The sequence below is a fragment of the Engystomops pustulosus genome, chromosome 7, assembly GCF_040894005.1.
Source record: "Engystomops pustulosus chromosome 7, aEngPut4.maternal, whole genome shotgun sequence".
Taxonomy (NCBI): domain Eukaryota; kingdom Metazoa; phylum Chordata; class Amphibia; order Anura; family Leptodactylidae; genus Engystomops; species Engystomops pustulosus.
The window spans coordinates 35,317,147-35,423,156 of record NC_092417.1 but is presented as its reverse complement, the minus strand read 5'-3'; the positions used below and the strand labels follow the sequence as shown (position 1 = coordinate 35,423,156).

Below are 106,010 nucleotides of genomic sequence, written 5' to 3'. Positions count from 1 at the left end.
TGGTAGAAGAGTAAATGGCAGGAGGGAATCATTGTAGTGTCATACAGAGCATTTAACCCTGTGCCTCATTTCAGACTTAAGCCCCATTCACACAAGTATATAGAATTATTAATATACCGGATGTATGTCTGGACTCAGGGTCATCTATGAGGCCAGCAGTCCCTCCGACCTGTGGGACAGCCCTGTTTTGATAACGTGATACCACTGAGGGGTTGTAGTCCCACGGGAGGCAGGGCCTTCCACCGGAAAAGATGACTATGATGTGTTTGCAGTATATAACATACCATCTGACCACAACTGTGTGAATACAGCTTGAGGTCATGTTCACCTGCAGCTACAGACACATGTGGCCTCACTCCCAATCACAATGTGAACGCATCTGGGATCGGGAAAAGCTCCTCCACAAAGCCTATGAATTGCAGGGACACTTACTGATAGTTTCAGGCACTGTGACTGTGGTATTCTTCTTATATTTGTTATCCATGGCTTCCACCTTTCTAAAATAAAGTTTTAAAATTATGCTAATAAGCTAGAAGGGCAACAGAGTAATGCGTGCATCTCTGGAGATCGTTATCTCGTTAGCAGAGGGTGTGGCTGTGTGTGGAGCTGCTGTGTGATTGTGCTCCTGAGCTATTGGAGGAAGATCTATCCACCCAGGGCCTGCTCTCTCCTCTCCCAGGGAGGGAGTTAGGTTCTGGAGATGAGTGAGGGAGCCAAATCCCAGGCTCCTGCTTTACGGTCTAGGCCGGCGGGAGACAGGAGAGGACAGCAACCGGCCAGCGCTATGGAGGAGCAATGCGTCTGCTTCTCCCCTGAGAAGCGGAGAACCCAGAAGCTGGGTGCCCAAGTTGGTGCAGGTGAGAGCGGTCCTTCCGGGGCTGGACTTGTGAAGCAGAGTGCTCGCAGAGGTAAGGCTGACCATGCAGGGGGAGGCTGGGCGCTGCAGGGACCCCGGGAGTCTTTGTCCACCTATGCCTCCCGGGTCCAGAGCCACCTCTTTGAGTATGAAGAGGCGACTAAGACCATCAGGAGGCTCCGGGAGGTGCTGCGATGTGCCCGCGCCAGGGTGAATACAGCGATGGGAAAACAAAGGTCAGAAATAACTGGTGAGATTAAAAGACTAAAATCAGACATTGAAAAGCTTCTCGTAAGAAAAACATTTATTTGTAAGAACGACGGTCCATTCAAAGAAAAATTATTAAATGACAACAGATTTGCAGACATGGCTGATAACAGAAAGCAAAGGCTGATGGGGTTGCAGCCTGTGAGCCAGGTGGAGGAGATTGATGATGATGACAACGAATAGCTGGACTCACCTGGTGGCCTGCAGTAAGATCAGCAGGCCTTGTGCAGTGGGCCCCCTGCAGGACAGCCAGCAGTAACACCTCGCTCGGGGGAGGACAGTGACACCGGCAGCCAGGGAGGGGCGCTCAGTGCAGAGATCCGGCTGCTGGAGTCCCCAGTGTGCACGGAGAACTTTTCTTTTGGTGGTGAGCTCCCAGAGGAAGCAGCTGGGGAGAGCAGTCGGAGGAAGGCAAAGAAGACCAGGCCAAAGAAGCAAGAAGAGGTAAATAATAATAATTAATAATAATTCTTTATTTATATAGCGCCTACAGATTACGCAGCGCTGCACAAGCATGACAAATTGGTCCCTGTCCCCATGGGGCTCACAATCTAAACAACCTAACAGTATGTTTTGGAGTGTGGGAGGAAACCGGAGTACCCGGAGGAAACCCACGCAAACACGGAGAGAACATACAAACTCTTTGCAGATGTTGACCTGGGTGGGATTCGAACCCAGAACCCCAGTGCTGCAAGGCAGAAGTGCTACTCACTCAGCCACCGTGTCACCCTATTCATCATCTTTACCCCCCTCCCTGTAAAACCCCCCGGGCAAAGCACAGGGTCAGCTCACTGTGCAAGCCCTGCTACACAACCCCTCCCCGCCCCCCCCCCCCCGAGTTCTGCTGTGGACCCGGTGAAAGGGAGCAGGGAGATTACAAAGCCAGGTGGCGAGGCACAAGGCTCCATCTCTGCTTGTAGCAGTGGAGATGGGGCAGGGAAAGCATCGGCTGAAAGGCCAAACACCGTGTGATGCCCCACGGGGGGCTTTCCATCTAGCACCGGCACTGTGGCCTGCTCCCCAGGGGGAGGGGGGCAGCCTGGTATCGGCGGTGGTTCCGGGTCCCAATCCTCCCAGCGGTGGCGATTTCTCCTTGGATAAAAAAAGTCATGTTCTGTATTGGAACTAGTAATGCTGAAAAGAGACATCCTGTAGAGACTGGTGAAAGACAGACGGCAACTACACGCAAACTGACATCTGACGGCGAAGAAGTGGAGGGTAAAAGTCAATCTGGGGTTGGGGTCAGCTCTGGACAGACCATGCAGGCCGGGGGAATTGGTTCTGTGGAGGTGGCCTCTGCCCCTTTGGCCAAAGATGCTGAGGCTGTCCTGCCATCCGTCGTTACTGCTGGTCCAGCAAGTGTGAATGGTGCTGTGGCTGAAGGGTCATTATCAGGGGGAGAAAATACAGGTGATGGTGGTTCTGTGAATGAGGGGGCCGTTGTGAATGGGGGGGCTGCTGTGAGTGGAGATGGTGGTATGGAGAGAGGTATTGCTGTGACTAGCGGTGCTGCTGTGATGGGAGGTGTTGCTGTAACTGGGGAGGTACATGTGAGCAGAGATACTGGTGTGGCTGGAGGTGTTGCTGGGACTTGTGATGATGTTGCGGGAAGTTTTGCAGGTAATAAGGGGGCTGTTCGGAGTAGGGATATGGTGGGATCTGGTCCTGTTGTGCCCCCAGCGGTGGCGACTCCTGGGAGAAGTTATTTCGCATCCTCATCTTCGGGCCCTAGGGGCAATATTTTGCAGCAGCGTCTTCTGTAGGCTCCGAGAAAAGGGGAACGATCAATCACTGCAGAGGGTGGAGAGGTTGATCTGTCTTTCTGGATAGAGAGGCATGGCCTTGGAGCCTTCCAAGAAAATAGAGGGGAGAGGGGGACTGCATGGTCCCTCCCGACAGCCGGGCCAGGTGGCGCCCATAGAAATGTTGTCCGTCTTAGATGTGTGTCCTCGCAGGAATGTGATCCATCTTGGGCAGTGATGTGTGTCCTCCTAGAACTAAGGTGTTTGAGCTCCTCCTAGAGATGGGCTTCAAGGTGATAGACATCTTTGCCTTGATTCATTCTTATGGCACATTTGAGTTCGATGTCAATTTTGTTCGCCCAGAGGGACTTGAGCTCTTCTGGGGGAAATTATGAGCTGGAAAAAAAACATGAACTTGGTGAGACTTTGCTGTTCAGGCAGTATCTCGACAAAATCAGGTCAAGAAGGTGACCGTTTTAACCCATAATGAATCTTGCTATGATATCATGACTTGGCGTCGGCGATATGGTGAAGTATTAGAGATGCCAAGGAAAAATCAGGACAAGCATGGTATCTGGTCAGGGGCCTGGACCTTTATGATGAAGTTAAAGGTTTCAGGTAACTTGGTTGCCCACATCCCTTCATCAGCCTTCCTGGGGAGGGATCGCATCCAGATCTTCTACCAGGGTCAGCCGAAGCTGTGCCACAGGTGCAGTGAACCTACACATTTCAGTGCAAACTGCACCGTGCAGAAGTGCGCATTGTGTGGGAATGTCGGCCATCTCACCACATCCTGTAAGCAGATTCGGTGTCACCTGTGTGGTGACTAAGGTCAGCTGTTGTCCTAATTCTTTTGCTAATGCGGTTCTGGCTCCGATGAGTGAAGGCCATGAGGCCGAATCTGCTGGGGAGGGGACTAGCAGAGGCGGAGGAACTGAGGGGCCAGGGAAAAATGACAAGAAAGTGACGCCATCACGACAGAGGCGTCAGGAGAGGTGCCAAAGGGACAGGGAGGTGGGGGAGTCGTGGGTCACAGCCCCCGGCCCTATCCTTCAGCCCAATCTTGTTGCTGAGGCCCAGAGGAATGATGAGTTGGATGAGGAGGTCAGGAGGATCCAGAGGGAGGAAACGGCCATGCTCTCAGAATCCTCCCATTATGAGAGTATGGATGAGGATAATAGGGCGTGGCTACAGGAAAAGGGTGCAAGGAAAAAGGGAGATTTACAATCTTCTCTCACCCTGACTCAGAAGCCTAAGGAAGGTAAAACTGATTCCCCTCTGGTTGGTCTTTCCAACGGGTTCCAAGCCCTTAACAATGTCTCTGCTTCAGAGATTGATGTATCGGAGAGGGCGGGAGAATGGCGTCCTCAGAATGAGAGAATGACCTGGAGTCTGGAGACGAGGATGAAACTGGACACTACAGTTTGAAAAAAGAGAGGGAAAGGGTCCTCTTCCAAAACTGGGGAGAAGGGCGGTGGGAAAAAGAAAGCCGTTTAACTCAATCACTTATGATGGCGGCACCCACTCCGTTGACACTGGCGTCCATTAATTTCGCCAGCATTAAGTCCGCGTTGGAGCCGACATTTTATTTTTGCAGGAGACCAGGCTGCCAGATTTGGCGGTCATGTTTAAAGGTAAGAGGGAATGGAGAAACGAGCCTTCCTATTGGTCTCTTGCGGCCTTTTACCGCACCGGTAGAATGCTGATGAGTTATTGAGTTAGAAATGGGGAGGTGCCTGATCCTGGATGTCCTCATGAAGGCGCAAGATCTTAATCTAATTAACATCTACGGTCCTCAGTCCAAGTGGGACAGGAAGTGTCTCTTTATGAGGATCAAGCCCTACCTTTTTACAAGTCGGCAGGTGGTCTTTGGAGGGGACTTCAATGCTGTCATGAGGTCCCAAGATAGGGGACGTTGCAGAGACAAGCTGACTTATGATAGCATCGCTCTTAATAGCATAGCTAGTGAGGCTCGCCTGGTGGATGTCCACATTCAGCACACCCCAGGCCACACGGGATTCATCTATTATAGGGGTAGCTGCAGGTCTAGAATACATAGGTTTTTTTAAAGGAGGAAGCCATTTCTTCAGCAGTGTCCGTTGTTGAGGTGGAGTTCTCCGACTAGTTTTCTATGAATGTTACAGAGACCCCCTGGATGGGAAGAGGCTACTGGAAGCTCAATTGGTTTCTCCAGGAAGAGGCGGAGATCAGACAATCCTTTGAGGACTTTCTTCAGAGCCAGGTACCATTGCTGGGCCTTTGTAGCAGTAAGTCAGAGTGGTGGGAGATGCTCAAGAAAAGGGTGGCAAGATTCTTCCGCCAGCTCTCGAGCCACAGGAGGCTGGACAAGTACTGCCTGTATCAGGGCCTGAGGAGGAAACTCGACCATCTCTTCTCAACTGGAGGTAGTCGTGAGGACATCACCAGAGTGAAGTCTTTGCTGAAGAGGTGTCAGTACTACAGACAAGCATCTTTGGTTTTTGAGAGGGACTACGGGAAATACCGCTCGCCCGACCCTTACAGAAACTGCAAGATGTCAGTGAGTGGTAAAGTTGTCACAGGACTAGTTGACAGTACGGGATCCCTGAAAAGGTCTAGATCAGGGATTCTGGAGGTCGTCAGATCCTTCTACTCACACCTCTTGGGCAGGAAGGATCTAGATCGGGATGTGAGCGCCCGTGCGTGCGCCGGATTCTAAAGTGCTGGAGAGCCGGTGACGTCACCGAGCTCTCCGGCACACGTGGGCATGGTGCGCCGTGCACAAGTGCGGTGCGCCGAGTTATAAGTTAATATAACTTATAATTCTGTGATAGGGGCTTTGTTCCCCTAACAAAAATATGCTCTGGCACCAGCTCACCCTGAGCTGGTGCCATGTATATGTGTATAAACCTACCACTTTTAAGTGGTAGGTTTCCTTTAAGGTCAGTGTGGAGGATGCACAACCCCCGCACCAAGTTCCCTTCTTCTCACGTAGCCCCCGCACCGTGTCCCCCTCTTCTTACACATCCCCCGCACCAGGTCCCCTCTTCTTACACATCCCCCCGCACCATGTCCCCTCTTCTTACACATCCCCCGCACCATGTCCTCTCTTCTTACACATCCCCCGCACCAGGTCCTCTCTTCTTACACATCCCCTGCACCATGTCCTTTCTTCTTACACATCCCCCCGCACCATGTCCTCTCTTCTTACACATCCCCCCGCACCATGTCCCCTCTTCTTACACATCCCCGCACCATGTCCTCTCTTCTTACACATCCCCCGCACCAGGTCCTCTCTTCTTACACATCCCCGCACCATGTCCCCTCTTCTTACACATCACCGCACCATGTCCTCTCTTCTTACACATCCCCCTCACCATGTCCTCTCTTCTTACACATCCCCTGCACCATGTCCCCTCTTCTTACACATCCCCTGCACCATGTCCCCTCTTCTTACACATCACCGCACCATGTCCCCTCTTCTTACACATCCCCTGCACCATGTCCTCTCTTCTTACACATCCCCCGCACCATGTCCTCTCTTCTTACACATCCCCCGCACCATGTCCCCTCTTCTTACACATCCCCTGCACCATGTCCTCTCTTCTTACACATCCCCCCGCACCATGTCCTCTCTTCTTACACATCCCCCGCACCATGTCCCCTCTTCTTACACATCACCGCACCATGTCCCCTCTTCTTACACATCACCGCACCATGTCCTCTCTTCTTACACATCCCCGCACCATGTCCCCTCTTCTTACACATCACCGCACCATGTCCTCTCTTCTTACACATCCCCCGCACCATGTCCTCTCTTCTTACACATCCCCGCACCATGTCCCCTCTTCTTACACATCACCGCACCATGTCCTCTCTTCTTACACATCCCCCCGCACCATGTCCTCTCTTCTTACACATCCCCCGCACCATATCCTCTCTTCTTACACATCCCCCGCACCATGTCCTCTCTTCTTACACATCCCCCGCACCATGTCCTCTCTTCTTACACATCACCGCACCATGTCCTCTCTTCTTACACATCCCCGCACCATGTCCTCTCTTCTTACACATCCCCGCACCATGTCCTCTCTTCTTACACATCCCCCCGCACCATGTCCCCTCTTCTTACACATCCCCCCGCACCATGTCCTCTCTTCTTACACATCCCCCCGCACCATGTCCCCTCTTCTTACACATCCCCCGCACCATGTCCTCTCTTCTTACACATCCCCCCGCACCATGTCCCCTCTTCTTACACATCCCCTGCACCATGTCCTCTCTTCTTACACATCCCCCGCACCACGTCCTCTCTTCTTACACATCCCCCGCACCATGTCCTCTCTTCTTACACACCCCCCGCACCATGTCCCCTCTTCTTACACATCCCCCGCACCATGTCCCCTATTCTTACACATCCCCTGCACCATGTCCTCTCTTCTTACACATCCCCCGCACCACGTCCTCTCTTCTTACACATCCCCCGCACCACGTCCTCTCTTCTTACACATCCCCCGCACCATGTCCCCTCTTCTTACACATCCCCTGCACCACGTCCTCTCTTCTTACACATCCCCCGCACCACGTCCTCTCTTCTTACACATCCCCCGCACCATGTCCCCTCTTCTTACACATCCCCCGCACCATGTCCTCTCTTCTTACACATCCCCCGCACCATGTCCTCTCTTCTTACACATCCCCCCGCACCATGTCCTCTCTTCTTACACATCCCCCGCACCATGTCCTCTCTTCTTACACATCCCCCCGCACCATGTCCTCTCTTCTTACACATCCCCTGCACCATGTCCTCTCTTCTTACACATCCCCTGCACCATGTCCTCTCTTCTTACACATCCCCCGCACCATGTCCTCTCTTCTTACACATCCCCCGCACCATGTCCCCTCTTCTTACACATCACCGCACCATGTCCCCTCTTCTTACACATCACCGCACCATGTCCCCTCTTCTTACACATCCCCCCGCACCATGTCCCCTCTTCTTACACATCCCCCGCACCATGTCCTCTCTTCTTACACATCCCCCGCACCATGTCCTCTCTTCTTACACATCCCCCGCACCATGTCCCCTCTTCTTACACATCCCCCGCACCATGTCCTCTCTTCTTATCCATCCCCCGCACCATGTCCCCTCTTCTTACACATCACCCGCACCATGTCCTCTCTTCTTACACATCCCCGCACCATGTCCCCTCTTCTTACACATCCCCCGCACCATGTCCTCTCTTCTTACACATCCCCCCGCACCATGTCCTCTCTTCTTACACATCCCCCGCACCATGTCCCCTCTTCTTACACATCCCCCGCACCATGTCCCCTCTTCTTACACATCCCCCGCACCATGTCCTCTCTTCTTACACATCCCCGCACCATGTCCCCTCTTCTTACACATCCCCCGCACCATGTCCTCTCTTCTTACACATCCCCTGCACCATGTCCTCTCTTCTTACACATCCCCCGCACCATGTCCTCTCTTCTTACACATCCCCCGCACCATGTCCTCTCTTCTTACACATCCCCGCACCATGTCCTCTCTTCTTACACATCCCCGCACCATGTCTTCTCTTCTTACACATCCCCCGAACCATGTCCCCTCTTCTTACACATCCCCCCGCACCATGTCCCCTCTTCTTACACATCCCCCGCACCATGTCCTCTCTTCTTACACATCCCCCGCACCATGTCCTCTCTTCTTACACATCCCCCCGCACCATGTCCCCTCTTCTTACACATCCCCCGCACCATGTCCTCTCTTCTTACACATCCCCCGCACCATGTCCTCTCTTCTTACACATCCCCCCGCACCATGTCCCCTCTTCTTACACATCCCCCCGCACCATGTCCCCTCTTCTTACACATCCCCCCGCACCATGTCCCCTCTTCTTACACATCACCGCACCATGTCCTCTCTTCTTACACATCCCCTGCACCATGTCCTCTCTTCTTACACATCCCCCTGCACCATGTCCTCTCTTCTTACACATCCCCCGCACCATGTCCCCTCTTCTTACACATCCCCCGCACCATGTCCTCTCTTCTTACACATCCCCCCGCACCATGTCCCCTCTTCTTACACATCCCCCCGCACCATGTCCCCTCTTCTTACACATCACCGCACCATGTCCTCTCTTCTTACACATCCCCTGCACCATGTCCTCTCTTCTTACACATCCCCCTGCACCATGTCCTCTCTTCTTACACATCCCCCGCACCATGTCCCCTCTTCTTACACATCCCCCGCACCATGTCCTCTCTTCTTACACATCCCCCGCACCATGTCCTCTCTTCTTACACATCCCCCGCACCATGTCCCCTCTTCTTACACATCCCCCCGCACCATGTCCCCTCTTCTTACACATCCCCCGCACCATGTCCCCTCTTCTTACACATCCTCCAGGCCATGTGCCGCCTAGCTCCTCCCACAGCCCGCCCCTCACACCTGTCCCTGTCAGTCACACACTTCCCCGCCCCCTCTTCCCTTTGCTCCGCCTCTGTTACACATCGAAACGTTTCTCTTTTTTTGCTCCTCCCACAGGGGTCGTCACATGACTATGACGTTGAGTAAGGTCCTGGAGCCTCTTGGTGGTCGCATGTAGTTCCGGGTGCAGGTGCTGGAAGCTCCGTAGCTCCCCCGCAGGTCAGGGGTGACGAGGCTGTGTATGGCCGCCGGGGGTCTGCAGAGCAGTGTCCGAGGGAGATCCACATAGGAGGCAGCAGTGCAGCCCGGGCATACACAGAGACAGCACCCAGGAAGTCTCAGCCCGGGCATACACAGAGACAGCACCCAGGAAGCCTCAGCCTGGGCATACACAGAGACAGCACCCAGGAAGCCTCAGCCCGGGCATACACAGAGACAGCACCCAGGAAGCCTCAGCCTACATAGAGACAGCACCCAGGAAGCCTCAGCCTGGGCATACACAGAGACAGCACCCAGGAGCCTCAGCCTACATAGAGACAGCACCCAGGAAGCCTGGGCATACACAGAGACAGCACCCGGGAGCCTCAGCCTGGGAATACACAGAGACAGCACCCAGGAAGCCTCAGCCCGGGCATACACAGAGACAGCACCCAGGAAGCCTCAGCCTACATAGAGACAGCACCCAGGAAGCCTCAGCCTACATAGAGACAGCACCCAGGAAGCCTCAGCCTACATAGAGACAGCACCCAGGAAGCCTGGGCATACACAGAGACAGCACCCAGGAAGCCTCAGCCTGAGCATACACAGAGACAGCACCCAGAAAGCTTCAGCCTGGGCATACATAGAGACAGCACCCGGGAGCCTCAGATTGGGCATACACAGAGACAGCACCCGGGAGCCTCAGCCTGGGAATACATAGAGACAGCACCCAGGAAGCCTCAGCCTACATAGAGACAGCACCCAGGAAGCCTCAGCCTACATAGAGACAGCACCCAGGAAGCCTCAGCCTACATAGAGACAGCACCCTGGAAGCCTCAGCCTACATAGAGACAGCACCCAGGAGCCTGGGCATACACAGAGACAGCACCCGGGAGCCTCAGCCTGGGCATACATAGAGACGGCACCCTGGGAGCCTCAGCCTACATAGAGACAGCACCCAGGAAGCCTCAGCCTACATAGAGACAGCACCCAGGAAGCCTCAGCCTACATAGAGACAGCACCCTGGAAGCCTCAGCCTACATAGAGACAGCACCCAGGAGCCTGGGCATACACAGAGACAGCACCCGGGAGCCTCAGCCTGGGCATACATAGAGACGGCACCCTGGGAGCCTCAGCCTACATAGAAACAGCACCCTGGGAGCCTCAGCCTACACAGAGACTGCACCCTGGGAGCCTCAGCCTACATAGAGACTGCACCCTGGGAGCCTCAGCCTACATAGAGACTGCACCCTGGGAGCCTCAGCCTACATAGAGACTGCACCCTGGGAGCCTCAGCCTACATAGAGACTGCACCCTGGGAGCCTCAGCCTACATAGAGACAGCACCCTGAGAGCCTCAGCCTACACAGAGACAGCACCCTGAGAGACTCACCCTGGGCATATACAGAGACAGCACCCAGGAGCAGAGATTCCGCAATGCCTTCCATCCCAGAGAAGATGTTAAGAAGCCAGCAGTACAGAAATCATATGAAGGCCCCCAGGCGGCGGCCATACTGCTGCGATACTTGCCTCAAGCAATTTGAAACGCCCTCGAAGCTGGCGAGACACTGCCTGAGCCACACCGGGCAGAAGCCCTTCCCCTGCCCGGACTGCGGCAAGACGTTCCGGCAGCTGGTGCACCTGGAGCGTCACGCCGTGACCCACACGCTCCCTTTTGAATGCAATATTTGTCACCGACACTTTAAAAACTCTGAAACGTTTACCAAGCACCAGAAGCTGCATCGCCCCAAACCCGTCAAGGAGGTGAGGTCCAAGAAGTCTTCTCGGAGGAGCGTCTTCTCCTTACCGCTCCATTGCTTCGGCTGCCAGAAAACTTTTTTAAGTGAAGAAAAGCGATTACACCATCGATGCAACTTCATGAACGTGAGAGCGGTCCGAATACCCCAATCGTGGGGCTGTGACTTGTGTGACAAGGTGTTTCCTACTCGCTCCAAGCTGGAGAGGCACCTAATGAGTCACACGGATCAAAGACCCTTCGCCTGTGCGCTCTGTGGGAAAGCCTTCAGACAGAAGACACATCTGAAGATCCACCAGCTGACCCACTCTCAGGAGAAGCCCTTCCAGTGCGCCCAGTGTCCCAAGTCCTTCAAGTTGCCGGAGAAACTTCTTAGACACCAACAGACACACACAAGACCACCCAAAGCCCGTAATGTGGAGATACACCCCAAATGTGAACCTCTGCAGGTAAAGCAGGAGGCGGACGAGGGATACACTGTAGTTATTATCCCTTTCCACTGCTCGTCTTGTGGACAGTATTTTGAGAAGCAGGAAAACTTGGACAACCATCATTGTTTAGTACAAACTCCAGTGACATCAACGAGGACAACTTATAATAGCGAAATTGTCACGAATACTCAAGTACTAGGTGATGAGATTCCCCAGGATGTGCCCGCTCCATTTGGGAAGTTACTTAAGGTGGAGCCTGTAGATGAATCGGGTCAAGTGGACACCATGGAAGAAGAAACCCAACGACTTGATGTCTCCAAGAATCTGTTTCAGAAGAAGAACGGCATCGGACAGATGGAGACTCAGATGAAGATTGAAGGATATTTGCAGCACCAGCAGCTTGGGATGAATTTTCAAGGACTGCTGGAACATAACAATGGAGTAACCATCGGCGGTACCTATCATACTTATGACCAACGTCAACATGGGGTGGAGAGTCACTCGCTTCACCAGTTTCTTCAAGGGGCACAGGGCGTTGCCCTAAGAAAAGTGGTGAAATGTGACCAGTGCAACAAAATGTTCTCTACCATGTCCAAGTTACGCAGACATTACCTCATCCACACTGGCCAAAAGCCGTTCACCTGTGGGGAATGTAGGAAGACGTTTCGCCAATCCGCTCACTTAAAACGCCATCTGGTAACACACGTACAAAAAGTTACCGCACTCAGGTCACAGGATGCGCTGGACGGTTATCATTCTACGTTCTGCCAGGAGCCGGCCACAAACCTCACCCTGTCCCAGCATTGCTATGACGCAACATTAAAGTCTGAAGACAAAGAAATCCCTATATTGGTACCGGAAATAAAAGTAGAAAGTGAATCAACGGACTTGTCTTCTGTGAGCCAAAAACAAGGGACGCCTAAGAAGAGCAGGGTAGGTGTTTCTCATGGACGCAGTGCGAAATGCCATCGGGAGCGCCCACCGAGGACTCCAGTCGTCCCTAAGAGCTACAAGTGCAACGAGTGCTCCAAAATCTTCTTCACACCTTCCAAGCTTGAGCGTCACAATCTCATGCACGCGGGGAAGAAACCCTTTCAGTGTTCAGAGTGCGGGAAATCTTTCCGCCAGGATCCTCACCTGAAACGGCACATGATGACACATGATAGAGTTAAGAAGTAAACCGAGGATGTTTTTTTTTTATATATAGAGCGGAGGTCCTTGTGATTTTTATTTTTCCTGGAGAGTTGCTAATCCAGACTTTATTTAAAGGAAATCTATCTTCAAAATCCATCATGACAAACCATGAACTTACAGATCCAGACACTGTGACAGTGGTAATTCTCTTATATTTGTTATTGATGGCCTTGGCATCTGTGCTTTAGCTTCACTGGCTGTTACACTCTGAAGGAGCACATCCCCCTCCCACTCTGTGCTCACTACTGCCAAGATAACAGGAAGTGCAGGAGAGAGGGGGAGACAGATCTGCTGCTGAAGTGTAACAAAGCCCAGCACAAACACAAAGGGCTTTCTTCTAAAATCAACTTTTAAAAATATATTTGGGAGCCAGATGGGCTCTGGGCAACATTAGCAAAGCCTCTGCCTGCGGAAACTTCCCAGGTGTTGCCCCTCTGCACCCTGAGCACTTGCCTCCTTCCTCAACCTGATGTAATCTCACGCAGTGGGAGGGAGGAGGGGTCCTTCACATTGCAACAACCTGTGAACCTACATCACAGAAGGGCTCTGGTCATGCCTTTACAGAGCCCTTCTGGTTCATTATTATTATTTTTTTGAAGTTGATTTTAAATGGAAGCGGGCCCTGGATAACAAACATTAGTAGATTACCACAGTCCCAGTGCCTGGATCTATTAGTATGTGCCCCTGGTTTATTCGTGCTTGATTTTGATGGTAGATTTCCTTTAATGGAACACTCCAGGCAAAGCTAATCCGTTGAATAATGCATGGTGTAGGACCTCAGGGGAGGAGCAGGACTCATTGTCATTGTATTCCTAGAACTGGAGTCTCCTGTACAAGGTATAATCCAATGAATCAGCTGTGACTGAAAGGTTTCTTTAAGGAATTTACTGGACTGAACCTTGAGCTCAGCATCGCCGGTCAGTGCAGAGGTTCTTGGTTCAGTCCGGTAAATCTTGCACACAGTTGGATTAAGTTTGTTGTGTGCAACCGTTTTTACTCATTTTTTGTTTTCCCATAAAGTTAATCTATATCTACAAGAGAAAGTGTGCAGGTGCCTACAAGTGCCCCATATGAATGTAGTGACGTCATAACCACTGAGCCACTTCTCTATTCATTGAGATGGCTGAGCGGGATGGTAGCCATTCACATAGGGGTTCTAAGGGACACCAGATTGTACACGTCTGTACCCCCACTTACCCGCTAACCTGTGGATATATTGTATATAAAGACAAAAAGTTGTGGACAAGTTTATCAAAACTGTATAATAGGAAAAGTAATTTTTATGAAGTGCTAAGAATAACAAAGCCTAAAGGGGATGTCCAGGATGAAGAATTTGGGGTTATGAGCCGCCTACCCAGAGGGGAGTCTGTAAAGCGAAAAATTAGCTAATAGTCTACTTCTTTCTGTCACTCCTGATATCTGGCTTTTTTGGTAAAGGTTGCAGCGGTGATGTCACGTTGGTGTGATGTCACCATTGCATCCCCTGTGTACGAGTATAGGCCGGGAACAGAGGAGACCAGAAGTGCGCTAGATACTCCTGCTAGGGGCCAGAAGTTCATGCATCTCAGACAAACCCCTTTAATTGTCAGTTTTAATGGATGAGGTCCATGGTATGTGTTGGTCTACTCACTGGTTATATAGCAATAGCATACAAAAAAAATAACAATGGCTATTTATTTCTGTAAAAGTATTATTTGATGAGTTACTTTGTGTGCTGCTTAGATTCTTTATGATGTTTCATTGACCTTATCTTTAACATGGTTGGATTATTTTACATACTTTCAAAACATATGGACGCTTATTATGAACAATGGAGTTTCTGAGGGCCTTCACATGGCTGTACAGATCATGATGCTTCATTTGGGGTCCTCTCTGCCAGGACAGGGCTGTGTATTTAGCATGGCGTGTACTGGACGTAATTACAGCAATGTGAATGCTCTCTATATTTATGCTGAGGACTATGTGACAACTTTGGCCTTTCCAACGTAAAGCTGCTTAATCTCCAGTAATGAAGTAGTGAATGTGGTCACTTTGCATCTGTGATAGGAAAATCCAAACCTGCCGGATATAACAGGACCATTATCACTGATGTTAAATGGGTGGTCTTATTTCCACAGTTGATTGTGTAATGAAAATTAATAACCTTTTCCAATATACTTTCTGTATCAATGCCTCTCAGTTTTCTAGATCTCTGCTTGCTGTCATTCTATATGAAGCTTTGTTTACTTTTTGTGGATAAAAACCGGTCCCTGGTCATGTGATGTCACACAGGTGCACGGCTCGTTATATCCCTCCTCATGTGATGTCACACAGGTGCACGGCTCGTTATATCCCTCCTCATGTGATGTCATACAGGTGCACACATTACATGACCAGAGACCTGCTTTTATCCACAGAAAGTAAACAATGAAGCTCCCAATAGAATGACAGCAAGCAGAGATCTAGAAAACTGAGGCATTTATACTGAAAGTACATTTTCATTACACAAACAATTAATTGCTGAAAGAAGACAAACACTTTAACGTCAGTTAAGAAGTCCCTGTTATATCCGGCAGGTTTGGATTTTCTTATCACAGATGCAAGGTGACCACATTCACTACTTCATTACTGGAGATTTAGAAGCTTCACGTTGAATGGCCAAAGTTGTCACATAGTCCTAGGCCTAAATAGAGTGCATTCACATTGCTGTAATTACATCCAACAATAAAGCTTCCTATAGAATTACAGCAAGCAGAGATTTAGAAAACCACGAGGAATTGATACAGAAAGTATATTGGAAAGGTGTATAAGTTTTCATTACACAAAGAAAAAAAATTTGATTTTACCGGCATCACCTTGCAATGTTCACGTTGCCAAATCAAGTCGTCATGTATCGCCGGCCTTGAAGAAGCTGTGATTTTCATTTCTCTATAAGGAAATTGCTCTATTTTATTAATGTAACTTATAAACGTTCTGTATTTTGTTTAGATGTAGCCTCTGCAAGTCTAATATAAAGTATCTTTTTAAAAGATCTTTTGAGTCAAAAATCTTTTTTGATAGAGGTGCTAAGGCTTTTGGGGACATACCTCAACTTTTCCACTTACATATGATGTTTTTTCGAAAATTTGCCCCAATAAAACATGCGTATAGAAAGCATATTGGGGCACGTTTACTAAGGGCTTTGTGCCAGTTTTCTGTCGGACTTTGCACATTCTTTTAGGTGTAAACTGCCTTTTTTTGGGGTACGGCTGCTCTAGGCATCATTCGACACAAATTAGGGGCTTTGTGGTGCTCATTCGCAGCGTGCACCAGATTTACATGCAAAGTCCAACAGAAGTGTGTTGCACGCCCTATGTTAAAGGTGCACCAAAAAAAAAAAAAAAAAAAAGTGATGCACTCTGTCGGGGGAAGTGCAGATTCATGAAGAATGGACGCCAGAAATCCTGAATCTGGTGCCTCCTGCACACTACACAGGCAAACTGCATTTATGCACTGTTGTTTTGTAAATGTGCCCCATTGATTTTTAACATGCCCCATCTTTGAGTTTTCAAGAGAGAAAATGTCTGGCAATAGTTTATTCCCTTCTCTATTGAGCAAGTTTGTTCTGACACACTCATTCAATGCCCTTATGGGATTGCAAACTATATTAACTGAACCGAACCCATATGTTGGGTTCAGTTATAGGTTTGGTCCAGTGACTTTCGCATGCGCATGGAACAAGTTTGTTGGAACATACTCAATTACGTACAACCTGTCAAAGGGGGATGGGGCATGTGAGGAATAGCACTTGAGAGAACAAGCATTCAGCTGCCAAATATGTATGACCTGTCTAAAGATGATGCTACGATTAAATCTACACACTTTCCCCTATCGGTACCATACACACACCCTCTAAAGTACTTCTTTCTCATTTGTAACACTTAAAATAGCATTTTTTTTGGCTAAATAGAAAACTGGGAGCTTTTCCCCTATCGGCATGGAAAGAATGACGAGTCGTCAACTAGTATATTCCTTTAACCCCTTGCCGCACCATGACATTCCCCAACGGAGGGGGGATTAGACATATGTCCTGAAAATCTCATAGTGTGCAGGTGTCATAAGGGTGGACATACATTGTGCGACGTACTGTTAACATGAAACAGTTGCTAAATAATATTGTAACTATTTATCAGCACAATGTTCAAGCTCTAAGCTATTGGAAAGAAACTAGACAGAGAGGAGGAGGATAGTTGGCAGTGTTGGGCAGCACCAAGGCTGGCGCCAGCACTGGACATATCTGGGCAAGGGCCGGGGCCCAGAGCTGCTGGGCGGCCCAAATAAGGCTGTACATAAGGAATCCATGATGGTGAAGGGGGCTGTATTTAATGAATCCATAGGGGGTTAAGGGGCTTTATATAAAATAACCCTAAAGGGAACTGTTTGGTATAATAGAATCTTGTAGTTTATGAATTTTGATTGCCGCAACGTGAGTTCACTGCAAAGGGGCCCACTGAGGCTCTGTTGCCCAGAGGCCTACTGAAACCTGGAGCTGACCCAGGGCAGCACTGTGGCACACCAAGTGGTGGACAGGGAGGGTGCAGTTCTCTAACTTTTATAGCGGCTCACATAGTTCCATAGCGGCTCACATAGTTGGTCGCTGCAGAAAATCTACATTCCTGGTATATTCCTAGAATATATGCTGTTTGGATTTTCTGCTACAAAATTGTGCTTTACTATAACAGCAAAATAGACAAGATTTACACAAATGCACAGTGATCCAACATTTATGTGAAGCAGAAGTGGATTGATTGCAATGATTTTACAGATTGCAGTTTTTGCGACACAAAAAAGTGAAAAATTCTGCAGTGGAAAATAAGACCTCCATATTTCACCATAATCTATAAATAACACCAAACATTAGTACAGATGGATACTGTCATTTTTATAGTGGATTCAGGGGTTTATTTTAGAAACAAAAACTTATAAAACTTAAGTAGCTTTAATAAATCTCCTCAGACTTTATGAAGCCCAGTGATTCTGTTTTATGACAATTCTGTTATTATGTGTAGAATAAAGCAGCTCCTTGGGCCCGTGTAGTCAGCGCTAGACTTGGACTTCAACAACATGGCCGCGCCCGCCGACATCCGCCGCTCTAGGGGAATCACATTTTGTCGCTCGCCGGTGACGTCACATCGCGGCGACCACCATCACACACGCTCACCTCTTCCGGTGTGGATGAAGTGGGAACGTTCAATTCTGTAACACACGAGGTTCGGGTTTCTGAGCAGTTACCATGGAAACCCGAACAGCAACGCCGCAGCCCCCCGGCCGGAAAATGGCGACCCCCACAGTGACCCAGATGAACGCGGAGTTTGTCACCCAGGTGATTATTTTGCTGTATAATTCTCCTGGGCTGGAGTATTATTTATAAACCTGCTCGGGCCTCATTATTCTTCCATATTAGAAGCCTGGATGGAATCTGCAATCATAACATTCTTCTTAACTGGTTTGGTGTCCTCAGGACCCTGATAGGAGTGAAATCTCTGACAGGTCCGGGAGCAATAAGTTACTGCTTAAAGGAAACCTACCATTTCAGATCGTCGGTGTAAGCTGTAAACACCGAGCACCAGCTCAGGGTGAGCTGGTGCCGGTGCTTAGTTTCGTTAGTGTTATAAACCGCGGTATCGCGGTTTTAACACTTTTTAAACTTTATAGCAGAAGCCGCTACGGCGCTGCGCGCGACCGTGCGCGCGCAACGCCTGCGGCATTTCCTATGTAGGCGCGCGCGCGATCGTGTGCACGCAGCGCCGAAGTAGTTTCTGCTATAAAGTTTAAAAAGTGTTAAAACAGCGATACCGCGGTTTATAACACTAACGAAACTAAGCACCGGCGCCGGCTCACCCTGAGCTGGTGCTCGGTGATTACAGCTTACACCGACGATTTGAAATGGTAGGTTTCCTTTAAAGGGAAGGACCACAAATGAGAAAGTGTACCAGGGTTAGTACGGTAGTCTAATAGGATCACTCATATTGTACTTTCCTTGGTGAATGTTCTCCTTCTGTCAGTATGAGCTGCAGGTAACATGTACCATATGTCCCCTCTGTGAGCACCTCTCCTCTGACACGGGTGCATGACCCTCCAACCATTGGAGACAAGGACATGGAGTGATGTTCTTCTGCTCGCACATACAGAAGGAAAAACTTTACCAGGGTAAACTCCATATGGGTGGCAGTGATTACACTAGACTGCGGACAGCACGTTGCTTAGTGGTGAGCACTACAGCCTTGCAGCACTGGGGCCATGGTTCAAGTCACAGGGTCAAATTCTGCAACGTGTTTGGGTGAGTTTCCACCAGGTCCTCCGGCTTCTCCCACACTCCAAAACATACTGGTAAGTTTATTAGATTGAGAGCCCCAAGGGGACAGGGACTGATTGGGCAAGCTCTGTGTAGCGCTGCGGAATCTGTGTGTGCTATATAAAATGAAGAATTATTATTACTGAGGACCGACAGATGGTAGTGGTTACACTAGACTGAGGACTGACTGGTGAGAGGGATTACATCAGACTGAGGACTGACTGGTGAGAGGGATTACATCAGACTGAGGACTGACTGGTGAGAGGGATTACATCAGACTGAGGACTGACTGGTGAGAGGGATTACATCAGACTGAGGACTGACTGGTGAGAGGGATTACATCAGACTGAGGACTGACTGGTGAGAGGGATTACATCAGACTGAGGACTGACTGGTGAGAGGGATTACATCAGACTGAGGACTGACTGGTGAGAGGGATTACATCAGACTGAGGACTGACTGGTGAGAGGGATTACATCAGACTGAGGACTGACTGGTGAGAGGGATTACATCAGACTGAGGACTGACTGGTGAGAGGGATTACATCAGACTGGGGACTGACTGGTGAGAGGGATTACATCAGACTGAGGACTGACTGGTGAGAGGGATTACATCAGACTGAGGACTGACTGGTGAGAGGGATTACATCAGACTGAGGACTGACTGGTGAGAGGGATTACATCAGACTGAGGACTGACTGGTGAGAGGGATTACATCAGACTGAGGACTGACTGGTGAGAGGGATTACATCAGACTGAGGACTGACTGGTGAGAGGGATTACATCAGACTGAGGACTGACTGGTGAGAGGGATTACATCAGACTGAGGACTGACTGGTGAGAGGGATTACATCAGACTGAGGACTGACTGACTGGTGAGAGGGATTACATCAGACTGAGGACTGACTGGTGAGAGGGATTACATCAGACTGAGGACTGACTGGTGAGAGGGATTACATCAGACTGAGGACTGACTGGTGAGAGGGATTACATCAGACTGAGGACTGACTGGTGAGAGGGATTACATCAGACTGAGGACTGACTGGTGAGAGGGATTACATCAGACTGAGGACTGACTGGTGAGAGGGATTACATCAGACTGAGGACTGACTGGTGAGAGGGATTACATCAGACTGAGGACTGACTGGTGAGAGGGATTACATCAGACTGAGGACTGACTGGTGAGAGGGATTACATCAGACTGAGGACTGACTGGTGAGAGGGATTACATCAGACTGAGGACTGACTGGTGAGAGGGATTACATCAGACTGAGGACTGACTGGTGAGAGGGATTACATCAGACTGAGGACTGACTGGTGAGAGGGATTACATCAGACTGAGGACTGACTGGTGAGAGGGATTACATCAGACTGAGGACTGACTGGTGAGAGGGATTACATCAGACTGAGGACTGACTGGTGAGAGGGATTACATCAGACTGAGGACTGACTGGTGAGAGGGATTACATCAGACTGAGGACTGACTGGTGAGAGGGATTACATCAGACTGAGGACTGACTGGTGAGAGGGATTACATCAGACTGAGGACTGACTGGTGAGAGGGATTACATCAGACTGAGGACTGACTGGTGGCGGTGATTACACTAGACTGAGGACCGACTGGTGGCGGTGATTACACTAGACTGAGGACCGACTGGTGGCGGTGATTACACTAGACTGAGGACCGACTGCTGGCGGTGATTACACTAGACTGAGGACCGACTGGTGGCGGTGATTACACTAGACTGAGGACTGACTGGTGACGGTGATTACACTAGACTGAGGACCGACTGCTGGCGGGGATTACACTAGACTGAGGACCGACTGGTGGCGGGGATTACACTAGACTGAGGACCGACTGGTGGCGGGGATTACACTAGACTTATGGCAGCATTGTGGCTTTGTGGTTAGCATTACAGCCTTGCAGCGCTGGGCACCTGGGTTCAAGTCGCTAGGTCAAAATCTGCATGTATCTGTATGTTCTCTCCGTGTTTGTGTGGTTTTTCCTCCTGGTCCTCTGATTTCCTCTCACACTCCAGATTATACTGGTAGGTTGATTAGATTGCGAGCCCCATGGGGACAGGAACTGATTTGGCAAACTCTGTGCAGCGCTGTGTAATCTGTGTGCGCTGTATAAATAAAGAATCATTATTATCATTACTGAGGACTCGTTTCGGTGATTACACTAGACTGAGGACCGACTGGTGGCGGTGATTACACTAGACTGAGGACCGACTGGTGGCGGGGATTACACTAGACTGAGGACCGACTGGTGGCGGGGATTACACTAGACTTATGGCAGCATTGTGGCTTTGTGGTTAGCATTACAGCCTTGCAGCGCTGGGCACCTGGGTTCAAGTCGCTAGGTCAAAATCTGCATGTATCTGTATGTTCTCTCCGTGTTTGTGTGGTTTTTCCTCCTGGTCCTCTGATTTCCTCTCACACTCCAGATTATACTGGTAGGTTGATTAGATTGTGAGCCCCATGGGGACAGGAACTGATTTGGCAAACTCTGTGCAGCGCTGCGTAATCTGTGTGCGCTGTATAAATAAAGAATCATTATTATCATTACTGAGGACTCGTTTCGGTGATTAGAATAGACTGAGGACTGACTGGTAGTCGAGCCCAAGTTGTCATTTCTCTACTCATTGCAACATAAGTTTTGGTGAGTTGTACTTTGCAGTGTCAGAACACAGATGGACATGAATCGGTCCATAAAAAATGGTTGCCAAATATTAGCTTTAACCCCTTAACGCTCTGCGCCGTAGCTCTACGGCGCAGAGGTATAAGGGATGTATGAAGAGCGCTCACGGGCTATTAACCATGTCATTGCCGCCGGCATCTTTATTGCAATCGCCGCGCCCCTGAACGGTTGCCATGGTAGCCTCGGGTCTTTTGACACGAGGCTACATGGCTTCTGCAGTTTCGTTACAATGAGCCAGTGGCTTATTGTAATGAATGTGCTGCAAAAATGCCATATATTGCAATACAGAAGAATTGCAGTATATGGTAGGAGCGATCTGACCATCTAGGGTTACTGTACCCTAGATGGTCTAAAAAATAGTGAAAAAAAAGTTGAAAAAATTAATAAAATATTAAAAGTTCAAATCACCCCCCTTTCCCTAGAACGGATATAAAACATAATAAACAGTAAAAATCACAAACATATTAGGTATCGCCGCGTCCCAAAATGCCCAATCTATCAAAATATAAAAACGGTTACGGCCGGCGGTGACCTCCGAGACGGGAAATGGCGCCCAAATGTCCGATATGCGATTTTTACACCTTTTTACATTACATAAAAAATGATCAAAATGTCGCACAGACCTCAGAATGGTAGCAATGAAAACGTCGCCTCATTTCGCAAAAAATAACACCTCACACAGCTCCGTGCGCCAAAGTATGAAAAAGTTATTAGCGTCAGAAGATGGGAAAAATTTTTTTTCTTTTTTGTACACATTCGTTTAATTTTTGAAAATGTATTAAAACACAATAAAACCTATATAAATTTGGTATCACCGCGATCGCACCGAACCAAAGAATAAAGTAGGCGTGTTATTTTGAGTGCAGAGTCAAAGTCGAAAAAACTGAGCCCACAAGAACGTGCGGGTTTTTTTTTCAATTTTTCCACATTTGGAATTTTTTTTCAGCTTCGCAGTACACGGCATGTTAAAATAAATAACATTACGGGAAAGTAAAATTTGTTACGCACAAAATAAGCCCTCACACAGGTCTATACACGTAAAAATAAAAAAAGTTATGGATTTTGGAAGTTGGAGAGCGAGAAATGAGCCGAAAAACCCTCCGTCCTTAAGGGGTTAAAGGACATCTACCACCAAGATTAAAGACTGTATGTAAATTATTCTGAATGGGTCCAAGCTCTATTAACACCTGTGGAGCCTGGAGCCCCTCAGATTCATTTGCATACAGTCCGTAATCCTGCTGGTAGATGCCCTTTAAAGAACATTTTTAAAAATTATAATCGATATGTGAACATTGGTAGGTTTATAGAAACTTTAAAGAGATTTTGGAACGAGTTTACTTAGAGCAGACAGAGTAATAATATATGTATTTCTTGTTCCTACAGTTGGCCAAATCCTACTGGGCGCCACATTCCAAGAAGAAGCTTCCCTTTGATTATAAGGTAAAGTTATCTGTACTTATCTGTATCAGGACATGACTGGCCATCGGAGCTAGAACCTGGTTTGGGGCCCTAAATAAAAGCATCTTATGTTGTTGGGGGTCTAAAGCAACTTCTTGGGAATCTCAGTCCTGGTCCTTCACTCTGTTTATAAACTTGATGAGGTATAACTTGTACACATCACTTCACACAAGCAATAAAACATGGAGTATTCAGTGTAATGTTCATGTGAGCAGAGTTCCGGCAGATGAGTTGGCGACAAATTTCTTTGAGCAAAGTTTCACGTGATCACCAAAAACCTGTGATTGGTGAACACCCCAGTGGTTATACCCTCGCTGATCAGACACTTGTAGATATACGTGATGTGAGATTGGAAAATCTTTATTAGAGTTTAATTGTTACTGAAGGGATAGCCCATAACAATAAGATCAATGGGGGTGTGACCCCCATCAATTACAAGAACAGGTGCCCGGACCTCTCAGTGGACGGAGAGTGACGCAGATGGTTTGTTGTCCTTTCGATAAGTGACTCTGGATACAAGATTACTATATTTATAATATGTGTATATATTTTTTACTATTTATTATAGCATCTGCATGAGTATTTTTTTGGAAAAGATGAAGTCACTGAGCAGACAGACTATTCCTGTCTTATGACTCCAATGTGAACATGGATTGGGTTGTATTTTGAATCATCACGTTTGTTAGGCCCCTACATGTATTGCCATATACAGTATATAATATATATATATATATATATAATATATATATACCATGTACTTAATGTCCCTGCAGCTGCATTGACAGAAATATGAAAGTGTATGAGTGTGAATTTTACTTTTTTTTTCCCGCTTTCACATCTTTTCCTTTAATTCCATAGGTTATTGAAGATGTATATATCAAAGAAATGCTCAAGTCTCGGTAAGTCAAATTTTTCTGTTTCATTAGTTTAAAGTCTCCCTAGCTGTAAGGGAACCTGTCACCAGAGACCCTTTGTTTGAATTCTCATGTCCATGTAGATACTAAACATCATATTCCCCAATATGTTTTTTTTTAATAAAATTTCTGCCATTTACTGTTGAAAAGATAAATTGGATGAAAGTTTTACCGGGTTCCTTGGCTGCATGTTTCCTGGGTCGTGTTTTGAGCAAGAATCAGAGTCCAGAAAACGATTGTCACACTGCATTTAAAAAACAAAACCCTTTTTCCTCCCTTTCACACCTTGCACCCCCCCTTCTCCTCCTCCTCCTCCTCTCTCTGTACTCACATGGTCAGCACAGCGCAGATAGGGTTCAGACAGCGGACCGTCTTCACTGTTTTTAGCACATGTACCGTAGTGAGTCGTTTACACAGCTCAATGCCTAGCAGCAAGGGGTTGTGGCGCATGTGCAGATAGCAGTGAAGGCTTCCTGGCTGTCTCCACTGTCTTTCTGTGTATCGTGTGCAAGAAAAGGTGCTGACCATGCAAGAGTTTTTCGTGCTGTGGTCAGTGAGTACAGAAAGAAAGGGTTTTTTCTTTAAATGCAGTCTGTGTTTTCTGGAGAGGGGTGGGAACCTGCTCCTTGCTCGAGACATACCCTGGGGACACAGGAAACCTGCTGGCAGGGAGCCAGGTAAACCTTTGATCTAAGTTATCTTCCTAACAATAAATGGCAGAAATGTTATAAAAACAGTTTGGGGATATGATGTTTAGTGTCTGTGGGAACAAGGGGATTTCAAAAAAAGGGTCTCTGGTGACAGGTTCCCTTTAAGAGAAACAATGGCTGAACCTGACAATTTCATGGTAACGACCCTATTGTTCTTCTTTGCTGTCTTGCATTTAAACAATATAAGTTAGTGGTCGCATGCATTCCGAAAGAAGCGCATCTGTGATCAGTAGTAGTAAAGTGAATAATAATTTCTCTGAAACCCTAATACCAAAGTTATATGGTGTCTATGAGTTGTCAGCCTGGTTTTCATTGCTACGTTCTTGTTACGTGAACTCAAGAGCTTTCCTAGCCTGCAGCCGTCAGCTCTATTCCTGAGTTATGGACCCACAGGTACACAGCATATGTTATACCAAAGAAAGTCATAGGAGGAGCGGAGCAGAATGTATATCTTCTGTGCTTGATGTCTGTGCTTACAATGTGAGTAATTCTTGGCTCTTCTACATTTCTTACTACAGATTTGCTATAAGGAAGATAATGCTTCTGGAGTTCAGGTGAGAACCAATATGACTGCAACATGAATGCAACCTACATTATAGAAGAATTCCCACTACAGTATTTAGTCTCTCACATTATGTAAATTCAAGTATTTACATCATCAGTATTTACATTTCTCGATAGTACAGTGTTTTACCTGGGGAAAAAAAAAATCTATTTCTGACCATTATGTGACTTGATTCTGCACTTTGCATAGGGTGATGTCACACGTTAGCGTTTTTAGTCAGTTTTTAAGCATGCGTTTTTACCCGTTTTTCCCAATTATCTTAAGATAATTGGAGAAACTGACAAAAACGGATGCTTTTTCAAAACCGCATGCATTTTTTAACGTACTGAAAACGCATGCTTAAAACCGGACTAAAAATGCTAGCGTGTGACATCACCCTCAGCCTCTCATTCTAATTTTCCCTTGATTGGTCAGTTGAGACTTTTTTGAGCCGCTTTTACTCACCTGTCCATTCTGCTTGCACGATGGTATTTAACAGAGATTTCCGAATGATCAGCAGGGAATGAGGGGGAATGAATAGGGCCATAAGGCAGATATAAATAAGATACAAAGTTTGTTGTTTTATTTTGTACTATTGAAACGTTTGTGAGCAGTTAAAGCAGTTTTAGCTTTTGTATAGATGGAATCCTAAAGTGTTTTTTTTGTGTTTTAAACAGTCAGTACTTGGAAAACTATCTGTGGTTAAATTATGCCCCTGAAGTATCCAGCAAAGCGTACCTTATGTCCATCTGCTGTATGGTTAATGAGAAATTCCGTGAGAATGTTCCCGCCTGGGAGGTAAGAATTCTAAAGTTTTCCAAAAAATAAATGAGTTTTCTAGGACTCCTGAAAATCCCCATGGGGGCTCCAAGTTTCAGTAGCAGGTATAGGCAGGGTCACAGGAACTTCTTATTTATTTTGAATCCGATTATCCCCACTATTATCTGCTTGAAGGGGACACAACACTCCACAACCAGATATGGCTCTGTACATTTCAATACCAACCCGCCAATCCCCTAGTTTCCGCCACTGACTCTTTTTGGTTCGCCTACAGCCTGTGATCGCGCCATCTGTGAGATTTTGACTCTTATATCTGAACTTGTGTCAATATTTCCAGCGCTGGTAGTGGACACAGGAAATATTGGCATGGGATGGGCAGGGGATTGAGAAGGTGAGGTGAGTAATAACCAGGTTTTTTTTCTTCTTGTTCTGCAAGTAAATGATCTAAAATATGCCTAGAAATCAATACCAAGTCATTGTTAAAACTTTTCATTTTCTTAGTAAATTGCGTTTTATAACATGTGGTGCTTATACAGTATGGTGGTTGTAACTATTCTTTTGCTTTGTCTAACAAATATGTTATCTATAATTTTCAGACCTTCAAAAAGAAACCAGAACATTTCCCCCATTTCTTTAAGTGCATCAGAGAGGCGTCTGTGGCTGAAGAATCGGGGAATGACTTTTCGCTGCATGAACGCACCATTTTGCTTTTGTTCTTGGATCACTGCTTCAACAGTCTGGTAATGTGTACAGTCACATTGTACTCAAGACGGCATCCACCTTAGTAGTGTCTTACTATGTCTTTAAAGGGGGGCTCCACTTATAAAGTATTGATGACTTATTAGGCCAGGTCATCAATATTTTTACTTGACAGTAGCCATAATCACTTACTGCAACCCTGCTTTTAAACATAAAGCTGCTGCTTTACATTTATATGTTCTATTAGTACATATGGTCAAGTGTAGGGCGCCTGAGGACCCGCTTTAAGAAGAGGTGTATGGAGAGGACTCACAGACTGAGCCATACACATTGGGTGGCAGCTGTATTATACAGCAGACACTTGCTGCTATCGGCCGTGATCCATGCTGGAAGCAGTCATGGCAGTTCTCCTTTTAGGTGCCCATTCAAACCTAAGAACGTCACCTAATCAGCACCACCATATTGGCAGGCGATTATTCGTGTTTCAGTATATTGTGGTCAGACCCCCTAGGGTTCATGTACTGTACTGCTTTATTCAAACATGGACACAGGATTACTCTTCTTTTGATTAATATGGGTCCTTTTGGACAGATCCCCAGTCATTTGACATTTATTACTAGTTTCTTGGAATAACCTATTTAAAATGAATGTTGTGCTTTTTGGTTGTTTCATTACATAATGTATTGGCATAATGCTCAGTAATTTCCTAGATATTGCACATTATTCGGGTTTGGCTAATCTGGAGTCACGTTCAGACTGCAGCATCGGCAGAGCCCTGGCAGCTTCCATGACATGTAGTGGATTGTATTGGTTTATTCCTTTCCTCCATTATTTCTCCATGAAGTTTATTAATAATTGTACAACTGGAGGTTACCTTTAGGGTGTATGTCCCTACACAGTCACACGTTATGATCAGAGGTTTCATTTCTAAAATGTATACCTCATACTTTTTGCCACTGTATAGGCATAAAGGATGAATCTACAGTAACACCAAATATGATCACCGCATCTGAAATGTAAAATTCTACTATAGACCATGTACCATGCAGTCCAATTTTTGACATATCCATTCTAATATTGTTAAATACTTCCTAATCTGATGGGGTATTTTTTGTTGTTGCAGGAAGTTGATTTAATCCGTGGACAGATCCAGCAGCTGATATCCCTACCTATGTGGATCTGCCTTCAGCCTGTAAGTGTTAGGTCCAGTCCTGTACACTACGTTTTAGATTCTTATATTCTGCATGGACGATATCTCTAATAATGTCCTGGTGTGCTAACAACTTCTTACATCTGTAGGCTCGGCTGGAGAAGGAATTGAAAAAAACCCCAAAGTTGAAAAAGTTCTGGAACCTTATTAAGAAAACAGATGAAAAAATGGACCAAAAGTCACGAGAACAGTGCGTGTCTAATTCAGTATGACTGGGAAATAACTAAATCATGATGTTCTTGTTTGGGATTGCTATATACTTTTTCACTTATGCTAGTTTAGTGTTAATGTTCGTAGAACATAGAAGATTATGGCTTATTTTTCCACTTGTGTTCCCCTGAGGCACCGAGCAACATTGGGTATAGCTGATGCCACTAAAAATAGTTGGGTGGCTTCTTTCATTCCTTGTGCAACACCAAGGGGTTGTTCTAAGTTTAGAAGTTATAACTTATCCACAGGATAGGGGATAACAAGGTGATCTGTGAGGGTGCAATCACACGTCGCGCTTAACGCATGCGTTTAAAAACGCATTGGAATAGCTGAAGAGTGAACTGCTTAATTAAACAGCTGTTAACACGTGTGTTCACAAAATGCAACTGTTAATGCATTGTTAATGAATGCGTTAACATCGCGGTTAACACATGTGTTTGTTAACGCAATGAAAACGCATGGGTCCAAATGCTAGGATGCAAGTGATCCACAGAATAGGGATCCCATTCTTACTAATGGGTGGAGTGCCATGTTTAGCTTATCTAATGCTGCTCCATTCTATTCTATGGGAGTGCTGGAGTTAGCTGAGTGCTGTGCTGCAGTAGTTAGTGAATGGAGTAGCAAGGTGCATGCTTGTCATGCCGCTCCATCATTTAGTGAGCAATCTAGAGGATGTAGTTCCCACTCTTGTGATAAGTGGGGCTCCCAGCAGTCAGATCCTCACCGATCAGCCATGTTATCCCTGCCCTGTGCATAGTGGATAACTTCTAAACTTGGGACAGCTCTTTTTAACTTACACTTTAGTGTCTGTTCACCAGCATCTCCCTCTTTACTATCTCAGATGGCATCTGCGATATAATTTACTAGGTAGATCAAGATGACCACAAGCTAGTTGGATACTTTTTTTTTTTTTTAGCCATAGCGTGGGAGATCCACTCTTTCTATGCGCCTCAGGATACACAAGTTTGCTCCCCAATTGTCTTTCTGTTCATAATCTTTTACATGTAGAAATCAAGTGGTGGACTTGCTCTTTGTTCCCACCCTCTGGGATTACTTTGGGAGGTTCTATGATATTGTGTGTCTCATTGACCTGGAGATAACTGGACGTTTTCCTCATTCTCTTTTGATATTCTGTTTCTCACAATCTTCTGTGTCTCCCAATGAAAAGCTGTTCTTGTTTTAGTCATGTGTTACTCACTGTGCCCTGTTTTGCCATTAACATTGCAGAGCCACCCAGGAAAGGAAATTTTTATGGCACCTTATACAGAGGTTCCTGTCTGTGCTTCAGTCAATCCCACCAACAGGTACGTGTCTACATCTGTCTTTCTGAATGATGCAGCCTCTTCACTCCCTCTATGAATTTGCCAATCATTATATCCAGAAATTACGTGTACAACATTTTATTATTATTTTGTTACAGTATTTTATTTATGTTGTTTAAGGCTGAGATATGATAAGATCTGATTTCTGCTCTATCTTCAGGTCCCGTCTCCATGGAGAAAGTACATTACTGTGAGCGCTTCATAGAACTCATGATTGACCTTGAGGTACAGTGCCATCATTTTTTTTAATAATTGGGATCTATACCATGTTGTGTATCATAGATGATCTTGTAAACTTTTTTTTTTTTCTTTACCCTTGTCATTATGGTAGAATTACATTTTATTTTCAAAGGGTTTTCCAAAAACCCTGGTGCAAATCTACGCTACACTGCAATTTCCGCTGCAGTGTTAATGTATGTTCTAACTTTTCAGTAGTGACTTATTTGAATTTTCATCCCATAGGCTTTACTTCCCACACGTCGCTGGTTTAATACAGTGCTGGATGACTCCCACCTTGTTGTCCACTGCTACTTATCCAGTCTCTGCGTCAGAGAGCAAGAAGGACACTTGTTTTCTCAGGTACCCTGTGCTTTGTACGAAATATAGATTGATATGTCCACATAGATACAGTAGATGACTACCTCTGAGTCTGATCTATCGATGGATGGATACAAGTGAAATAGATATATAGATACACGCAGTCCCCTACTTAAGAACACCCGACTAACAGACGACCCCTAGTTACAAACGGACCTCTGGATATTGGTAATTTACTGTACTTTAGTCCTAGGCTACAATAATCAGCTGTAACAGTTATCACATGAGTCTGTAATGAAGCTTTATTGTTACTCCTGGTTCTGATGACAACCCAACATTTTTAAAATCCAATTGTCACAGAGACCAGAATTTGGCTGGATCTAAAATTATAAAATATATAGTTCCGACTTACATACAAATCCAACTTAAAAACAAACCTACAGAACCTATCTTGTACGTAACCCGGAGACTGCCTGTATATAGATTTGTAAACTTGTTTTAATTCTAACCTTTTCCTTTTCTAGCTCCTGGACATGTTGAAGTTTTACACTGGCTTTGAAATCAATGACCAGACCGGAAACGCTCTCACCGAGAATGAGATGACTACCATCCATTATGATCGGATCACCTCACTTCAGGTAGGGTTTTTTTTTTAAACTGTTTATTGGTGGTACAGTGATTGACTGGCCTACTACTGTGGCAGCAGTTTGTTTTTGTTTATGATTTTATATATTGGAATTATTGACACGTCAGCTTTTATTTATACTTGAGTAAAAGTTAAGTTTTACTGATTCACTTTGCTTATCACTATATTATCTAGTGGTGAGGTACTGGGCCTTCACAGGGAGTTAGGCAACTTGGTGTCCCTGCGAAAAAATTTTTTTTTTTTTTTGAGCCCTCTTGTGCATTATCTGTTTATTGGTAACAAAAGCATTGTACATGTTACAATTTCCAAAGGAACAGAAATATAGTCATGTGATCCAGTACATTTAAAATTAGATTCCTATAAAGCGATATGGCTGGTTACTTTCATAGTCGACTTCTCAAAAGCTGTTGTACATTTATAGTTACGTGACAGTGTTTCGAGATGTCATACAATTGTTTTGTCAGTAGCTCTGAAAACATTCTAAAGAGAACATAACACAACTTTTTAACCTGGTAACTTTTGGTTCTGCGGTGTATTCTATAGGTTTTTATTTCTATTAGGGGCTTAGTGCCACTGGTTCCTTTACTGCATCTCAGTGTCTGGAATTTGTATCATTGTGTTGTGTCGTGTCCCAATAGAGGTTCGCCTTATGGGGCACATTTACTTACCCGGTCCCGCGGAGTTCACGAAAGTGCATTGTCCGACGATAATGCACTCTGACACGGTTCACTAAGATCGTGCACCCCATATCCTGCATGTTTCGCTTCCCCGCTCAGGTCCGCCGGAGTTCACCTTCTTCTTCCAGGTCTATGTAAGTGCTTGATTTTGCGACACAATTTGAAAGTTAAATCCTGCACTTAGTCCGAATCAGTCAGATCATCCGACGGCACGCCCCCTAACACAATCCCCAGTTGAATACCTGTCACGGAGGCATAAATCCCGAAAACGTTGGAAAAAACTACGAAAGTGCGGCCACGGACCCTCCGTAAATAAGCCCTATGTGTTTGATTGCAAGTTAACTACGTTCGTTCTGAATCTGTTTTGGAGAGTGTCATTCTTGCTTGTTTTTGTTTTTTTTTAGTTGAGTTATATTAGGTTTGTTATAATTAAATGATTTGTCTGGAAGCATGGGCATTGCCCTTTTGATGTAAACTTTTGATGAACTTATATAAAAAGAAGTGGCTTGAGGAAGAGGTTGTCAAAGAGCTTTACATCACTGCTACCAGAATCCTCCTCTTTTCTCTCTGTTCTTAACGCTTCTGCATTAAGCTGTTCAGATCCTTTTGCAAAATTTTTTCTTGGTTGAATCAAAATGTCAGACTCCTATCGTGTGTCACCTTGATAACACATCACAGAACTATGAGTAATAATTTTGGGAGCAGCCTTCCATTTCAACCATCAGGGCATCTTTGCTAAAGGAAATAAATTAGGAAGTAATTAATAATTATTGGACCAGTCATGTTTATTGTGCTTCACGACAGCCCTTTAATATTAGATTTGTGGAGGTTGTCAGATCCCCCATCAAAGACGTAAAGGATTTGTCTGCCACCTTGAAGGGGTTGTCCACTGTCAGCAAATAATGATATTTATGCAATGAAAAGTTTTACAATTTACCAATATACTTTCTGTATCAATTCCTCACGGTTTCCTAAATCTCTGCTTGTTGTCTTTACATTGGAAGCTTTTAGGTTTACTTCCAGTGGATAGAAATCTGTCCATGGTCTAGTTATATCCCTGGTCATGTGATGTCACACGGGTGCACGGCTCATTATATCCCTGGTCATGTGATGTCACACAGGTGCACGTCTCATTATATCCCTGGTCATGTGATGTCACACAGGTGCACGGCTTGTTATATCCCTGGTCATGTGATGTCACACAGGTGCACGGCTCATTATATCCCTGGTCATGTGATGTCACACAGGTGCACGGCTCATTATATCCCTGGTCATGTGATGTCACACAGGTGCACGGCTCATTATATCCCTGGTCATGTGATGTCACACAGGTGCACGGCTCATTATATCCCTGGTCATGTGATGTCACACAGGTGCACGGCTCATTATATCCCTGGTCATGTGATGACACACAGGTGCATGGCTCATTATATCCCTGGTCATGTGATGTCACACAGGTGCACGGCTCATTATATCCCTGGTCATGTGATGTCACACAGGTGCACGGCTCATTATATCCCTGGTCATGTGATGACACACAGGTGCATGGCTCATTATATCCCTGGTCATGTGAGGTCACACAGGTGCACGGCTCATTATATCCCTGGTCATGTGATGTCACACAGGTGCACGGCTTGTTATATCCCTGGTCATGTGATGTCACACAGGTGCACGGCTCATTATATCCCTGGTCATGTGATGTCACACAGGTGCACGGCTCATTATATCCCTGGTCATGTGATGTCACACAGGTGCACGGCTCATATCCCTGGTCATGTGATGTCACACAGGTGCACGGCTCATTATATCCCTGGTCATGTGATGTCACACAGGTGCACGGCTCATTATATCCCTGGTCATGTGATGTCACACAGGTGCACGGCTCATTATATCCCTGGTCATGTGATGACACACAGGTGCACGGCTCATTATATCCCTGGTCATGTGATGTCACACAGGTGCACGGCTTTTTACAATGTGGCACCACATGACCAAGGATACAAGCTGTTATACAAACTCGTAATGGGTTAATACATAGAGGCTGTGACTCCTGCCCTGACCACAGCCGCACGCCTGCTAGAACAGTTTGTAGCAATGATCGGGACGGCACTGATGGCCTCTGTGTGCAAAGTCACAGCAGTGACCGGCGTGGATGTGTATATTCTCTACATTTCAAAACTTCACCGGCCTTATATTAAAAAAATAAATACCTGGACTATAAACATAGCTGTTGTCTCAGATAGGATGCGGCTCCAACTTCCTCATTTAGAACAGAAAGATCAGGAAGATTTAATGTACCCCTCTGATTGTGTGGGATCCATGCACAATAGATATGTACAACCAGTTTACAGAGTGTTATGAAAGTAACGACCTTGCTCTTCTTCTTCATTCTCATTCTCTCCACACAGAGGGCAGCTTTCGCTCATTTTCCAGAACTCTACAATTTTGCTCTTTCCAATGTGGCGGCTGTGGATACTCGGGAATCCCTTGTGAAGTGCTTTGGATCTCTAAGGTAAGTGAACAGGTGCTGCACATTCGACTTTACTACTAATTCCTGGATTTGCTTTAATTTCATTCTCACTATCTGCTCTGCTATGTCCCACTTATCTGTTATAATGTATCTGATTTACAGCAATGTAAATTATGCGCTACACTACGCCGTTCCTAATGGATTGTACTATAAATTGTGTGTTTCCTATGAGATAGAAATTGAGTTTTCCTTGTCTCATGGATGAAGTGTGATATATATATATACGGATTACGAAGCGCTGCACAGAGTATATATAAACATATACATTTTTTTTGTATTTTGCAGCCCCAATACACTCCACCAAGTGGCCTCCTACCTCTGTTTGTTGCCAGCTTTGGCTGACGGAGAAGATACTACATATGATAAAGTGTTACTCCTGGAGTTGCTGGTTGGTTCCTAACAGTGGATGTTACTGTCTAGTAATGTAATAATACAATGTGGTTTCCCCCCGTGATAACATTTAGCCGCTCTACAGGATGGATATCACATTAGAATAAGACCCCTGTGTAAATGGAGCCTTGATGTACATTCCTGTCCATTCACTTCTTTAGGATGTTGGAGATGCTCAACATTTGGGACATAAACCTAATTTTCATGTATATGGTGTATTTGTCAAACATGCTGGATGTGTTACAAGCTCCTGTCCTACTTTTATAATACGATTGCTTGACACTTAATTGTCAAATGATTGTATTCACAGACAGTTGAATAATGCATACATAAGATACATAATGCAACAATGTCCCATCAAGCATGTTATTACAGTGCTTGTATTAAAGGACATCTATCACCAGGATGAAGGATTGTACACCAAGCACATGTACATACTGGTGTGTACCGCCTCTGGCAGGATCTGCTCTTCTTTACCTTCTTATGCCTTTGTTTTTTTGTTTTTACAAAGAAAGGCTTTATAAATTATGAAAAAAATCCTGAAGAGCTCCAGGTTCCATTAACATCTATGCAGCCCAGAGTCTCTCAGGCTGATAATTCTTTTTTAAGCATTTTCCTTTATAAATACAAGCGCATAAGAAGCTAATAGAAGAGCAGATCCTGCCAGAGGGGGCACACACTAGTATGTCAGTGTGCTTGCTTTATAATCCTTGATCTTGATGGTAGATGTACTTTTAAAACAAACAAAAAATTTGGGAAACCAAATACATAATAAGTGCAGTTTTCAGTTTGTCCACCAGATGTCACTCCAACCTTCATTCGTTTATGTCCTGGAGCACAGAGGATTTTAGAAATATGAACAAAAGTAAAATGATCCCGAAAACTTTGTTGATATACAGGCGATCCCCTACTTAAGAACTTACAGACAACCCCTAGTTACAAACGGACCTCTGGTGATTGGTAACTTGCTGTACTTTATCCATAGGCTACAATAATCAGCTATAACAGTTATCACAGGTGTCTGCAATTAAGATTTATTGTTACTCCTGGTTCTTATGACAATCCAACATTTTTAAAATCCAATTGTCACAGAGACCAAAAAAAAATTTATCTGGAGTTACAATAATAAAATATACAGTTCCGACTTGCATACAAATTCAACTTAAGAACAAACCTACAGAACCCATCTTGTACGTAACCCGGGGACTGCCTGTATATTGGCTCACTACAACAATGTTTGATGATTTTGCTAATGTGAAACTACAATTCTTGACCTTCAGGACATGCTGGGAGTTATAGTCTTTATGACAGCCGGGATTGGGATCCCATTGTAATGATATGTCGTGTACAAAAAGTAACCTATGTAGTTAAGACCTGTTAAGATCTGTACACAATACTTCTAGATTGTAGATGTGCTTGAAAACCGCAGATCTGTGTAAAAAATATGACATAGTTCATACAAGAATCATAAAGGTGATAAAGAAGACCTTTGGGAAGTAGATGGGATTCTGTCCATGTAGAGATATTTCCTTCTGTTGTCCTGCAGACATGATAATGCTCTGTACATCGCTGCCATGTGATCCTGGTTTGTTTTCACGCTCTGCAGGTATCCCGTCATGAGCGACGTATCTCCCAAATCCAGCAGCTGAACCAGATGCCCTTGTATCCCACCGAGAAGATCATTTGGGATGAGAACATTGTGCCCACTGAGTACTATTCTGGGGAAGGTGAGGCTGTAAACTGATCTTCAAGCCGCGTTTTACTCGCCCCTAATAAGCTCTAATATCGTGAAAACCACCAATATAACTCGAGCTTTGAAATATAATCCGGTTTTACCCATGCTGCCTGGAACGGATTACACGGATGTGACTTTTAGCACTTCGAGTACTTAGCACTTTAACACTTCAGCCACCAGAGTCAGCCTTTAGACACAGGGCTTACTCTTCAGGCGACATTGGTTGTAAATATGAGGAATTCATTCCTTGTCTATTTTGATTTGATATTTTCTATTTAGATCCCCCAAATTGTGGGAAAATAAACCGCTGTGGAAAATTAATGGTGAGCTCTGATTGGTTGCAGTTAATACAGGGGATGGCAATTACAGATGACGTGTCCTTGCATCATACGTCAGTATAATGCAAGGACTCCCCATCCTTCGCAGGGTGTGCAGCCCCTGGGATTGGGCCGATCTATAGGACTGTTTCTGTGAGCTGCACATGTTCGCTTTCAGTCGGCCAAAGGCTGCGTTCACACGTGGCACGTACATTGCGTTTAAAATACAACAGCTGAGGAGAGGAGATTTGCCTAATTACGTTGCAGTGTTAATCCAATGTTGGGTGTCGTTAACATTTTAGTTTTTTTTTTTTATCACAATGTTAATGTGCAGTTAACATATGGAGTTAAAAGTGTATTTTGTAAATGGAAATATTAACATCTGTACTTTAGGCAAATTTCCTAATTGGCCGCTGTTTTGCAATGTAAATGCCCTGTGTTAACGCAGCCTTAGGCTGCATTCACACGAATCTATGAAAATGGCCGTATGTTTACCGTAACGTTTTTTTACGGGATACATAGGCTACATTTATTTTAATGGACAATACACCTAACCATTTACATTGCCATTGTTTACATTGTAATGTATACAATCCGTTTATAAAAATAGAGCATGTCCTATTTGTTTGCACTTATTTTAGTTCCGTATGCGCTTAGAAGTATATGTGGTATAAATATGGGTTAAATATGTGCTGCATACGGATGATAAACATCACGTATATTCGGTCTCCTGCGGCACAGAAATAAGGGACTGGAGAAATCGCACCATCGTGTGAACGCAGCCTTATACGGTAGCAAAGTAGTGTGCAAGATTTATGGAAATCCCATAAAGACACTGCGGAAATGTGTGTGCGCGATCTGCAGCATGTCCATCAACTGCTGCAGCAAAAAAAATAATTTCGGCTGATTTCTAATGCTTACAAAATTAAAGTTGGGGTAAATTTGGACGCCCTCCGCTACTTGCTTAGCGTCTTGCACTGACACGCCAACTCTAGGTCCTGTGGATGTCTCCTACCGATAGTGTAGGCAAATCATTGCACGATGCAGGCAAGGGCTGGATTAATGCTGCAGTACTAAAGAGATCCTGCACCCTCAGTCACAACACTGGGGTTCATTTACTTACCCAGTCCTGTCGCGATCCTGAGGCGCGTTGTCCGACATGGATTCGGGTTCTGCCGGGATTCACTAAGGTCGTGCGCCGATATCCAGTAGGTGTCGCTGCTGCGCCGCAGCCCGCCAGAGTTCACCTGCTTCTTCCTGGTGCATGTGAGTGCTGATCTTGCGACACATTTCAGTTTTTAAATTCTGCAGTTTTTCCGAATCCGTCGGGTTGTCCGAAGGCCACGCCCCCAATTTCTGTCGCGTGAAACCTGGCATGATTGCACCAAAATCTGATCGCGTGCACCAAAATCCCGGCAGAAATCGGCGCAAAACAGAAAAATTCGGGAAACACAATGAAAGTGCGGCCGCGGAGCCCTTAGTATATGAGCCCCACAGTGTCCTAAGTTGCCAAACATTGCACACATTGTGGTTGTCATCAGGAAAATCTGCTTGCAAATCCACATGAAATACACTTACATTTTTGTAACTTTTTCCACTGGGATTTTTGTGATATATAGTGCATTTTTGATGCAGAAGAATGAAGAAAAACACATCTTAAACACATAATCAAAATGAGTTTCTGCATCATAATCTTTGTAGAGTATCTGCACGTAATCCGCAGTGCAGATACCCTAAAGGAAAGAGGCTGAGGAAGTTGAATTTCCTGTGCCCCAAGTCTTTTAGGCACATGGGTTGAGATTTATCAGAAGTGTCTGATTTTATAAACCGCTGTGAAAAATTAATGCTGAGCTCTGATTGTGGGAAACTACAACAGTTCTGATCTCAGACACTTCTAAAAAACTTTGGTTTTCCTGTTTTTTAGGCTGCCTGGCATTGCCGAAATTGAATCTGCAGTTTCTCACTCTTCATGACTACCTTCTTCGCAACTTCAACCTCTTCCGCTTGGAGTCTACCTATGAGATCCGCCAGGATATTGAAGACGTGGTGTGCCGACTGAAGCCCTGGTAAGCATCAGGTTTTTGGAGCTATTCATGTCAATGATCCACATTATTTTATATTCAGGCAGTCCCCGTGTTACGGACAGGATGAGTTCTTTATGTTTGTTCTTAAGTTGAAACAGGTATATTTTATACTTGTAGCTCCCGGCCTATTTGTCCAAATATTGTGCATTTATGGAAACTAGGATTATTAATAAACATTCATTACAAACACCTTACAGTTGAGCATTGCAGTCTGGGACCAAAGCAACATCCAGAGAGCTTTCACCAGAGGACACAGGGGCAGAGAGGTCTGTCTGTAGGGGTCGGATGTCCTTAAGTCAGGGACCGCATGTAGTGTTAAAGTAAATCACAAGAATGCAGAACTTGTAAGCCAAGCTCACTTACATTCTGGTGTGTGCCGCCTGAATCGGAATCTGTTCTTCTTTTTGCTTCTGTTTTTGAGAAAACTTTTTCTTAAAATTATGAAAATGAGCCTCGGGGTTTCTTGGTTAAGTCACCAAATCTCCTTCTGGTTCTGTCATCAGCTAATTATTCACTCCTCTTTTCATCTCTCGAGCTAAAACGCTGAATGGAGGCGTGCATAATTAGCAAACAATGGACCTTGGGGACTTTGTGACATTGACAGGAGCCCCTGAGGCTCACTTTAATAATTCTAAAAGATGGTTTTCTCTTATGAGGGCTAATTCACACAATTGTACAAACCACATGGTAGTTATATTTAATGGTATAAACTCTGCCCCAGGAGTTCAAATGTGGTAGTCATCTATGAGTCTGCAAGCCTCTGCATAGACCTGATCCTACAGTTATGAAGGTTTCGGTATAGGACATATCTCGGGGACTTGTATCATGATAGATAACAATTCTTCTTGTAGTATCCATACTCCTGGTGCAGCGTTTGGTTGACGGAAACAGACTTCCACTAGTTGTGGCGAGGGGGTAATAAAATTCAGAGCCCTTGTAAATGTGGCATTGAGGGGGCTTTATTAAAGAAAATCTACCACTAGGATGAAGGATTGTAAACCAAGTACACTGACATGGCTGGTGTGTGCCTCCTCTGGCAGGATCTGCTTTTTTATTAGCTTTTTATGTCCTTGATTTTAAGGACAAGGATCCTGCTGGAGGGGGGACACACACCAGTATGTAAGTATGCTTGGCTTGCAATGCTTCATTTTTGTGTCCTTAAGAATAAGCCATCTATAGCTTAAAGTGTTACTCTTATCTTAGCATTGAGATTTAATTTGCCTGCCAAATATATATATATATATATATATATATTTTTTTTTTTTCAATTGTATGTTATAAAGAAAATTTGTGTGAAGATGTAGCCATGTTGTTCCTTTAGAAACAATATTGATGTCCTTGGATACAACCACCTCTGCTGGAGTGATTGCATAAAGAAACAAATGGCTTTTGCAAATAAAATGGACAGTAGGCACTGCATGTCCCACAGCTGTCCTGTGATAATGAACTGTGGTAAATCAAGGTGGTTGGGTGCCATAATAGTGCATGTGTGGCCGCCGCCACCACCAGAGTACAGGGTGGTTGTATCCATAGACAGCTATATTGTAGTGACAACACTGCTACATTTATAGGAAGGTATCTATATATATATATCTATCTCTATATATCTCTCTCTCTCTCTCTCTCTCTCATATATATATATATATAGAGAGAGATATAGAGATATATAGATATAGATATATATATATAGATACCTTCCTATAAATGTAGCAGTGTTGTCACTACAATATAGCTGTCTATGGATACAACCACCCTGTACTCTGGTGGTGGCGGCGGCCACACATGCACTATTATGGCACCCAACCACCTTGATTTACCACAGTTCATTATCACAGGACAGCTGTGGGACATGCAGTGCCTACTGTCCATTTTATTTGCAAAAGCCATTTGTTTCTTTATGCAATCACTCCAGCAGAGGTGGTTGTATCCGAGGTCATCAATATTGTTTCTAAAGGAACAACATGGCTACATCTTCACACAAATTTTCTTTATAACATACAATTGAAAAAATTGATATATATATATATATATCAGATGAATTAAATGTGTATATATGGCATATGAATTAAATGTCAGTGTCCCTTTGGGAATACCCTTTGTCACATCATAAGGAGTGTTTACCATAATGTGGTTGTGATGCTATTTCCTTCCCTCTCTCACACCACCGAAATGATGATGCATTGTTGTGGCTTTGTGTCCAGTTAAACAACCTAGTACAACATGGTGTCAATTGCTCGGGTTATAGAGGATTACATGATAATTACTGCAAAACGCATCCAGTCATACACAGCTGCACCAGCATTTTGCGATGTGGAAATGTCAGTTTTTCTACAACCTATATGATAACCATGAGTGAGTGTCAGCATTGGGAATCCCTCCGTTACCTGATGCTGGACTGTAAATGGTTAATTCTGTCCGCTCCCGACAGTACAAATTCCCTCGGTGGCTCTGGCTAATGTGGAGGAAGGACTCCTGGAAGCTGAGCCTCTGTGTCGTGTCATGTTACACGGCTATTTCAGGGTGCTGAGCTTGCTGCTCTTTTGATGTGCTCCTTCCCCAGCTCCGATCTGCTATTCTAAGCATGGAGGGCATGTACTAGTCCACCTCCAGACCTGACATTCCTGCTGCCCCCCTCATACCGAAATATTGTCATTCATTACACATATCTTTATCAGAATGTAATAAGTATACATACATCTATGTAATCGTGTGTGATCTTCCCTACAGGCAGTCCGAATATGGCGGGACGGTTTTTGGAGGATGGGCACGCATGGCCCAACCCATCGTCGCTTTCTCTGTGGTGGAAGTGGCAAAGCCAAATATCGGAGAGAACTGGCCGACCCGTGTACGAGCCGACATCACTATTAACCTGAATGTCCGAGACCAGATAAAAGGAGAGTGGGAAGGTATGGATGACTGGCAGACAAAGGCACTACCGCAAACCTATGGCATGTGTGTCAGAGGTAGCACTTAGAGCCCTCTCTGTGTGTACCCCAGCATATTTTACCAAACCGGACTCAAGGCCTCCTCACGCAGTCCGAGGTAGACCAGTACTATGCCGTTACATATTATTCCTCCCCAAGGATGTGGACAGAGCTGGATTATCATTAGAGCTTTTGTTTCAGACCAGGCAGCTTGGAGGGAAGCGAAAATGAAGCGCCAAATTTCCCCTATTGTATTGGTGTCCTCAGGACGCTGATACACTTGCAAGCTTTAAAAGAGCAGGAAGCAGTAAGTTAGTGCTGAAATTGCCATGTTGGCACTGTGCAATTAATAAGTGGACACTGGACACTTGGTCTCCAAAGGTTCGACAGTAACTAAAACAAAGTAAAAATGCAAATTCACATCAGCCATCGTAGAACTATATATCCCAGAAATATATATGTATATAGATATCTACATAGATATATACATAGACAGAGAGATACAGAGAGATATATAGATATATGGAGAGAGATATATAGATATAGAATGATAAAATATTTAGGTATGCTCAAATTCGAAAACGTTTTATCTTTCAAAATATTAAAATAAGTAGCCTATACGGTTAACCCCATAATGGAAAATAAGGCCCAAATGTCCAAATCGACACTTTGCCGCCCATACAAATCACACAGTTCTCATGGTTTTGTTCTTCTTCTATTGTATCCGGCCCCCAAACAATCTAGTGCTGATGCTCTATCCAATGACTAAGTCATCAGTATAAATACATAGGGGGCCGGAATCCCCTTTCCCCGGCTCCTCTATGTCATCATTATTTCTGATGACTCGGCACACATACATTTTCAGCTTCGGGTAGCCCAGGCTCCAGGCCATGACGACTATGTGACTGCGCCAGCTGCTGGACCCAACCATGTTTTATGTACGGATTTATTTTTTTCCATTATGCAGCAGATCTTGAATCTGCAGCAATATCCTATTGATATATGTATTTTCCTACATATAAAAGCCCTGTTCTATTGTTGGGGAAATGAAATTCAGACTGTGTCGCCACGCTGTGGCAGGTAATGTATTACTATATACGCCGCTCCAAGACGAGCCGGGCTGCCAGAGACCCACCAATCATGGTCTTCTGACACGTCCTGTCAGCAGGTCATAAATCCTACAGCGCAGCGGTCTCCAACCCGCATCTCCACTGTTACTACACAGCCAGGACTCGCAGCGTAAAGACTACTATGCTCAGAAAACCCCCTTTAATGCCAATGATCTGAATTTTATCCACTTATTTATGTTCCATACTGATGGGTCCTGCCATGGCATAATCTGTATGGTTTTTGCACATTTAAGACTTTTAATGGCAGTATACATGGCAGAACCCTTACATCTCCATGGCTAAGATGCTGCGGACATCTACCACGAGGATGAAGGATTGTATGCAAATGAGCCTGAGGGGCTCCGGGTTCCATTAACACCTATGGAGCCTGGAGCCCCTCAGACTCATTTGCATACAGCCCTGGTGGTAGATGTCCTTTAACAGCCACTGTCTGTGCTGTTTTCTGCCAAACCTTTATGAGGGGAAGGCCATTGTTCTATCACTATGTGCCCTGCATACCACCATATGGTGTCTTCATGCAGTGTCATTTTATAATCTGTGTTTCTAATCCCTTTCTAGTACAGAATCTGATGCCAATAGAAGTACCCGCATGTGATGAAACATTGCTTGGTCAGACTTTTTCCCTGGTTCTGTAGTATGGCAGCATTCACCTCCTGCTGAACCGTAATATAGCCACGTGTATAACGCAATATAGTGTATTCTTGTTGATCAAGTAATAGTCTATGTTTAAAGGGGTTTATCATTCACGGGATAGTGGATACACATCTTATGTTGGTTTGCGTGCTTATGCGTGACAAGAGGGTCCCCTGAGGAGCTCCTTATGACGAACAGCGATCCGTTCCTTTAGATTGATGCATGTGAGGACTCACTTTTACTTGCATGGAAAGAAAAATTAAAATTAAAGGGGTTGTTCAGAGGTTGGAAAACATGGCTGCCTACTTGCAAAAACAACGCCACACCTGGCCGTGGTTTGTGCCGGTATCGCAGCTCAGCTGTATTGAGATTGGAGTTTAGTTGCAATACCACACACTACCACGGTAGATGTCCTTTAAGACCTTAAAATTCCCCCCACTGGCACCGCCAGTTCAGTCCTGAGACCGGGTCTGAACTAGTAGTTTTTTTTTTTTCCCAGTAATCTGGTGAGTCGGGCTGTTCAGGTCCCTCTGCCCCCCATCCACCCCACTCCTCGACACGCCCAAAGTTTACGGGTTGGAGAAGCCAGAAAACTGGCGGAGAAGGCATATTGACTCTCCCCCATTGCGTATTGTGCACAGGTTTGACCTAACACAGTTCTCTCTTTTCATAGTAGTATTAAAATTGTTTTTTGTTTTTATTTCCACCATCTGGATTAATTTTTTTTCCTGCTTCCCACTACATGGCAAAGAATATTAAATTGTGCCACCAAGAAGTAGAGTTTGTCCCACAGAAAACAAGCCCTCATATAAGCTCTGTCAATGGAAAAAGTGAAAAACTTGTGGGAAAAACAGGAAAGGGGCCGAATGGAGAAATAAATAGTTTTGTTAGGTACGTAGTGATAGGGACATTATGCGTGTATCATTATGATTACTGATCAGGCGCTGTGATGGGTGAGGCTGTTAACACCTGACTGAGCTAATCCGCCTCCAAGGAGTCAATTTGTTTCCTCTTTGATGGGTTTTATAATGGACTCGTTGAGAGATTTGTGTATCCCTTCCAAGAGGTCTCGTCCTGGTACTCAGCTCTAAAAATAAGCATGTTTTAGGCCATGGCTGATACAGCACAATGATGTAGGGCCTGTTAGTATCATGCACGAGGCTGCCAGCTGGCACCGGGCACCACAACATTGGCTGGAGAGTCACACTTAAGGTGACCTCCGTTGGCACAGCAAGCGACCCTCAATGTTTCTGACCATCAGTGAGTGAGCCCTGGCAGCAGCTGAGCAGTGCGTATGCCCGTCCCCAGATGTCTGGCTGCAGGAGAAAACAAGATCCAAAGTGTTTGATGGAAATGGAGATGTGTCTTTTCCATCTGCAGGGGAGAGATATTACTATCTGCTGCTCAAGCAAGAGAGTTTAGTATCTATTACGCCGCCATATTGTGTGATTTATTTTTATCACACTATATAGTAGGAAAAGTTTTTAAATGTATTGCCATCATGTTCCATAGCGCTATACAGATCATCTAGGGAACACATACAGACCAAACCATACATTGCATCATAATCCTAGCGTTATCCCTGTGACAACTCTTCCAGTCTATACTCACACGAGTAGTAGTACCGTAGCACGGCTGGCACATGGCGCACGCTCCTCTCTACAGCCATGTATGGCACACGGCGCCGTATTACGGGTTGAAGATAGGACATGTCCATTCTTTCCCCCGGGTCCGGAGTGGTACGGTGTCGCACATGTGCTGCACCGTAGCACTCTCACACGGAGCCTTGCGCCCATTGCCGGCCAATGGGGGACGTATATATGGCGTTTATACGATCCCCAACAGCCGTGTGAATGTAGCCTTAGATCTGCATCAATATCTAATGTTGATTGTCTTTAGGTGGAGCACGGAATTGATCTGGAAGAATATTAAATCTTTATTTCTATTTCACCATCATATTTCTGCAACTATTATGGGAGACGTATACAAACAAAATAAGATCTTACAGAGCGATAACATGGCCCGATGGAACAATAGGGACTAGAGCCCTTCTGCCAGGAGCTTACAATCTATCATCTAGATGCAGTGTATGAACAGTATATTTGCTTTTCTTCTTTAGGTCTCCGGAAGCACGATGTCTGCTTCCTGATCACTCTGCGGCCCATGTTACTATACGGCACCAAGATCGATCGGAGACAGTCTATTGTGGAGCAGACCGGTCTGGCGTATGTCCGAGGGTGTGAGATCCAAGGCATGCTGGATGAGCAGGGACGCGTCATCGAGGATGGTAAGTTGTTGTCTAAGAAATATGCCCGATGGTGACAATTACAACATAGTGATGCATTCATTACATTGTTCAGGCTGTAATTTTGTTTTTCAAGGGAATCTGCCTTCAGAATCAATCATGATAAACCAGGGGCACTTATTCATAGATCCAGGTATCGTAACTGTGGTGTCTTCTTATATTTGTTATCCGTGGCCTCCTTCCTTCAACTTTTAAAATAATGAGCCTGAAAGGCTACTAGGGCGGTTCCCAAAGCCCCTCCTTGCTGTTAATTTACAGGATGTTACACTCTCTCACCCGCCCCCTCTTCTACCTCAGCCTTTCCCTGTTCTCCCTCTTCCTGGTGTAATCACACTGCAGCACAGGGAGTTTCAGCACACAGTGGGAGGGGGAAGTTCTCCTGCACAGTGTAACAGTCTATGAATATGCAGCATGGAGGGGCTTGGGGACTGCCCCAGCAGACTTTTGGGCTCATTAGAATAATTTTATATAATTTTAAAAGATGATTTTATAAGCATGGAGGCCATGGATAATAAATGAGTAGATTACCAGTCACGGTGGTTGAATGTATGAGTAAGTGTCCCTGGTTTATCCATGCTTGGGTTTTAATGGTAGGTTTTCTATCTTCTATCAGTGATCTTCCTAATAAAGTAGGTCCCGTGGTAGGTTTCTGCCATAACATCCATCCCTAACCCCTTAGATTAGTGATCTTTTAAGAAATTAGTACTGGAGGGTACTAGGACGTGGAGTAGCCGTGCTATGGAGTACAAGCTACTCCATGTCCCAAGTAACCTGTGTCGACGCTGCCTACCCGCTCCTCTTCAACGTACGTCCTTTGGCCCCTGCGCGCACTCGTCTGTGAAGCCAGAAATCTGCGCATGTGCAGAAGCTCCGGCTTCACAGCCGAGGTCGTGGTGCTCTGCATATACTAACTATTAGTGCGCACAGGGGCGCTGATGCGCGCTGGAGAGGAGCTGGTAGGCAGCGTGGGTTAACCTGTACTCCTGCTTCACAGCACGGCTACAACATGCTAATTTGCATAGATAACTAAGGGGTTAAACTTTATTAAATGATTGACTAAAAAACGATGGGGATGGATGTAATGGTAGAAACCTACCTTGGGATCTACCATCTACCCTGAAGGTAAGTCTCCTTTAACCTCTGTTGTAAGGAAACGTCGAGAGGTTTCTCAAAGTATCCTTACAATGGAGGACTAGGACGTGTCCCTTTGTATACTTATTTAGTGGAATACATCTTCTGGTTCCACTTCTCCCCCAGTGTGTTGCTGCTGATGTTCAGGGTGTCTCCCAGTTTAGACAATTAAATTAATAAGGGGACACCCGTAGTGTACTTTCAGTGGAGGCCGGGGATGGATGCCATACCGTGACATCTGTTCCTCATAGCCTCTAATGTCCTCTGCAGGAAGTGGGATGACATAGCATGGTCTACAATTCCTTGTCATTCTGTCTGTCTTGCTGGATTCAGCAGACGGAGGGCAAAAAGGATGTGTCCATCTGCCCATATAGGTCTATGGATATGCTCAGTGTCTACATCGAGAGCTGTCCTGAACATATCCAAAAAAAAAAAAAAAAATCTGAATTGTGTTGGCCATAATGTAATTCTTTGTACTTGTGATACAGGCAATGTAGCTGCGCCTCAAGAAGGAATAAAAACAAAAAAATTGCAAGTTAAATTTTTTTTTTTTTTGTTTAGGACCCGAACCTAAGCCTAAACTAAGAGGAGATACAAGGACTTTCCGGGTCTTCCTCGATCCCAATCAGTATCAGCAAGACATGACAAACACCATACAGAACGGGGGCGAGGATGTGTACGAAACCTTTAACGTGATCATGAGGAGAAAACCAAAGGAGAATAACTTTAAGGTAGGTCAGGAAATGTTTCCTTCCTGCCTTATGCCCTTGACCTTGCATCCAAGTCTATGTTTAGTCGACGTGAATAAGTCGTGTAGAGAAGCCTCGTGCTTAAAGGGTATTAAAAAAAAAATAATAATTTTAACCCCTTCACGCAAATGTAGTATTTGGTTTCTGGGATGGCATTTGTGCTGTACTTGTACGTGGTTTTTGGTGTATCTACAGTTCTGGTTACTCGTGCTGTCCCTGGAAGTTGAGGGGTATAACAATGCGGCCCTTGGACCATTAAAGGTTGTGCACCCCTGAGTATTGTGCACATCCTGGTAGTATTCCCCCAGCACTGCTGTAATACTCTCATGTCTTTCCCTCTAGCAGGCTTGTGCGGTGCTCTGCTGCTCTATATTGGTAATGGGGTGAGCACTATGTGCAGAAACGGCTGCGTGCATTGTATGGGGGACAGGTGAAAGTCCTAGCCCCCAGGCCGTACACGTTTAATACTATGTATATGAGCTCATTCATAAACAAAGATGGAGGCCAAAGGGATGGTTAATAATGCACAGGGCCTTTAGAGCTAAAGGGGGTCTAACTATTTCTTAGGGAGTGTCCTCCTCCATTATGGTGCTCAGCGGAGCCTTGGATTTCATTGACCTTCCTCGTGCCATTTGTTATCGCTAACAGCTTCACACACGACCTGTGCCCCGTGCAGCGGGACAGATGAGGCAGAACGGACGTGCGCTCCATTTAACCAGATCGATGCACGGCAGCGTCTTCTGTAGTGCTTTTCCATGCACTGATCAGGCTCCACGTATTGACCGGATGCTTGTGCAGAAAGGAAGGAGGAAGACTAAGAGCAGAAAAGAGATTTTTTTTTTTTTTTTAATGTTCCCAAAAAAAAAAAAAAACATTGTAACTGTGGATGAGTAATGGAGTTTTCTAGAGTATACGTTGTATTCTGCCAATAATCGGGTCAATGTATAATAGACATGTGAAGGAAGACGCTGGAGAACTTACAGACGTGTCTTCTCCTGTATGAGAATGTGATGTGACAGTCAGGTGAAGCTGATACACAGTAATATGAGCGGCAGGGAGAACACCGTCCTCCTGGTAGGTCACCAGCTCCATGGGTTCTGTAATGTTCTCTCTATACGGATATGGAAGGCGTCATTATAACTAAATGTTAGATATATTCTTATGTCTGAGTCCACGGATTTCTAATACTAATCAAAATTGAGATGAGCTGATCTCTTATAGGTTGGGAATATCTAGTTTGAGGGGGGGAAAGTATTGCCAAAACCTGGCACCCTCGCCAATAAGCTTTTTGAAGAGACTGCTGCAGTGTATAGTGGCTCTACATGGTATTGCAGCTCAGCTCCACTAATTTTTATGAAGCGGGGATTGAAGTAGGAAGGGGGGTCCACTCACGGATATTAAATTAATTCCTGAGACTGATTTTTAAGTTGGTGTTGAGTAGTATTTAGGACCTGATATGTGGCATGTATGATTTATGTACATTGTGTGTGGCATTGTGTCCAATCTTTCTCTTGATGATTTCTAGCTGCTTTCTTTTATTTGAATTTTAAAGCTCGTGGGCGTAACGGTGGCTCAGTGGTTAGCGCTATAGGCTTGCAGCACTGGGGTCCTGGGTTCAAATCCCATCCAGGTCATCATCTGCAAAGAGTTTGTGTGTTCTCTGTGTTTGTGTGGGTTTCCTCTGGGTCCTCCGCCTTGCTCCCGCACTCCAAAACATACTGATATGTAGGGACAGGGACTGATTTGGCAAGCTCTGTGCAGCGATGCGTAATCTGTGTGCGCTATATAAATAAATAGTTATTATTTCGCATGCACAAATGTGATGATTTCTAGCTGCTTTCTATTTTTTGAATTTTAAAGCTCATAGGCGGCACGGTGGCTCAGTGGTTAGCACTACAGTCTTGAAGCACTGGGGTCCTGGGTTCAAATCCCATCCAGGTCAAGAGTGAATTGAATGTTCTCACTGTGTTTGCGTGTGTTTCCTCTGGGTCCTCCGCTTTCCTCCCACACTCTAAAACAGTGCCAACCAAAAATTAAAGCAGTAAGTTATTGCTCCCTGTTCTTCAACAACTTTCAATCAGATTGGCCTCCTGGGGACAGCAACACAGTAGAAAGATGGAAAATTTTCATCATTTTAGCTTCTTTCCAGTGTCCCTCTGTACACAGAAACTTGGGGCCAGCAGAAGGTCCTCTAAAGATAATTCGACCCTGTCTACTCATTCTCCCTCTTCCTACAGTTTTAAGTAGAGAAGCAAGTATCAAAATATGTCTTAAAGCAGCATCTCTTAAGTGGCTTGCAACCGCAGGAAGATTCTTTGAGTTCTGACTGGTGTGCTGGGGCGATGGCCCAAGTGCCCACAGAAAGGGCTCTGAGTGCCGCCTCTGGCACCCGTGCCATAGGTTCGCCACCACTGCTCTAAAACATACTGGTAGGTTGATTAGATTGAGAGCCCCGTTGGGGCAGCGCTGTGTAGTCTGTGTGCGCTATATTATTATTTCCCATTAACAAATGTGGTGCGAGAAACTAACTCCATGCACTTTCCGGACCAAACTTATGATAACTGAACAGAATAGACGGATTAAGTTCAGTGCAAATGCATAGAGCCTGTTTCTCAGACCAAACACGCTGGTGGGCCATGGTTTTAGGGTGGGTTTACACAACAGTATTTGACCCAGATATATACCATTGGGTCTTCCAATACAGAGTTTGCTCAAAATGCGCTATATTTTCAGTGGCGTCTCCCCAAGAAGGACATATATCGAGTTTTTTTTATATATCTAAACATATATCTTTAAAAACTGCTATTATAGAGCAGTACAACTATCCCTATATTGTTTCTCCCTATTTGTACAGTCACCTCACCATCTGTGCAAATGACTCCATGTGAGTCAGATCATCGTCTTTTCTCTAATCTTTGTCGGGCCTATTCATGTCCTTCCTGCTCAGCTGCATCTCCAGCACATTCCTCTCGCTGAAGAGAATTTCAGAGGGAGGAGTGAAATGACTTTTCTTTAGTCAATCACTGACACCTAGCCTCTCTCTCTACCCCCTCATTCCTCCCTGAGGAATTCTCTTCAATGAGAGACACAGCCATGTGAATGATGTAGCAGAACTGAGTCGGCCAAGCTGAAGAGAAAGCATGCCACTTGTCAACCAGGGAACTGGACACTGGAAGAACATGAATATGCATAGATAGTGAGTCAACTTTACAAAGAGACTGTTATCTAACAGGTTCCCTTTGAGCTATTTTCTAATGTAAGGGATAACCAGATGTTTGGTGAGGGTCCTACTGCTGGAGCACATGAAGGGGCAGCCACGTAGGTGCCTTGGCTTTACACTTGCTTGTCATATATTATAAATCTTATTGTACCTTTTAAAGGTGAATTCTTTTTTTAATCTGAATGTCCCTTCAGGCAGTGCTGGAGACCATCAGGAAACTCATGAACACTGACTGTGTGGTGCCGGACTGGCTTCATGATATAATATTGGGGTATGGAGACCCTGGTAGTGCCCACTATTCAAAGATGCCAAATCAGATTGCAACCTTGGATTTTAATGATACCTTCCTGAGCCTGGACCACCTGAAGGCTTGCTTTCCAGGATACCAGGTGAAGGTCACTGTAGAAGACCCCTCCTTGCACAAGGCCCCTTTCAGGTAGCACTTGGTTCTGTATATTGTATGGTTCTGAATGGTTTAACCTTGTCTAACCCAATATTTCATCATAACTTGCTTGTTTTATCTCAGGATTACCTTTCCTGTCCAAGGCGGGAAGGGAAAAAAGCGTAAAGGAGACGACAACGAAGAAACCCAACAAGAAGAGCCCCTGACACTAATCGTGGAGCCTCATGTTATTCCCAATCGTGGTCCATATCCCTACAACCAGCCTAAGAGGTAATGGCTGAAAATACACTGTGGTTTGGATGGAAGTTCATTTCAGACTCGTAGCAATACTGCTTTATAATGTTGTCTCATAATTTGTATATTGAGCAGATTTATTCAACATCAAGTTTTTGTGATTTTCACTATGTTCTAGAAACACCATCCAGTTCACAGCAACCCAGACAGAAGCGATCCGTGCGGGAATGCAACCCGGACTTACTATGGTATGAAACCACATTCACTATCTTTAGACTACAGATATAAAACCTCATGGTATTGTCAGGAGTTATACAGTAATTTATTCTCCTGGTCAGAAACTTTTCCGCTAATATATCAATTTGCAATATATCTTAGAGGAAAAAAGCTTCTTTCTCCACTTACTTTGGCTCATTCACCCGGCTTCCGACCTAATCTGCTTGTCACAGACAGAATCTCACTGAGGTGACAGATTACATAGAGGTCTATAAGGGGGGCGGGGGGAGTAAAGATTATGGGGCTCATTTTCGTCGGGTTTCGAGGTGCCGGATAACCCCTTTAACTAGAGCCTCTCCGTGCTGCAGCTTCACAGGCTGTTGCACTGCTTCCCTCTCACCCTGGTCCTTCAGCACTTTACCCCTCTGTTTGATGTAATTTTGTAGCAGCAGAGGAAGTTTCAGTACACAGTGGGACTGCTTCTACACATTGTAACAGCTTGTGAAGCTACAGCACTGGAGTGGAGGGGGGGGGGCATCTAGAAACGCCCCCAGGGTGCTTCAGGCTCATTAGCATAATTACAAAAGTTGATTTTAGAAAGAAGTAATATAAGAATATTACCACGGTCACGGTGCCTGGATCATTGAGTGTCCCTGGTTTATCATGATGGATTCCTTTAACCCCTTTGCACCTCCAATACGCTTTTTTACTGCCCTGCCTTAAAACTTGTATATACTTCTTCTTGTGAGGTATAGTTATAGCAGCGGCCCTCACATGCCAGCTATGTGCTCTTAATAACCATGAAAAATGTGTGGTTAACCCCTTTGATGCTGCACTAAATAAAGACTGTGCCCTCTATGGGGTTTAAAGGGAACCTGTCAGGCACAGCTAGCCCTCCCAAACCGATGCTTACTGTAGTGAGTCTCTCTGCGGGATGATGTTGTTATGAGTTAGCGGCTCCGGGGAATTATTAAAAATGAGCCCCCCCTGCACTCTGCATTGTAATCCTGTGATCTGAGTAGGCTAATAATCTCCCGACACTCTCACACCTTGTGAGCTATTGCATGTATTCGCCACTATGCTTAATAAGATGCTATTGGCATGTGTAATACTGACGAGAAGCACATGGGAAATAATCATGTTAGGGTTTGGCGTCTCGGCATTCCTCATTTCCAGTAGCTGTGCCCTGTGTACTGTCACACTGGGATCCTGGCTCCTGCTCTGGTTCCCTTCACTATGACTTACATATACACAGGGGCACCTCCAGTGCCGGGATGTTACAAGGAATGCATTTCATATTGTGTCCACCAGGGGGAGTAATAGAACCACTTCTGATGCTGTGTGCTCACACCTACAGTATAGATAATGTATAGAAAATATAGATACAAAGTAGTATATAAGGATAACGTATGAACACCCAGTCCAATATGTGTATAGTATAAAGTATAGTATAAACATACTGCGTTTTTTTTTTTTTAATAGTAAAACTGATTTATACGTTGTTTTCATTCTTTTACTAGGTTGTCGGACCTCCCGGGACAGGCAAAACTGATGTAGCCGTGCAGATTATTTCCAATCTGTATCACAATTTCCCTGAGCAGAGGACTCTTATTGTCACTCATTCTAACCAGGTATAGTTGTGCATAGGTGTTTGATGTAAACAATGTCAAGATGGCCACATACATTAGATGTGTATGGGCTGAACCTTGTGACCTTCTTGTTTGTATGGGGGGGTCTCCTAACACTCTGTGCTGACAGCAGATTTTGGGGAGATAAGCTGCCCCTGGAGGTGTCCCCCCTACATTGTAGTGACAGTAAGGATAGTTCCTGCTATCCAGGACTGTGTATTGCAGTGTGTTACTTTCCTATCCTCCGTAGATGTAAAGCGCTCGTCATCCCATCCTCCTGTTACTCCGTTCCCTCCCCGTATGTGTAGATCTTCTCTTTGTATGGTCTCCTGAATGCCATTCGTCTGCATAATATTATTGTTGTCTAGTCCCAGCCCACAAGGCTGTTATCCCTCTCTCCCCAATAATAGACATAGTGGCAGATTATCAGCTGCCTTCTATGCCCATAAGAGGAATAAATAGCTGGGTAGTATCTATATCCCGCTCTCCACTCCCATTCCCTCTATACACCGCGTACTGCTGGACTCACACTTACATACAAGATACCAATATTACATAAAGATGTATATAAATAGGTAAATCATGGGGAATGTAATTGTAATGGCTACATGAGCTGTATCAGGCCGGGGAAAGTCATAACTTGGTCTAGTAGCCAGATACAAATGTTAGGAACAAGCTATAAAGAGGAGTCCATCCTGCAACCCAGTGATGTGAAGGTATAGCCTAACATCTATAGCCTAACATCAGTGGTTCTGACCCGACTACCAACAGGTATTAGAAAATGTGTGTTGGTGAGGTGATTCGGACTCTCGCTGTCAATTTCTGTGTGTGTGTGGGCAGGGTAATCGGGTCTCCCACTGTCAATCATTGTGTGTGGGCGGGGTAATCAGAACACTCACTATCGTTCACTGTGTGTGGGCGAGGTATTCAGAACACTCACCGCCAATCACTGTGTGTGGGTGGGGTAATCAGAACACTCACCGCCAATCACTGTGTGTGGGTGGGGTAATCGGGACTCTCACTATTGTTCACTGTGTGTGGGCGAGGTATTCAGAACACTCACCGCCAATCACTGTGGGTGGGCGGGATAATCAGAACACTCTCTGCCAATCACTGTGTGGGTGTGTGTGGAGGGGGGGGGGGGGTAATCAGGACTTTCACTGCAAATCACTGCATGTTGGAGAAGTAAGGATGATGTCACATATGGCGTTTTTGGGCCGTTTTTAGTTAGTGCGTTTTCAGATCGTAAAAAACGCATGCGTTAAAAACACATCCGTTTTTTTAAATGCATGCGTTTTTGTCCATTTTTAGTTGCGCAAATTCGGAAAACCGGACAAAAACGCCTGCGTTTTAAAAAAACGGATGCTGTTTTTAACGCATGTGTTTTTACGATCTGAAAACGCACTAACTAAAAACGGCCTAAAAACGCCATGTGTGACATCACCCTAATCAGGGGGAACTCACTGCCAATAACTGTGTGTGGGCGCGGTAGTCACGACTCCCACTGCCAATCACTGTATGTGGGAGGAGTAATCGGAGCAGTCACTGTCAATCACTGTAATCAGTCATAATATCCTGCTATCATATTTGCAATAAGGCTAGATCATTCCCATAACCTTTATAGCACAGGCTTCACATCTACACTGAAAAACCTGCACATCTGATATAATGTATCGAAATTTCTTTGTCCTAGCTGGTGCATTTACATTCGCAGCGTTGTGAATGGGATGTATATAATCGTCAGGACGACTGCTGGAGATTCTAATAGCAGAATTCGGCACCAGCGCTTTCTGCTGGATTGGTTCACAGTTGGAGTTGTTGCAGTATATTCTCCATAGACGTTCTGGGTCTATTCCCCCTGCATGTGTCTCCAGCATGAAATGCTTTCTATCACCGGCTTCCTGGGACTTCTCAGTGTTTGGTCTTCTGCTCCCGGCCTTGAGAAGTTCCAGATCATCATGGAGTCCTAGGAGTGATATAAAATCTTGTATCTAAAGCAAGGAATGTTTAGTGTCTTATATTTAATAAGTAACGTTGATTCTCCTCAATGTTTTCCTTTCTTTCTCTACCTCCATCTGGAGTAGATGCTTGTTCTCTCCTCCTGTGGGTCCGGTGGTCTGACCACTGCCATCTGTCGCCTTGTATCCAGCTGATTACTACAGTATCAGTTCTGCCGTGTGTTTCTTCTCAATGCTTCCCCATTCTGCCCCATCCCCCCCCCCCCCTTTTCCTAGAACATCAACATACAGACTGTGAATACCTCTCTCCTCCTGTCCCTATCAATCCACAGGCTCTCAACCAGCTGTTTGAGAAGATTATGGCCCTAGATATTGACGAGAGGCACCTCCTGCGTCTGGGCCACGGAGAGGAGGAGCTGGAGACGGAGAAGGACTTCAGCAGGTGATGCCTCCAGACAAAGAGTCTTTTATTACACAGAGAACATAAGAGGGAGGAACATTGTTATTGTTGGACAGGCAAAAATAAGTGACGTCGTATAAATGGTCACCGGGATCATCTTCATTGCCATGCAGTTGGCGTCATGTCAGACTAGCTATAGACTAGTTATAGACCCTGCTTAGATCCTTTACCCAAGGATATCAAGTTTGTCACTTTTTTTTTTTTTTTGCTACTTATAAAGATGTGTGTATTTTATGGATTAGAAGGGTTGTCCGAATATTTTAATGTAGCTTGAAGGGGTTGGTCACTCTTTAACATGGGTTGTCCATGTGCATTAACTGCCTTAATAATAATCCCAGGATGTTCATCATGTGTTTAAGCATTCCTGCTACTTACGTTTGTATTGTTTGCAGACTCTCTGTGAGTCTTTGTTTACATCTCTGAGCTCTGATGAATATGAGGAGCTGCAACAGGAGATGATTATTTATACTGCTCCCTCCCTTCTCCCTGTCCATCAGTGAAACAGACTGACGGACAAAATACCTGTCAAATTACAGGGGTTGTACAAAGTTTGATTGTTATCCCTGATATATACAGGAGGAAGAAAGCAATTTGAGCATTGAGGGTCCTACTGCTGGGACCCCCACCAAAATGGAGGTCCCATTCTTAATAAATGGATGGAGCAGACGCTCAAGCATACCTACTGCCATTCCAATATTATAGGAGTTGCAGAGCACAGTGCTGAATTCTCTCTGGACTGCTGGAGATACTTCAGCGCTGTGTTCTGCAATTTCCGACAATCCCATAGTATTAAATAGAGTACAAGTATGCATGGTCCATCAATTACCCCTGTGGATAAGGGGATAACAATATAACTTAGTACAACCCTTTTAGAATAGTTATGAAGTGGCTGCCTAGGGCAATAATTTTATTTGATTCTGGTCATTGTAAACGTTAATCTAGATGTGTCTATAATTGACTACTAATCTCCCAGGTACGGGCGAGTGAATTACGTGCTGGCTCGGAGGCTGGAGTTACTGAACGAAGTGGGGCGTCTTCAGGAGAGTCTGGGGGTCCCCGGAGATGTGTCCTATACTTGTGAGACGGCCGGACACTTCTTTTTGTACCAGGTAGGAAGGAAATCACTGAAATTTGAAATATATGTAAAAATAAGTACAAAAGACACAAAATACGACACTTGTGGGCGGAGCAACCTGCCAGGGACCGATCACAAACCATCAGTTTTAACTTGAACAGGACATATAACAAGGAATAGTCCTATTGGTATTCATCTGCACCCGTAGCTATAGTGATATTGGGGCATACAGATGTCATAATGAGGGGTCTCCTACTTAGGACTCCCCTCCATGTGCCAGAATTGTGACACACTAATCTCATTTGTGCGGAAGTGCTCCTTTCATCTACAGTTCATTTGATATATAAAACGAAATATGTTGTATACATATTATCTGCAGATAATGTCCCGATGGGAGGCGTACCAGAGCAAAGTTAAAACCAAGTCGTCCCAAACCCCGGATGTCGGGGACGTTGCCAAGTTCTTTCCATTCCACCAATATTTCTCCAACGCACCTCAGCCTATATTCAAAGGCCGATCCTACGAGGAGGACATGGAGATCGCTGAAGGATGTTTCCGGCACGTTAAAAAAATATTCACTCAGCTGGAGGTGGGTATTGTGCATATACCTGCAGCGTTAGATGGACTGTACAACCTGAGCCTTAAGCATGTGATCTGCTGCATATCCGACGTATTGCAGATAGATCATGAATACTGTGTGTAATAAATCTTTATTTATATAGCGCCATCATATTCTGTAGCGCTACACAGATCATGAGGGACATATACAAACAAAAGAAGACCTCACAGAGTAATAACCTGGTCAGATGAAACAATAGGAATGAGGGCCCTGCCCATAAGAGCTTACAATCTTTACAGAGATGAGACAACTTACTTTTCTATCTCTTCAGGAATTCCGGGCCTTTGAGTTGTTACGCAGCGGCCTCGACCGGTCCAAATATCTTCTTGTAAAGGAGGCGAAGATCATCGCAATGACCTGCACGCATGCAGCTCTGAAGCGTCACGACCTCGTAGATCTGGGTTTTAAGGTAAATTTTGAGAGACGGGCATGAAAAATTCAAAGCAGTCATCAATTCTGAAAACTCACCAAGCGTTTCTTAAAGGGGTAGTCCTAAATAAAGGTTAAAAGCCTACTGGTTCATCACCTGTCCTACTTTCCTGTCCTTCTGTATGAGGACAGGTCATCACCGGCTTCTATGGGGACCTCAAATTTCATCTTGATTCACCTCCACCCCCTGAATTTAGACCCTTATTCTGTGCATAGAAAATTAGATTATAAGAAACCTTATAATGTGTTTTAAAGGAAATCTACCATAAAGTATAAAAAACCAGGGAAACTTACTCATGGATCCAGGCACGTGACTGTGGTATTCTTCTTATATCTGCTATCCGTGGCCTCCTTCCTTCAAAAAAATCTACTTTTATAATTATTCTAACAAGCCTGAGGGGCTCTTGTAGGCGTTGTTAGAGCTCCTTCGTGCTGTGTCTTCACAGGCTGTTACTCTGTGCAGGAGTACTTCCCCCTTCAGCTGTGTGAGAATACAGCAGATAGGGGGGAGGGGGTAAGTGCTGAGACAGTGTAACAGCTTGTGAAGCTACAACATGGAGTAGCTTTGGTAATGCCTGGAGCCCTTCAGGCTCATTAGCATAATTGTAAAATTAATTTTAGAAGGAATGAGGCCATGAATAACATATAAGAAGATTACCACATTCACAGTGGTTTCTCATGCTCGATTTTGATGATAGATTTCCTTTAATACGCCAGCACCCATAGCATCCTTGTACCAATATAAATGACTATAAGTTTCCTATCACTTCTTAGAGGTCAGGACTGTTGATTGTCATAAATTAGGCGGTAACAGGTTGTCTTCTATGCCGGCCAGTGATTTTGTGTGTGAGGTATTTTAAGGTAACCTCGGGCAGACTGGTTTGGCATTGTTACCTGCATTCACAACAAAAATGGCTTATTTTGTTATTGGCCCAGATGTTTTTGCAGCTTCAGACTGTTCTGTAGACGGTCACCTTGAAGTTCTCTCTGGGATCTTGCTGACTCTTGGTTCCTGTCTTTTCTCTGCAGTATGATAACATCCTGATGGAAGAAGCTGCTCAGATTCTGGAAATCGAGACCTTCATCCCCCTCCTCCTGCAGGTACACTATACAAGCCTCTGACCTCCTGAACTATGCTCTCATAACAGTTGACCCGAAAGCCTATACGCAGGCACTTCAGTGTTGCTAAATATGCAGCGCTGGATATCCTGAGGTTAACCTGAAGTGTTCATAGACAGAAGGAAACGGCGGTGTCTTGTTACTGAGCTTCCAATGTTGGGGATGGAAAATGTAATTACATATCTTGTGCACACGGGTTATTTATTGACCTCTGAATCAATTCATCCTGGTGTGTTCCATCAGTAAGTCGTCATAGGACACTCGAAAACCTGCACATTCACACCTTTATTAAATGGAAAACTCCCAAGAGGGGGGGGGCTGCAAGGGTAAGGAAAAAAAACCCACATACTTAGGCTACATTCACACTGACGTGTGCCTGCTGTACCGCTCTATAGAGAAACATAGGGAACAGCACCGTCTTCCAAGAAAAGATAGTCCCCTAAGGCGCCATGCGCCCATTGACGTCTATGGGGGACGTATATGTGCCATATATTCTTACCCAATACGGCAGTGTGAATGCAGCCTTACCTCGATCCTGTTCTTGGTTCCCCCATTGCTCTCGTACTTCCGGGTTTCGGGCCCAGTGTCCAACTGGGAGTTGCGTGTGGTCACGAGACCTGCTTCACCAGGAAGTGGTGTCCTGGATCTGATGAAGCCACTCATTGCATCGGAAGTACCAGAGCAGGGTAAGTAATTGTTTAATTTTACATTTGCTCCTCACCCTGAGCCCATCGGAGGTTTTCAATGTCCATTTTCAAAAACCTGTTTTTTGTTTTGTTTTTTTCAAAATAGCAGCCCTCTCATGTAGGGTATGAAATGTCCTTTCTAGAATCCCCTCTTTTATGTGAAATCTCACCCGTTCTGTAGATCTTATCTTTCGTAAGACACAGCAAGCTTGTTTCTAGGTGCTATAGATCAGAAGATGGGGGGTGTCTGAAGTGACATTCTCCCTGTAGCCTCTTAACTTGAGTTATCTCCGGCAAATATGACTCTTTTCTGCTCATTTCACAACGAGGGAGATTTCATATGAAAGGGGGGATTTGAGAAGGGACAATTCATACACTACCTGAGGGGTCTAGTAGTTTAGTGGAGTAATATTAGTGACTTTCCCTGTATTATAGTTACTTCAAGGGAACCTAGTACTCTAAATACGTTACAATGTTGGAATGCAGCCTCACGTCAGAGGTATATGTTAGGGCAGGAAACTTGATGTGAAAAGGCCCTCAGATCTAATATGTCACATGGGATTTTATAAACCTTCTCTAGAACCCAGAAGACGGCTTCAGCCGGTTAAAGCGATGGATCATGATTGGAGACCATCACCAGTTGCCCCCTGTGATCAAGAATATGGCCTTCCAGAAATATTCCAACATGGAGCAGTCACTTTTCACTCGGTTTGTCAGACTTGGAGTGCCCACTGTGGACCTCGACGCCCAAGGAAGAGCCAGAGCGAGGTAGAACAAGTCTCACTTTGTTCTTTTTACTTAAAAAGAACCTGCTATCACATTTTTCTCAAACACAGCTAGTGACAGGTTCCCATAGAGTCCTTTTAACTAAATGACAGCCTTCTTTTAGCTAAAAATTGTTTCCCTCACATTCCCATAAAATCAACTTTGTCATCTTACCTGGCATACAGCCAGATTCCAACAGCAAGTCACAGGGGGCGTTTCCTATTTGGCTGTGCGGCCCCTCCCATTTCCACTCACTTCCACATCTCCCCATGTCCTATGTCGTCTTCTCGCCAGTCAGTGATGTCATCTAGGGTCCTTTACACGCTAACATTTGCATAATCTTCTCCATGTATGTATCTGATCGCATGAAATCACAGAATGCCTCCATGGAGGCATGGGGAGGAGTAGAAGGTGATTTCATGTGATCAGATACATGCATGTAGTAGATTTTTACATATTTCAGCGGGTTAAGGACTTTAGATGACATCACCCTGGTCACATGAGATGAACTGCTGAATGGTAAGAAGGAGGCATAGGGCATGGCGAGGAGTAGAAGTGAATGAGGATGGGCAGACATGCCCCCTCTGACTCGCTACTGGAACCTGGCTATATGCTAGTTTATTTTTTGAGGCTGCGAAGGAAACAATTTTTAGCGAAAAGAAGAGCGACATTTAGTTAATAGGGCTCTATGGGAACCTGTCACCAGCTGTGTTTGTGAAAAAATGTGGTGACAGATTCCCTTTAATTCTGGTCTTTTAACTAACCAGCCATATGTAAAACCAATCTTCCTCTTGTTACCTCTATTTTAGTCTGTGCAATCTGTACAACTGGCGCTACAAGAGTTTGGGGAACCTTCCTCATGTGCAGCTGCTGCCGGAGTTCAGAGCAGCCAACGCGGGGTTACAGTACGACTTCCAACTTATTAACGTGGAAGACTTTAATGGAGTGGGAGAGTCTGAGCCCAATCCCTACTTTTACCAGGTAAAGATCACCTTTTGGTTTCCAGTCCAAGTGCAAGTGCCGGGGCCCGGAGCTGCTGGGGGGGGGGTCCCACATAAGGCTGTATATATGGAATCCATGGGGGTGAGGAGGCTTTATATAAATTAACCATGAGTGAGCTGTATGATAAACTAGGGAATATTTTAGGGAACAAGAGAGTTTTAGTTTCAGTTTTTTTTAATGCCGCCATGTGAGTTCACTGCAAAGGGGCCCACTGAGGCTCTGTCGCCCAGGGGCCTACTGAAACTTGGAGCTGACCCTGCTTCCAGTAGATACTCTTCTTCCGGTTCTAGTGACCCCTCATGTGTTTATATAGCAGTCGGTGCTGAAAACAAATAGTTTACAGCTTTTTTTTTCCCCTGCACTTTGATAGTTTTGGATCCATGATATACGTATACACTATACATAGGACACTAATAAGACTCGTCACTTTGCAGAATCTGGCTGAGGCGGAGTATGCAGTAGCCTTGTTCATGTACATGCGCCTGCTGGGGTATCCTGCCAATCGCATCAGCATCCTGACCACATACAACGGACAGAAGCATCTCATCCGTGACATCATCAACCAGCGCTGCGGCAAGAACCCTGTGATTGGCCAGCCCAGTAAGGTGAGTAGTGACATCACGAGCTTAGTATCTTCTAACAATCATTCATGGTATAACTTGCTGTCAGATACTGTAAACATCCAGATGGTGCCGACTCCTTATTCCTTAGGAATTCTGCTAATTATTTCCGGTTTCCTGCGGATTATATTTGCGCTTTAATGACCTGTTAAAGGGGTCGCCTGATTAACACGAGATCAGATTCTATTCTCAGAACGAGCCCATCCTACAACCACCTACGTAAAGTGACTTATTTACAGAAGTGAATTGATTTAATTAAACACTGTGTATTTTTTATTTTCCTATTGCGCTGTTACATGTGATGGGTCCGTATTGACATGAAATTCTTTGTGATTAAATGATGTACCCATCCTTAAAGGAATCTACCATAGAAAACTCATCATGATAAACCAGGGACATTACTCATAGATCCAGGCACCATGACTGTGGTAATCTTCTTATATTTGTTATCCATGGTCTTTTTAAATTATGCTTATGAGCCAAAAGTGCTTCCAGGGGTTTTCCCAGAGCCTCTCTGTGCTGGGGTTTCACAGGCTCCCCCTGCTCGCTTGGCACTACCCTCACACTGGGAAAGGGGGGCAGCACTCCTGAACAGTTTAACAGCCTGTGAATCTACAGCACAAGGGGGGCTCTGGTAACCCTGCCTACTCATTAACATAATTTTAAAAGTTTTAGAAGGAAGACGGCCATGGATAACCAATATAAGAAGATTACCACAGTCAAGGTGCCTGGATCTGGTTAGTGCCCCTGGTTTATCATGATGGATTTTTATGATAATTTCCTTTAAAGCAGTCATCCTTAAAAGGGTTGTACCAAGTTTTTTTTTTTTGTACCGACCAATGGGAGTAGGGCTAATGAATAGAGTTGTAAGAACAACATGCTCAACTTGCGGCTTCATTCGCTGTCTGAGTACAGGAGATGGACAATTGCAGACGCTTGTATAGTATTGAATGGAGTAGCAGGATACATGCTTGGTCTGCCAATGCATCACTTATTGAGAGCTGGATCAGTGGGGGTCCCAGTGGTTGCACCCCAACCCATCAGTTAGCTTCCTCTATCTTGTGGAAAGGGAAGAACTATAAAATTTGGTACGACCCCTTTAATAGAATATACTTGCTCCGATCCCCGCCCCTGTTATATTGGTATAATTCTTTCTATGCATACTTGCTCAGACGTTTGGTCTGCAGGAATTGATGTGATGTGGGGGAGGGAATTATTTAGTCATTTTATATCATTTCATCTAATTATAAAGTCATTTTGGATAAGATCTGAAGTGGTTTTGCCGCAATATTCAATGTTAAACAAGCACTTCAAGTGGCTATAACACTTTTTCTAGTGACTCACCATTCTTGTCATTGCATTATCAGACATTAGGTGACAGACACCAAGATGTTGTCTCCTTCCAAGATTCAGCATTACCCTCTAAAACAAGGATAATCATGTCTGTGTTCTTGTAGGTCACCACCGTGGACCGATTCCAGGGACAGCAGAACGACTATATCATCTTGTCACTTGTCAGAACCAAGGCTGTGGGTCACCTGAGGTAAGCCGGCAAAACCAGAAGCTCCCACTGTTGCACAGTATGTGTATATTTTGGTAGAACCTCTATGAGAGGACCACCCCACCCCTTATCCGGACCAGATTTGCTAGCTATGCATTATACCACCTGACCATATACATACAGATTACATGTATGCAATGTATTATTTTGGCTTCAGTTTATGACTTTTTTGGAATAAACTTGCTGAAGCCGGCTCGTCCAGTATCGGTCCGTTTATGGATGTGAATGGCTTGTGGCTTGTATTTCGTCAGAGGTGTGAACAGAACATTTATCCTGAGAGATTGTGAAGTGTTGACACCATATTGTTTAGAAGAGGCTTTGGGCAGATGTGTCATTTCTCAGTCCGGGCGCTGAGGATCCCGTCTGCTTTGCACTGTTTGTATGATGTCAGCACACAAGCATCTGCTCCTTGTCGTCTTATTGGGATGATCTGAGGCACCGTAGGAATTTCTGGAAGTTTTTTTTTTTTTTTTTAATCAACAAAATGTGTAGCCGTCTGCTCCATTAGTCTGATGGAGCAACGAGGGGTCCGACAGAGGTACGTGGGACCCCATCAGACCCCTCGTTTTCGTGATCTGTGGGGGGCTTGGCACGGAGACCACCACTGATCAGCAAGTTAGGCCCTATCCCATGGATAGGGCCTAACTCTTTTGTTTGCGGGAAAACCCCTTTAATACTATTCTGTACTTCTCAAAATTGTCCCATATGATCCTGCTGGTTCTAGTGAGGGATGAACAAATTCGCCTCTACTTTGTGCAGTGCATGAAAAAAGGTCCAGACTCCTCAGTGGTCCAGGAAGCAGAAGAGGAATGATGAGGCGAGGATTATTATTTTCTGCTCTAGGGTCTCCTGTATTACTATGCTGTGCCCTGGGGGTCTCCTGTATTACTATGCTGTGCCCTGGGGTCTCCTGTATTACTATGCTGTGTCCTGGGGTCTCCTGTATTACTATGCTGCGCCCTGGGGGTCTCCTGTATTACTATGCTGGGCCCTGGGGGTCTCCTGTATTAATATGCTGTGCCCTGGGGTCTCCTATATTACTATGCTGGGCCCTGGGGGTCTCCTGTATTACTATGCTGGGCCCTGGGGTCTCCTATATTACTATGCTGTGCCCTAGGGTCTCCTATATTACTATGCTGTGCCCTGGGGGTCTCCTGTATTACTATGCTGTGCCCTGGGGGTCTCCTGTATTACTATGCTGGGCCCTGGGGGTCTCCTGTATTACTATGCTGGGCCCTGGGGGTCTCCTGTATTACTATGCTGGGCCCTGGGGGTCTCCTGTATTACTATGCTGGGCCCTGGGGGTCTCCTGTATTACTATGCTGGACCCTGGGGGTCTCCTGTATTACTATGCTGGACCCTGGGGGTCTCCTGTATTACTATGCTGGGCCCTGGGGGTCTCCTGTATTACTATGCTGCGCCCTGGGGGTCTCCTGTATTACTATGCTGGGCCCTGGGGGTCTCCTGTATTACTATGCTGGGCCCTGGGGGTCTCCTGTATTACTATGCTGGGCCCTGGGGGTCTCCTGTATTACTATGCTGGGCCCTGGGGGTCTCCTGTATTACTATGCTGGGCCCTGGGGGTCTCCTGTATTAATATGCTGTGCCCTGGGGTCTCCTGTATTAATATGCTGTGTCCTGGGGTCTCCTGTATTACTATGCTGCGCCCTGGGGGTCTCCTGTATTACTATGCTGGGCCCTGGGGTCTCCTATATTACTATGCTGTGCCCTAGGGTCTCCTATATTACTATGCTGTGCCCTGGGGGTCTCCTGTATTACTATGCTGTGCCCTGGGGGTCTCCTATATTACTATGCTGTGCCCTGGGGGTCTCCTGTATTACTATGCTGTGCCCTGGGGGTCTCCTGTATTACTATGCTGGGCCCTGGGGGTCTCCTGTATTACTATGCTGGACCCTGGGGGTCTCCTGTATTACTATGCTGGGCCCTGGGGGTCTCCTGTATTACTATGCTGGGCCCTGGGGGTCTCCTGTATTACTATGCTGCGCCCTGGGGGTCTCCTGTATTACTATGCTGGGCCCTGGGGGTCTCCTGTATTACTATGCTGGGCCCTGGGGGTCTCCTGTATTACTATGCTGGGCCCTGGGGGTCTCCTGTATTACTATGCTGGGCCCTGGGGGTCTCCTGTATTACTATGCTGGGCCCTGGGGGTCTCCTGTATTACTATGCTGGGCCCTGGGGGTCTCCTGTATTACTATGCTGGGCCCTGGGGGTCTCCTGTATTACTATGCTGGGCCCTGGGGGTCTCCTGTATTACTATGCTGGGCCCTGGGGGTCTCCTGTATTACTATGCTGTGCCCTGGGGGTCTCCTGTATTACTATGCTGTGCCCTGGGGGTCTCCTGTATTACTATGCTGTGCCCTGGGGGTCTCCTGTATTACTATGCTGGTCTCTCTTGTATTACTGTGCTCTGCTCTGGGGTCTCTCTTGTATTACTGTGCTCTGCTCTGGGGTCTTTCTTGTATTACTGTGCTCTGCTCTGGGGTCTCTCTTGTATTACTGAGCTCTGCTCTGGGGTCTCTCTTGTATTACTGTGCTCTGCTCTGGGGTCTCTCTTGTATTACTGTGCTCTGCTCTGGGGTCTCTCTTGTATTACTGAGCTCTGCTCTGGGGTCTCTCTTGTATTACTGAGCTCTGCTCTGGGGTCTCTCTTGTATTACTGTGCTCTGCTCTGGGGTCTCTCTTGTATTACTGTGCTCTGCTCTGGGGTCTCTCTTGTATTACTGTGCTCTGCTCTGGGGTCTCTCTTGTATTACTGTACTCTGCTCTGGGGTCTCTCTTGTATTACTGTACTCTGCTCTGGGGTCTCTCTTGTATTACTGTGCTCTGCTCTGGGGTCTCTCTTGTATTACTGTGCTCTGCTCTGGGGTCTCTCTTGTATTACTGTGCTCTGCTCTGGGGTCTCCTGTATTACTGTGCTCTGTTCTGGGGTCTCTCTTGTATTACTGTGCTCTGCTCTGGGGTCTCTCTTGTATTACTGTGCTCTGCTCTGGGGTCTCTCTTGTATTACTGTGCTCTGCTCTGGGGTCTCTCTTGTATTGGGGTCTCCACAGTTACTCTTGCCTACTCTGGGAGTGTAGTATTTCGTTTCTTTGGTGATATTTAGTGCTATATTGTAGTTGTTGCTTTTTCTAGGTTGCTGGTTACTAGTGCGGCCCCTTGAAGTTGAGAGGTATGACAATGCGGCTCTCAAACCAATAAAAGTCATGTACACCCGGCTTACGGAGCATGGAAAGCAAGCTTAATCTGGGCCCCCTTGGCAGGCGTTAGTTCACCCTTCACTTAGCCTAACCCAAATATCTGGAAAACCTCTTTAAATATGGTACATGACAGACATAATAATTCTGTGTAGATAGCAACTATAGCAATATAAAAACTCCTCTCTAAAGGTCGACACTCAAAAATCTCACTTTTCACATTATCTGCCCAATGTGAATACACACTTAATATGCGGTTTTCCTATATAGTCCTTTTTACTTGTCCTCCAGTCGGTCCCATATATTCCCACATGTGTCCGCGTGCCCCATCCGATCATCACACATGACGTATTTCCACCGATAGGGGGGGTTTACGTCTTTATTATCATTCTGTATCTTCTCCTCCTAGAGAGGAACTCGAAGAAAACAAAAGAATTAGGCGGCCATTGTCTTGAAATTGTCATGCATGGTTACAGTAATGGGGCCGCAATACAGATAATTGTATCCTGACAGTTCCCATTTGTTTGGATTAAATACGTTGTAGAACGTAATGGGAATAGTCATTACCAGCATCATATTCTTCATGTTACACATATTTGTCTCTGTATAGCCAGCTGTGTGACCCGGCCGCGCCGAGAAAGCTGCTGCCTCAGATGTATAGTCATTGTAGAGACACGTGCAGTGGTGTGTAATGTATCCTCATTATACATCATGTTCTGGATTACATTGTATAGGGCATTGCCCACCAATTACCTGGTATCCACAAAACCTGGTATATGAGTGCATACACCTGCAGAGTAGCCTGTACAATCCAATCAAGTGCTGAGAGATTACATAGATGGGAGCAGGGTTGCAAAAAGAGAGTCAAAGTTACAATACAGTAAAGAAATGTGATAGACCTGCCTATGGGTTTAAGGATAGGTTTGAAACTTTTGCAGTTGTGTATTAGTTTGATTGGGGATTGGGGTAGCGCATTCAAGAGAAAAGGTGCAGCTTGAGAGAAGTTGTGGAGAAAAAAAATATTGCCAAATTTCTTTTTGATACACATTGGGGCAGATTTACTTAACCGGTCCATTCGCGATCCAGCGGCGCGTTCTCTGCGCTGGATTCGGGTCCAGCCGGGATTTAATAAGGTAGTTCCTCCGCCGTCCACCTGGTGGCGCTGCTGCGCTGAAAAGCATCTGAACGCGCTGGAGTTCACCGGCTTGGGCTGAGTGAAGGTAAGCGCGTCCCGAGCGACACATTTTCCGTTCTTAAATGCAGCGGTTTTTCCGAATACGTCGGGTTTTCGTTTGGCATGGCCCCCACCCCATTTTCCGTCGCGCGCATGCCGGCACCGATGCGCCACAATCCGATCGCGTGCGCCAAAATCCCGGGGCAATTCAGGTACAATCGGCGCAAATCGTAAATATTCGGGTAACGCGTCGGGAAAACGCGAATCGGGCCCTTAGTAAATGACCCCCATTGTGCACATTTATCAAAGCCTGCTGATTGGAGGGATTTTATGACTGCATACACCTGCAAAGTTACTTGTACAATGCTATCGAGTGTCAAGGGACTACAGAGATGAGAGGAGTACATAGGATTGGTAAATGGAAAGAGGATCAAAGTTACATATAGAAAGTGAATGTGTTAGGCCTGGCTATGGGTTTTAGGGTTATGTCTTTTGGTAAATCTCTCTCCCCCTGTACATGTGAATCGGAAGCTCAGATAAGCTCATGTCAGTCAAACCATAGATGCCTACTTAGGGAAAAGCATCGGTTTTGTTTTTTTTGTTCCTTTCAGAAGCCTTCGTTGACTTGTTCTACAGAAGGGTCTAGCCGTGTTCAATCATTACATTTAGAAACGAGCGCAGTGGGGAGGAGTTCTCTCAATCACAGATACGTTTACGATTGTAATTGGGTACAAGATACACGTTTTACCGATACACAATGCAAAGGGGTTGGCCGCTTTACCTCATGTTTTTTGTAATGTTTGTGGGGGGGGGGGGGGGGGGGGGTCAGGATATGAGGTAATTTACCAATATACATCTAGTAATAGCTCTGCTCCGCTTTCTTGATATGTAAAGTGAAGCCTCCGGTCTTTTACCTCATCAGCCAGAGATTCCTCCCCATAAAATGGCCGCAGATGGAGGGTCATGTGATCTCTGTCCATGAATAGTCGCTTGTTACAGATCAGATGACCCTCTATCTGCGGCCATTTTCTGGTCAGGAATCTCTGGCTGATGAGGTAAAAGACAGGAGGCTTCACTTTACATATCAAGAAAGCGGAGCAGAACTAATAATAGATGTATATTGCTAAATTACCTCATATCCTGACCCCCCCCCCCCCCCCCCCCAGAAACATTACAAAAAACATGAGGTAAAGCGGCCAACCCCTTTGCATTGTGTATCTGTAAAACGTGTAAAGGGGGTCCAACACGTTACTAGCATGGTGTACCTAATAAAGTGGCCGGTGAGTGTATATTGGTTAAAAAAAAAATCTTAGTCTGGCCTATTTTGTTTACAGACAACATTGTAACAGTGGTTAAAAAAAAAAAAAGAAGAAAAACTGAAGTGTGAAAAAGCTAATTGAAAAGAATGGTTCAGTAAAAATCATTGAAGCCAGGAAGAGAAAACAAATCTTTGTGTCCATAAGCCCAAATTAGGGCTTCACTGGAAAAAAAAACGCCATTGTGAAATAACACACACACACACTGTACAAGAAACATGAGGTAAAGTGGCTAACCCCTTTAAGGGTGATGCCACACATGGCGTTTTGAACCCATTTTTGGTCAGTTTTTAAGCAGTCCGTTAAAAACTGCATTCGTTTTTGACAGGTTTTACCAATCATCTTAATTAAAACTGGTCAAAAACGCATGCATTTTTGGACGGACTGCTTAAAAACTGACCAAAAACCTGTTCAAAACGCCATGTATGGCATCACCCCGAGTCTAAATGCATCTGTGATCAGGAGAAGCTTCTCCCCTCCCGGTTTAGATTGTGTTTCTAAACTCGCAACGTGCGGATGTCCTGTTGTAATTCTTCGATGAGAACCATTACCCCTCCCGAGTCATTTAAGGATTAGACCCCTGTACAATGAGATGTGTGACACTTAGCCGGGGTCAGGGGAAGACAATTAACCATTAGCCTCAATAATATAAGTTGTGTAATGATTGGTTTGACTACCTGGCTCCTGGATAGTCTCCAGGGATGACATTTATTACCATTAGACGCCTGTGTTTATAACGTGTCGGAGTATTATAATAATCTCCGGGGTCTGTCATTCCCTGACTGAAGGAGAAAGAACACAACCCCTGGCTGGAGACGTAGGACACAGATGGAGGTTGTAACAAAAAAAAACCCATAGTATATAAGAAGATCTGCAGGAGGACGTGCACAAGCTAGTAAATGTTCTTCAAGGAGGAAATCCCACCGAGTTGTTTACTGATGGAAAACTTCCTGAACAACAAATATCCTGAGCCCAAGAAATCCCTAGAGATAAGTAATCTTCCAAGTGTCCAGAACTCGTGTCACGCTAGGCCTGAGTAGTATTCATATACAGGCAGCCTGCTGTATATCATGTCCATCATGGCTGACCCCCACTGTGCCCAGCCGTGCCGGACATGGTGCTGGATTCATAGCCAAACAGATCTGGGGGTCTGTGTAATCTCTGGCTGTGTTCACACTACAAAACAACAACAATGTGACACTATAACAGATGGGATTTGATAGTTCACACCCGGAATATGGTTGTAGGGTCTGTACAGTAAGGAAGCCATGTAGAGGCTCTTAAAAAGTTATGTCTAAATGAGGTCAGGAGAGTGTCTTTTTGTGTTAGACGTGACACTTTTTTTCCCCTTAAGGCGAGGCCCTTCATTTCCTTTGATTTGAGACGAGGCACTTTTTCCCTCTATGATCTGAGTGGAGATGGTCTTTCTATCGTCTTGAGACAAGGCATTTTTTTTTTTTTTTTAATTGTTTAATGGTCCGAGATGCTTTTTATTTCTTGCCGGAGACAAGGTGCTTGTGTTCACCTAGAAACTTGCTTTTGGTGCCATATTGAAGATAAGAATCTCAGCTTTCAGATCCCACTGCGCTTGTGGTGCTGTGATATTGAAGAACTAGAGATAAAGGCAGTTTAAAGAGGAGAATTTTATTAGTTGCACACTTGACCCTCGTGATAGGCCGTCAATATCTGACTGAGAGGAAGGGGTGCCTCAAATCCAGCCCCTGCACCCGCATGTTCGGATCACCACAACACAGTTCATGAATTGGGAAGCAGGTGACACTGTAGTGGTGGGTGCTGCACTGCAGTAGAAACCTTACAACGCTTGTTGTACTTTGATTTGGTGCTGATGTAAATGTGTTATCTTCATTAGAGGGTCCATGTTGGGCTAAGTTCACATCTGTACAGCAACTTGGGACTTTTTCACCTGGCAAATTAATGGACACCCTAAGCTAAGCCTAAGGGGACCCCACTGTGGTCTGCAGGATCCATTGGGCCTGAACTACAGTCATTCCTAAAAAAAATCTTTCTACCTAGAAAGCCTGATACATGTTCTTGTCCTTCTGTCTTGCAGGGATGTGAGGCGATTGGTTGTGGCCATGTCCAGAGCACGACTTGGACTTTACATATTTGCCCGAGTTTCCCTCTTCCAGAACTGCTTCGAGCTAACACCAGCGTTCAGACAACTGACCGCACGTCCCCTGCAACTCCACCTTATACCGGGAGAGTCCTTCCCAACGCAGAGGAGGGTGAGTAACACAACCCAGGCATCTGGCAGTGGAGATGTAGAAAGGGAGAGCAAGTCAGAGGACAGTTTCCATAATGCATCCAAAAATATGACAGCTGGGACTTTCCTAGTACTCAGATCATTTTCTACATGATGAAAAATAGTTTCCAGTGTCATGATCTGGAGTATTTCTGCCCCAAACCTGATCATTTGTGAAATCCGGACATGCCCCATCCCTTGGTATATAGAGAGCACATGAGTTCTTGGCTAAGCTGAACGTCCATTTTTATGGAAGGGTAAGAGGCATAGACTTGGCAGAGCACATTCAGCGGTGTCAGGAAATTGGTACAAGAAGGATTGTAATGTCCAGACCCCGAAATTACTATGTCTCCACCACTGCCCACACACTTGGCTGCGAGATTATAACTCTCCTCTGTACTATACCATCATATCTTCCAGCAAGTGAGGCATGTCAAAACTTACACGCCCCAAACTGGAGTATAACTTTCTGGTGCTAATAAATTCCTTGTGTAGTTGTACTTAAAAGGGTTGTCCGGAGGTTAAAAAAAAAGCTGATTTCTTTCAAAAACCGCGCCACATCTGACCATGGTCTGTGTCGGTATTGTAACTCGTCTCCTTTCATCTCTATGCTGCTGAGTTGCAATACCGGCACAAACCATGATCATATGTGGCGCTGTTTTTGGAAGTTTTCCAACCTCGGGACAACTCTTTTCAGAATCGAGGAATACGGGGACTTGTCTAAACCCATTGACTTTCCTTGTACGGACAGGGTTTCAGCCACTTGTGCTTTACTATACACTGTTGGGGAGATTTTTAATTTGTTTGATGAAATGTTAACATCAATGTGTGTGATACTTTTCAGAATGGAGACGTGCCGCCTTACCCAGCGCAGGTTATCAAGAACATGCCAGAGATGGCGGCGTACTCGTACAACATGTATCTACACATGATGCGGAGCAGTCAGCAGTACCACAAGGTAATAATAATGTCATGTAAGAGCGGACCCGACCACAGGAATCTGCAATGGGAAGTGGTGATAAAACAGTGGTAAATGGCGCAGTATTTGTGGCATTACTGAACCAACCAATATCAGCAAATATACAATAGGGATTATTTACCATGTATCAGGCTCCGGCCTCCTTATGTATCCGGCAGGCGGCCGCTCAAAGGCAATTCTGTGCCGGGCACTATAACAGGGCAAGACTGCTGACCCATTCCACTGCCGCCTAAATACTGCACCATCTGAATACATCACAAGTCTGCTTGTCCAATATAACTATGGAAGTAGTTTGTCAGTGAGTTATTTGTGTAAGCCCTGATTGTTACCATTTATGGTTTCATAATTTTTCAGGTTTACCCTAGATGCTATGTGAGACTGTACCACTACTTTTTCATAGTTTGATCTCCCACGATTTCTAAGTAACTATGAGGGTGGTGGCACACGTGGCGTTTTGAACCCTTTTTTAGGCCGTTTTTAAGCAGTCCGCTAAAGACCGGTTTTGTCCGTTTTCCAATTATCCTCATTAAGATCATTGGAAAAAACAGTCAAAAACGAATGCATTTTCAAAAATGACTGTTCAAAAATGGGTTCAAAAAGCCACGTGTGCCACCACCCTCGAGTGTAAGGCTGCGGTCAAACATGGCATTTTGAACGCATTTTTGGCCCGTTTTAAGCAGTCCGTCGAAAAAAAGCATGCGTTTTTGAAAAATGCATCAATGTTTTGAAAACGCATCCGTTTTTGACAGGTTTTAATTAAGATAATTGATAAAACCTGTCAAAAACGGATGCGTTTTCAAAAAATGGAGGCGTTTTTCAAAAACCCATGCTGTTTTTGACAGACTGCTTAAAAACGGGCCAAAACCGGGTTCAAAATGCCACATGTGACCGCAGCCTAAGGGTGAAGACACACGTGGCGTTTTTAGGCCGTTTTTGGGACGTTTTTAGTTAGTGCGTTTTCAGATCGTAAAAAAACGCATGCGTTTTTGACCAGTTTAAATTAAGATAATTGGTCAAACCTGTCAAAAACGCATGCGTTTTTTACGATCCTAAACGGCCTAAAAACGCCACGTGTGTCTTCACCCTAAGGTGTTCTGTAACGAAAAGCAACAGCTAAGGAGAGGACGTAATGTGTTAACATTGTCTTAACATTCCATTACATGATGTTAACAGGTGTTAACATTGTGTTTGGTAAATTCAAGATTGGAAAACAAAATATTAAGACTTTGTAGGAACTAATTGCGTTATCCTTACATTTTGTAAACCCAAATGTTAACAGCAGTGTAATTAAGCAAATTTTGTGCGTTTTTCCCAATTATCATAATGCTTTTTTTTTTTTTTTAACGAACTGCTTAAAAACGGCCCAAAACCGGGTTTAAAACGCCTCGTGTGCCACCAGCCTGAGGCTGCGGTCTCACGTTGCATTCTGTTTGCGTTTAACGTATGCGTTTTGTAAATGCAATGTTGACAACAATTTAATTAGGCAAATCTCCTCTTCAGCTGTTTGAAAACGCTTGCGTTAAATGCAGACAAAACGCAGCGTGTGACCGCAGCCTGAGGTTGTATTCAGTTTTTCAGATGCAGTTTTTGATGTACAAACCAGGAGTAGGAGCAGCTTCTCTCATTGATAGTTCTTCCGCATTATGATCCGCACCCGCTTTTAGCTTCAAAAACTGCATCTGAAAAACTGAACGCAACGCAAGTTTGCTAGGGGCCTGACAGACAGGTTTGCTGCCCAAAAAATAGTGTAAAAATCCACCGCATTATGTTATTTTGTCGAGAAAGTTACAATGTGGCACAACTGCTGATACATAGGTATTTTATCAACTCACATGCATTGTCGGGGACCAAAAACCAAAGTCATTTATCAAGGCGGCTGCATGTATTTGTGCGTCTAATATGACACCTGCAAGTTTTACATGTGCCCTGAAAAGCACCCGAGCAGCCTGTGACCTTAAGAGAGAGAAGCTAAAGTGTCTGTGACTGCAGCAGTTTATCCTTTAATGCAGTGCAGATGAAGTGTGTATTAGGAGAACAGACAGGGAGCAGCAGGAGTTCCCCTCCTGTTCTTGGCCTTTCCCCAACACTTCAGCACTAAATCTTTCCGCAGAATCTTGGAAGTCGTTACGCAGCAGTCTCAATGTGCTGCGGGTGCACTAATCCTGATGATTGTGTGCAGCTGAAGATGGAAAATGTTCGTGTCTTCCCAGGGAAATCCAACTTCACTGATTCAGATCAGCTTGTGTATGGCAAGGATCTCTACAGAGACTTAACCCTCTGCTTCCTGTGCATCAACTAGAACTCCGCTCACAGGCAACTTTCTAGAGAGGGCTCGATAACATGCTATTAGATTGATCAACACTGGGGGGGGGGGGGTCTGTGACCATCCCCCTATGATCCAAATAGTCAAACAAAGAGATCACAACCCTTTAAATGGAACCTAGCACCACGAATCTACCTATAAAGGTAAATCGGGTGGTAGGTGGAGCAATAGGACGTGAGGATAGCCCTATTAAGGGCTATCGCACTGTTTCGATAACTTTTATTATCTTTATATGTAAATTTTGTTATGCGGCTACTGGGGTGTGGAGTAGCCGCAGCTTAGGCTACACAGCGCGGCTACTCCATTACCCCTAATGGCTACTCCATTAGCCTCATTACCCCTCCTACCCACAATCTTCGGCGCCCAGCTACGAGGAGCTGCGCGCCCTCGTCTGACTAACCTGTCGTCTGCGTTTTTAAGCAGTTTTTAAGCACGTTTTACCAATTATCTTAATTAAAACTGATCAAAAACTGATGCGTTTTTGGATGGACTGCTTAAAACCACTGGCAGCTCGTTCCCGATCGCAGGCGTTTCCATAGAAATGCGGATGCGATCGGGCCGCGGCCCGCCCCGGTGGGTGCGGCTTTGTCTGCGTTTGTAAACGCAGACAAAGCATCACGTGTGGCACCAGCCTTATTCTGTTCTCTCCATGAGCTCATATGAATGGTGACCCAAGTTGTAAGTTGTTTTAATTGAATGTAACAATTAATATCTGTTTACACCTTCTACGATCCATTGCTGTTCCTGACTTTAACCCCTTAAGGACGCAGGGTATTTTCGCTGATTTCTCGCTCTCCATCTTCAAAAATCCATAACTTTTTCATTTTTCCGTGTACAGAGCTGTGTGAGGGCTTATTTTGTGCGTAACAAATTTTACTTTCCCATGATGTTATTTATTATTCCATGCCATGTAGTGGGAAGCCGCAAAAAAATTCCAAATGTGGAAAAATTGAAAAAAACTGCATGTGCGTCATGTTCTTGTGGGCTCAGTTTTTACGACTTTCACTCTGCGCTCCAAATAACATGCCTACTTTATTCTTTGGTTCGGTACGATCGCGGTGATAGCAAATTTATATAGGTTTTATTGCGTTTTAATAAATTTTCAAAAATTAAACGAATGTGTACAAAAAAGAAAAAAAATTTTTTGCCATCTTCTGACGCTAATAACTTTTTCATACTTTGGCGCATGGAGATGTGTGAGGGGTCATTTTTTGCGAAATGAGCCGACGTTCTCATTGCTACCATTTTGAGGACTGTGCGACATTTGGATCATTTTTTATTACATTTTTTATGTCATCTAAAAAGGTGTAAAAGTCGCATTTTGGACATTTGGGCGCCATTTGCCGTTCCGGAGGTCACCGCCGCCCGTAACCGTTTTTATATTTTGATAGATCGGGCATTTTGGGACGCGGCGATACCTAATGTGTCTGTGATTTTTACTATTTATTATATTTTATATCAGTTCTAGGGAAAGGGGGGTGATTTGAACTTTTAATATTTTATTATTTTTTTACATTTTTTAAACTTTTTTTTTTCTCTTTTTTTCCACTGTTTCTTAGACCCTCTAGGGTACATTAACCCTAGATGGTCTGATCGCTCCTGCCATATACTGCAATACTGCTGTATCGCAGTATATGGCATTTCTGCTCACTATACATTACAATGAGCCACAGGCTCATTGTAATGCATGTGCAGAAGCCATGTATCCTCGGGTCAAACGAAGACCCGAGGCTACCATGGCAACCGATCGCCGCCCCCCGATGACGTTCGGGGGAGCGGCGATCGGAGGTAAGATGGCGGCGCCCACGCGCCGCCAAATTTAAAGTGCCGCCGGCGACTTTGCCGGCGGCAAAGAGGAGGTTAACACCCGCGATCGGTGCAAGCACCGACCGCGGGTGATAGCGATGGGTCTTTGCTGCGATATGCAGCAAAGCCCATCACTGTATGAAGAAGGCTCAGCCCGTGAGCCTTCTTCATACAACCTTCACAGCTCCGTGGCGGATATATCCGTCACGGAGCGTGAAGGGGTTAAAAACTGTGTTAGAGAACCTAGATATGGGAAGACACTGTATAAAGTGACTAATTCATGTATATCTGTATCCTAATAGGGCATGTTACCTCCACCTGCTGCCACAGGAGACGTCACCCCCTCTCAGGAGGAAGAGATGGAAGTGGAAGAAAGTACATCACAAAAAATTATAGCCGAATCCGAGAGCCCTGAGCCAGAAGCAAGCACAACAGCAGATCAGGGACAAGAGAAGGAAAAGGGAACGGAAGAGGTGCAGGAGAGTATAAAAACAGAGCAGATCGGTCGGGTAACAGCAGAGGAGGTACAGGAGCCTGGGCCCTCAGGGGAGCCTGGGCCCTCAGGGGAGCCTGGGCCCTCAGAAGAGCCTGGACCCTCAGAAAAGCCTGATGAAGTATCAGGGACAGAAGTAGTAGTCAACAAGCCAGTCCCACAGATGGAAGTGGATGTGGCAGAAGCCAACGAAGAAGCAGAAAACATTGGTTATGGAAATATTCCGCCGGCAGACGAGGGAGCAGAACATCAGAAGATGCCGGAACATCCTGGAAGAGACAGCGACAGTGAATACAGTGAAGATGAGGGGACAGAGAACTAATGTATCGTGTGGTGGAGTCTTCGAGCTTCGCTTCCTACCTTATAAGCTTTCTTTCCCCATTTATAGTCATGTACACTCCGAAGCTTTTTAACAACAATTGGCCGAACATTTAAGGAAGACAAAGCTTCATTGTCTGGAGAAGACTCGGGAAGGGGCTGAGGGATTGCTTGGTATGTGCTCCTCACAGACGCGGGCACATGTCTAGAAGAAGAAGAATGCCACTAATGAGGATCAGTTCATTAGATCTGATGAGACAAGATTACACAACGCATCATCCGGCTTCCTGGCTGGGAACAGGTTAATGTGTCCACAGCTGCAAGACAGAATGGGGCGGACAAGAATGATTCACAGTGAATTTCTTGAGGTCCACCCAAACCATGGAAAGAAAATTTTTTTTTTTTGGTTTGTAAACTTGGCAGTAAAGTTTATTTTGTACAGAATGATCGTCCTGACTGCTTCTTTTCTTTCCCAGAGAGCTGGAATGTATCCTGCAGAAGAGATCTTAGCTGTACGGAGGAGAAAGCTCAGAATACTCTCATAGTAAAGTACAGGCGGTCCCCTACTTAAGGACACCCGACTTACAGACGGACCCCTCTGCCCACTGTGATCTTTGGTGAAGCTCTCTAGATGCTTTACTATACTCCCAGACTGCAATGATCAGCTGTAAAATGTCTGTAATGAAGATTTATTGATAATCCATGGCCCTATTACAGCAAAAAAAAAAAAAAATTAATTTGAAACTCCAATTGTCACTGTGGCAAAAAAAAAAAATTTTGTCTGGAACTACAATTATAAAATATACAGTTTCGACTTACATACAAATTCAATTAAGAACAAACCTATGGAACCTATGTTGTACGTAATCCGGGGACTGCCTTTATATGTAGAAGGATATGGGGGGCGCTCCCTAGTGTAGGATCCCCACTCCATAATATACGGTATGTAGGTGTGTAAATATACGCTCACCTATTACATTTGTATCACCAGGTACGACAGTAAATACCGCAAGTAGGAAGTATAATCATCTGCTGCCGCATCCGGTTATGGAATGGGGGCTGTAATGATGAATAAAAACATGAAACCCCTTTATGGGGAGCGTAACAAAAGAACGGCAAAGTTATAGGAAGTTCTAGAACTTCCTGTGGAAGAGACACTATAATCTGAACGATGGCATAAAAAGACTGTGGAAATGCAGCCAAAAAAATTTAAACATTTTTCCAAACTTGGGTCAGGAGATTCTAGTCATCCGACTAGTAGAAGTTTCCCCGGACGGTAATAATTAACTCATTATGTGCTCAGCTCTGGTACATCCCTTGTCTGTAAACAAAATAATCAGAGATTGAACCTGGCCAACTTATGATGCCATCATACACCCATACGCTCAGCATGGCGGAGCAGTAAGAGGGCAGTAAGACAAAAGGAATGTTAAAAAATAAAACTTCTTCCCAATCCTAATTTGCATGATATTTGCCTGTGTACCATAGAGTTGTCCAGAAGATCTGAGAGTGCAAGTACATTTTTATGTCAGACGGACTGTATGCAATTGGAAACCTACCATGAGGAATCTACCACCAGAAGTAGATCTGAAATGTAATAATCCTGGAACCTAAACTAACTTGTTAAAGGGAATCTGTCACCATATATTTCACAAATACAGCTAGTGACAAGTTCCCATAGAGCCCTATTGCCTAAATGACACCCTTCTTTTAGTGAAAAGTATTTTCACTTACATCCTCATAAAATCAACTTTGTCATCTAACCTAGCATCAGAGGGGATGTGTTCTGCTTGGCCGGCCTCTCCCATCTACTCCTCCCAGTGTCTTATGCTTCCTTACTATTCAGCAGTTCATGCCATGTGACCTGGATGATGTCCTCTTAGGTCCTTTACCCAGTAAAGTTTTCAATGTCTACTGCAGAGGTCCCCAACCTTTTTTGCACCAGGGACCGGCTTTAAGCTAGACCAGTTTTCCATGGCCCGGCGGGGGCGGGGCTTTGGTCATATGGGGGGGGGGTATGGAGGGGTGGAGCTTATAATATAAGATATCAAGGAGTGTCCGGACCAGATCCATCATATTGGTTTGGTGTAAAAATAAAGCAATGCAAAATGCATACAGAGTATCGCCATGTAGTATAAAATGCATACAGCGTATCGCCATGTATTATAAAATAGATACAACGTACCGCCAAGTAGTATAAAATGCATACCGAGTACTGCCATGTAGTACAAAATAGAAGCCCTGATAAATATCACAAATGCTGCATATACATACAGCATATATACACATAAACAAACAGTAGATACAGCATATACACATATACACATACATATATACACACACACATATATATACACACACACACATATATATACACACACATATTACATATATTTACACATATATACACATATTACACATATATATGCAAAGATAAAGTAACCTTACCTCTCTATTATGTTCTTGGAAATTTTGGTGCCTTGTCCTGCAGCGGTGGTGGCGAGGTGAGGTAGCCGGGAGCGGGTAGGTCATGAGAGCCGAGAGCAAGGAGGCTAGGGAGCTTAAGCGGGGGCAGGGGGAGCCTGGAGGGGGGGACGTTAGCGGAGCCGGGTTGAGACGAGTGGAAGGGGAGCCGGAAGCGGGTTGGTCAAGAGCCGAGAACCGGGAGCGGGGGGGGCAGAGGGAGCGGAGAGCCGAGAGCAGGGAGCCGAGAGCCTGGAGGGGGGCGTTAGCAGAGACAGGTTGAGACGGGAGCAGAGAGCCGGGAGCGGGGGTGGAGAGCTGGGAGCAGGGAGGACGTTAGCGGAGGGAGCGGGAAAGGAGCCTGGAGCTTGAGCTGGGGAGCAGGGAGACGGGAGCCGAGAGCCTGGAGCTTGAGCGGGGGAGCAGGGAGACGGGAGCCGAGAGCCTGGAGCTTGAGCGGGGGAGCAGGGAGCCGAGAGCCTGGAGGGGGGGGGGAGCTCGGTGCCGGCAGGGTGTGGGGGCCGTTGTAAGGTGCCGGCGGCGGCAGGGGGTGGGCGAAAGGTGCTGGCAGCGTCGGGGAGCATGGTGCCGGACGGAGGGCTGCAACGTGGTCACGTCCGGGGCGGGAGCTCAGTGCTGGCCGGTGCCGCCCCTGCGCGGACCGGCTGATAAACTCCCAACGGCCCGGTCCTGGTCCACGGACCGGCGGTTGGGGACCTCTGGTCTACTGCATGCATATATCTGATCACATTAAATCACAGCAGCCTCCATATACTTCCACTGTTCCACATCTACCATGGAGGCATACTGTGATTTCATGTGATCAGATATATATATGAGGTAAATTTTGCAGATATTGCTCGGTAACGGCAAGGACATCACTTTGGTCACATGAAATGAAGTGCTGAGTGATGTAACAGAACTCTCTCAACGTTCCAGCAAGGCACTGTGTAAAACATTTGACACCACTTTTTCTACCTCTAATAATAAGTAAATAGAAGACTGTCCCTTAGTGCTAGTTGCACACAGCAGCATATCCCAGCAGTGAGACCTGTCTATCAGGAACAAGGAGGCAGGGCAATACAAGTAAAATGTAATATGCAGGACTCAATGTGACATCATGTGAGTTCCATATAAGTTTGCAAACTTTTAAATATGGCAGCCATGGAGAGGAACCAGTTGGGGATAAGGGCAATGCTTTTTAATCATAGGTTTTTTATGAAGTATTTATTTTGAGTGGGTTAGTTTAAATAATTTAAATGATCATAATTTGTAATTTTTTAGCAGAGGCTGTGGAGTAGTTTGTTTTTCATTTGCAAAGGTTACTGCACTTCCCAGTAGCCTTAGCAGTGACGCCTCCTTGTCACGCTGCTCTTCATCCTTGTGCCTGCACTGCAGGCTTATATGGAGCATGAACAGTAGCTCTGGCTCCCGTGCCATCGTGCACAGTAGCTCCATAGAAGGCCCGAGAGTGCAGAGGAGTGTGATGGGGACGCAGAAGGAGGCGTCACTGCTAAGGCTACTGGGACCTGGAGTAACCTTAGCTCCTGGCCCTGGCCAGTCTGCTCCACACCCTATTAGCCTGTGCAGGTAATTCACAAATTACTATAATAAAGGTTAAAGGAAATCTACCACCAGAATGAAAGAGTGCATGCAAAGGAGCCTCAGGGGCTCCAGGCTGCATTAACACCTATGGAGCCTAGAGCCCTTTGGGCTCATTTGTATACAGTCCTGCATCCTGGTAATAGACGCCCTGTAAGTTTCAGGCAGCGGCAGGCAAGAGGAATCTACCATCAGATCTACTTCTCACGGTACATTCCTCATGGTAAAGTTTCCTTTATGGCTGGACATGTTGATGATCTTTGGCGGCACGTCCATTTAAGAAAATTGGGGCATATTCTCTAATAAAAAAAACACCAAAATATAGGTGTTTTTTGTGTCCTGCATGCTCCATTATAGGTTTATGGAAGGGGTTGTTTCAAATTTGTTATCTCCCATCCACAGGGATTGGAGGAACTGGTTGGTGGGGGTCCTACTGATTACAAGAACAGAGGGTCCCGTTCTCACAACTTAGTTGATGGAACCCGAGAGCACAGCACTCGGGTATTTCCACCACTCCCATTTTCCATCTATAAAAATGGCAGTAAGAGTAATTTTGTTACCGATAGGTGGCGTAAAGTTGGACTAGACAGTCTAAAGATTCACTAGATCAGTGATTTTCAACCAGTGTGCCGCGACACATGGTCAGGTATGCCGCGGGGAAAGTTCCTAAACTATGGTGCCCCCTGTGTTTTGTTTCCCGGCAATGCGCAGCGATTCGCAGTCACGGCTTCTTACAGTGTAGGAGACTTGTACAATAACACATGCACAAGCTTTGAACCTCACGCGACAAAATGACGTCACCGAGGCCGGCGCATCATCCTGAGAGCGGAGAGACTCTCGCATTTGCCCGCCACCAAGGTAATGCCCACCAATAATGCTGACTATATGAGCTTTTGCCTGAGTATATGAACTGTTGGCAGAATACTCAGCATATGAGCTGGTACTTGTAGTACTCCAGCAGTATACTGCATATAACAATGAGAAATGTAAAATGAGAAATACTATAGTCATGAGGCTGGAGTACTACAAGTACCAGCTCATATGCTGAGTATACAAGCTGGCACTTGTACTCTGCCCTCATGGTCATGGTACTTCTCATTGTACCCCTTTATATTGCAGTATATGAGCCACATAATAATCAGCACCATATACTAAAACCAGGGAGAAACTGAGAACTGTTGAGTAAGAGCTTTGTGTGTGTCTTTCCACCATTCCTGCCAGGATATCCCTTTTGTGTTTATCGAAACAGGCCCAGGTTTCACACTGAGTAAAATAAATATAGAATCTATATTATTAACTATATGTATAATATTACTGTTTTAGTGTCATTTTGTGCTATTTTGGTTGGTGGTGTGCCCCAGGATTTTCTAAGTATAAAAAGTGTGCCGCGGCTCAAAAAAGGTTGAAAATCACTGCACTAGATGTATGAGTCGGCTCATAGTTGCTGATAAATAGGCTGCAGATTGACATTAGAGGAGAGAAAGCCTCTGCACATCATATCATCGCCTGTACACGTTCACAAGATGAATCCATGGAGCAAGAAATCTATAGGAACGCAGGATGAGAATGTTACAATATAGATGGAAAAGTAAAACCAAAGTGTGAGGCAAATGAGGCTGAACTTATGAAAATGTATAAAATTTGTGGTCCTGGAAGCAGGAATACAGCGATCTCCAGCGCGTCCTCCATTCTCAGGGCGTTAAATGGTCTTATTCCATTATATAGAAAGTGCCGGGCAGAAAAGCTGAGTGCGTGTATTCCCGCCCGTCCTCCCCATCTATCAGCCATTACGTAGTTAATCAGTCCTTGACGGTTATATAAATGCAGAATAAAACGAGCGCCTCGCAATGTATAGAGTTCATTAAGCGAAATGACGATTTTAATAAGAAGGTAGGTACACGCAAATTGGATTTGTTTACATCAAAATTGCTTCCTGGGAGAGTACAGGAGGATATATGCAAATATATTCATGACTGCCAGCACTGCCTAGTCTCAAGGGAACTTGTTAACGTAAGGACAATGCATCTGCCTGCCATTAACGCACAAGCACTGTCACCTTAGCATCGGGTGTACCGAATCCAACAAAGAACATTCTCACCTTAGGAAGAATGGCAACGTTCACATGTGGGGTAATGGTTGGGGAATTTGTGCCGAAAAGCTACAATGTGGAACAGAATGATGCAAGTTAATACTGATGTGTAAAAAAGTTTACGCGATAAGTAAAAACAGGCGGTCCCCTACTTAAGAACACCCGACTTACATACGACCCCTAGTTACAAACGGACCTCTGGATGTTGGTAATTTCCTGTACTTTAGACTTAGGCTACAATAAACAGCTGTAACCGTTATCACAACATTTTTAAAATCCAATTGTCATAGAGACCAAAAAAATTTTGGCTGGGATTACAATTCTAAAATTCACAGTACTCAACTTAAGAACAAATCTGCAAATGTAGCTAAACTTAGGGCATATTCACATGTTTTTGGAAATGGACAAAAATCAGCTAAAATCTCCCATTAAGAGCTATTTACATCCCTTCATAGTTTATTTTTTTTACTACACCTCCCTTGTTCCTCATCATTAACTTCATAAGCATCTAAAAGGTTTCACAGTTGTACCACCATGCACACGGCTACTAATGGCTGCACTAGGCCAAGTCTAAGGGTCTGTCATCAAAGGAGGCCTCATTGAACCATCCAGAGGTCATCAGTGTAAAGCCTCATGCCCAAAATCTGGTGCAGAAACAGATCAGAGGAAAGCAGGTGGCCTGTTTTAGCTGGATGGAGATGGAGGGTTAAGTGCTCCTCACCCCTCCCCTCTCCATAGAACCTGAGCAGCCCGGATGGTCATGAGACTGTAGTTTCCCTGCACAATAGATCTGTGGATCTGTAAAAGTAATACACATTGGAACAAAAATGATATCCAATTATACCAAACCTGGCCTTCTACCCCCACTCCGGAGGGTGAAGCAGGGGCAACTTTAAAATCCTATATAGAAGCCCCCAACCCCCCACATTTTTTTATGTGGAGATTCTGATTCCCCAGGAAAAATGACATTGGGTCAATCTATGATTTTAGTCATTTTCTTGGACAGATGGCGCTGTAATTGCTGAGAATTCCAAATGGGTAAAAAAAAGTGCTCAAAAATGGGGACATCTTGATTAATACACATCAGATCGAAATACAAAAAATTTGTAACATATTTCCTAAAAATGTATCCAATAATAAAAAAGTTCACCCTGTATTTTCACTCCTCAGGGATGAGGGGGGGAGATCAAATTTTTTATGTAGAAGCTATATTCAGCTTAACCCAGGGAAAAACAACGTGGGTGTGCACAGTGGCGTAACTTGGGGGGGGTGCAGGGAGTGCCCAAGAGGCTTAGGGGGCCCATAAGCTCTCATTTTCCCATATGAGAAGACTAGTACGATAAACCATACATTGTTGTTGGGAGCCTGGCAGGGGCTTTGCACTGGGGCCCATCAGCTTCTAGTTACGCCACTGGACGCACAAGTAGTTTTCTTCGGGGGCCGGTGTAATGTGAGTCCCCACCTCTCACACATCAGGTGTCGGTATAATATGAGTCCCCACCTCTCACACATCGAGGGCTGGTGTAATGTGAGTCCCCACCTCTCACACATCGGGGGTTGGTGTAATGTTAGTCCCTGCCTCTCACACATCAGGGGCCAGTGTAATGCAAGTCCCCACCTCTCACACATCATGGGGTTGGTGTAATGTGAGCCCCCTCCTCTCACACATCGGGGGTCGGTGTAATGTGAGTCCACACCTCTCACACATCGAGGGCTGGTGTAATGTGAGTCCCCCACCTCTCACACATCATGGGGTTGGTTTAATATGAGTCCCCACCTCTCACATCGGGGGTTGGTGTAATGTGAGTCCCCACCTCTCACACATCGGGGGCTGGTGTAATGCAAGTCCCCACCTCTCACACATCATGGGGTTGGTGTAATGTGAGCCCCCTCCTCTCACACATCGGGGGTCGGTGTAATGTGAGTCCCCACCTCTCACACATCGAGGGCTGGTGTAATGTGAGACCCCTCCTCTCACACATCAGAGGCCGGTGTAATGCAAGTCCCTACCTCTCACACATCATGGGGTTGGTTTAATTTGAGTCCCCACCTCTCACACATCATGGGGTTGGTGTAATGTGAGCCCCCTCCTCTCACACATCAGAGGCCGGTGTAATGTGAGTCCCCTCCTCTCACACATCATGGGGTTGGTGTAATGTGAGCCCCCTCCTCTCACACATCGGGGGTCGGTGTAATGTGAGCCCCCTCCTCTCACACATCGAGGGCTGGTGTAATGTGAGTCCCCACCTCTCACACATCAGAGGCCGGTGTAATGCAAGTCCCCACCTCTCACACATCATGGGGTTGGTTTAATATGAGTCCCCACCTCTCACATCGGGGGTTGGTGTAATGTGAGTCCCCACCTCTCACACATCGGGGGCTGGTGTAATGCAAGTCCCCACCTCTCACACATCATGGGGTTGGTGTAATGTGAGCCCCCTCCTCTCACACATCGGGGGTCGGTGTAATGTGAGTCCCCACCTCTCACACATCGAGGGCTGGTGTAATGTGAGACCCCTCCTCTCACACATCAGAGGCCGGTGTAATGCAAGTCCCTACCTCTCACACATCATGGGGTTGGTTTAATTTGAGTCCCCACCTCTCACACATCATGGGGTTGGTGTAATGTGAGCCCCCTCCTCTCACACATCAGAGGCCGGTGTAATGTGAGTCCCCTCCTCTCACACATCATGGGGTTGGTGTAATGTGAGCCCCCTCCTCTCACACATCGGGGGTCGGTGTAATGTGAGCCCCCTCCTCTCACACATCGAGGGCTGGTGTAATGTGAGTCCCCACCTCTCACACATCAGAGGCCGGTGTAATGCAAGTCCCCACCTCTCACACATCATGGGGTTGGTTTAATATGAGTCCCCACCTCTCACATCGGGGGTTGGTGTAATGTTAGTCCCTGCCTCTCACACATCGAGGGCTGGTGTAATATGAGTCCCCACCTCTCACACATCGGAGGCCGGTGTAATGTGAGCCCCCTCCTCTCACACATCGGAGGCCGGTGTAATGCAAGTCCCCACCTCTCACACATCATGGGGTTGGTGTAATGTGAGTCCCCACCTCTCTCACATTGGGGTCGGTGTAATGTGAGTCCCCACCTCTCACACATCGGGGGCCGGTGTAATGTGAGTCCCCTCCTCTCAAACATCAAAGGCCGGTGTAATGCGAGTCCCCACCTCTCACACATCATGGGGCTGGTGTAATGTGAGTCCCCACCTCTCACACATTGGGGGTTGGTTTAATTTGAGTCCCCACCTCTCACACATCATGGGGTTGGTGTAATGTGAGCCCCCTCCTCTCACACATCAGAGGCCGGTGTAATGTGAGTCCCCTCCTCTCACACATCATGGGGTTGGTGTAATGTGAGCCCCCTCCTCTCACACATCGGGGGTCGGTGTAATGTGAGCCCCCTCCTCTCACACATCGAGGGCTGGTGTAATGTGAGTCCCCACCTCTCACACATCAGAGGCCGGTGTAATGCAAGTCCCCACCTCTCACACATCATGGGGTTGGTTTAATATGAGTCCCCACCTCTCACATCGGGGGTTGGTGTAATGTTAGTCCCTGCCTCTCACACATCGAGGGCTGGTGTAATATGAGTCCCCACCTCTCACACATCGGAGGCCGGTGTAATGTGAGCCCCCTCCTCTCACACATCGGAGGCCGGTGTAATGCAAGTCCCCACCTCTCACACATCATGGGGTTGGTGTAATGTGAGTCCCCACCTCTCTCACATTGGGGTCGGTGTAATGTGAGTCCCCACCTCTCACACATCGGGGGCCGGTGTAATGTGAGTCCCCTCCTCTCAAACATCAAAGGCCGGTGTAATGCGAGTCCCCACCTCTCACACATCATGGGGCTGGTGTAATGTGAGTCCCCACCTCTCACACATTGGGGGCTGGTGTAATGTGAGTCCCCACCTCTCACACATTGTGGGTCGGTGTAATGTGAGTCCCCACCTCTCACAGATCGGGGGTCAGTATAATATGAGTTCCTTCCTCTCACACATCAGGGGTCGGTGTAATGCAAGTCCCCACCTCTCACACATCATGGGGTTGGTGTAACGTGAGTCCCCACCTCTCACACATCGGGGGTTGGTGTAATGTGAATCCCCGCCTCTCACACATTGGGGGTCAGTGTAATGTGAATCCCCGCCTCTCACACATTGGGGGTCAGTGTAATGTGAGTCCCCGCCTCTCACACATCGGGGGCTGGTGTAATGTGAATTCCCGTATTTTTGATTCAATGTGTATTTTGTGAGATATTCCACTGTCCAGACCTTTTTGTTACACCATATATATCTTTAAAAAAAAAGATTTTCCCTTTAAAAATCATATTTTTTATGTTGTTCATCCCCTTCTAAAAATCATGCGTAAAACAAGCCAGAAACAGACTGCTGCAGATACTCCCAGGGACTCGTCACACACTGCTGGTAGGGAGCCAGGTAATTTGAAATTAAGTTTTATAAAGTAATGAAATTATTCAGGATGCTGACAAAGGCATTTTTAAAACCAGCACAGTATAGGCTATTGGAACCTGTCACCAGCTAAAAATGACATTCCAGGTGACAGGTTTGCTTTAATGGGTCTGCATTACAAGGTAGCTTATAGGCAATGTTTTACTTTTCCCATCCTGGAAAAAAGTGTTTGCATATCACCAGCTGGAGCACCAATGGCTCTAAGTCTTCGCACACACCTGCAAGGCGGCCTTTATTGACAAAGTTGCTTACCCTTTAAAGTTAAAGGTGTTGTCCGGTCTCTAAATGTTACCCTAATTGTTACCTGCCTAAATTCCACAGATCAACTATTACATGGTGGTGTCTTATTGCATTTGCCGATTTTCCGATGTATTAGATTCATAAAGTGTGACTTTTCAGAATTTTGGGCACAAATCCACTCCGTTCCCCTCCAAGTGCAGGAAGAAGGAGGAACAGGTACAAATTTGTGACTTTTGTGCAACTTTTGAACTATAAAGTCACATATACACTGAAGGCATTAACCTCTTCTGTGCCACATTTTTAAAGCTGTTGAAGCCACTGTGATAAATCTGACATATACATTTTTTGGGGGGGATTTATCATTAGGCAGCCTCCTTGTGACACTTAAAGGAACTCAACCACCAGGATGAAGGATTGTAAACCAAACACAATGACATACTGGTGTGTTCCCCCTCTGCCAGGATCTGCTCTTCTTTTAGCTTCTTATTCCCTGGTTTTTACAAAAAAGGCTTTTAAAATTATGCAAATGGACCTAAGGAACTCCAGGCTCCATAGGTGTTAATGGAGCCTGGAGCCCCTAAGGCTCATTTGCATAATTTTGAAAGCCCCTTTTTTTAAAAAACCAGGGCATAAGAATATAAAAGAAGAGCAGATCCTGCCAGATGGGGGAACACACCAGTATGTCATTGTGCTTGGTTTACAATCCTTCATCCTGGTGGTAGATGCCCTTAAGAGATCGTCTTAGGAGCTCTGCTGCCCATTGGATGAATTGCAGTGGCTTAGACTACTTGATACATCAGGTTTACGGGATGTTAATGGGTGCAGGTGATTTAAGGACTTTTTAGTTGCAAATTTTTGGGTAATTTTTAGGGGCAAACCAATAGTAAATCGAACATTAACATCTGGTAGCAGGCGATCTAGATAGACAAATCTGGGGTAAACCAGGTTGACTGGTATGTGGTGAACTCCCGGTTTTCTTATAAAAGAAACAAAAAACTTTTTTTTTTTATATTGTTAAATTTAGATGCTTACAAAAGCAGCGTCTACAGTGTATTGATGAGAAAGAGAACAAACATTGTCACTACTCGTCTAGTATTAGGACAGATTCCGGTGAGCCCTACAGTAGGGGACAAAATAACACAATAACGGGAATGGTGGACAAAATGTAGCATATGGTCCTTTCATTCGGTGAGATGTCAAAAGATATTTTAAGGTGAACCTCTTCCCTATAATAGGAGCTCCTATAAATTGAAGGGAAGGAAGAGTGCCAAGTCGTTTGCTGCAACAAGACGATAACTTATTATCCCAGAAGCTAATAATACCCATCGCATCGGATGCTACTGCCAGCCAGGAGGTAACACAAGGTAAATGTTCTCGGAGAAATAACGCAGCAGTTATGGCACTGCAGAGCTCCGCAGCTGCCATCGCATTATTGTCATTATCACCAATGCAGACAACACACAGATGTTGCCTCATTGGTACCGCCAGGCCGGGTCACTGAGCAGAACCGGGAAAGCTGGCGCAGTGCTGTGTGCCCCTATGTTCGGCTGAAAATAACTGGATCCACCGACAGGTCTCCAACTACTCATATATAGTGACAAGGTTCAACATATGATTAGATATTGATGCCTAAAACATTCTATAGCAGGAGTCAACTGTTACTTTTTTAAGTCTTCATTCCACCAATTAAAAATAAACTCTCAAAAACCAGACTTATCACACTGAGAGCATAACCCACATGTAACATAGGGGGAAGAACATGGCGCTTTGCCGTAAAGATCAACCACAAAGAGACCATAGTCTGTGTATTTGTGTTTTAACTTTTAGTAGTGTATTTCCCTCCCCTAAAAATTTCCCTCATGGACCACTCCCACTGGGTTATTAGTGTCAGCTCAGATAATTGTATCATCCTGTGCCACCGGGGTCTTCAATGTCTTTCTAGCAAGCCTCAAAGATCCTGAACCGCATAGGTAAGGGGTCCATTGTAGTAATGAGCAGGCCCGAACCGCAATGTTTGGCTTTATAACAAAAATTGTGGGTTTGGGTCTGCAGAGAACGAACTGAGATGTCAGAAGTCCAGGTTTGGCTCATTTATTCTTCCCCTCCCCCACCAGTAACACCGAGGATCACTGCTGGCACAAATCATGAGTGTAATCCTCATTACGCTACAGGCAAAGTGTCAAGCAAATGCCAACGGGGTATGCGCACCATTTTGGAAGCAATCTTGTTGCTCTCTGTGCAAGGATTTATCACAGGTGTTCAGGTTTGGGTCCCCCAACTCGCTGGACCTGATTACTGGTGGGTGCACACTTGAGGAGCTGCTCTACACAAGCCCAGGAGTTGAATTAGTAGGAACATCTTAAGTATTCTACATCCTACTTTAACTGCAGATGCACAATCTTTTCTCAACATTTGTCAAGGCTTGGACGCCAGTTGATAAATTGTGCCCTGAAATAGGCACAATTCCTGGCATACACCCAAGAATTTCCTTCCTTACGCCACCTCCATGCCAAATAGGGCACATCATTGGGCTGGCGTGGGACGTTCTTGACCTGGCCCAGGCTTTGGAGCAATTCTACTCCATATCGGGCCAGGTGTAGAAGTGCTCTGTGGGCACAGTATGGCACAGCTGCCAGGCGGATTTATCAGGAGGCTGCACCCACCTGATAAATCTGTCTGGTGCAGGATGACAGGGGGCATCATCATACACTTGCACGCTTAGCGCCAGCCTTAAAGGCCCTGATGTAATTGTTTTTTCAGGTAATAGGGACTTGCCAGTCATTGACAAGTCTGTACTACTGGCAGCGACCCGCCGCCCTAAAAGGGGTCCGCAATCTGCCGCCAGAGGCAGGGACTTCGTCCTGCCTTCTGGCAGATGCGGCCCTACATTTACATTCCATATGCTGATCGCGGGGGTCTGACCGCTGGAACCCCCCCAATCGCCAGAAGGGGTTCCATTTTTTCCTTAATGCATAGAAGTTTGTCAACATTTGTGCTACAAATAAAAATGAGTACAGGCAGTCCTCGGGTTACATACAAGATAGGTTCTGTAGGTTTTTTGCCCCAGTGACAATTGGAGTGAAATTTTTTTTGATGTCATTGGACCAAGGATTATCAATAAAGCTTCATTACAGACACCTTATAGTTGGACATTGCAGTCTGGGACTATAGTAAAGCCTCCAGAGAGCTTCACCAGAGGTCACAGTGGGCAGAGGGTCCGTCTGTAACTATGAGTCGTCTGTAAGTCGGGTGTCCTTAAGTAGGGGACCGCCTGTATTTTCCCCACAATAACCAACCAGATTCCACCTTTGATTGGTACACATTTAGTTTATAGTGTGCATTGTATAATCCCATGTAAAAAGGACAATATATTAGTATTATATATTAGGAATATTTAGCTGTACATGTATTACATATACTGGTGTGATGAAGCCTCCGCCCTATCAGATTACTGCCCATAATTACAAGAAACTGTAACATGGCAATTCTCAGTTGTGCTATAAAACTTACTACAGGATATTCACAAAGTTCATGGGTGTTAGTGCTCTACTCTGTAAAATTTATCATAAAATAATAGTTCCAAAGATTTCCTCGGTTATTCCTCCTGTTCCTCTATCAGTTTCCTGTACTGGATCCTACTGAAGACCCCGCTCCACTTTCATGCCTAAGGTCGATCGAAGATCCTATACTGGAAGTTTGCAGACAGATAGATAGATACCCCGGAATAAGCCTGAGAAGGCGAAACTTAGGTCGGGGGAGGTGTCCAGTACAGGAAACGGATAGAAGAACAGGTAGAATAACCAAGAAAATCTTCAATTTTCAATCTACTAAGGACTTGGTGAGATTGTTCTTTGGAACTATTATTTAATGATACATTTTACAGAGTAGAGCACAAACACCCTTGAACTTTGTGAATTTTTCTTGGCTAATCTGGGAGTGTGCCTAGTTAGTGGCTCCTCTGGCTCCAACCCCTATCTCCCGGGTATCAAACTTCTAATTAATACAGGGCATGACTCAATAAAATCAATATTCCAATAACTGAAACTGCAATTTTGAGCCATAATTCTCTACTTAGTAACTGCCAGAATACAAAGGTTCTGGGGTAAATAGTATTAGCTTAGTAACCAGACCGTATAATTTTAGGCTGTGTAATTGTACCTCTACATGGGTTGAAACTGTCTAAAAAAATAAGTCCCATGCTAGGTAGTTACACGCCATTGCTACGGCACAATTCTTGGTAGTTTCACTCACAGGATAATCTTTACTTCACATCCTTTTGGCCTCATTGAAATTTGTTGCTTGGCCATAGCTCTGTAACTATCCCTTTTCAGTGTGGTACTCTACACAATGCAACACCCCTTGCCTTTCTCATACATTTATCAAGGTGAAAGTATGGCTGGTTACCTACAGGTCACAATTGAAGGGACCTTTCGCTGCCTTCACCGACTCCAACTATTTGTATCCTTTAATATCCATTGTAGCCAGTGGCGGATGAAGACTGCCATGGGTACGGATATTATAGTTCAGAATTCACCTATATGTGGTACTAGAATCAAGGAAAGGAAAGGAAGACGTGTCCCTTCTGTCTGCTTTCAATTTGTGGTCCTTTAAAGGTTCTGAAATGGTTCTTGAGTACATGTGTATTGAGAGAAGGAACAAATATATGGGGATTTCATAGGTGAAGTAGGCTCCTGGGTGACTGAGCCTCAGTGGGCCCCTTTGCCGTGAACTCAGAAACTAAAACAGTCCTCTGTTCCCTAAAATATTCCCTAGTTTATCATACCAAACAGCCCCCTATTTTATATACAGCCCCTGTTACCCCCTATGGATTCATTAGATACAGCCCCCTCACCCCAAGGATTCCTTATTTACTGTCTTATGAGGGCCCCCAGAGCAGCTTTCGCCCCCGGCACTTACCTAGCTATGCCCAGTGCTGGCCCTGGCCCTAGTTGAAGGTGAAGAGTATAACATTTGTAGGTTGATTGGGTGGCCATTGGCTTGGGTAAATTATAATCCACTTCTGGTTGTACCACTCATATTGGCACTGTTAGTATCTTTTCTAACCCTCACAATAACTGAGTAATTATTAACACTAGTTTCAGCTCCCAGTGTGCTAATCAGGCTCTTAGTGGGTGGTCTCCGGCTGCAGTAGACACCATGGCACCCATATCTTCCACTCCCAAGTTGTTACAGCTCTGAGGAAGTTATATGAGTTGTTGTACATAGGGGCTAAAAACTTTTAAGAGGTTAAAGGAAACCTACCACTTGACGTGGTAGGTGTAAGATGCATATACCGAGCACCAGCTCAGGGTGAGCTGGTGCCGGTTCTTACTTTCATTAGTGTCCTAAACCGCTGCATCGCGGTTTAAACACTTTTTAAACTTTATAGCCGAAGCTGTTTCGGCTCACCATGCGCGCGCCTAGGAAATGCCAGGGAGCTGCGCGCACGGTCGTGCGCATGGTGCGCCAAAGCTCCTTCGGGTGTAAAGAATAAAATTGTTTAAACTGCGATACAGCGGTTTAGGACACTAATGAAAGTAAGCACCGGCACCAGCTCACCCTGAGCTTACACCTACCACGTCAAGTGGTAGGTTTCCTTTAATACACGCACAGACGGTCATAGCGTGTTCTCCTTATCTACGATGGCTTGTGCGGTTTTGTTTCTATGGGTGAGGCTGTAAATAAATAATGGTTATACAGAGCGAGCAGAAGAGTTATATGGACGAGTGAATGTAAACCAAGCAATAAAGAGACCCAACCAATGAGGATGTGTAGGGAAGTATTTACAGGGTCTGAGGAAAATGCACATACTGTAAAAGTGACTATACATGACATCAGCAAAGTATAACCGGGATTCACCACTAACGCTTTATGTCCACAGAATGGGCTGAGGAGTAAGTGACTGAGCAGGGGTCCCCTCCTTATCTCCTGTGGGCAGCCATTTTTTTAGTCATATTGAAGGTCTCTTCTCTGTTATACTAGTCATCTGTGCACATACACTGCTCCTTCTTTGAGAGTGTCTGGTCAGCCAAATATGAGGGCTATGACAATGCCCTGGTATGAAGACAATCCTGAGTAATATACAACATAACTATGCAGTTAAAGGGGTTGGCCACTTTACCTCATGTTTTTTGTGATGTGTGTAAGTGTGGATGTACCAATATACATCTAGTAATAGTTCTGCTCCGCTTTCTTGATATGTAAAGTGAAGCCTCCTGTCTTTTACCTCATCAGCCAGACATATCTGTCCACGAAATTGGCTGCAGATGGAGGGTCATGTGATCTTATCTGTCCATGAACAATCACCTGATAGAGATCACATGACCCTCCATCTGTGGCCATTTTATGGTCAGTAATCTCTGGGTGATGAGCTAAAAGACAGGAGGCTTCACTTTACATATCAAGAAAGCTGAACCGACCTATCAATAGATTTATTTTTGTAAATAACCTAATATTCTGCCCCCCACACATATTACAAAAAAACATGAGGTAAAGTGTCCTTTAAGCGCATCTACTTATATATTTACCCTTTCTTCGATTCATCCACTCACTATGATTTATGTTGTGTCACCAAATTTTGCTGCGTTGATCTCCACTACCAAAAACATTACATTTAGGAATGACGTGATGGCTATGGTTGGCCACACTAGGCCTGAGGAGTTCAGTATAGGAGACAACTCTACCTACTGCCAGGTTAATTATCTTTTGGGGATTCTCTAGAAACACCCTGGTATTACCGTGTTATATGACATGCAATAGAAACTGTAAAATGTAATCTCCCTCTATTCTTGGACCTCGGACCCATCCGATGAAATATTCAGACGTTTGGCTAAATTCCAAATTATGTTTTCTTTTACAATGGGTGGTGTTTTCTCATAGTTTCATTAACTGCGTCTGCAAAGCAAAGGATTTACAATTATGATTAGAGCAATCTTCATTCCTCCTGCCATTACTAAGAGCATTGCAGCCATGTTTTATGATAAAAGTATGTGTCCAACAAGCCAATAGAAAAGTTTGGAAAACATAAATGACATGTAAATGTCAGCTTGTCAGTGATTGTTCCATCAGCATAGAGACACTTAAAATGGGTGGGACATTTTACCTCAAGTGTTTTGGCCCTGCCAAGACCTTTAAGGAAATCTACCACGAATATTAAGTAATAATCAACTACACATACTTACCTACAGCCCTCTTCTCCTCGAGCCCTGTGCTGGTCTTCTATCATGTTGACACCTCGGGATTGCTGTAAAAAAGACTTAGAACCTGGAGTCTGGTATTACAAGCAAAACTTGTATTGGAGAGGAAGTCTGCTAGGAGAAGCTGGAGAGAAAGCTCCAATACATATCTATTTATTTATCAGAAATAAAAGGGAGAGCATCTTGTAGAAATACAAAGCAGATTCTTCTTACTAATGGTCTTAGTCCCAGGGTTCTGCATCATGAAGACCAAGGAAGACACCAGGCAGGTCCGTGATACTGTTGTGGAGAAGTTTAAAGCCAGATTTAGATACAAAAAGATTTCACAAATTTTAAACCTCCCAAGGAGCCTGTGCCAGTGTCATATTGTAATGGAAGGAGCATCAGACCACTGAAAATCTACCAATAACCTCTAAAATTTCATCTCGATCAGTGAGAAGACTGATAAGAGACGCAGCCAAGACGACCATGACCCTCTGGATGAGTTGTACAGATCTACAGCTGAGGTGGGAGAATCTGTCCAAAGGACAACACACATCTGGACTGCACGAACCACAAGCCACCTGGGAGACACCAAACATGTGGCAGCAGGTGCTCTGGTCAGATGAAACCAAAATCAAACTTTTTGGCCACACCAATGTTTGGCTTAAAAGCAACACAGCTCATCACTATAAACACACCATCCCCACTATCACACATGGTGGGGCACCATCCCCACTATCACATATGGTGGGGCACCCTCCCTACTGTCACACATGGTGGAGGCACCATCCCCACTGTCACACATGGTGGGGGCACCATCCCCACTGTCACACATGGTGTGGGCACCCTCCCTACTGTCACACAAGGTGGGGGAAGCATCCCCACTATCACACATGGTGGGGGCACCATCCCCACTGTCACACATGGTGGGGACAACATCACCACTGTCACATATGGTGGGGGCAGCATCATGGTTTGGGCTTTTTTTCAGCAGGGAGAGGAAAGATGGATAAAATTGATGGGAAGATGGATAGAGCCAAATACAGGAACATTCTGGAGGAAAACCTGTTGGAGTCTGTAAAAGACCTGAGACTGGGACTAGATTTATCTTCCAACAAGACAATGATCCCAAACATAAAGCAAAATCTACAATGGAAGGTTCACAAATAAACGTATCCAGGTGTTAGAACGGACAAGTCACAATCCAGACCTGAATCCAATCCAAAATCTGTGGAAAGAGCTGAAAACTGCTGCTCACCAACGCTTCATCCAACCTCCCTGAGCTCCAGCTGTTCTCCAAGGAAGAATGGGCAAGAATTTCAGTCTCTTGATGTGCAAAACTGATTGAGACCTGATACCTCAAGCAACTTCAGCTGTAATCACAGCAATAGGGGGTGCTACAAAGTATTACTTTAAGGGAGCCGAATTGCACGCTCCACTTTTCAATTTATTATTTTTTTACAAAAGTTTAAAATATGCAATAAACTTTGTTCCACTTCACAATTGTTTCCCATTTGTTTATTCTTCACCAAAAAAGTACACTTGCATATCTTTATGTTTGAAGCCAGAAATGTGGCAAAAGATAGAAAAGTTCAAAGGGGCCGAATACTGTCGCAAGGCGCTGTAGAGGAAATTCACAGAGATTAGCTTGGTATGATACATTGCCGGCTACTGTATCAATCAAAAATATAACTTTTTAAGAGGAAAGTTGGCTTACAGCTTCTTAACCGGAATGCCCCTGTAATCCCCACCCCTTTAGCTGTCACCCGTCAGTGTCACTAGTCTGTGACACTGTCACTCCGCAGTACATGACATTGCATTCACATTTACAGTCATCATTCATTTCCAGGGTAAGTGTTTCATTAACATTTTCTTCTGCTCTATGACTAACACCTAAACTTCCAGGACTAAAGTTCAATGACACAAGGTAGACTGGGTCATATCCAAACTTCATAACTTCATGCAGATTACACTATGGCAATGGCTGTGTCCTGAGAATGCAGGAAAACCTGTTTTTTAAGTTTCCTTAACCTGCAGAGAAAATGTGAACAGAAAATTGCAGGAAATAATGGCTAGAATCATTTCCCTGCAAAATTTCCAGTGATAATATCACAAATTGGCATCAGTCATGTATTAATATGTGCCCGGCACAAACCGTTTTCAATCTACAGTAAAGCATGCCACACAAAATAATCTATGTCCAATCTCACATCTTCTCTGCTTCCTCCATCATCTGATCCAACCTTTTCCACTAAAACCCATGTAAGGGCGCTGTGAACCTCTTCAATCTGGCCACGCCCCCAACACCAAGCCACAAACCCAAAAAACAAAGTTACGGGCCAGAGATCTAAAGATGGCAGAACCTACAGGTAAAATGTGGCTGTTCTGAATATGAAACCGCTACAAACATTGCAGAAGTGGTTTCTGAGTGGTGGTGGCATCACCCAGCAGGACCTGGTGCCCCGCCATAACTTTACAATAGACGGATGCATCATGCCCCATTAGGTACATGCAGAAGGGGGAATATTACTGGGGTGTTTACAAAAGAAATCTTCTTATTGAACCCTAGTGTGTGGTACTGGTAATTTCAGGGGGCCTTTGTCTAGCACCATTACAGTATCACAGTCAAGGTGTTGGGTCAGTTTTTTTGATTGAAAGAGCCTTTATTCACAGATACACAGTAAAACTTACAGACAGTGTGTGCCATGACGCAGCATGGGCTTTGTACAAAGCACACAATAAATTAAGATACACTCCTAGCACTATCCTAACACTATGGCAGAATAAGTGCTACTCTAGCATACTAGCTCAGGCAAACAAAAAACACACATTTCTCAATAAAAACAACTAACCTGCAGGGGGGAGGGAGGAGGGGAAGGGGGTAAGTTGTCACAGGCCCGAGGCTTTATTGAAAAATCACAGACACATGAGGGAGGTAGGGGGGAAGGAGAGGATGGTAAGTCTTCTTCTTCCTGGATGCCTCCTTCTGTGAGGAAAGAGGCAAAGTCCCATAACTCCCTAAATAGAGTCCATGATCAACAAGATAAACAAAGTCCACAAGAGAAAAATGAAGAAGAAGATTGTCAGTCCTCTTCTTCTGAGTCCACCCTGCTGTCAAGGGAGGCATAGTCTCTGAGCTGGCTCAAGACTAGCCGGTGACAGTCCTGGATGGACAAAGTTTCTCTGTGAAGGGTGAGGCGCCTCCTGGCGTACCACAGGACGTCCTTGAAGCAGTTCATAAGACGCCAGGCATCCTGGATGGCCCCCACCGTGTGGGTGCCTTGGAACAGGCCATAAAGTGTTGGGTCAGTTAGGCTATCTGCACACGTTGCGGGTTCCAGGCAGATTTTACGTGTAAATTTTGGTGCGGAATATCTGCAGCGTAATACAGCAGCATTAAAGTGAATGTGATTTGTGAAAAAGTTATGTAGGCGATGCAGTTTTTTTCCACATGGAAATTGTTGGTCATTGCTGAAAATAAAATTAAGATCAAGTTACGTTTCCAGATGGAGTTTTGCATGCGGTTTTTTACATTGAAGTCCATGGGAAAGTGAAAATTTGCATCAAATCTGAATGAAATCTACATCAACGATTTTCATGCAGAATTCCCTGAGCCTAACGGGATGGGGAAAAAAGGAAGAAAAAATGCATGAGGAAAATCTGCATAAAATAAGCAACACTAAATAGACAAATCTGTGTAACAACCGAATGAAATGTGCACATAAAAACACATTTGGATGCAGATTTTCATACAGATTTTCTGCATGACAATTCATAACATGTGTAGATAGCCTTAGATGTCACTGTCCAATCACGGGCTGCTGCCCATGTTTGCTCCTCCTCCTGTGAATGTAGACTTTTCGGGCAGCCGGATGGTGAAGACTATGAAAAAGTGAAGAACCTGACGTGTATGAAGAGGACTTCTTTAAGATTTCTCCCAGTTTTTCTCTGCTAAAATTCATAGTCAAATGTCTTCAGCTCTCTCTGCAGCACAACTCCACACTGCGGTCCTAAAAATACAACAGTCACTTACGGAATAATGGAGCCTGTTTCTAATATATATTTTCCTCACAACATGAATGAACACACTAAATTATAGTATAGTATTTAGTATACTAAATTATAGTATATATAGAACCCACAATTTATTAGGTGCCCTATTTTAGCCTCTCCCCAGTAGTACACAGCCTCCCACTGTATACACAGCCTCCCTTGTATATACAACCTCCCCTATATACACAGCTCCCCCCTGTGTACACAGCCTCCCCTCCATACACATCCTCCCCTATATACACAGCCTCCTGTATACACAGCCTCCCTCCTGTATACATTGCCTCCCCAGTATGCACATCCTTTCCTGTATATACAGCCTTCCCTTATATACACAGCCCCCTTGTATACGCAGCCTCCCTGTATTCACAGCCTCCTCTGTATACACAGCCCCCCTGTTTACACATCCTCTCCTAAATATACCGCCATGACACCCCAAAAAATATATAAACCTTGTACTTATCCAACTCCAGCGCTCCCCCGTAGCTCCTCTCCATCCGGCAGCCATGTCTCCTGTAAAGTGACACAGGCCCGTGTGTGTGATGGCCGCCTGTGACCTGCATCAATTACATTGGCGCCATTTTTAGAGGTAGTACGGACTTGCCAGCCATTGGTGAGTCCGTACTACTGGAGACAAAATGCTGCCTTTAACAGGGTGTGCAATCTTCACCCTGCCTCACAGCAAATTCGGCCCTGGTTGGCGCGCACAATTTAGCTTCTTTTGACACTCACGCCCCATTTTTGTCACTGAAGCTGGGGCACAGCTTTTGAATCCTGACACTTTTTTGGTGCATAATTAGACCTACAAAAAGCTGGTCTACCTAGTTCCTGTTCACATTCATGAATGTGGTGTCATTTCTGATACTTTTGGTTGTGAGCCAATTTATTAAGTGCAACAATCTAAAATCCTAGTCTAATGAACCACACAATTCATGGGCCCCAAAAGAAAACGACCTTGCAACACCAATAATGAATGGCCCCCAAGTATGATTATTTTCAATTAACCTATGAGATAACACCGCTCATTGAAAAAGAAAACATCTCCATCTCTTGGAATTCGGCACCACATTGGAATATTTCTGATGGGCCCGAAGTCCAAGATTAGAGGGATATTACGTTGTACGGTTTCTATTACATGTCATATAACAAAGAAGTGTAGCTAAACCCAAGAAGATAATAGACCTTGCAGTAGGTAGAGTTGTCACGTAAGCTGAATCTCAATGGGGGACATTTTTTATTGACTTTCGACCAGTTTTTTGGAAGAATTTTTTTTTCTTTCGCCCGACAAGGAAAATGAATAAAGATGCAGCTCACAGAACTCAATGACACAAATTAATCAAGATGTTGGGTTTCCTTCATTTTCTTAATAATTCCTCTTCTCTCTGCTGACTATGAGACAATAGGAAAGTAATACAGTCTTCAAAAATTACATTTCACAGGTATTTACTCATAGGCGTGTAACTTCTGGGGCCCCTAGGGTTCCTATAGTCTGTTAATTGAAAGGAGTTTATTTTTAACCAACATTAAACTTCCTTCCTGCTTCCTCTTATCATGTGCTTCCCCCCCCCTGCCCCAAGGTCATGGGACCTGAAAATTACAGTTTTAAGTGTCAGAATTGCAGAAGTGTACAGAAGCGCCTCCCTGCATTATTTAATAGGAGTTATAGCATCCAAAGTACAACCCTATAACATAAGTAAAAGGAAATCTACCATCAAAATCCATCATGATAAACCAGGGACATTACTCATAGATCCAGGCACCGGAACTGTGGTCATCTTCTTATATTTGTTATCCATATTCAATGTTCAAAATTATACTAATGAGCCTGGAGGGCTCTGGGGTTGTTACAATAAAAATGTAAAAAAAATAAATAAAAAAATGTTTTTGGGTGTAGGATGTGTTATTTGTGTGGGGTGGTCTGTTATTAGAGGGTGGAGGGTGTGTTTATGTTAATTTATGTTAATGATATCTTATGTTAACCAGGTGTGAATGAGGCTGGACCAGCAGGTGAGTTGTTGTGAATATTTTGTATATATTGTACATAATGTTTGTTTTATGTGTTGTGTTTTTGTTATGTTTTATATTATATATTTTAATAAAAGATGTACAGAGTCCCTCAGTGCCTGAGGGGAAGGGGAAGGTGAAGGGTGGAGGTTTTAGTTTATATTACTTATGGTATAGTTTGGTGTATTTATTTGTGCCTAACACTCCTAGTACAGTAAGTCCATTATACACAGCTGCCATAGTCCTATCTTATAAAGCACTGTGTAAGGCCGTAGTGTGGAATATACAATACGCAAAGCACAATGGACTCTTTTCTTGATTGTTTGCAGCATTGTGTTGGTATGTGACATCATCGTCATCCCGCTTGCACACTCCCGGCCTTCACATTGTAAGATCAGTATCAGCCGGGAGTGTGAGCACTTCATATCATGGTAGTTATAAACACTGGAACTTCTGCTTTCGATGTTTTTCTAGGTAACCCTGATCTATGCGGCTGAGTCACTGTGGTCATATCCAAGAGGAACTAGTAAAGCGGCTCTGCTTTTTTTAAGGTGGCACTCGCTGGTTGAGCGCTGCACTCCGGTGACTGCACAGTCACATAAATTATGCAACTCCTTCATTCTCAAGACCATTACAGATGTTTCAGTTGCGTCATATATAGCCATTGGGCCAGATGGTTCCTACCCCTTCTTTAGGAGAATAAAATTGACTATATGTGTAGTTCAAACCCAATGAACAAAAATATAGACGTTTCTTTTGTTTTAAGACATGCTCTTTACCAGACCCCTAACCCAACCGCTAGTGTTCCCAAAAAATATAATCCCTGCCTGTCTTGGGATAATGTCCCTCTTAGTGGCTCCCACATAACTTAATGCCAGTTCCTCTGTTATGCTCAACCCCCTCTTCTTTTGCCCCATCTTTAATGTCCCCTATTTTTGTGGCCCACTGTGTATAATGTAGCCACCCACCAAATTTTTAAATTCCCCTTTTTGGCCCATTTCCCATCTGTAGACCCCTCCCATTGTCTTCATAGTAAAAATGGAAAATAGAAAGAAAAACACAAGCGGCACCCCTAGTGCAATATGTAACTTATAGGACTTAATTCGTGATTTTAGTGTCTGCTCACCTAGTGACACCTTGGGGGTAATTTACTAAGGGCCCAATTCACGTTTTCCCGACGTGTTACCCGAATATTTCCGATTTGCGCCGATTCGCTGGCATGCACGCAACAGAAATCGGGGGGCGTGGCCGAAAGAAAACCCGACGGATTCGGAAAAACCATTAAAAAAAAAAAACCTGTCGCGGAGCTTGCCCGGCTCCGGTGAACTCCAGCGCGTTCCGATGCTTTTCAGCGCAGCAGCGCCACCTGGTGGACGGCGGAGGAACTACCTTAATGAATCCCGGCCGGACCCGAATCCAGCGCAGAGAACGCGCCGCTGGATCGCGAATGGACCGGGTAAGTAAATCTGCCCCCTTGTGTCTATTGCATTAGAGCAGATATCGGAGGTTCCGTTTTTTTCCCGGAGAATGTTTGTGAAAGCGGTACGCTGCGTCTACCCGGGTTCCGGTACTGGGTGGTGCCGGATAGGAAAATCGTAGAGGTATAGTGGTAAAATAACCGGGTTGGTGTGGGACGCGCTTCCCCAAATTTAAGATAATCCAACATAAACTGCTTGAATTTGAACGGTTTTATTCGGGTAATAAAATGGACAACGCGTTTCGGGGGTAGTCCACCCCGTTCGTCAGGTCCGTGAAAGAAGCTACGCAAAATAATAAAATATATACACACAAGTATGCATGTTTCCTGTCAATGTTCACTTGTATACCCCTCGGAAACATATGTGTGTACAGGCAGTCCCCGGGTTACATACAAGATAGGGACTGTAGGTTTGTTCTTAAGTTGAATTTGTATGTAAGTCGAAACTGTATATTTTATCATTGTAGTTCCCGACAATTTTTTTTTTTGCCCCAGTGACAATTGGAGTTTCAAATTTTTTTGCTGTAATAGGACCAAGAATTATCAATAAAGCTTCATTGCAGACAATTTTAAGCTGATTATTGCAATCTGGGACTATTTTAAAGCATCCAGAGAGCTTCACCAGAGGTCACAGTGGGCAGAGGGGTCCGTCTGTAACTATGGGTTGTCTGTAAGTCGGGTGTCCTTAAGTAGGGGACCGCCTGTATATATTTTATTATTTCGCGTAGCATCTTTCACTGACCTGACGAAGGGGGTGGACCGCCCCGAAACGCGTTGTCCATTTTATGACCCGAATAAAACCGTTCAAATTCAAGCAGTTTATGTTGGATCATCTTAAATTTGGGGAAGCGCGTCCCGACCCGGTTATTTTACCACTATACCTCTACGATTCATAGTAAAAACTCATTTACAGCTAAAATACAATTCTTTATCTTGGTTTTATTGCAGCGCCTCTCTTTACAAGCAGAGTTAATCTGATTTGCCTGCATGTAGTTGCTGTATTATACGCGGCTCAAATAAAAAGGAAACACTTAAAAACACAATGTAACTCCAAGTCAATCACTTTTTCATTCCAGTTATGAATCAACACTGATAATAAGAAAGACAACCCCTATAAAGTAGGTGGTTCAGTAGGTGGTGATCACAGACCATTTCTCTGTTCACATCATTATTGGCTGTTTTGCATTTTTCATTTACCGTATATACTCGAGTATAAGCCGACCCGAGTATAAGCCGAGACCCCTAATTTTACCACAAAAAACTGGGAAAACCTATTGACTCGAGTATAAGCCGAGGGTGGGTAATGCATTGGTCACAGACCCCCCAGTATATACAGCATACAGCCCAGCCAGCCCCCAGTAGTATACAGCCCAGCCAGCCCCCAGTAGTATACAGCCCAGCCAGCCCCCAGTAGTATACAGCCCAGCCAGCCCCCAGTAGTATACAGCCCAGCCTGCCCCCAGTAGTATACAGCCCAGCCTGCCCCCAGTAGTATACAGCCCAGCCTGCCCCCAGTAGTATACAGCCCAGCCTGCCCCCAGTAGTATACAGCCCAGCCTGCCCCCAGTAGTATACAGCCCAGCCTGCCCCCAGTAGTATACAGCCCAGCCTGCCCCCAGTAGTATACAGCCCAGCCTGCCCCCAGTAGTATACAGCCCAGCCTGCCCCCAGTAGTATACAGCCCAGCCTGCCCCCAGTAGTATACAGCCCAGCCTGCCCCCAGTAGTATACAGCCCAGCCTGCCCCCAGTAGTATACAGCACAGCCTGCCCCCAGTAGTATACAGCACAGCCTGCCCCCAGTAGTATACAGCCGTGCCCCCAGTAGTATACAGCCCAGCCTGCCCCCAGTAGTATACAGCACAGCCTGCCCCCAGTAGTATACAGCCCAGCCTGCCCCCAGTAGTATACAGCCCAGCCTGCCCCCAGTAGTATACAGCCCAGCCTGCCCCCAGTAGTATACAGCCCAGCCTGCCCCCAGTAGTATAGAGCCGTGCCCCCAGTAGTATACAGCACAGCCTGCCCCCAGTAGTATACAGCCGTGCCCCCAGTAGTATACAGCACAGCCGTGCCCCCAGTAGTATAGAGCCGTGCCCCCAGTAGTATAGAGCCGTGCCCCCAGCAGAATAAAAAAATAAAGTTATATACTCACCGTGCGTCCCGATGCGCAGCGGCTCCTATTCTTGCTTCAGCTTGCTGCGCGCCGTCTTGTTCTTCTCGCGGGCGGCGCCTAGTATGACGCGCCGCTGCTGACGTCATACTAGGCGCCGCCCGCGAGAAGAGCATGGCGGCGCCCAGCACGCTGAAGGAAGAAGAACAGCCGGGAAGCCAGAAGAGGAGCCGCGATGACAACGGGGGAGCAGCGCTGCGCATCGGGGCCACCGGAGGGTGAGTATATAAGTTTATTATTTTTTTAGTCAATTTTAGTCAGTATTGACTCGTGTATAAGCCGAGGGGACGTTTTTCAGCACATTTTTTGTGCTGAAAAACTCGGCTTATACACGAGTATATACGGTATTTCACCCCTAGAGGTAGCATGAGGCAGTGTCTGTAAACCCCAGAAAATGCTCAGGTAGGTTGGAACACACCACTGAGCCCCATTTCCTTGGCTTTTCCACTGAAGTTGGATGAGCCTTACATTTGATTTTCCACTTTTGATTTTGAGTATCATCCCAAATTCAGACCTCCATGGAATTTTGCAACTGGAATATGTCATTCATTGAGGTCTAGGATGTGGTATTTTAGTGTTCCCTTTATTTTTTTGAGTTGTATACATATGCAGTACAAGTTTGCTCTAGGTTTTATTCATGATAAATTAATATATATAATGTTGTTCCTTGTTTATTGATATGCTTGGGCAACTCCATTAATTATTATGGGTAAGCCACAAATTTAGTTTTTGCAGATCTTTATTCAGCCTTCTTGTATTATTCTATTTCCTAGGGTAAATTCACATGGCCGTCTGGGGGGATTTATATGCGGCTGGATATACGTCCCCATAAACGGCAATGGCGGCCTGGCGGTTCTGGCAC

General features: G+C 45.1%; 2 protein-coding genes across 2 annotated transcripts; both read left to right on the top strand.

Annotated features, from left to right (window-relative positions):
* The first annotated feature begins 9,400 nt into the window (after positions 1-9,400).
* ZNF770 (zinc finger protein 770) lies at positions 9,401-15,868 on the top strand. The gene has a single exon (XM_072115426.1). It carries the CDS (start codon positions 10,915-10,917, stop codon positions 12,841-12,843), a length of 1,929 nt encoding a protein of 642 aa, XP_071971527.1. The 5' UTR covers positions 9,401-10,914; the 3' UTR covers positions 12,844-15,868.
* A 2,127-nt stretch (positions 15,869-17,995) lies between these two features.
* On the top strand, positions 17,996-77,835 carry AQR (aquarius intron-binding spliceosomal factor). The gene is made up of 35 exons (XM_072115425.1): positions 17,996-18,199; positions 23,258-23,314; positions 24,191-24,231; positions 25,475-25,510; positions 26,178-26,298; positions 26,877-27,020; positions 28,103-28,171; positions 28,279-28,379; positions 29,627-29,703; positions 29,882-29,946; positions 30,184-30,300; positions 30,783-30,896; positions 33,990-34,093; positions 34,397-34,499; positions 36,108-36,228; positions 38,478-38,619; positions 41,365-41,543; positions 45,444-45,611; positions 47,322-47,491; positions 50,924-51,165; positions 51,256-51,402; positions 51,545-51,614; positions 53,103-53,213; positions 55,501-55,610; positions 56,602-56,737; positions 57,083-57,292; positions 57,594-57,731; positions 58,781-58,852; positions 60,137-60,324; positions 61,131-61,302; positions 61,758-61,928; positions 63,401-63,486; positions 71,281-71,455; positions 72,317-72,430; positions 76,883-77,835. The coding sequence occupies exons 1-35, from the start codon at positions 18,110-18,112 to the stop codon at positions 77,393-77,395; spliced, it is 4,674 nt and encodes a 1,557-aa protein (XP_071971526.1). The 5' UTR covers positions 17,996-18,109; the 3' UTR covers positions 77,396-77,835.
* The last annotated feature ends 28,175 nt before the right edge of the window (positions 77,836-106,010 follow it).

What these genes read in the sequence shown, in the direction of transcription:
- AQR (XM_072115425.1), top strand. Translation starts at nt 18,110, where the DNA reads ATGGAAACCCGAACAGCAACGCCGCAGCCCCCCGGCCGGAAAATGGCG. An exon ending in AAGGACACTTGTTTTCTCAG is followed by an intron (nt 30,301 to 30,782) that starts GTACCCTGTGCT and finishes TTCCTTTTCTAG; the next exon opens with CTCCTGGACATGTTGAAGTT. An exon ending in AAGTGCTTTGGATCTCTAAG is followed by an intron (nt 34,094 to 34,396) that starts GTAAGTGAACAG and finishes TGTATTTTGCAG; the next exon opens with CCCCAATACACTCCACCAAG.
- ZNF770 (XM_072115426.1), top strand. Translation starts at nt 10,915, where the DNA reads ATGCCTTCCATCCCAGAGAAGATGTTAAGAAGCCAGCAGTACAGAAAT.